Source organism: Pongo abelii, chromosome 1 (genome assembly GCF_028885655.2).
Source record: "Pongo abelii isolate AG06213 chromosome 1, NHGRI_mPonAbe1-v2.0_pri, whole genome shotgun sequence".
Lineage (NCBI taxonomy): Eukaryota > Metazoa > Chordata > Mammalia > Primates > Hominidae > Pongo > Pongo abelii.
The window spans coordinates 50,526,191-50,633,950 of NC_071985.2; the positions used below are offsets into that span (position 1 = coordinate 50,526,191).

Below are 107,760 nucleotides of genomic sequence, written 5' to 3' on the forward strand. Positions count from 1 at the left end.
GAAAATTTGCTTAAATATTTTCTACTGGACATATATTTTTATTTCTATTTGGTAAATATTTAGGATTGGAAATATCTAGGTTAGTAAAAGTTTTAATTTATAAGAAACTGTTAAAAGGTTTGCAAAGTGTAGTTGTTCTGTGTTCCCGCCAGCACTTTTTTTGTTTTTGTTATTGTAGTAATTGTTCAGCATTTGATACTACACATTTCCCCAATTTAGCTTTGTCCTAAGAATTGTGATAGGTTGTATTTTCATATTTATTCAGTTCAAAACATTTTCTGATTTCCCTTGTGATTTTTTTGACCAATAAGTTACTTACAAATTTGTTGTTTAATTTCCAAATATGATACCCAAAGAGCATACTTTGTATAATTTCAAATCTTTTAAATTTATTGATGTTTGCTTTATGGTTCAGAATATGGTCTATATTGGTGTTTGATCAACATATACCTCAAAGAATGTGTGTTCTGCTGTTATTAGGTAGAGTGTTCAACAAATGTCATTTATGTCCAGTTGGTAATGATGGTATATATCTTTAACTTTACTGCCTTTTCCCCCCATCTTATATCAATTACTCAGAAAAGAGTGTGCCCTACAACCGTAATTGTGGATTTGTCTATTTCTCCTTTCAGTTTTTATTTTATATGTCTTTAAGTTAACAGTCACATACACATTTAGGGTAGTTATATCTGTTTGATGGATTGGTGTTTTTATCAGTATGTAATATGCCTGATTGCCATTGGTAGTATGTTTTGCTCTGAAATCTACTTTGTTGGATATTAAAATAGGAATTCCATCTTTCTTGTATTTGGTATTAGCATTGCATAGCTTTTTCGATCCATTTAACCTTTCTGTATATTTATATTAAAATGAATTTCCAACAGGAGATGTGTGTATATATACATATAATATATAAATATATAATATATAAAATATATAATTAATAAATAAATATATGATATATGAATATATATAATATATACATAAATATATATATATTTTATATATATATTTTTTTTTTTTTGAGATGGAGTTTAGCTCTGTCACCAGGCTGGAGTTCAGTGGCGTGATCTCGGCTCACTGTAACCTCCGCCTCCCAGGTTCAAGCAATTCTCCTGCTTCAGCCTCCTGAGTAGCTGGGATTACAGGCACGTGCCTCCATGCCCAGCTAATTTTTGTATTTATAGTAGAGACGGGATTTCACCTTGTTGACCAGGATGGTCTCAATCCTGTGATCTGCCCACCTCGGCCTCCCAAAGTGCTGGGATTACAGGTGTGAACCACTGCACCAGGCCTATATTTTTTAATCCACTATGACAATATCTGTCTTTCAACTGAATGTAAATGCATCTAATGTAATTATTAAAATGTTTGAGTTTAAATCTCTTATCTTCCTGGTTGGTTTCCATTTGTCCCATCTCTCTCTTTGTTTTTGGTCTCTTCAAGAGAACAATTTGAAATAATTTTTTTTTTATTATTCAATTTTGTCTCCACTATTTATTTGTTTTACATCTTTTTTTGTAATTTCTCTAAGATTTACTCTCTACATCTTTAATTTATCACATTCCACAATCAAATAATAATACTCTACTTCACATACATTCTAGGAATCTTAACAACAGTCTTTTGCTACTCCTTTTCTCCATATTGTAAACTCCTCAATACATTGTTACTAGTTTTGATTTAAAAAGTCAATTATTACTTAATGTTTTCAAAACTAAGAAAAATAAACTTCTTTTATACTTACCTACATTTTTATAATATCAAATGTCCTCAATTCCTTTGTGGAAATCCACATTTCCAATTGATACCATATTCCTTCATTTAACCACTTATTGTAGTTTTAATTTGCTACCAACAAAGTCTCTCGGTTTTTTAATATAAAACTGTCTTTTGTTTTGTTTTGTTTTGGTGCTCAGTTTTGAAAGATTTTTATTTTGCTGAGTACAAAACTCCATGTTGATAGAAGTGGAGGGAGAATCATGTAGGATAAGATGACCAGAGAAGCCTGCCAGTAATCAACACTGTGGAGAAATAGAAAGGGTGAACAAAGATAACAGGATTTATCAATTAAAACATCATTCATGCTCCACAGGACATTGGCTCTGTATTCTTCAGAATTAAGGAGAAAATATAGATAGTAGCTGTAGCTTATTTTTGAAAGAAGATTGGTATTAAAATAGGAGGCAGAATAATAGACTGATAGGATAGGATAGGATAGGATAGAATTTAAACATGCACACACAAAACGAGAGCTAGTTGATATAAAAAGTTTCAGAATCAAGTAGAGAGAATTGAATTTTGCAATATTAGTTTTCTTTTGCTGTGTAACAAATTCTCACAGATGTAGCAAGTAAAAAAATCATTCCCCATTTATTAACACCTTTCTATAGGTCAGAAGTCTGGAATAATGTGGTGGGGCTCCTTGCTCAGAGTATCACAAAGCTGGAATCAAGATTTCAGCTGGACTGACTTCTTATCTTCAGGGTCTAGGGCACAAACAGCCTCCAAGCCCATTCCTGTTCTTGGCTGAATTCAGTTCCTTCCGGGTGATGTCCTCATTTCCTTGTTGGTTATTAGCCAGGGCCTGGTCCAGTTTCCAAGAGGCCACTGCACTTCTGGCCATGTGTCCTCCTCCATCTTTAAGCAAGCAATGGTGCTTTGAATCTCTGAAATGCTCTTTTGCAACTATCTGGAGGAACCTCTCTGCTTTTAAAGTAGTTATGTGATGAAGTCAGGCCCACAAGGATACTCTTAATGTCAATTGATTAAAACCTAAGACTTTTAATTATATCAGCAAAACCCCTTCACAGAGATACCTAGATTAGTGTTTGATTGAATAACTGAGAGAAAATGTGTGTACACCAGGGACCAGGAATCTTGGGATTTCAGGGGATGGTGTATTAGAACTCTGCCTACTACACAGTACAAAAGGACCTGACCTAGTTAAAAATAGAGAAAGGGAGAAAGGTATTTCTTTCTCTACTTTGTATGAGACAAGATATGTGATATTTTATTGCATAAAGAATAATGAAACATTAGGGATACTTTATGAAGAAAAGGAGGAAAGTTGATAAATTTAAACCACATGGAAAAATCAGCTGAATATTAGAAAGACGGGTAAAATTGATACTTTTAGGACTCTACCATAGAGTAGGTAATCAACATAAGTTAGCATAGGAGCCCAGACTTCTCTGAAGACCTTTTGGAACCTGGCAAAGATGTAGCTATGAAGAAATTAGAGATTTACAATAGAGAACATTCAAGCAATTAAGGGATCCTTAGCTGTTAGAGAAGTTATAGTGAATGGCTGAATATGTAGTTTAGAGTGATAAGTTGGTCAAGAGAAGACAGAAAAGCTCTGAAGTACAGGAAATTGTAGTGTTAAAAATAGGAAATATTATAAATCATAATGAAGAGAAAATAGTAAGTTCAGATATTAGAAAGTAATACATGATAAAAAGCTAGAATGCTGATCTTGAATTTAGATCTAGAATCAAAACATTAAAAATACATTTCTTTTCATCAGATGATACAAGTTGATTGTAATGACAAAACATGACTATATGATGATGTGTGGCTAGAGAAAAGGAACATTATAATATAATAATGGACATAATACATAATATAACATAATAATGTACATGACTGAGGAATTCTGAAGCCAGATGTATTAGTCAGGGTTCTCTGGAGGGACAGAACTACTATATCTCCTATTATATGTATATAGGAGGAGCTGAGAAGCAAGGACAGCCAGTCTGAGTCCCAAAACTGAAGAGCTTGGAGTCTGATGTTTGAAGGCAGGAAACATCCAGAATGGGAGAAAGATGTAGGCTTGTTTTTCTGCCTGCTTTATATTCTAGCTGCACTGGCAGCTGATTAGGTGGTGCCCACCCAGATTAAGGGTGGGTCTGCCTTTCCTAGCCCACTGACTCAAATGTTAATCTCTTTCGGAAACACCCTTACAGACACACCCAGGATCAATACATTGCATCCTTCAATCCAATCAAGTTGACACTCAGTATTAACCATCACATTAGGATAATAGCTTTTATTTTTTATATTTTTAATGTGGTTTTGTTTTAATCTTTATCCTCCTTATATATGCACATGCAAAGCTAGAAGAATCAAGTAGTTTTTCCTTATAACAAAATAGAGAATTCATTGTGCCCTCTCTCTCTAATTTGCCTGTCTATAGAGGCAACTATTTTCAACTTTTTAGCTGATTTTTTTTGGCATTTACGTCCATACTTCAAATATCAGAATTATATTGTTATGTCTTGACTTTTTGTTCAATTCTTAAGTATTCTCTACTTATTTTCTCCTATAAAGAAATGAGGTTTAGCACTTTTTTACTCTCATACACTCAGCTCTTGCCACAAATGTATACCTCTTTTCTTTTTCTCTCTGCATCTCTCTCTCTTTCTCTTTTTCTCTCTCTCTTTCACGCGCACACACACACACACACACACTCACACTCTCACACTCAATCTTCCCCATGTTATCAATATAGTTATAAGTTTGATTACATCCGTGTTTACACAATTATGTGTATGTAAACGCTATTCTAAGCTATTTTGCATACTAAAACTATTTCTCCTTTCTTAATCAAATTTTTCACCCTCTGGAGTTAAAAATTACCTGATTTTTGCATGCTTTTTTATCATGTACTTAACACTAAGTCAAATCTAAGCTCTTCACCAATTGTCTAAATCTCGTTTTAAAATGCAACATTTAATGGATAAAATATATCTTTTGAAGACATCTCTTCTGAGGACTTCTAACCCGCCCCATTCTGGACTGATTTTCCTTTATGCCTGCTATACATCTATCTTCGTGGAATTTTCATGTTGCCAATGCTCTTTACTTTTTCCTATATTTTCTATATTCCATGCTTCCATCTTTGTTGGTACATAACCTTATTTTAATGAAGGACATTTAGGGTAGTTTCTTGATAAAATTACCTAGTAGATTATTTTACAAACATTGAACATCTCTACCATAGTACTGATTTATGATTTGGCTGAGTATCAAACCCTAGGTTTTAAATAATTTTCCGTTAAAATCTTGTAGACAATGCTTCATTGTCTGTAGCTTCCAGTGTTGTTCATAAACAGCCTGAAGCCTTTCTAACTCCTGAGACTTTTCATGTGATTCATTTTTGTTCCCTCCCTGGAAGTCATAAAATCTTATCTTTTCCCTCAGGGTTCTACAGTTTCATGTTGATGTGCCTTGATATGGGTCCATTTTGCTGAGTCTATTTTGCTGAGCGCAGAGTGGGGCTTTTACTCTCACAAGCCAAGTCCTTCAATTGTAAGAAATATTCTCAGTTATTTAGTTGATAGTTTTCTCTCTTCAGTTTTTATTATTCTCTCTCTTTCTGGCACTTCTGTTTCTTGGATGTTATACTTCCTTTAGTTTTTCTTTCATTTTCTTATATTCTTTTCACTTAATTTTCCTTTCTTCTTTTTTAATTTTATATTTCTGTGCTTTGAAGGAGATTTTCTCAACTTTATATTTGGATATTGCAATAGAATTTTTTAAAATTTTGCTGAATCCTTTTTAAATAAAAATGTCTTATTTCATGCACAGTCCCAATTTCCAAAATTTCTTATTTTTTCTCCATATATTTTGATCCTTTTTTTTTTTTAACTTGGAAGTTCACAGATGGCTGGTGATCCTTGGATGTCTGCTAATATTTAAAAGTAGGGCATTTAAAAGTTGCCTTCAAATATTGAGCCCCCAAATGAAGCTTGTAACTGTAATCTTCACTATAGGTTATGTCACTGTCTTAACAAAGACTGTATTTATGTTTTTTCTCTTGGCTAAGTAGATTCTCCATATAATGATCTTTCAATAGCTTAGAGGTTATAATCTTGGCTGCTGTCATTCTGGAAGATATGTTGGGGAGAGAGCTAGGGGATCAATATTCAGTATTATAAATGTTAATTTAATTATCCTATGTTCAACAGAATACCCTACCTTCAAATGTCTCCCAGATTAGAAACCTTCTATCTTGCCCACCTCCAGTCTTTTTTTGGTACAAAATAAAATAAATCCTTTGGAGGTATGCAATGATTGAGAAGACCTGAGGTTCTAATTGTTTCTTTGTTCTTTTTTAAATTGCTTTTTTACTCATTGATTTTATTGAGGAATCACAGGCATGCAATAAATCCCTTCTATTGAAAATATACAACCCAATAAATTTTGATAGTATATTTGCTCATGACCACACAACCGCAATCAATATACAGAATATATCCATCACCCACAAAATATTCCTCACATCCCTTGCAGTCAATTCTTACTTTAGTCCTTACCCCAGGCAACTACTATAGACAATTTTGCAATTTATATAAATGTAATACAGCTTGTAATCTTTTGTGTCTTGCTTCTTTCAGAATAATGATTTTGATACTTATCCATGTTGTTGTGTTTACAATGATTTGCTTCTTTTATTACTGAGTATTATTCCATGATATAAATGAACGTCCTTTATTTTATTCATTTAACTATAAATGGACTCTTGAGGTGTTTCTAATTTTTGACCATTTCAAATGAAGCTGTTGTGAACATTTTTGTATAAATATTTGTGTGGACATATGCTTTTGTTTCCATTCCATAAATACTAGATGTATAAGATTACATTTCTAAGAAACTATCAGGTTTTCAAAGTGATTGGACCATTTTATAGGTACTCCACATCCTTGTCAGCACTTGTTATTATCCATGTTTATAATTTTAGCCATCCTAATGGGTGTATGGTTTTAACTGTTGCTTAAAGTTTCCAACTACTCATCCTTGTTTTAATCCACCTTGCCCTCATTTCCATCAGAAAACTGGCACTACAAATTTTTAATTTTTTAACAGTATTCTGTAGTATAGATAAGGTTGTTTCTTGGATTTTTGCCATGAGTTAAGAGTTCAGTCTTTCCCAGATTGCTAAATCAGCTACTATCTGTTCATATGCTTTCTGTCCTCCAAAGTACAGTTGAGATGGTATCTACTCTACTTATCTTTGTCCTATATGTGTTCACATTCAAAAATCCCCTTATTTTTATCTTAGTGGGATTCTTGACGGGAATATAAGAAACAGGTTGTATTTAATTCATCATCTTCATCCCTCTGGTATTTAACAGGTATATTTAACATTTAAAATTGTTATCAGAGCACAGACAAGGTTAGAGGTAAAACAATTAATTAGATGTTAAGATAAATACTATGCAAATACTTAAAGAAATGATGATGTAATGCAAATAATGAGAGAAATGATGGTGTAAGATACATAAGGTGTATATTCAAAAAGGTGTATATATTAAAAGGGAGTCCTTTTTAAAAATTATTATTATGTTGGCATGATAGTTTGACAGGGCTTTGAGGAAAAATAAGGGGTTAATATGTCCTATTTTTCAGAGATCTGGGGGAAGTAGTAGGAGAATAAATTTGTTGGAAAGAGATATAGAAAATATAAGGTACCTCACTAAAGTAGGAGAAGGACTACACTTACATTGAGGCATTTTGATTTTGTTTTAAACATTGAGTGCGTTGTTGCAATAACAGCTCCTCAAGGTGTCATATTTGATATGAAATATACATTCAGATATTTTTGGGGGTCTCATTCAAAGTTTTCATGGAATAGAAAAATAAAATTTAAATAATTTGGATGATCTTGTTCACCATTCTATGCTTTCAATGTATTATCTTGAATGAGTGACATCAAAGATATACATTTTGTTATCACATTATTCTTTGATGTGTCATATTATTTGTCAGTGTATTGCCATACTGGAATTTGAGTGTTACAGGAACCATGTTTTCTTATACAATAGAATTATTAATGGAAAAATTCAATTACTTTAACATATGGTTCAATAGGAATATTAATGAAAAAATTCAATTACTTTAACATACTGTTCAATTAAAGGAAGAGCTATATTCCATCACTAAAGGAAAATAACAAATAATACTTTTTTCTACAACATGATCTCCTCTAAAGCGTTTTTGAAACATAATTCTGAACTATCATTTATCTGGAGAAGTATAACCAGAATGAAGATATCCTAGAAAAAAAGTGTAATAGAGAAAAGTTTAAAAGACTTAGGATTGTTGAACCTTGAATAAATATTTAGGATGAGTGTAATAAATCTATTAGATTACTTTACTCCAAAGGTTCTTATGTGAAAGCTGAGATAGATATATTCAGTGTACATACAGATAATAAATAATCTTTTTATAGGATGTAATATTCTGAATTGGGAGGGATGCTGATTATTGGAGCTCTTTCTAACTCTCGAAGAGCTTACTGGTTAAGCTCATAGCATTATAGTCACATTCAGAACAAAGTATCTAGTCTGCAAGCTTAATCATACAGCATAAATGCTGGCCTTTGAAAGGTCAGTTAAGCTACCTGCGTTTGAGAATGGCTATTTGAAGAAAAATATCAATAAATCAAGGAAGCAGAAATGTAAAATATATGATACAATTTTCTGATAGTTAAACTTGCTAGCTGTCAATGTTTAGTCCTTCATATATTTTTAAATATCTATGATTAGAAATTAAGCTAAACAAGCCTAAATTATATTTTACATTTGATATGTGGAAAAACCCATCGCAGTTTTGAAGTAACATTATATAGAAAGGGTTAAATTCTAAACTATTTATGTACAAGGCTAATTCTTACCAGGTATTTACTGATGTAAAGCTAGGGTGATATAGCTTAATCTTACATTCAGTTAAACCATATCACAAACTTGAAAGATTAAAGTGCATTGGGAAGCCACTTCTTATAATGGTCTCCAAAGAAACTACTATAGATAAACCAAGCTAAGATTTTAAAATATGCCCTTGATAAACAACCTAGCATTCACTTTTATCTGCTTTATCAAAGTTGCTGTTTTAAAAAGGGGGGAAAAACCCTAGTTTCTTTTTTTAACAAATGTCCAAATGCGACTGAAGAAGTTGGTAGGAACATTTTAAAGTTAATTTTTTTAACCTTTTACAGAAAGTTCCGAGTGGCAAGATGCAGTCAATATATCCAACTAAGGATTTTTAACTACTGTTAAATAATACAGTTTTTGCTTCTGTGTTTTTAATGGCTTTAAATTTATTTTCCAGTGTTTAGGCAATAAATATATAATTTAAATGATAATTATGTTTCTGTAAAACTAGATGGCAAAAATAATCAAGAGTGGTGGGAAATACAATAAATCAAGCCATCAAATTGACATGGTATAATGTGAAGAGTTGCGTGAGACAAAGCAATATCTTCTTTGGGAGAAATTTTGAATGGAGCAGTTAAGACATGTGGTCTTACCTAGACAATAGGTCAAATAAACTAGCTACAGTCTTCCTTGTTTTTAAAAATAATGACATACATCAGCAGTAGACCAGCAGTAAGAGTTTCCTGTTTTCCTTTCAAACTGTTGACTGTTAAAAACACACCTGTAATATAGCTTGCTATTTCTGCATTCACTTGTTGTCCATTGAATTTAATACATTAAAATTTCCCAGTTATGAATAATGATGAAACACTCTAACATTTTAGTTCAGAAAATGATTCAGGGATTGATACATATATTTCATTGTTGGTTCTGCCCTTAGTCTATGCAGCTATCAGATTTATGTTGCTTCCATAATGGAGACCATTCTGCAACCCGAAGATCATTCACCTAATAAAATTCATGTTGCTACTCACCAAATACTATAACTAGATAAGCATGCACTAAGCCACCCAGCACCCAGATGAATTAAATTTATGTTGCACTATTTGTAAAAATTAAATCACAGCTTTTTAGTGATCTATGAAATTCTACATTTGAGAGCATTTCTGAAATGCTATACCAAGGCTTGAAATATTTACATACTAAAGAATCTATTTCAACCCCAGAACAAAATGATTAACATGTTACATGGAAATAAAGAGGTAGCAATGGAACTTTATAATACAGACAGCGCCTGAAAATTTATTCTTTTTTAGACCAAATTAAGTGGTGAGCACCTATATAATTTTTTTTTCTTGATTCACTTTAAGGCAAAAAAAAAAATCTAACTTAATTTAAAGCTACTTGTTTATAGCAAGTAGCATATCTATTAAAGTGCTATTCTGAGTTTCATATAGATCTGTTATCTGTATCCTGTAACATGACAACTCAGTATAAACATACCTTCAAAATGCAGTCCAAGTGTACAAAGATTATTCACCTGATCACGGCTGAAGTAGAGGTGGTTATGTAATGATTTGGCTGCAAAAGTAGCCAAAGGCATTTTTAAGAATGCAACTAGTCAAATGCTCCTGTAAACTTTTAGAAAGACAAGAATGTTGAAATTATTAATTAAAATGAAAATGTCAAGCTTATGTGTTTATATAAATGTTTGAAATAATTTTATTGTCTTAATAGTTCATGCATCTTGTTTAAAATGTTTTTGTTTTATTGAACAAATGTTCAGGGATTTCTTTTTTAGTTGATGGAACATATAATCTTTTTGGAAATTAATTTTGAGAAATACCCTATGTGTTAGCCAGTTTTATGATCTTGAAGAAATCATTTCACCTTAGGATTTGAGGGAAGCTTACTTTTCCCATCCACTAACTGAGGAGATTGGACAGATGATTTCTAAGTCTTTCCAAATATTACATAAGCTTGGATTCACAAAGTGCATATAACATTTAATTTAAAAAGGTAGTGTTTGTTAGGAAAAACTCAAACTGAATGATGATTAAGTTTCATTTTATCAAGGACTATTCAAGGATGCAGAAACATCGAGAAGAGTGGAATGGAGGAGACGCTGATTAAAAAATAAAGACATTACCTCATCACTTTTTCAAAACCGAAACCCTTCACCACCAAAAATATCATGAAGACTGAAATTGAAAATCTAAACATAAACTGAAACAACAGCATAGCAACAGAAGATAATATGCTTTCTATTTCAGAAAAAAATGATTATTTAAAGAAAAATCAATATACTCTCTAGAATAGATGTATAAATAATTTACCATTCTAAATATAATGGATTATATTCTCTAGAGTGTTTGTAAATACAGCTATCACTCATTATAAATGAACATAAGCTGCAGAAAATTGAAACTCAAAAAACTAAAAAAAGGAACTAATGTGTTTTAAATCATGTGAAATCATGAAATCAAGAAATTTTAAAGATGTAGTACATTATATGCTAGAGCATAGTACTCCTTAGTGAAATAGTCAATAGTCAAATATTCTAAGCCCACTGCATAACAGAGTAGTATCTGTAATAGAGGACTGAGAGAGAGAGAGAGAGAGAGAAAAAAAAAACTTCTTAAGATCAAGGAGTATCCAGTGATGGATGGCATGCGTGTGATCCCATGGATGGAAAAGAGACATTTGAAATGCCAGTGTTAGAAAAGATGGTATGTGTTTTAAGAAATGCTTTTAAGTGTGGCAATTTTAGCAAAGAAAAAAATTGAGTTATTACTGTAGGATCTACACATAGTAGGATAAGAATTTTTATTATTTTATCATAAAATATTTAACTTTTTCATTACAGTTTTCAAATAGGGTTTGAGAAAATTATTTTTTCCTGTGTTTAGTTAGTTAGCCTTCTCCATAAAAATAATTATAGCTTTAACAAGTTCGTTGGACTAAACACACAAAAACACTGCAAAATCTGCAAAAAATAGTCTAAGTCAAATTTCTCTTAGAAATAAATTGGTTGTTTCCATGTGGAGAATTCCAGAAAGTGTGCAGCATATGGTGAACAGATTCTATAATTTGGATTGAAAGACCTTCAGTGCAATACATATTAAAAGATCATAGAATTGTAATATGTACAATTTCATCAGAGTCCTTAATTTAGGTTGATTCTCACCCTCTATACCTCTCTCTCCTCCTACTACTGATCACCCAACCAATGGTGGATATTAGGAGGCCATGACAAGTGACATAATTTATAAACAGGCACAAGTGTTTCAGTGTGACCTAACTAAAGCCATTTGCTGATAAACTACTTGGTACTGGGGAAAAGTGACTTGTGAATTACTGCTCAGGGGAAGACTTTCTGTTCACACACATTTAACATAGCCCACTGCTATGTTAGCTTTTGCATTATTGTCTCCAAAATATGACAAAAGCATATTTAGAGGAGTCCCCATCTTCAACCAATTTTCAGTGTAGCCTCCATTTTCGAAGCTTACATAGACATTACCTATTAAAATAACTTCAAGCACACATATATCTTAAAAAGCCATTTTCCCTGAGGCTTTACTATGATGATCAACAGAAATTGCCTTGTTAGGAAAGACAATTTTATCAGTGTATTTTGAGTCATTCTGCCTAAATGAAAATTACATTGAGCAAAATATCCACTAAAATTGTATATTTTACATTGTTATGACAAGAACTTAAAATATTTCACCTAAACTCTTAGTGAAGTGCTTCAAAACAAATGTCATTAGATATTTTTCTCACTTTCAGTTTTCAATAGACAGATGATTTTCTATGTAATGTTTTAATATTTAAGATATGATGTTTACATAGATTGCTAATAAAATACCCATCAAGTACTTACTGGTTCTTTGAAGAGAGAGAGAAAAAAAAGAGGACTTAGTGTTCTTTCTTTTAAGTAGTAAAGTTAAATATAACCCCAACAGAAAGTCTGGGAACACCTAACATAAGCTAAGGTTTTTATTTACACCCCCTTTCCAAAGAACAGCAATACATCAGTCTTTTACAAATAATCTATTTATTCATTTAAAAATATATTCTGAGTACCCTCTATGTGCCAGGGATTTTTTTTCTCATTTCAATTTCAAGCTTCTCATCAAGTATTTTAATATTCGTGCCTATTTTACCAGGATTTAAAATTTTACTATCTTAAGTATTTTTGTTATTATACTGTTTATAACAAATATACTTTTATAAGCTAAATGTGTAATCAAAAGAATCAGAAGACTCTGCTGTTAAAATTTAATCATTTTTCTTGTTAAGCTCCTATAATATCTCTCATAAAAGATACTTCTTCTGTTCTGAAATCCTCACTACATACAATTCTTATTTTCATTGTAAAAAAAAATTTCTCAGCTTTTACCTCCAATTAACTGTTCAACTTACTACAATCTTACTTTCCCACTTTTCCACTGAAACTTCTCTTAATGTCATCAATAGCTACCATTTTGCCAAATGCTAAGGACTTTACTCTGTCTTTATAAGTTTCAGCAGCCTTTAACAAAGGAGATCCCGTGTCTTTTCTGAAATACTTCTGTCTGTTGGCTTCCAAGATGCCAATATCTTCTGTTTCTTTCTTTCGTCACTAGCTACTCCTGCTCCTCACTTTTGCCTCTCTTCTTCTACCCACAACCTACATGTTAGAGTAACTTAGAGCCAAGTGCCAGGCCCCCTCCTCCTTTCTGGCTATGCCATTTCCTGGATGATCTCATCTAGTAGGCTGGCTAAAATAACACTTATATCAGTGGATCTCATTCCTATTGGATCTAAGGCCTTCTGTTATATAAAATATTTTATTACACTGCCATCTTTACTATCCCCACATAAAATTAACAAATACTGTAAATGATTAGAAAAATTTACAAATACTGTAAATGATTAGGAAAAAAGTCAATATAGCAGCCTAACTCAAAGATAAAGAAAAAATAAAAGGAAATTAATTTACAATAACATAATATGATTTAACATGTAAATTTTTAGAAATGTCTTTATTAGCAGACATACCCATAGGTAATGTTTGTACCTATTTATAATGAATTTATAAGTGAGACAATCAAAAGCCATTATATACAAGAAGCAAACAAATATAAAAAAGTGCAGAGAGGTAGAAATGGGCTTGAGAATAAAATCTAGTTTAGAATGTTATAATAAATACAATTCAATTGTATATGGGAAGAAAATAACTATAATGGGAATAAGAAAAGTGGCCAAGATAAATTTCAGACTGTTAAAGTGGAACCAATAAGAAAGTTTGATATTCTATTGAGGAACTTTTTTCTTAGTACCAAAATAATTCCTATGTTATTGCATGGTATGAAGTAGTGATAAAGTATCTCAAAATTTCAAACATACTTTCTCTCTTAAAATTCTACCACAAATGGAAGCCTACATTTAGTCTCTAGTACTTAAGGAGACACAGGACTCTACTTCGATGGGCAACAGGGACTAGAGTATAGATAGAAAGAGAAGCAGAAATATAAGAGGATATAGAGAAGTTGTGTTACACCTCTGGGGACAGAACGTCTGAGAAACAATAGGCAGCCCCAAAACATGGAAATATAACATTTCCATGTTATTTTCACTTTAGTCATTTCTTATCTTAGCAGTGATATATCTTTTTAAAGTTTTATTAATGACATTCCTTAATACATCTGCACTATTTTAATTAACATTTGGTTCTGAGTCTGTTGCAAGGGGTTTTATCTGTTACATCAGGGCTACATTACACCACTAAAACTACTGATTTTTAATAGCTGCATTACAGCACTGAAATGCGTTACCACTAAATATATGGTTGGAAATACAAGAATACATCAAGTACGAGACAGATAAACAGAGTACACAAATTTATTTAATGATTTGAAGACAATATATTTGCTTTCCTTCTCCTTAACTAGCTTTTTTATAAGTTATTGGGCTTCTTATGTAACTGCTTGCGGAATAAAAAAGAATTATCGTGCAATTAACTACTACCAATTTATCTTTTCAAGGTATTCAGTTGGAGAGAACATTGAAATGTTGTGTAGGACATGGGCCAATAATTTGTTTTTCCAAATTGTTGCACACCATAGCTGGTCATTTAGCATTCCCAGCCACTGACAGCCAAATGTCAATAGAACCCCCCAAATCATTGTGACATCTAAGTAATGCCCACATACAATTTCCAAACATTCCAGGATGGCAATGCGATATTCACGATGAACCACAGATCTCTATGTGGACAACCTTGTACCCAAACCAGACTCATATCCAACTGCCTACTTGACAAATACCTAGTTATTTTATTTGATAATTTCCTTTTCATACCCCCAACATCTAAACTGCAACACATCCTATTCACTTTATTTCCAACAGATATTTTAAATACGTTCAATTCTTTCTATTTCCACTATCACTTCTCTAGTCCAAGTCTTGATTAGTTCTCCCTTCGACCGATGTGGTAGTCTACTAATTGTTTTTTAGTAGTCCATCGTTTATCCTTATTTCAAATACAACCACCAGTATAAACATTTTAAGACATACATCAGATCATACTACTCCTTCATGTAAATCCTTCAATGAATTCCTAATGCGCTAGATTAAATCTTAAGTTTTCCTATGATTTGTAAGGCTTTTGATGACTCCATTCTATTTCCTTGATTTCAGTACATGAATTCTTCCTTTGCTCATTCTGTTTCAGGTACACTGGCCCACTTTCTGTTGTTTCATGCAAACTGTTTTTACACCAGGGTATCATTTTCTTTTCCAAGAATGCCCATTACCACAGTTTCTATTTGGTGTGCTCATTTTAATTCTACTGGTCTCAGTCCAAATGTTACCTTCTCTGACATGTTTTCCCTAATCATACCATCTAATTGGATTCTCTTGATTATTTGATATCTTTCTTTCCAAGTGTTCATTATATTGTCATTGTGTACTCTTGTGTTTCCATGCTTTTTATTTTTCTTTCATACCAGAAAACATGTTCCACAAAAGCAGGAAACTTATCTCTCTTGTGCTTCACCATATCCCCAGATTTTAGCAAATGGCAGAGCATCAATAAAAATGTGTTAAATTAATAAAACATTTAAAAACTCCATCTATAAATCATATAGCAAAAAGTATTCTAAATTCTCCAAAGTATGGTGTCTTTTAAATTTGTTTGATTAAAGCTTTAAAAGATAAAACCATTTCTTTCTTCTAATGTTGATACTGAGAAGAAAACTAAAGTTGGCAAATACTTTTTGGATTGACATTATGATCTTTTAGTGATGTATAAATCAGGCAGTAAGTTGGCTCAGAGATAACTCAAGGGTCCTACCTGTACATTGTCTCCTAATAATATAACTTCCATTTTGCCTACCAGGAATTATAATTCTATAAAAGACTGATTTCTAATTTATCAAACAAGGCCTTGAAATGGGGAAAGAAGAGTGGAAGTAAGTACTTTCCAATGAAATCTAGTATCTTTCCTAACTTGAACCACAGACTACAACTCTACTTATGCCTCAGGCATCATGAAGTAAATGAGAGAAGAAGAGTGTAAGAAATGTATAGGGGGAGTGTGGCAAATCAGAAAGGAAAGGCAATGATATGTGAATTTATACATTGAACAGACATGGGGAAAAGATTTAATATAACCAACAAATTTGAAACACTTAAAAATGACTTCAATCACATTGTCAACACTTTTTAAAAATTTTATTTTATTTTAATTTTTAAATGGATTTTATTTTTCAAAACAGTTTTAGAATTACAGCAAACTTTTGCAGAAAATGCACAGTTCCTGTATACCCTCAGCACATATGCATGGTCTCTCCCACTATTAACGTCTTGCACTAGAGCAGTACATTTGTTACCATAATGAGCCTACATTCACACATCATTATTACCCAATGTCATTATGTTAGGGTTCACTGCTGGTATTGTACATTCTATTGGTTTTAATGTATATATAACAGTATGTATGCATCCACCATTATAGTATTATACGGAATAATTTCACTGACCTAAAAATTCTTTGTACTCCACCTATTCATCCTTCCCTCTACCCTAATTTCTGACTACTGTTGATCCTTTCACTGTTTACATAACTTTGCCTTTTTCAGAATGTCATGTAGCTGGAATTATATAGTACACAGCCTTTTCAGATTAGCTTCTTTATCTTGGTAATATGCATTTAATGTTCCTCTGTGTCTTTTTAGATGACTTCATATGTCTTTTTAGCACTGAACAATATTCCACTGTCTGAATCATAGGATATTTATCCATTGACCTCCTGAAGGGCATCTTGCTTGCTTCCAACTTTTGGCAATTATGAATAAAGCTTCTATAAGCATCCATATACAGGTTTTTATGTGGACATACATTTTCAGTTCATTTGGGTAAATACCAAGGAGCATGATTGCTGGGTCATATGGTAAGAGTGTGTTGAGTTTTGTAAGAAACTCCCAAACTGTCTTCTAAAATGACTGTACCATTTTGCACTCTCACCAGCAATCAATGCCTGTTGCTTCATGTCCTCACCAATATTTGGTGTTATCAGTGTTTAGGATTCTTGCCATTCCAATTCTATTAGATGTGTATAATATCTCATTGTTGTTTTAATTTGAAAATTACTGATGATATATGATGTTGAGCATCTTTTCATGTGCTTATTTTCCATGTGTATATTTTCTTTGTTGAGGTGTCTGTTCAGGTTTTTTTGCCCATTTTTTAATCTAGCTGTTCATTTTTGATTGTTGCATTTTGAGATTTATTTGTATATTTTAGATAACCATCTTTTATTAGGAAAAAAAGTCAGTGTTTCTTTTGGATATGTCTTTTGCAAATATTTTCTCCCAAACTGTAACAAATCTTCTCATTCTCTTGACAATGTCTTCTGGAGAACAGAAAATTTTAATTTCAATGAAGTCCAGCTTATCAATTATTTCTTTCATGGATTCTGATTTTTATATTGTATCTGTAAAGTCATTGCTATACCCAACGTCCTGTAGATTTTCTCCTGTTATATTCTAAAAGTTTCATAGTTTTGAATTTTACATTTAGTTGTATGATCCACTTTGAGTTAATTTTTATGAAGGGTGTAAGGTCTTTGTCTAGATTTAATTATTCCTGTGTAAATGTCCAATTGTTGGACACCATTTGTTGAACAGATTATTTTTTCTCCATTATGTTGCTTTTGCTCCTTTGTTGAAGGTCAGTTGACTATATAAATATGAGTCTGTTTCTTGGCTTTTTATTCTGTTCCATTGATCTATTTGTCTATTTTTCCGTCAATATCACACTGCTTTGATTATAATGGCTTTTTAGTAAGTCTTGGAGTTGGGTAGTGTCAGTCCTCCAACTTTGTTCTTCTCCTTCAATATTGTGTTGGCTGTTCTGGGTCTTTTCTGTCTCCATATCAACTTTAGTAACCAATGTTTTTTTTTTTTTTTTAAACCCACACCTTCAGATCTTGTGACACTAGATGTATGTATGTCAACATACATTACATATGTATATGATGGACATACTCTCAAAATTACTGGGAAATAGGTTTTAATCAATGGTATTTATTTTAAACATCAAGACAAATGACTTCTGAGTGGAAGTGCTCAATAAATACAAAACTATTATAATCATTGCCATCATCATTATTATTAAGAGCAGCAATCTTTTCCACAGAGGTTGGTAACTCTTGTTAAGTGACTTGCCCAATATCAGAGCTGGCAAGTGTTTAAGAGGATTCAAATCCAAGTTGACTGACTTCAAGCTTAGTGTTTTTTCCACTCCTGCATGCTATGAATGTTGAGGCAATAAATGCACTCTTACATCATTTTCCCAATTTTTTAACCAGATAAAACTTCTATGACACCTTGTAGAAAACAGTAGAAAATAGACTTTGCAATTAACTGAAACCCAGCTCCTAAGGGTGACATTATTTAGCCCTATCCTTTCCCAAGTGTATAGAACTTTTTATCCTGCAGAAAAATTAAAGAAAGTATGGCCTAAATAATATTATCATCTCGTTGGGATATTATTTCCATGGGATTTTCTCAACATTTGGGGGTTTTCAATAGAGAGTTAGACTGACGTACTAGAGGAAAGGATCATAGATTTTGGTCCCAGACTTTTTTTTTTTTTTTTTGGAAATTCACTTGATTATTCTGAGACTCCAATAAAATACTGGAGGTGAAAATTCTCTCAAAACTGTAAAGTACAAGTGTACAAGTATATTACATTATAATTATCCACATGTCATTTTCTAAATTATAACTCTATAATATTTGAAACCAAATAGCCTATCAATAGTTGATTAATGAATGAATGTGATAAATTCTTAATAATTCATAACTTTAAAAATAGTTATTATTTTTAATGTTATGTAAATAGATGAGCCATTTAAACTATTAAAATACAAAGTGATAAAATGGTTTTTCTGTAGGGAAATTAATAACTAATTTGTAATTGTTTTATATTAAGTAAACTATAAATTTATTTTATATTATGTAATAGAAGCTATTTTCATTTCATTGCTTATATTTATAAAAGGTTACTATTTTAAGTATTTATAGTATGCTTAATGTGTATATCTAATGCATTAATTTTTGTATTAAGATAATTTCAGAGTGACAGGATAATAAAACAATGCAATAGAATTTATCTAAGAGAGATGTTTAGGTTTTTACTAGAGTATCAAGTGTTAACAGTCTTCCTTCAACTGTAGGAAAACACTTGTATAAATGAACACTACTTAATATAGTCCTTTTCTTCTATATTGAGTTATGTTTCAGTTAAAACTTAAAAGTTGGTATAACCGAAAGAAGAAAAAGGAAATAAATACATTTCAAACTAATTTAAAAAATTATTTGAATCATTTTTTATATTAAAATATCTTATTATTTTTACAGACCAAATTATAATATGTGGGAGATGTAGAAATCTATTGGGAAAAATAATACATGTTAAAATAAGATAAAATTCCTGCACATGAACCATACCATTTTGGAATAAAGCTATGCAATTTACAAGGTACCCTTTATAAAGGCAGATGTATATTAAGCAAATGTTGAATTGATTTGTTTGCAGGTGACATTCTACCTAATTGTCTTCTGGCTGTCCAGATGCCTAGAAAACTTTCAATACAACCTGTACTTTTTTTTCCCATAGGTTATTGGGGTACAGGTGGTGTCTGGTTACATGAGTAAGTTCTTTAGTGGTGATTTGTGAGATTTGGGTGCACCCATCACCCAAGCAGTATCACTGCACCCTATTTGTAGTCTTTTATCCCTCACCCCCTCCCCACCATTCCCCCAAAGTCTTCAGAGTCCATTGTATTATTCTTATGCCCTTGCGTCCTCATAGCTTAGTACTTCTCAAAGTCCCACTATAACCATGTCCTGATCAAAGAAAGGATGAGAACACTGAGCCATAAACAAACAAACAAACAAAAAACCCTCACTGTTGGCTTTGCTTGTCTTGGAGATTTCAAGGGCCTACAGAAGGCAGTGGTGAGAAATTTGGCTGTTACTCTAACCCATAAGAATGCCCCCAGAAGACACAATTTTCCTTCCATGGGAAAAAAAAAAAAAAAAAGAAAAAAGAATTCAAAGAGAAATGCTAGAAGTTGGGGGAGGGTTTGCACTAGAATGGAAGGGAATAAAGAACTGTTTTTGAGTGGGAGTTGATGCTCCTACTCCAGCTGCTGGTTTCTAATCAGGAAAATACCCAGTATGCTTTTACTGCTTAAGTAACCCAAGAAGTATGCAGCTCTTGGGAGGAAACACATGTATTCACATGCAGATACTCATATTTATGATTAATTATATTTACATTTATAATTAAATATAAATACATTACTTTAAGTTATTTTTCCCTCACTATTAACCTGTGGAGAACTTCCTTCCAATAATTTCTATAACTCTAATTTCCATCTCCTTCCTAAAGACTCAGGACCAATGTTTACTTTGCTGGGAAAGTAAAAAATTTTTTTTTTACTTTGATTTTGCTGAGAAAAATCAGTTATTGTCTGACAATAGACAGTTTGTAGATATTTTTCTAGTTACTCTTTCCTCTCCTTTTTCTTTCTAAGTTTGGTAGTGACAAATAAATATTAACAAAATAAACTCCTTAACAGCATGAAGATTTAGTAGTTATTATAAAAGCAGAGTTCTACCTGGGAGTGTTGCCAATTGCAGCAGAGAATGTGCTCACCAGTGTTTCTCTTCTTCCTGGGCACACTGCAGGACTCATTTCTCAGAGTCTTTGCAGGTAAGTGAGCCAATGGAGTATGAGTAGAAATGATGTTCCCCATTTCCAGACCTGACTTTTAGACCCACTCATGCTGTGTTTCATACTCTCTTTCTTTGATCATTTACTCAGCCAGGTGCAGAGGATTCCACTGAGAACTTTGAGGCTTTAGGAGAGACATATGAAAGAAGCCTGGGCCCCTGAATAGCAGTGCACAGAGAGCCTTTTACCCCAGTTACCTTCACTGGACTCTGAGAGGAGCAAGAAATAGATCTTTATTGTGTTAAATCAAGATGCTTAACTAGTACAGAAATTCAGAAAGAACTAATGGTTGTCATGATCCCAGTAGTTTGGGTCTCTGCCCCGCCTTAGCAAAAGAACATTCTGGTATATAAGAAATTGAGATTTCCACATAAAGCACAGCCTTTCTCCCTATGGCATGCAGACATGGACTGCAAAAGATGTATGCAGCTCTCTTCAGGCTCTCTCTTGAAGTCCAAGTCATTTATTACCATCAGTTCCAGAACAATCATTTTCCAAATCTAGAAATCAGGACACATAATTAGATAACTCACAATTCGGAAAATGTGTCTATTCCTTCGGTCAAACTTCTTGTTTTATCACTTATTCATTTATACTTTTTAAATACCTTTTGAGTCATGTTATGTGCTAGATACTGTACTAAGTGGTAGAGGATACAATGAAGCACAGGCTCTAGCACCCAGCATAGTATTCTACAGACTGTAGGCACTCAACAAATAATTTCATTAGAAAACTAATAGGAAGTTAATTCAGTAAGACATGAGAAACACAGGGGTTGCTCCCCACCCCCCTTGATGTAGAAAGGACACCTTGACACAAGAAATGCAGAAAAAACTTCCTGTAGTCAGTACTCTCTATGTAAATGCTTTCTTATGATGTGACACACTTTCTGGGATTGAGTGACACCAGAGATATGCAACCAGCCAATGTGTAGCTAACCTGATCTTGCCATCTCTGATTAACCACTGGATACATACACGCGCATGCGCACACGCACACACGCACACACACACACACACACACTCCTGTATGATTAATTGTAAATTGGTTAATTGAAGCTCTCTAGGGTGTTTTCCTTCCTGATATTAACAACATAGTCAACTTGTCCATCCTAATCATTTTGTCTTTGAAAGAAAAATTGATTTTTAAATCTCTAAAAGTTACAAAATTATTAGGTTATAAACTTTAATTTTATTATTACAAAGTATTTTTTATTACAAATCATACAAGACTAAAATTCCTTGATGATGTTTCTAATATTAGATGATGAGATGTCTAAATATTTCATTGAATTTTAATATCTAGGAGGCAACAATTACCAAGCTTGTGACAAGGATAGAGAATGCATTCTAAGCAAAGCTCAAAAATAAGAAGATGCTACTGCATTTTTTTAACAGGAGCATTTAAATTCCTAATTTTCATCCTTCAAAAAAAGAGTTAATCCTTTTTGTAAGCATTTTGCACAATACAACTATAGAATATTTATAAAGTCTTTGAAGAAATCTAGCTAAAATATACATATTTGGGCATTTTCCCTTTGACATATATATGTACATATATTTAATGTTATATATATACACATATATATTTGCATATATGTACATATATGCACATGTATTTAATGTTATATATACATATATGCACATATATTTATTGGTGTAAATATTGCAGAAACTACACTATGAAATTTGAATACAGTGTTTAAAATTTATTTGTATGTGCATTTTTGATATCCCCAAAATAATCAAACCACTTAATAATACATTCTAAATACGATGTCTATACAATACATTTTTCTGCATAGATAAAGATAATTTTGGCAAATATTAACTTAGGCATATGTATGCAAAGGCCAACCTAACTTTTTAACATTATCTCATTCCTCCACAAATATACAAATGCTCAGCAGTGTTTATAGTTACTGCCATGAAGTATTTTTGTATCTTCAAGAGTGCCTTTGGGTTTTTGTCTGTAGGAAGCCTTTGATTGCCAAAAGTAGTTTCATCAACAGTGGAAATTAAAAGTAACCTTCAAGATCCTTTTAGACATGAGTAGGCTTTCTGGGGACAACTCTGTAGGAAAACTGACTGAAAAAGATAGGCTATTCACCAGACACTGAGCTGAATAATTTAAGTGTGGTGAGCTCAATCTCCTTTCATACTGTTTTCTCATTGAACATTGATTGAAATGTCATTAAAAATAATGAATGACTAAATATATGTTACCCAAATTATTTCAATGCCTATTATCTAAAATGATCAAATGATTTTCATAATGGATGCCATTGTGAAAGACTCAGTTTTTTGCTCTTGCCTGTTCTTGCCGTTCCTGTTGTGATAACTCAAGGCACATTCATCAGACTCCATGTGAACTGGCTGGAGTGACAGTTGGTGAATCAGCAGTTGGCCAAATGATGAACTAGAGCATAGTCTGTCATTCACATGTTTCTCTAGTGAGGACTAATCTTATCCCAGGAATGATGTAAACTTTTCTAATGTTATTATCAAGGGTTGAATTGAGCATTCAGGAAATGCTCCACATGCTATAATTTGGTCTTCTGAAAATTAGGTTCCAATCTTTGTGTAATTCATCTTTAAATATTTTGGCAACAAACAAAATGTCTTTTTCAAATCCTTTTCTTTTTCTCCTCTGAAAATCATTTATCGGCCTATATAAACCAGAAATACTGGCATGATTTGGTCCAAGCATACTATTTCAGTGCTTGTCTCTATGGTGGCATATTTCAATGATGTCAGTAGATTTCCAGGACTTTACATTAGTGTTCACTTCATCCCTGCAGATGATCCATCAATTTTATTTTCTAATGACGTACCTGCAATGGCACTCTTTCTTACAGTATATGTCTCTAAGTACAGAATTCCTTCTAGCTCAGTGCTCTCATCTTGTGTTACCAAAAATGTAATTTTGAATGCTTTGGCTAACAAATGAAAATTGAACTTAGTATGGCAATCTATTTAAAGAAAACTCATTATGTATTTCATTTTGCCCCTGTAGCTTAACAAACTGGAAAATTTGAAGTAGCATCATGATCATTGTCACCAAAAGCAATAACAGCAGCATAACCACAATTTACATTAAAATGCCTAAGAGATATTTATGATTTGTACTGGACCTTATCAGTTAGAATCATATCTGTTGACTTCTTGATAGAAATCTACTTACAGTGTATTTATTTGTGTATTCTGGGATGTAGTAGACTCAAAATTAGTTACTACAATCTCAGACCACGTGGTGTATCTCCTCTCAAAAGCAAAATCATATTTTCTATCTCTACCAGTAGATAAAGATTTATTCATATCTCAATGAAACCTGAAAGGTTATTTATAATAAATGGAAACATTATGAACAAATGCCGTACAATGTTTGGAATAGAAAGGGTCTTATTTGAAATGATATTTTTATTTAAAATACCTTTTTTACAAATGTTAACAATTTGTGGAATTAATATGCTAAAATTATGTGAAGAGTTTGCCCCATTCAAAATGTAACTCAATCATGGAATAGCATGCAAACCCTAACTAAATGTAAAAGAGAGACAGATTTAGGACTTTAATAATATAACATTGCAAAAATAAAAGTTTTTAATAAATGTTAGTAAGACAAGTGAGTTAAAAGAAACAAATGTGTATACTTATGCTACTATATGCTGCCATAAAAATGTGTTTTTGCTCATAGTGGCAATTATTTATTGATCTTTTAGAACTATCAGATAAATTGCATAGATGTTCTTATTTAACTGGAGATATAAATATATTTGACTGGGCCTTGCTCTGTTGCCCAGGCTGGAGTACGGCAGTGTGATCATAACACACTGTAGATCAAACTCCTGGGCTCAAGGGATCCTGTCACCTCATCTTCCTGAGTACCTAGGACTACAGGTGCCTAATACCACACTGGGCTAGTTAATTTTTTTTTTTTTTTTTTTTTTCCGTAGAAATGAGGTCTTACTCTGTTGCCCATGCTGGTCTCAAAGTCCTGCCCTCAAGTGATCCTCCCACCTCAGCCTCCCAAAGTGCTAGGATTACAGGCATAAACCACTGTGCTGGCCTTATTTTATGTATTTTATTATTATTATTATTATTTAGAGACAGGGTCTCACTCTGATGTCTAGGCTGGAATGCAATGGTGCAATCATAGCTTACTGTAACCTCAAACTCTTCAGCTGAGGCAATCCTCCTGCCTCAGCCTCCTACATAGCTGGGACCACAGGCATGTGCCACCATGATCAACTAATCGGCCAAAATATTTTGTATTTAGTACTTTAACTTCATTTTCAAAACTTAAAAGACAGCTCTTCAGTGATGTTCATAAAGTTCTCTAACTTCTGAGAGGCGATAAGTGGCTGAGTTTGGATACCAACTACGGTCTTCTGGGTAGGTAAAGACTGTACCTTCTAGTAAGCTTGCTCTGCTGCATAACTTAAAATCAATCAACTCAAATAATAGGAATCTTATGGAGTGTTTTTTGTTTGAGCTCGTGATCCACCTGCCTCAGCCCCCCAAAATACTGGGATTACAGGCGTGAGCCACCGTGCCCGGCATTTTGTTTGATTTTTAAAATCAACTTTCCTATTAAATACTTGTAAAATAACCATGGGTTGGCAGGGAAACAGAGAACAATATTTTCTTCAAATGAGAGCAAATAGGTAGGATAGTCCATCTGCAAATTATTTTCTAAAATTAGATTTTAATAAATAAAAATTGAAAATAAAAACAGTCAAAACTTAAAATTTTAGTCCAGTGGACAAGTTTCAAGACTAGTTCAGCCTCAACTTTAGAAAGGAAGTGACTATTTCAGATAATCTCTTCATTATCATCATTGTCATTCAGATTCCAAGAAAAGAGCCAATTGATCAAATAAATGGAATGGAAAAGTTAATTTATATACTTTTACACATCTCAAGTATTAAACACTTAAAATACTTTTCATAGAGAATAAGGTGTTCGTAGGGCAAACTAAACAAGTGATTTAAAAACAACTTGATATATCTCTTTTGATAAGGATTCTGGGTATTCTTTTGAATGTGATCTTTGTTTAATCCTAATAGTTGTTACATGGTAATCCAGAGTTCTGAAATGTTATGTACTTGTTTTTTTCTCTCTCTTTTTTAACATTTTCAACTTTTATTTTAGATTAAATTCGCATATGCAGATTTGTTACATGGGTATACTACACCCAGTTAGTGAGCATAACACCTGATAGGTTGCTTTTCCTCCCATGCCGCCTCCCTACTTCTCTCCCTAGTAGTCTGCAGTGTCAATTGTTCCCATGTGTATGTTCCTGTGGGCTTAATGTTTAGCTAATGTTTAGCTCCCACTAACAATGTGAGAACATTGATTTTCTGTTCCTGCCTTAATTCACTTAGGATTATGGCTTCCAGGTTCTTCCATGTTGCTGCAAAGGGCATGATTTCTTTCCTTTTTATTGCTGTGCAATATTCCATAGTGTGTACGTATATTTTTTTAATCCAGTCCACTATTGATGGGCACCTAGTTTGAGTTTGTGGTCTTTGCTATTGTGAACAGTGCCGTGATGATGATCTTTTGGGTTTAATGATCTATATACCCAGAGATGGTATTGCTGGGTCAGAGTGTTCCCTTTTTTCTGCAGCCTTGTCAGTATATGTTGTTTTTTGACTTTCTGATAATAGCCATTCTGACTGGTGTGAGTCGATATTTATTTAATTGTGATTTTGATTTGTATTTCTCTGATGATCATGAGCATTTTTTCCTATTTGTTGGCCACTTGTATGTGTTTTTTTTGAGAAATGTCTGTTCATGATCTTTTCCATTTTAAAAATCAGATCTTTTTTTGCTTGTTGATGTGTTCAAGTTCCTTATACATTCTGGATGTTAGATCTTTGTTGGATGCATAGTTTGTAGACATTTTCCCCCATTCTTTTTTTTTAAATTTTCCCCCATTCTGTAGGTTGTCTGTTTATTCTGTTGATGGTTTCTTTGCTGTAGAGAAGCTATTTAATTTAATTATGTTCACTTGTCAATTTTTGTCTTAGTTGCAATTGCTTTTGGGGACTTAGCCAAAAATCCTTTGCCAAGGCTGATGTTGAAAAGGGTATTTCCTAGGTTTTCTTCTATGGGTTTTATAGTTTGAGGTCTTATACTTAAATCTTTATTTCATCTTGCATTAATTTTGGTATATGGTGAAAGGTAAAGGTACAGTTTCATTGTTGTGCATATGGCTAGCCAGTTATCCAAGCACCATTTATTGAACAGGAAGCCCTTTCTCCATTGCTTGTTTTTGTCAGCCTTTGTAATGGTTGTAGGTGCGCAGCTTTATTTATTATTAATGAGTTTTCTATTCTGTTCTATTGTCTGTGTGTATATTTTTGTACCACTACCATGCTGTTTTGGTTACTGCATGCTTGAAAGTATAGTTTCAAGTCAGAGAATGATGCCGCTGGCTTTGCTCTTATTTGATTAGGATTGCTTTGGCTATTTGGACTTTTTTTTTTTAGTTCCATATGAATTTCAGAATAGTTTTCTGTAATTCTGTGAATAATGACATTGGTAGTTTTATATGATTAGTGTTGAATCTATAAATTGTTTTGGGCAGTATGGCTATTTTAACAATTGATTTTTCCTTTTGATGAGCATGGAATGTTTTCCATTTATTTGTGTTGTCTCTGATTTCTTTCAGCAGTGTTTTATAGTCTCCTTGTAGACATCTTTCACCTCCTTAGTTATCTGTATTCCTGAGTATTTTATATTTTTTTGTGTGGCTATTATAAATGGAATTGGGTTCTTGATTTGACTAACAGCCTGGACATTATTGGTGTATAGAAATGCTACTGACATTTATACACTGCTTTTGCATCTTGAACCTTTCTAAAATCATTTATTGCCCTAGTAGCCTTTTGATGGAGTCTTTAGAGTTTTTGAAATATGGAATAATATTGTCAGCAAAGGGATAGTTTGACTTCCTGTCTTTCTATTTGGACGCCTTTTATTTCTTTCTCTTGCCTGATTACTCTGGCTAGGAATTCCAGTAGTATGTTGAATAGGAGAGGTGAGAGTGGTCTTCTTGTGTTGTTCAGGTTCTCAAGGATAATGGTCCTAGCTTTTGCCCGTTCAGTATTTATACTGGCTGTGGGTTTGTCACTGGTGGCTCTTACTAGTTTGAAATATGTTGCTTTGATGCCTAGTCTCTTAAAGGGATGTTGGATTTTATCAAAAACTTTTTCTGTATCCATTGAGATGATCATATGGTTTTTTCTTTTAGTTGTGTTTATGTGGTGAATCACACTTACTGATTTGCATATGTTGAACCAACCTTGCATCCCAGGAATAAAGCTTACTTAATTGTGGTGAATTATCTTTTTGATGTGCTGCTAGATTTGGTTTGCTAGTATTTTGATGAGGATATTTGCATCTATGTTCATCAGGGATATTGGCCTGATTTTTTTTTTTTTTTTTGTCATGTCTGCCAGATTTTGGTGTTAGGGTAATGCTGTCTTCCTAGAATAAATTAGGAAGAAGTGCCTCCTCCTCAATTTTTTGGAATAGTTTCAGTAGGATCAGTACCAGTTCTTCTTTATATGTCTAGTAGAATTTGGCTGTGAATCCATCTGGTCTAGGGCTTTTTTTGGTTGCTGGGTTTTTATTACTGACTCATTTTTAGAGCTTGTTATTGGTTTATTCATATTTTCAATATCTTCCTGATTCAATCTTGGAAGATTGTGTTTTTTCTAGGAATTTATCCATTTCCTCCAGATTTTCTAATTTGTGCACATAGAGTTGTTTATACTATTGTCTAGGGGATGTTTTGTATTTCTTTAGGAACAGTTGTAATGTCATCTTTGTCATTTCTGATTTTACTTATTTGAATCCTCCTTTTTTCTCTCTGTTAATCTGGCTAGCAGTCTATTAATCTTGTTTATTTGCTTTGAAGAACCAGTTCTTGGTTTCATTGATCTTCTGCATTAATATTTGTACTTAATTTTGTTAAGTTTTTCTCTAATTGTAGTTATTTCTTTTATTCTGCTAGCTTTAGGATTGGTTTTATTTTATTTTTTTTTCTAGATCCATTAGGTTCAACATTTGATTGTTAATTTGAGATCTTTCTAACTTCTTTATGAAGATGTTTAGGGTCGTAAATTCTCCTCTTAATACTGCATTAACTGCATTCCAGAGATTTTGGTAAATTGTGTCCCTGTTTTCTTTAATTTCAAAGATTTTTAAAATTTCTGCTTTAACTTTGATGTTCACCCAGAAGTTATTCAGGAGCATGTTGTTTAATCTCTATATATTTGTGTTGTTTTGAGAGATCTTGATATTGATTTCTATTTATATTGCACTGTGGTCTGAGGGTTTGCTTGGTGTGACTTCATTTTTTTAAATTTATTGAGACTTGCTCAATATGATGAAGCATGTTGTCAATCTTAGAATACATTCTGTGTGCAGGTGAGAATAATGTATATTCTGTGGTTGCTGGGTGACATGTTCTGTAGATGCCTATTTGGTCCAGTTGGTCAAGTGTCATGTTTAAATCCATAGTTTCTTTGTTAGTTTTCTACCTTGATTATGTAATGCTGTCGGTGGGTTATTGAATTCTCCCACTATTATTCTGTGGTTGTCTAAGTCTTTGCATAGGACAAGAACTTATTTTATGAGTCTGGGTCCTCCAGTGTTGGGTGCATATATATTTAGAATTGTTAAGTCTTCTTGTTGAATTATACCCTTTATCATTGTGTAATGTCTTTCATTGTCCTTCTACAAGTCTATTTTTTCTTATGTAAATAGAAAGTCTATTTTTTCTTATGTAAAAGTCTATTTTTTCTTATGTAAAAATAGTGACTTCTTCTCTTTTTTCTTTTCTGTTTGCATGGTAGATCTTTCTCAACCCTTTACTTTGAGCCAATGAGTGTCATTATATATGAGATGAGTCTCTTGAGGACAACAGATGGTTGGGTCTTGTCTTTCCATTCAGTTTGCTACTGTATGTCTTTTAAATGGAATGTTTGACCCCACTTAATTCAAGGTTAGCATCGATATGTGTGATTTTGATCCTGTTAGCTGGTTGTGCAGTTGCTTTAAAGTGCCTGTGGGCCATGTGCTTAGGTGTGTTTTGTGGTAGCAGGTGTTTTTTTGATTCCGTGTTTAGCACTCTCTAAGGACCTGTTGTAAGGCTGGTTTCTTTGAAACAAATTCCCTCAGTGTTTGCTTATCTGAAAAGGATTTTATTTCTCCTTCACTTATGAAGCTAAGTTTGGTAGGATATGAAATTTTTGATTGGAATTTTTTTTTCTAACAATGCTGAAAATAGGCCCTCAATCTCTTCTGGTTTATATGGTTTCTGCTGAGAAGTTTGCTGCTAACCTCATAAAGTTCCCTCTGGATGTGACTTGACATTCTCTCTGGTTGACTTTAAGATTTTTTCATTTGTATTGATCTTGATGAATCTAATGACTATGTTCCTTGGGGATGGTAGTCTTACATTGTATCTAGCTGGGTTTTTATGTATTTATTTGCATGCCAACCTCTTTAGTGAGATTAGGAAACTTTTAATGGACTATATCCTCAAATATATTTCCCAAATTGCTTATTCTCTCTCAGGAATAGAAAGGAGTCATAGATTTTGTCTCTTTATATAATCCCATATTTCTTGGAGGTTTTGTTCATTCCTTAAAACTTCTTTTTCTTTTTCTTTTCTTTTTTTTTTTTTTTTTTTGATCTGAGTTGATTTAAAGAACCAGCCTTCAAGCTCTGAGATTCTTTCCTCAGCTTAGTCTTTTCTGTTCTTAATACATCTAATTGTATTAAGAAATTCTTGTAGTGAATTTTTCTAGAATTTCAGTTTTGTGTTTTTTTTCTTAAAATGACTGTTGCTCTGGGATTATTTTACTGGATTCCTTGAATTCACTGGATTGGATTTCAATATTCTCCTGAATCTTGATGAGTGTCCTTGCCATCCTTGCCATCCAGATTCTGAATTCTATGTCTGTCATTTCGGCCATTTCAGACTGGTTAAGAACCATTGTTGGGGAGCTAGTGGACTCGTTTGGAGGTAAGCGGACATACTAGCCTTATGAATTAGCAGAATTCTTGTGCTGATTCTTTCTCATTTTGGAGGGTTGGTGTTCATTTAACTATGATATAAGTTGAGTATAGTCACTTGGCTTCATTTCTGGATGCTTTCTGAGGGCCAGGGCTCTGCATAGGATCTTTATGTATGGGTGAATTATTGTGCTTTGTTTCACAGGCATATATGTTATTAGCAGGATAATATTTGTTGTTGTAGTTTGGGCTGTGATGCAGTAGATGGTGCTTAAGAGTAATGGCTTATAGGTAGGCTAATACCAAACTGTACCACTTTATGTACTTCATTCAGTTTGCAGACGTGCTCTGTGGTTGAGGGGAGATACACTACTTCCTCACCAGGTCTGCTCATGGCCCATTGGGGAGCCGCCTTCAATCACTGGCACCATGTCCACATTTCTTTTGTTAGGTGCTCTGGGCTGTGGGGCTCCCTTAAGGAAAGGCTACAGCAGGGAGATGTGCCACAGTCTTTCTGGAATGGTCCTTCAGAAGGAAGCTCACCCCACTTCCACCCTGGCCCAAGAACCTGTGCATCTCATCCGTTGCAGTGCTTTTAAGATGGGGGCTCCTTCCCTGCTCAGGTGCAGGCTACAGAGCTTGGCTCATTCTCCCCAGCTGTGTGCTGCATCCCTGGGGGCATCCCATGGCTCAGGGTTGGGTTCTGGCTGTGCTGAGGGATCTGATGTGCTCTTGGGTTACCAGGAAAGTATTCATGTGGAACAATGCACTCAGACTGGACTGCAGAGGCTGCACTGGGCACTTGTTTCTGCAGAACAGTTAGGCATGGACCCTATGGGGGCCAGTGGGCAGGAGAGGCCAGTGGGCAGGAGGGCTTATGGAATACATGTGCTCTAGTCCCACAGGGAAACCAGCCCTGCTCTCTCTTAGCTCAGAGGTCAGCTGAGGCCAGTGCCTCCCAGAGGTGCATAGAGATCCCTGGGGCATGGCCATCTATGGCTGCTGTCTGCTGGAGCTGCCCAGTGAACAAATGCTCCCAGGCTCCATGCTGTCTGAAGGCTTGTCTCTGCCTGCTCCCTGGGAAGATCCTCCAGACAACTCATAAGTCCATGGGGGATGCGGGGTCCCCTGTAGCAAGGATCCCAGAGGTTCATGACAAGTGTGAATCATCCTTCACTCACTTCTTTCCCAGGAACCATTCAGGATCAGGAGTTAGCCCTAGCATTCAGGTACCCTGCATGGGGTTCCCAGCTTCCTCCCTGTTCAGTCTCAGCTTCAGCATCACCTCTTCATTGAGTTCGGCATTTTCTTTCTGAAGACATTCCCGAATTATGGTGGTTTACTTGATAATTTGGTCTCTCTGAGTGGGAGCAGTGCCTCCTGGCTGCATCTAATCAGCCATCTTGTTCCCCCTTCCCCATGTCCTGCACTTTTAAAGATGTCTAAAATGATCAACATTATCCAATAAATTGACTGAGCAATAATGCAATATAAGTATTTTGTAAAAGTAAAAGTGGAGAAAAGTGTAGAATGTATTATACATTAATTTGAGTAATACCATAATATCAGGTTCAATTTGTAGAAAATTATTTTGGTCATATTTAATATGACCAAAGACAAGAGAAATAGCAGCAATGATGATACTTTATTATTTCTTAGTACAATAATATTTTAGACTTGTGGTTTGATCTTTCCTCTCTTTTATTATATATATGGATATATAGATAGATACAGATATTTTATTTTGTGCTGCCAAAATAATCAGTCTGCTTAACTTATTTTTTCCCAATATTCTTACATTTTGCCTAACAGACTTGCACTTCTTTAAGTTTGCATTTCCTTCTTATTCTTTTTTAGTCTTTCTCCAATTTGCTCTTCTATTTTTAACATATTTGATTTCTTTTTTTAAATTCTAGAACTTATTTTTTTAAAAATCTGAATAAAATTCTCTTTGTCCTCTGCTATTTTCCCCTATTCAGTCTGTAAGAACTACTCATTTCCACCATATTAGAGCTTAACTACTCCAATGTCACTGTTCTCAACCTGTTGTCTATAAAGCCAGTGAAAAATAGCAAATTCAAAACATCTTTCCAGAACACACATTGGGACCAAGAATGTATGTCTTAAAATGTATAGTACAAAAACTGTGACGTATAGATATGAATAGAGTGAGTATTGAAGGTGATCAGTGATCAGAAGATTTTGTGTGTATGTGTTATGTATGAGTGTGTGTGTGTACATAAATGTGCATGTGTGCCATTTTAATTTTAATTTAACAAGAAATCAACTAAAATTGGTGGGTGGAGGCTAGTTATTTATTCAAAGTGTATCAAGATAGAGATAAGTAAATAATATAGTGAAAGATAAAACATCTATCTATGTAGATGTAGGAATGCAAAGAAACAGTATGAAAACACAAATGGCAAATCAACTTCCTTAACTTCCTTAATGTTTATAGCCTACATCATTCTGCTTGTGTGTTTTAAATTTCATCATGGATTTAATGAAAGGTACAGAAGAAACTGCAAGGCAGGGTTAGAAAGCAGAGCACACTGGGGATTCAGAAACTATGAACTATGAACTATCTGGACCAAGTTAGGAGATTTGGTTGAAGAGATTTTATCTACAAGGGGAAGATTAAAAATGCTTAACGAATTTGAAATATATGACCAAAGGCTCTTTGCCAGCTCTTCTCCAGCTTGTTCTAGACCGGACAAAGAACTTCATTTAAAGTACAGCATGAGAAATGATTCTGATGAAAGGATTTGTTAAATGCTGTTACAGAAGTCAACTACAAGGTCCTCAAAGTCATTAATTATAGAATTTAGATTTACTCATTCATGGTTGTGTCTGCTTAGTCCTCCTTGTAACTTAGGTTTATTCCATTTTAGTGATTTTATGTGGTTTACTTTAGAAAAAAATGCCTTAATGATCCAACTGGACCAAAATAATATGATCGTCTTTAAAAGCCATTAAAATGACATTCAAAATCTAAAAGTGAGTGAATCAGTGATCATGAGGACATTCAAATATTGCATCTCAGGCCTCATAAAATCCATTGATACCATATTTTTCTCTAAAACAGAAATATTTAGGCCAAAATTGTTCAAGCTATTTTGATCATTTAGTTTTTTTATCTGGTCTAGGACCCTGGGCCCAATGTCTTACTGAGTAAAAATCAATTGCTAGTAATTATACTAAAATAAGTACACAATATTGGAAATCAGAAAACAACCTGATCCTTGAGCCAATCTTCAATACGTTTATGGTGTTGAGTCTTACTTTCCTTAGCTATAAAATAAGAGGATTAGACTAGATTCCTACAAGTGGTTGCTCCCATTTTAATTGCTTTAATCCTAGGAATCTACTATATTTAAAAATCCAAAAGAGCTGTATTAAAGGACAGTGTGACAATGTGAATATGGACGTTGTAGAGAGTTTTAGACAAATCTTAAATATTTACAATATAGCCATCCTGCTACATAAAAGTTTGTCTCCCAGAGGATATTTCTAAATCATTCTTTGGCCTGCCTTGGCTCTGGGATAGACCAAATAAGCATCTTGCATGAATTGTGCATGCTTGTAAAGCACACAGAAATATGTTATTAGAAAGTAGTCTTTAACCTAAATAGAAAATCAGTAAAGTAATATTTTAAATTATCTGGTAGCCTGATGAAAATTCAATTAGAACACGACACCAAAACATTTAGGAAATGAAGAAGTTTTCTAAGTACTTTAAAAAAGGAGAGAGAGATTGACTCTTCATATGTTCAAGAAGTAATTGGGAGAGTTATGCGAATTGGAGGAGGCCTCAGATGTGAAATGAACTAGGCTTCATGTAAATGAAAGGTATAATGATGGCTAAAACAAGTACAAATCAGATAGCACCTTCCTGAAGTACTCAGGCCAGGGGAAAGAAGGAAAAGAAAGAAGATAGTGTTCAAAATGTTTGCTTAGATATTGACTAGAAGGTGAAATGTCAACTGGGCTAACTTTCTTGCTAGACTGGGCACCTAGCAAAAGGGATCCCATGAAACAGGCAAAAAGAAGTAAAGAATATGCACATCAACTATTTGTATGTGACATGATCTCAAGTTAGCAATTGATATACTAAGAGTGTTTGCCTTTGAGATGTTTTTCCCCAGTAATAGTACCTAGATTGCTTGAAGAAATTACCAACACACTTAAAATCTTATAAATTCACTAGATGAATAGAATAGAATGAAAGACCAATGAATTATGCTTTTAATGAATTTATTTCAACTTTGTTGTCATTTTCTACTTCGCACTTCTTTTTTCCACATACATTTTATAGCAAAAACACACAATTTTTCCGTGTGGGTGAGAATTTGAGTTATAGCCACAATACTATTGTTGAAGTATGTTTTTCAAAGTGTTTACAATAAAATGACTCTGGTAGTATGTTACAATATTGTGAAAGAATAATAATAAAGATCATTAAAAACAGAGTAATGAACAAAACCAGAAGCCACAAAGAAACCTTTCCAAGAGAGCATTTCCAACATTTTATTTAAGGATGAATATATTCTTATATTTCTTTATATGGAGAATAACATATATGACATGCTGGAAGAAGAATAAAATAACTTAAAGAGACAGAGAACGAACCAAACACAGAATGTACTTATTTTTGTTACTGTTCAAATTATGATGGGAATTGCACAATAATGTTTAACAAGCACAAGCTTCAGACTCCATCACATCTGGGTTCAAAGCCTGAGCCCTAGGAGCTTGGTCAAAAGCCTCAATCTCTGTGAGTCTGTTTGCTCATCTATAATATGTGGATGGCAGTTCTGAGCTTATAGAATTTTCATTATAATTAAGTGAAATCACAAAACCAAATCAGTTCCTCTTAAGTGAGAAAAAGTGGCAAACTTTGTTGTTACTATTTTAATATTTATTATGAATATTTATACTTACTACCTTTTTCAATATCTATAATTAGAAAATAAAAATATTTCCATTTCAAGGCATTCAATAATAGCTCTGTTAGCTTATAGAATGCTTCCTTGAGTTTCTTTTGGTTTGGTAAACATTTTTTTTAAACCTTCATTGAGATTGCTCTGGTTTTCAATATGATAAAGTGTAGGTCTCTATTTTAAACATCTTTTCTGAGAAGATATGTAGCTATGTGATTTACAAAATGCACAGCTTGTAGGTCTTGTAACTTTAAAACATTTCCCTTCTACTCTCTGCCTGCAGCCCTTCGTCTCTCCGTTTCTTGGTCACCAGTTGAGTACAAACTCTCTGGTTTTAAAATGTTATCTATGTAAATTCTTCTGCCACAGCTGGACAAGATGCATTCAAGAGTTTTTCTGTTTCCTGTGTGGTGAAGCAGCTTTCCCCTAACGACTATTTCCCATCAGTACCACAAAGACTTACCTTCTTAACCACTGTTTCAACGGTTTCTTACCACTTCCACCTTTCTATAGAACATTTCATTTGGAAGGAGAGTCACAAATACTTGTTCACTGGGCTGTTCAGACTGATAGCATCTCTTGGGACTTGAACATTGATGCACAATTCTCATCTGGAAAAAAAATTCAACTGTCAAACATTGGCAAATAATACCAGAAATGAAAACAAACTCTTTTCTGTCTCAGTGTCACCATAAGATAATTTGTTTTGCTCTCTTAGAGAATAAAATTCTTTACCTTTTTTCTAAAAATCGAAGTAAAAACATTTCATTATTTATCTATTTTGCTTACTTTAGCAAAAATATTAATACATTTGGATTCTAAGCATGTGTTTTACTGATAAATGCATTAAATTGTTATTAGAAATTTTAGACCTAAGAATAGAAAATCAAATGAGATTGACAAACATGGTAACGTAGGCTTAATTTTTTAATAAAGAACGAGAGAATTCTAGTACTTTATTCTAATACAATAAATAATGTCAAGACTTTTCTTTACATGTTCAAGATTTTTCATCTAAAAAAAGACCCATGTTAATTATTAACTGCAGAAACAAATTATAAGTATTATGTCTACATTTCTTAATAAAGAAATATCTTAATGTAGCCTTTAAAAATCATAATTATTTTACCTGCTCATTTGTAAAATACTAAATGTGTTTGAATTATTTTTCATAAATTAAGGAATTATAAAAGTTTAACTGTCATTTGTATATTATATCTTGATCTTTTCATTCATTTTTATTTTCTGGATTTATGGTCTTTGTTCTTATGGTTTTCATTCTATGTTTCCAAGATATTTTCAAATAGAATTTTAACTGAGTGATGCTAGATTAGAACATTTTCTGGTTCAAAATATTTGATGATTCAATAACATAAATTATGTTATGGCTCAAAATTACCCCTCCCCTCAATAAGCACACACTAAGCAATGACGTGTGTGGAATAAAAATGACAAGAAAGTATGGCTGTGTCACAACAAAAGGCAGAACTGACAGCTAATGTTTATTACTGCTCTAAGCACCAGAAAGTGTGTACTAAAGAATACTAGGTTTTTGGACTATGAATAGGTGTTCCACATACAACTACAGACATGCCATTATCTACTGGAATAAATTGGATAATTTCTTGCTGAAATAAAGTTAAGTTGGTATCTTTACACAGGTCTTCTCATAGACTTTGATGTGTTAACACTGTGAACATTCCAGAGGAGGATATGGCACAGATCGCTTGAAGCACCTCCTAAAACTATGAAGCACCCTTTGGCTCTATTAATATGTAAAACAAATATTGGCAAATTGTTGATTAAGAATCTGCTTATGCTGTTTTTCTGTACATTTAAGTAACCACAAATTGTGTTTTTTCTTTCACAATATGTCACTTCCTTTCCATTCTCAATGTCCTCATCCTAGTTTGGGCTTTTGCCTCTCTCTGCCCACCTCTAGTTTCTCTTCTTGTTCCATCCTATGAATTTCATCATAGTAATCTTCTTAATGCAGCTCTAATAAGATCACAAATTTCTTTGAATATTTGCCACAGTTTCCTTTATGAAGAGCAAAAATCTTTCAAAATGTAATCTGATATGCAGGGGTATCTATAATGCAATCCCAACCAATTTTCTAACATTTTTTTTTTCAAATGGCATTATTTCTTGACCCACCTGTTTGATGAATTGACCTGGTCACCAGTCATGTCAGAGATTTCTTTTCTCTGATCTTTTGATCACATTAGTCCTTTGTCTGGAATATGCTCAACCAGCTTGTTCCTATTGAGATCCAGTGTAGTCCATTCCTTGGTTCAAATTGAAATGAAATTTCCAGCATGGAACTCTCAGATCCTTCCAACGGCACAAAGCCTTCCCCTCATCTGAAACTCCATAAAAGTTTCTTACAAAACTTTTGAGGTATATATCACATCTGTGTGTAGTTGCCTCAGTTGCCTGTCTAAACTGTAAAATGGTTTGGGATAGGAGATAGAACATCGGGGAGAGATTTCTGCTAAGAAGTCCATAGCTTTAGGCAGTGGTCAGTTATATATGAAGTGGGTGCAGGGGCATTCATCTGACGAGTTTATTATTCTGATAAAGTAAATGCTAAAACATTTCAGAATCACTTCTTTAAGAGAAGAGCTATAAGATACTCATATTACCTTCAGCAAAACAGCTTTTATTATTTTATACTTTTTATACTTTATTGAATACAGCAAATTTAGAGTGTGTTTTCCAAATATTTTATATACCTTCATATTTGCTTTTATTCTTTGAACAGAAGATAGAAAAAAAAAATTCCTCTGTCCAAAAGAGTACAGAGGAATTTTTTTCCTGTACTTCTTTTCCTCCTTTTACTAGTGCTATTGCAGTCCTTCAAGACCCTAAACCATGCTAGCCCCAGATAGGTATGTTAACCTTAAAGACAGCTTCTAGGAAATTCTTGAGTGCATCACATCTAAAAATCTCTATTTATGAACATGAGACATTATTGTGATTTTAAAATTTCCCTAAGACAAAAATAAACTAAAATATTTTAAGTAGAAAATAAATAAATATATATAAATAATTTTATATTAAAGCAATTAACAAAATTTCTCCCTAAGACAGCAGTAATTTCAGGGCAACTGTGGAGCCCTACCAGGACTGAAAGATCATCTTACATCTAGGATAATCTGGTCATTAGAGTTGTGGAGGGGAAATCACAAACACGAATCAATATTTCTAATACGTAATACTTTATGCTGTAGACCACATCTTTAAAAGAATTCTGTTCTCTTCCAAAGAGCAGTAGGGACGCAGACCCCGAGTTATATTTGAGGAACCTTCAGCAAGAACATTACGATAGATTCCCAGCAACTAGAATCCTTTCTTGGAACGCGTAATGGAAAGAAAAGACCTGCTTTTAAACCTTCCTCTCAGCTTTTATCTTAGGTTCACAACAGACTTGATTTTAATGTAACTAATGTGTCCATATCCAAGGTTCTTCTCCCATCCTTAATTCAAAGCAATTTTGATAAAAGTAAAGGTGAGTTAGCTATATGGATTTGAGCTCATATAAGTGAAGGTAGACTTCAGAGCTACAATTTACATGTGGTAAGGCTTTATTACTTCTGGTCTATCTACTGTCATGTAACTGACAGGTGGTAGGTTAATGTGTATAGAACACACGTGTATATATTTGATATACTTCCTGCTAATGTGCATGCAGATTATTTAGACATCTGGAATCAATTTAACAATTGTGTGAACTTTACGTAAATAGCCATTATCCGACTTAATGATTTTAGTGGTTGCAGTTGCCAGGGTTGTCAGCGGTCCTGGCATAGGAAATTTGAATTGAAGAAGATTACTTCCCTTTGGGCTCTTTCGCTAGAAGAGCAGTTTGAATCAAAGAGAAAAATACCTGCTCAAACTCATTATCAAAACTGGATAATGGTAAATGGCAGCCTGTGGGAAATCTAAAGACAATTTAATTTATTTCTCTAATGAAGGGACCAGCATTATTATTTAAAATTAGTCCCTTATCTTACTTATACCTATTCTCTAGGCAAATATTTTAGAATGGATTGTAAGTCATTTCTTTTTAAATTTATACTATTTGTCACTCACTATTGCTGCCCTGAGTGATTTGTACAATATAAATGATTTGGAGGTAAAACCAAGGAATTATATGGTTTAGGCAGGCTTCTAATTTAATAAAAATAATCCTTTGATGTCTAAAAAAAATTTTATACTATGCTGACCAAATAGAGTGTGGGAAAATATTGCCTCTTTGTTTATTTAGCCCTAATCAGTTATAGAAAGGTATCAAACAGGCTTAACTATTTCATTTTTGGACAATTAAATGTCACTTAATCTCTGTTTTTTAAAGATAGCCAAGAAGAAAAAGAATAGTGCTAAAAATAAGTGAGTTAAAATTCTGATGGAATTTTGATTTTAAATAATGAATAAACATTAATTTTAAAATTTAGACAGTGCAAATAATTTAGGGGGAAGATAACAGTGAGTCTCAACAAATGACATTTTATTCAGCCAGCAAGAGCAACTATAAATGTAGAAATTGTAAATATCATTAGACTTCTGCAAGGATAATCATTAAGCAGAAATCTACCGATTACTAAACAATTTATTCCACTTGGGTCCTACAAAAATTTATCCAAATTGTGGATTTTAAAAAAAAATTCAGATCCAGTTATACTACTATATTATATAACAACAAATTTCTTGCTTAAAGATAACACCAAGAAAAGATCTCTAACTTTACAAATTATTTAAATATTATTATTTAATGACCTTCTTTTTCATGCAAAATTATTTTCTTAATTATATCTTTAGATAATATTCTCCCAGAATGAACTCCTAGTATTGTTTATGCCATCTTTCAAAATAGAAATTCAAATTATAGCCTTCTGTTGCTATTTCTCAAATACAGCTATCAGCTTTCAAACAAATTGTTGCCCAGGATTCTCACTCTACCAAACTATGAGATAAATGGGGCCGGGAATGGTGGATCACTGTTGTAATTCAGGTAGTTTGGGAGGCAGAGGTAGGAAAATCACTTGAGCCCAAAGTTCAAGACCAGCCTGGGCAACATAGTCAGATTCCTGTTTCTACAAAGAGCTTAAAAAATTAATTTCATATGGTGGTGTGCACCTGTAGTCCCAGCTACTAAGGAGGCTGAAGCAGAATAATTGCCTGAGTCCAGGAGTTCAAGGTTGCAGTGAGCTGTGATCACACCACTACACTCCAGCCTGGGCAACAGAGTGAGATCCCATCTCTATTTTAAAGAGACAGACAGAGAGAGAGAGAGAGAGAGAGAATTTTATGCATATATAAGCTATTGAAACCTAATGGAGAAAAGGAATAAGCAAGGAATTTTTTAAGTCCTTAGTAATCTCTCACTAAACATATTAGTTCATAGTTTGGAACTGCCTTTGAAACAAATCATCCATTTAATTTTAGATCCCAGGTCATTAATATTTTCTTAAAGCATATGCCATAACATACTACCAAAAGTAGAGTGTATAACAACAGTTAAGAACAAATAAATTTCAATTTAAAATAGTGTAAAATAATATATTATCCTAGGTCTTATTTTAATTCCAATTTATTTGATGTAGCTATTGTATTAGATGAAATGGACTAAAAGAATATAAAGTGAAATATTCATCTATACACCGATAGCATAGATTCATTTTCAGGCTCTAGCAAGTAGCTTAACAAAGCTACTGCTTTCGTTGCAATAATTAATATTTTAAAATGAGGAGAAAGTCTTTGCTGCTTAAGTTGACATATACTTCATACCTAACATGCAAGTAACATGCAGCATTGCTCAGAATCAGCCTTTCCACATACAAAGTAAAAATAACGACCGATATTAGTGAATGTTACCTATGTGGCAGTCAATTTATATACTTGATAATTTATCATTTAGAGAAAAACTGAGGCTAGAAGAAATTAGCTTGAATATAGGTCAGACTTTTTACATTAGACTCAACCCTGCTTGCTCCATGTATTTAGATGACAAATTGAGAAAAAGGAGGAGGCTTCTGTCAGATAAAGGTGGTAGCCAAGGGGCTCTTGCCACCCACAGCGCTGAGAAGATCAATACATGGCACTCATAGACCCATTTGCAGCGAACCAGCAGGGAATGTGGCCTACAGTACATTAATCTCTATTCTTCAACACAGTAGTCACATTTTAGACATTTGTCAGAGAGTTCAACCATAAAATGACCCACTTGAGATATCTAGCGCTTCAAAGGTGCAGTCTAAAAATGTACCTATTTCTCATTTTGAAATTATCAAAGCTTTAGTCCTGTTTTAAGATTGAGCTTTCATTCATTTAATTTCTTTTCAGGCCCGCTCTGAAGCACAGTGCTGAACCTAAGAACACTTTCAATCTAGATATGTAATGGGCATTCCTTCAAACCATTAATCCTGGATTTATTTATAGTGCTTCTGCTATGTGCCAGGCATGGCTTTAAAGTTATAGAAGAAAACAAAGCAAGTCCCTGACCTCAGGAAGCTACATTCCAGTGAGAGACACCTGTTTCTCTTTCCACGTAGGCATTTGATTTTCTCTAATAAACCAATAAGCATGATGAAGCACACGTAACAGAACAACATTACAAAATATTAAGCAGGCTTCTCTACCCACTCATCCTATCTACCCCTGCAACACACACACATTGTCTTTCAACCCATTGGTGCTCCCCTTCCCCACTCCTTTGCTACTACAGGGCTTGACGCTCCCATTGACCCAAGGGAGAGGTGTTACGACAGAGCCAGAAAATCATGATGTCAGAAAACTATTGGCTTTATGAAAATATGACTGTCCAAGGTTTAAGAGAGAAGAGCTGGAAAAGGGCAAAGCATTTTCCTCTGCTCTAAATGGAGATGAGATTAAAATTTTAAAAAAGATAAAGGAAAAACCAACTCTGAAAACTTGGAGAGAAAGAGAATGGGAAAAGAAAGCAAGAAAGTCAGACTCAGGTGAGGGTCTCTTGAAAGAGCTGAGGCATCAGTTCCAGGAGATGAATGGTAGAACACCAGGAGAGAGCCAAGGAATGCGAAGCGGAAAAGACCTTGCCATTTTCTGAAAGGGAAGAGATAGGTGAGAAAAGTTTTAGATAATCCTGAACCATGGTAATAGTTGACATGAAATACCAGCATACTGAATCCAGACGAAACCTGATCCAGCTCCCTGGTCTCTCATTTTGCAGAGTGCGCATTTTGCAGAGCATCTCAAAATGACTTCTGCCTTTTAAAGGTGTGAGAAATGTAGGAAGAGAGAAATTAGGATGAGAAAACAGAGAATGTGTGGACTGATGGCAACTTGGACAACTCCATGGAGGCAGAAAGGGCCAGCAGAGAGTGATGCACCCTGTGGACACCAGCAGACATTTGGTGACCGAGGACTCAGTGTTCTCTCACCCATCTCTCAACAACTTTAGGACTCACTATCCCTGAATTAGACGCATTCAAGGGAGAAGAGGTTTAAGGAAAATCTGAAATGGCTGAGTTTAAACCTTTATTTCCTAAACTTACTCAAAATCGATGACTATTACATCTTCTGATATGAATCACATAGGGTCTTTAAAGAGAGATTTGGTTGAATTATATAAAAATTTAAAAATATTTTTATACCTAAATGCTGCGTTAGATATATTGTTCATGTTACAAATATAAAGTAGTGGACACTGCATATAATATTATCATTAAAGTTGAAGTTTAGATGACAGAGTCAAAAGGCATTCATCAATATTTATACTTTGCTCTTCAAATGAACTCAACTATCCTCTTATTTCACTGATGAAAATCAGTGTGAGTTATTAGTCTTATTTCAACATGATAACATTAAAAATATTGGCTTCCTGCGTGGTTCATAATAATACTTTCAATTTCAATTTCAATACTTCACTTGGGAAAGGTGGATAAAAACTTTTCTTATGTCAACTCATTAGTCTTTGAGAGTTTTAACTAATAAAATATTTCCAACTAGTATTTTTTAAAAGACCTAAAATGATTCTCCTTGTGAACAAGACACTTAAAGAAAATAAGATAAAATTCCCACTTTATTTTTAGTGTCTTTTTTGAGCTACTTACTAACATTATGTAGAAATAATATATTACTTATTAATAAAATAAATTATGCTTTGAAATAAAATTATTTAACAGATTTAACACAGGCCTGTGACTATAATGGGGTAACTCTTAAATCTATAGACACCCTGGAAGGGTTAACTGAGAAACATTCAAACATTCACCACAGATTGCTTATACAGCCAAACAGTAGAAAGAATAAAAGTGCTTCTGGGGGTCATATCTTTTGGCTCAATGGGTAACATATTTAGGTACTAAACAAATAAATGCAACTCTTTGTGGTTTTTGAAAAAAGAAGGCACTGGATCATTTTAGATTAACAAAAGCAAAGAGGATTAATGCTGTTTTTAATCAGAAAGAAAATTCAGCTTTACCAGACTCTCTTTATTACAGAAAATTCAGACCACTTCAGACAGAACTGAACATGATTACAAATACATCACTCTTTTTCTTCATGGCTGTTTACTAATGTGTTGTATCAAACAAATAAACAAACACACACATAAATAAAATGCTTACTTCCTCTAGGTGAAAAAATCTCAATGTCAGTTTTAACAAATATTCTATTTCTGTCATGATTTCCAGATTTTCACTCAGATGGTCCTATGATTAATGTTCTTTAGTTTGTTAAGGTGCTGCCCAGCACTGGATAGGCCATTAAAGAAGTGCTCTGATCATTGCAGAACAAAATGCAACAAAAGCCTGCCTCAATCCGAATGCCTCCTGTTCACTGATGCAATTTAAGACTGAATTAGCATTTTATGAAGTCAAATCACATTTTAGAGACATATTATTGCCAAAAAACCAATGTCTCTTTCACATGTCTGCCTTGTCCATCCTGCACTAATACAAACAATTTATGTTTGTTTGTTTTGGACTAGATATAGGACTCCACATTGATAAGCATAGTTTTTATTATGCATTCAGAATTCAGCAAATTAAAAATCAATTTGGAGGCAAAATATGGAGGCTATCTAAGGATAGTATTGAGTGAGAATAACCAAGGCATAGTCACATAGCACTGGAAAAACGAGCCAGAATTCAATCGTGGCTCTGTTACAAGCAAGCTGAGTGGCCCTAAGTCAATCATTTCACCTCTCTGGGAATTAGTTTCCTCATCTATACAATCAGCAGTTTGAAACTGCATGATCTTAGCTGCAGTATAATTCTAAGATGGTGTTCTTCTCTAAGTTTCATCTTATTAATTTTGTACTATGACTAATGATATGGTTTGGCTCTGTGTCCCCACCCAGATCTTATCTTGAATTATACTCCCATAATTCCCACATGTTACGGGAGGGACCCAGTGAGAGATAATTTGAATCATGCAGGTGATTTCCTCCATACTGTTCTCTTTGTAGTGAATAAGTCTTATGAGATCTGATGGTTTTATCAGGGGTTTCCTCTCTTGCATCATCCTCATTTCCTCTTGCTACCACCATGTAAGAAGTACCTTTCACCTCCCACCATGATTCGGAGGCCTCCCCAGTCATGTGGGACTGTAAGTCCATTTAAACCTCTTTTCCTTCCCAGTCTCGGGTATGTATTTATCAGCAGCATGAAAACAGACTAATACAGTAAATTGGTACCAGTCGTCGGGTGTTGCTGAAAAGATACCCCAAAATGTGGAAGCAACTTTGGAAATGGGTAACAGGCAGAGGTTGGGACAGTTTGGAGGGCTCAGAAGAAGATAGAAAAACGTGGGAAAGTTTGGAACTTCCTAGAGACTTGTTGAATGGCTTTGACCAAAAGCCTGATAGCAATATGGACAGTCAGGTCCAGGCTGAGGTGGTCTCTGATGGAGATGAGGAACTTGTTGGGAACTGGAGCAAATGTGACTTTTGTTATGTTTTAGCAAAAAGACTGGCAGCATTTTGCCCCTGCCCTAGGGATTTGTGGAACTTTGAACTTAAGAGAGATGATTTAGGGTATCTGGCAGAAGAAATTTCTAAGCAACAAAGCATTCCAGAGGTGACTTGGGTGCTGCTAAAGGCGTTCAGTTTTAAAAGGGAAGCAGAGCATAAAAGTTTAGAAAATTTACAGCCTGACAATGCGATAGAAAAGAAAATCCCATTTCCTGAGGAGAAATTCAAGCTAGCTGCAGGAATTTGCATAAGTAACAAGGAGTCAACTGTTAATCCCCAAGGCAATGGGGGAAAATGTCTCCAGAGTATGTCAGAGACCTTTGTGGCAGCCTCTCCCATCACAGACCTGGAGGCCGAGGAGGAAAGAATGGTTTCATGGGAAGGGCCTAGGGTCCCTGTGCTGTGTGCAGTTTAGGGACTTGGTGCCCTGAATACCAGCCACTCCTTCCATGGCTGAAAGGGGCTAAACATAGAGTTTGGGCCATGGCCTGAGGATGCAAGCCCCAAGCCTTAGCAGCTTCCATATGGTGTTGAGCCTGCAGGTACACGGAAGTCAAGAATTGGGGTTTGGGAACTTCTGCCTAGATTTCAGAAGATGTATGGAAATGCCTGGATGCCCAGGTAGAAGTTTGCTGCAGGAGCGGGGCACTTATGGAGAACCTCTGCTAGGACAGTGCAGAAGGGAAATGTGGGGTTGAAGCCCCCACACAGAGTCCCTACTGGGGCACCACCTAGTGAAGCTGTGAGAAGAGGACCACCGTCCTCCAGACCCCAGAATGGTAGATCCACTGGCAGTTTACACTATGCACCTGGAAAAGCCACAGACACTCAACACCAGCCCATGAAAGAAGCTGGGAGGGGGGCTGTACCCCACAAAGCCACAGGGGCAGAGCTGCCCAAGACCATAGTAACCCACCTCTTGCATCAGTGTGATGTGGGTGTGAGATCTGAAGTCAAAGGATATCATTTTGGAGCTTTAAAATTTGACTGCCCCACTGGATTTTTGGACTTGCATGGGCCCTGTAACCCTTTTGTTTTGGCCAGTTTCTTCCATTTGGAATGGCTGTATTTAGCCAATACCTATACCCCCATTGTATCTAGGAAGAAATTAGCTTGCTTTTGATTTTACAGGCTCATAGGTGGAAGGGACTTGCCTTGTCTCAGATGAGACTTTGGACTGTGGACTTCTGGGTTAATGCTGAAATGAATGAAGACTTTGGGGGACTGTTGAGAAGGCATGATTGGTTTTGGAATGTGAGGACATGAGATTTGAAGGGGCCAAGGGTGGAATGATATGGTTTAGCTTTGTGTCCCCACCCAATTTTCATCTTAAATTGTACTCCCATAATTCCCATGTGTTGTGGGAGGGACCCAGTGGGAGATAATTTGAATCATGGGGGCAGTTTTCCCCATGCTGTTCTTGTGGTAGTAAATAAGTCTCATGAAATCTGATGGTTTTATCAGGGGTTTCCACTCTTGCATCTTCCTCATTTTCTCTTGCTGAACCATGTAAGAAGTGCATTTCACCTCCTGCCATGATTCTAAGGCCTCCTCAGCCATGTGAAACTGTAAGTCCAATTAAACCTCTTTTTCTTCCAAGTCTTGGGTATGTCTTTATCCGCAGTGTGAAAATGGACTAATACAACTTTACTCTATTTTTAAATCTTAGCATTTTTCATCCGACTTTGCTTTTATAAGTGTACCTTTATTTTTATCCAAGCCATTGATTAAAATGTTGAATAAGACAGTATCCAATGCATGTCACAAGAAACCTAACTCAAGGCTGACAGTGATTCAAAGCTTGGTATTCTTTGGGTGTGGTTATTCATAACTGGAATAATAACTTTATTATTATTCTTTCAACATTCATTCATTTTATCTGCAGGAATATCTTGGAAAACTGATTAAATACATTTTAGAAATCAAGATATATTCTGACAGCTCATGTCAGTGTGCATGTTCAGATCTCTGAAAATTAACCTTGAAGGAAGCTGAGAAAGTTACACTTTATCTCAGTATTAGATTATAGTAAATGGGTGAGTCAGAAGGTGCTCTATAGAAGGAAAAAATATATTTGAGATACAGATCTTTTCCCACCACAATTCTGCCCTTCTTCACAGACACACACACACATACATACACACACACACACACACACACACACACACTTCTGTTTATTCTTACTCCTGGTGTAGTTACAGGCAGAACACTATCAGTGAGTCAGTTGTTGAGGAGATGAAGCGACTGAGAGCTGGTGAAACTGTGTCATACACAATGGAATCTGAGACTGGTCACACTCAAGCAACACACCATGTGTTTGTTTGTTTCTACTAACCTATGTTAGTAGAAACACATCATGTTAGTAAGAAATCTAAGAGTAGAGAAACTCCCAAGGGCAATGCTAGATCAGCTCTCCTCAGTAGGTAAAAGGAGGCTGCAGTGGCTAGAATAGTGTAGGCACTCTGAAGTTATTTCCAGGTGGGCAAGATGCATTTTTGCAGCTGAGGTCCAGAGGAGCTGGATAATGTTAACTACTCAACAGATGAAGACACAAATGAGGTCACATATTTCCAAATGTGTTCATCATACCTGTGATATTCTCCTGCTACACAGTCTAGCTCAGTCTGTACAAGCCACGAAAACCACAGAGGGATGAACAGGAATTTAAGGGCAGTTGCCTCAATAAAGAGTCACAATTTCTTTCCTACTGCAGAACTTGTAGCAGTTTTCAGTCCAGGAACCCACTGATGGGAGGAGATACCAACTCCTCAGGGGAAGGACCCAACATTACCATGAAAAGTATTTAGGTAAAAATTCTCTAGTCCTTCCCCAAAAGGTCTGTGGCCATTTGCTTAGGTAATTGTTCACTGGGGAAAGGGAACACTGAAATAGTTCAAGGACTGTTTCATGTAGGACTTGAGTTGACCTAGATAAACAGGGGCTGGAAGAAATACCATGGCAGCTATGTTAGATTAGGTGTGAATGAGGGCTGAATAATAAATGCAGGTTCTAGAACAGGTCCAGCTCACGGTGGGTCTACTAGGGCCATGGATGATCATTTTCTTGGTCCTCAATATATAATTAAAGTAAACACACCTTATTATTGGAAACAATCCCAGTCTGGTTCCTTGGCCTGTGAGGTAGGGGATATTGTAAGAAGAAATCCCAAATGGAAGCCTCTGAAATTACCCTTGTACTCTACAGTCAAGAGAGTAAATCCAAAATAATACCTTATTCTGGAAAAATAGCCACAGTTAGTGCCATTATTAAAGACCTAAGGATCCATGGGAGGTAGTCCCGATGATATCGCCATTTATTCACCAACATAAAAAAGTCAGATGGATCTTTGAGCATGAAAGTGAGCTACCGTAACTCAAGTAAATTTATGCCTTAATTGTAGATGCTGTGTCATATATGATATCTTTTCTGGAGCAGTGGATTAGTTCCTTCTTGCATTGCTTTAAAGAAATACCTGAAACTGGGTAATTTATGAGAAAAGAAGTTTAACTGGTTCACAGTTCTGCAGGCTCTACAGGAAGCATAGCGACATCTGCTTCTGGAGAGGCCACAGGAAGCTTCCAATCATGGCAGAAGGCAAAGGGAGAGAAGGCCTGTCACATGTAAGCAAGAGCAGGAGAATGAGTGGCGAGGTACTGCACACTTTCGAATGACCAGATCTCACGAGAACTCACTCACTAGTAGGATTTGATCAGCTCACCATAGGAGTGTTACAGAAAATAGATACCATGAGCAGAGATTCTGGCAGCAGCTGGGCCACCTTCTCTTTTTTATCAACTCCTATTCCAAGCTATTTGACTCTATTAATGCAAGAGACTTTGGAACCCATGGAAAACTGGTATAATTGGGATATGATGTCTGTTAAAATCACAGCAGAAAGAACTGTGGCAGGGCAAGCTACTAGAGTAAAGCATTATTGCCTGGGAAAAAGGAGAATAAAGAAGTAGATTGTAGGAAGACTTTAGCTTTCACAGATTTGTGGAAGGAAGGAAGAAGCTTTATATCTTCTGGACCTATCCTATGATTCTTTCATTTTTTTCATAATTGCTCTCTTATATTTTGGGAAACCATAATAAGAAGGGTGACATTCTTCTGAATGAATATATAAGGTGCCTCTGGCCCCTAGAAGATTGGGAGGGGCAGTGATGAATGAGTTCTCCTGTCCCTAGAAGCTGAAAGAGTTCAGGGGAGCTAGAGAGTAAAGAGAATTCCTCCAGGTGCTTTGGCAAGAAACAGGCAACCCTCTAAACTGTGAGTGTCAGAACTATTCTGCTTTTCTTAGCAATGGGATTCTAAACTCTTAGGAAGCTCCAACCTCTAGATCTGAGCTGCATGAGACAAGAAGTCAGAAATAACAACCTATCTAAAATTTCCCACCAGTCAGAAAGGATGATCAGGCAGAATAATCAGGGCATATTTGCAGTGAAGCAAAACTGCTTGTGGGGAGAGATAAAAATACAACATATAGCATTCAGTACACTTGAGTTTCAAGTCTGTCTTGTGCTAAAACAATAGCAAAGCAAAATAAAACAAAAAATCATTATTTTAGGGTAAGCAATATAATGGTTGAACTGAAAGAGAATGGCCAATATAAAAATCATATTAAGTAACTTAAGAGGTCAAGTACAAGTAACATTTCTAATGACAAAGCAAAACTATAGAGAGATGGCTATCATGAGGGAAAAGATAAAAGGACTGAAGGCTAGATTCATGAGATACAACATAAATGATAGAATTTTCAGAAGAAAAAAAAACAGAAATAGGAGAGACAGTAATTGAATAAATTATTTAAGAAAATTCCCCTGACATGGAGAAAAAACTAAAGTCTATGCAGCAAAAGGACTTTAAGAGTTCTAAACTAAATTGATGAATAAAGAAACAAATCTAACATTTTATCCTGATGAAATTCCTAAAGTCAAAAGTTTTTTAAATATAGACACCTCCAAATAGAAATAAAAGTTGTCTGCAAGGTTTGTGGAGAAAGTATGTTTGGCATGGTATTTCTTATTAGTAATAGTTGACACTAAAAAGGGGGAAAGGATTTATAACTCAAGAATTCTATAGCAACCGGAGATATTATTTACTTTAAAATACACACGAATTTAGAATATGTACCACACAAATACTCTGCATGAAAAAAATTACTTGAAAAAATACTCACACTAATCAAAAGGGAATTCAAGAAACAAGAGGGAGAAGGAAGGTGGTGATCTATGGACCTATCCACCTATCCATTCATTCGTTCACCTATTTATTTACTCATTATCTTTTTTCAATCTATTTTTTCTATCTTAATAAATAAAATCTAGTAGGTTATTTAATGCTAAATTAAAAAATCTTGAGGCCGGCCGGGTGCAGTGGCTCATGCCTATAATCCCAACACTTTGGGAGGCTGAGGCAGGTGGATCACGAGGTCAAGAGATCGAGACCATCTTGGCCAACATGGTGAAACCCCGTCTCTACTAAAAATACAAAAATTGGCTGGGTGTGGTGGTGCACGCCTGTAGTCCCAGCTACTCGGGAAGCTGAGGCAGGAGAATCACCTGAACCTGGGAGGTGGAGGTTGCAGTGAGCCGAGATCACTGCCACTGCACTCCAGCCTTGTGACAGAGTGAGACTTTGTCTCAAAAAAAAAAAAAAAAAAAAAGTCTTGAGGCAGCCAGATGTAGTGACTCACATCTGTAATGCCAATACTGTGGGAGGCCAAGGTGGAAGAATTACCTGAGCCTAGCAGTTCAAGGATGCAGTGAGCTATGATCGTGCCACTGCATTCCAGCCTGGGTGATAGAACAAGACTCAGTCTTAAAAAATAAAAAATCTTAAAATTGAAATGGCATCTTGCAAATAGTGGAGAGACCTAATATAATTTTTTCTAAGGTTTACATCTTCCTTTGTTATTGTTTTGAGGAATGAGAAAGATATCAAAGAAAACTGAGTGTTGGCTGAGTAAGACAGTCTATCTCAACTGAGAGCATAGTTTATCTTCTTAAAATAATAGTAGAGTCATAGATATCTAATAAGAAGAGCAAGAAAAGGGGAAACCATTAACAGAATGGAAAACTATAACTGAAACAAAAACAAAAGATAACATAAATAGTAATTTGTTCAAATAAAACAATAAGAGAAAAAAATAATAAGAAATTTAAGCCAGTAGTAAACCTGAGATATACTGATCTCTACTCTGAGAATGGAATGAATTCTGCCATTAAAGGTAGACCGTCACATTGGGTAAACATAACACCAATGTACTTAATGTTTACACAGTCATGCTTAAAACAATTGGTAAGGAGAATTAGAGAGTCAAGGAGTGAACAAAAAGATAAGAAAAAATGCAAACAAAGAAAGTAGAAGACTCAATGTTAATACCAAAAAATGTGGCATTTAAGGCTAAAAGAAATATAAGAAACATGAATGGCCATGATATAATGGTAAAAGCTACTATAAATTGCAAAGTTTCAACAGTAATCAAATAGTGAGCATTAAATTCTGTACCAGCATGAGCAAAGTCATAGCCGAAATTATAAAGAAATATTACAAAGCAGGTCTCAAGCATGGGCAAACTCCCTGTCTTGATGGAGTGGAAGCTCCAACTGACTTGATGAAATGTTTAAGGCAGCAAAGTCAGTTATTTTAACTAGTGTACTCAGTGTCTACATACAAACATGGAGTGAAAATATGTTAAAACAAATCTTATTTACACATGTCTAGTTGAAGCATGCCCAAAGAGAATGTGTCATGAAAACCTAAGAAGAAAGACCATTCATTTATGTTAAAGGCCAGACAAATAATAGATCTCGCAAATATATACTTTTTTGTCACTTCTCCCTCCTCTACTTCAGTGCTTCTATGCTCCACCCAGATGCCCAGTAAACCACCTCCCTACTCAAAGAGCCAGTCTGGAGCTTTCTGAATGTTTTTCTGAAAATAATCTTGTCTTCATTCTATTTACTAGAAAGGGAAATGGAAGAGGGTTGACTGACTCCGTTTAGAGCACTAATTTATCTTAATTCTTACAAATAATCAGATAATATAACTGCAATTGCCTTTTTGCCTACACATAAAGCTAACCAATTCAAACTGAAGAGGCAACATTGAATCTCTTTTCCTGCTTAAGAGTTAGGCTAAAATAAAACTATCTTAATCCATTCAGTTAATTGTTTAATGCATAACATGTAATATGCTTATTGACTTTTGTTCTTTGGGAAGAAAACTCTGAAGATTAAAAATGGGGAAGAAAACCAAAATGATTTATTTGGAACACACAATTGACTAAGGGATAAACATATATATACAGAGATAGATTAAACAGCTTCTATTATAGCTAATCTATGACAGAGTGTGTTTATGTCAAATAAACTTATTTACCTTCATGTTAACTTTTAAAATCATACTTAAAGTCTATCCCCAATTTCCATGTGCCTAAGGGGAATAATGGGAAGAAAATAGTACTTGCTATATTACCCATAAATTATAAATTTTACATAAATTTATAAATTATAAACTTAATTATAAATTTTACTTAAAATTTTTGAAGTGATATAAAAAAACACAACATGAAAACAATGCATGTCATTATGTATGTTTCTGAGACACTCATTTATTATTTGTTAAAACTTTTAAGTGGAAGAGAAAAATATAACAGATTTTCAAGGGGGAGGAAAAAGATGAATTCTTATATGGGTCAGAATATACATGAACTGAAAGTAAAAATTAATCCAGATTCCCATTATCTTCACTTATATTATAATTCTTCATAGTTATATTTTCTAGAGAAAATAAAGGAAAAGTAATTGAACAAAATGCTCAAGATGTATACCTTTTCCATTATTGCAAGATACCAATGTTCAAGGGCAAGGGTGTTGTTATGAGTGGCAGGAGATGTGAATTGCATTCCCTTTTCCATTGCCAACTTGCCAAGTGGTCTTAGGTCAGCAAATTTATCTAACTAAGCCTCAGTTTCTTCAACTGTTAAATGGTAGGTTAGACTAGAGAAAAACTATAGTTCATTTCAGTCCTAAAATAATTATGGTTATAGTGTCATAGCTAAGTAGAGACATTGGGGCAGCCTTTAATTATTGGTGGTGTTACTACTGCTCAAGCCATATGGAACTTCTTTAACCTTGGCTATATCCATAATAGAACAATAGCTTGCCACTTAAAAGAAAAACTCTCCAAAATATTTCTCATGCTTGCTATTCAAGTTTATTTCCAAAGTGGACCAAAAGCCATTTTCCATAATTTTATTGCTAACAAACTATACATTTTCTTTAAAGAATAGTAATAAAGGTGATGCAGAATGAGAAAGAGATCCCCAAAGGGAAGATTCTTCCCAAATATTACCATAAGAATTGGATCATAAAATGGTTAGAAGTGGAAATTATACATATATAGTTTGAGCTTCTTTTGAAAATTGAAGTCTGACAGTGTTTTTATTTTAATTTGGTGAAAAATAATAGTAGAAACTTAATGAGACATGTAGTCCTCCTCTTTGATTAAAATTATGCCAGATGTTAGAACGACAAGCACAAATCCTTCCATTCATGTTTCGCTTTCTTGTTTTCTAAGAAGAGAATGCAAACAATATGGATTTTTTTCCCCCGGTCCTTCTCTCATGCAGTACACCTAAGAATCTGGTGCTATCTAGCTATTCCCTCAGCTTAAGCAATAATAATAATGAACATTTGTTGAGTGCTTATAATGTAAGTTTTAGCCTAAGTACCACACAAGTGTTATTTAATTTATTCCTTATAACAATCTAGAAGGTAGATATCATCATAACCTTCCATTTGTAGACGAGGAAACCAAAGGTCAGAGAGGGCCCAGTGTTGCACAGAGAGGAAGCAATGTGGCAGGCCACCTGGCTTCGGAGCATGCGTGCTTAACCACCACAGGATACTTCCTCTCCACCCTATAGCACACATGGAAATAAAGCCATAAAAAACTTAAATGGAGTTCATTTGAATTATATAGATCCTTATTGGTAAGTTCTGAATAAAATTCTGGTGGCAAGCTCCTTAAAGTTCCAATTCCAAGCACAGAGATGTTCATGGAAGGTTTTATATAACATGTGTAGAACCTGTCCATGGCTGGGTTTTCTTTTGTTCAGTTTTGGGTCTCAGCACCTAGAAGACTACCTGGCATATGGTGAGTAATCTCTGTGTATTTATTCTATAAGTTAATATTTTAACATAGCATTGGAATGAAAGTTTTAATTTGAATAAATCTGTATTTTAGAACTCATTTTTGTATACTCGTTTAACTTGACACTTTTGAAGCATCTCACTGTAATTCAAATGGTATGAACTGAATTAACACTGTTTTTTAAACTTTGTGAGAAGAAACAAAATTATTAGATAATGTTAACAACAATTATAACAAATTCAGTTTGTTCATCATTTGATCTTCTTTTCAATACAGCTTTTCATGTTTTATTTGAGGAGAAAAGAAGAATGCCAAAACCCATGTGGGTTCCCTCTTCAGTCTAACATGTACTTTTCTAAAATAACAAATGTAACTGAGAAGCTTGCCTGGGTGGTATAAAAGAGTCAGTTAATTGGTAGTCAGCCTTTCTTTTTATAGTTGACTATAAGTCTAAATGTTGATTTAGGAGAAAGATACGTTTTTACTAAAGAAAGCCCTATATGCTATATTAAAAGTGTGATGACTTTGCTTTTTTAAAGAATCCATAAGCCCCACCCATCTCCTCTGAAAAGTTCAGACTGCCAAGTGGCTTTCTAGTGTACAAAACTTTTGCTTTCCTGCTATATCTCTTTTCTAAGTCAACATTCGCACATTGACCCAAACAGATTGGTCTAGCTTGTACATCAGTGACAGCAACCTGTCATTTTCTGTCTTAGAATATTGTAACTTCATTCATTCTTACAAATTTTCTTCCCTTAACTCCAGAAGTTTTTCTAAAAGCCCATATTTTTAGATTTTTCAATTTAAAAGCCAAGTTTTAAAATGAAGATTTAGAGACTGTATTTCCAATAATGTTGCAAAACAGAAGGCCCTTATAGCAGCATAAATTTTAAAAGGTGAGATAATTAAATTTTCTGGAGGATAAAAACTCCATATTTATAAAAATATCAATTCTCACATATTAGTTATATTTTAAAACATTTAAAAAGTAATATTTGTCTTTCATTAAATAACATTTATCATCAGCCCACTAGTCATTTAGTTTTTAAAAATACGTTGATTTTCAATACTCTATAGAGTAATAGAAGTAACAGAGCATTTGAATCACATGCTTTCATAAAAACAGACAATGTAAGATGAAATCTATAATAGTAAAATTAAGGTGATTATGAAGTAAGTACTTTTGAAACTTTATACTGTTATGTATTGATTGTTTTACATTTGCAATAAAATACGGACACATTTTATGGAGAAAAATTACTAACAATTATGTTGAGAAAATTACATTTAAATTCAAATATAACCCTTAATGTTTCTTTTATCATTCAAAACTATTTTTTCTCATAAGTGTTATTTTATGTTTTAAATTATTCATAAATAACATAAAACATTAGCCTCAGAAATATAATGTATTGTATTGAAGATGAGACTCTTTCTCTTTCTCTCCATATATATATATACATATATGTGTACATATGTATACACACACATATATACAACATTTAAATAGCTAACAATTTTTGACTTCTGTGTATCAATCAACAAGTTAAATATTGAATACATAGTATCTCATTATTATTCAAAAATCCTCATGAAATAGGTATGACAATTTTATTTCTACCGATAAGGAAATAGGCTTAGAGAGTTTGAGTAATTGCCTAAGGTCACATAGCAAATGAGAGAAAAAGCCAAAATTTAAGAGTTAGCAGGTAAGCTACAGCGAGCCCTCTGTATCTTACTGTTCCACTCATCCCTTCAAAACATCTACTAAAGGCCAGGCACTAGGTTTATGCCACTTACTTTTGGTTGGGTGTGGCTGACATCAAACCAAAATAAATATATATACACCTACATACACAAAGGATGACAGCTCAGATGAAAATTAAGCAGGAGTGACATTATGGGCAATGCTTGGAAGATGGCAGCTACTTTTGGGTTGGTGACCTACAAAGACTTCTCTGAGATGGTGACATTTAAGCTAAGATTTGCGTGTCAAGAAGGAAATAAGCATAGGAAGATAAAGGGGGAGCAGCTGTGACCATAATGCAGAGGTAAATCTTCAGATATTCAAGGACATTCAAGGGCCAGAATGTTACCAGTATAGCTATCACACCCTGAGCTAAGGAAGAATGATAGGCATTGACATTAGAGAGGCTGAGGCAGGGACCAATCAAGTAGGGTGTTGAACAGCCAAGTAATTTGATTTATCCTAAGTGTTATGGAGAGATATTGGAGTGTTTTAAGTAGCAGAATGGCATAATCTGGGTTTCATTTTAAATGGACTACTCTAGCTGTTCTGCAGGAAAGTGGATATAGGTGGGGAAAGGAGATGAAATCTATATTCATAAGAATTACATGTGGATACTTATATGTGCAGATTCACAGAAAATTATAGGCATATTGAATTTAAGACATTTAAATTTTCAAGAATGTACTCATTATAATGATAATCTTGAAATTATCACCTTGCAGAGAAGCACAAAATCAGAGTATATGCTTTAAAAATCTCCCATTCAATGAAAAGCTATTGAAAGTAAATTTGTAGATTTTTTAAAGTATTTTAGCAAACAGCATTATGAAAAGTATATTTACAATAATGCAGAATTTAATGTGTTCCTTTAAATAACGTATGTTATGACTTTTTTGACAATAGCACTTCACATGCTTTATGACTCATGCTTTAAAGTAATATTCCAAAATGACAACACAAATTGTAGTGAGTGAATATGTTTTTGATGTAGACTGATTCAATAGCAGTTTCTGAATGCTAAATGGAATGTTTTATACTTAAAGGAAGCATATTAAAGAGTAAAGCATTAATTTGTTGTGAAGATTTTATTCCTTCTTTTATTTTTGATATTTTTGAAATAGACTACCATTTTTAAATGTCTTATCACAAAAGATCATTTTAATCTTACTCTTAGCAATTTAGAGGTGTTTATCAAACACATTTGGTGTGATACTGGTTCTACCAGGGTTATATAGTACAGATCTAAAAATGTTATTTTTAAAAACCATAGTTCTATAAATAAATAATATTTGAATAAATGAAAATTTAGAAAAGTGTCCTGAGTCTCCATTACATCTAAGCAGTTTTCACAACAATCTTATATCTTTGATACACTGGCATTTACTGCTACTAGGAAATGAGCTAAATAGTATAGAATAAGGATATAATAATCATGACTTCTCAATAAAGACAGAAAACTAGTACATGAAGACACATTCCTAGAAGAAAACATGTATAAATCTGCTTATATTTTAATGGTATTACCATATGTAATATTAAACATTATTCCAATTCTCTTTACTATTCAGCAATTCTTATGAAAGTACAGCTACCTTTCACATACAACATGGATGCTCCACAAAGCATAAACTCAGCCCTAGACTATCTTCCTGTTAATAGAAGATTGCTTTCATTTCACTTACTATTTTTATAGACTTTTTTGAAGAACTAAAAAAGGTTAAATTTTTATTTTATGCCCTTATGTATGTTAATCAAAGTCATTCTCCCAATGCAGACAACAGTTATGAGTGTAGCAGATAGAATGTTCATTATCAATAGAAGACAAATACTGTAGACCATGGAGAAATAAAGTTAAACTGCTTTCCTTTTATTTTAATAGCAAGGCCCTTGTAAAACCTTTAGAAAACTATTATTTTTTACATAAAAATTAATTTCTAATTTTTTCTAATACTATGTATTTATATCATTCCTTTAGAAAAACTTCTTATATTTCACAATACGAAGGAGTTTGAGCAGGTTTTGAAAAAATAAATAATTAGAAGTATGAGTCTATTTATCTGCAGTATTTACTAGTGTGATCAATTGCCCACTAAGCTTGTCATTGTATAAAGCAGAAAGTTAGCATATATTTTAATCTTCCCAGCACCGAAATATTTAGGCTCAAATATTTTGTAAAATTTTATTTAGTTAAAGTATTTATTGAGCTATTAACATATTCAAAGCAACGTGTTGGATCCCTTGTTTTTAAAGATGAATCAAATAAAATTCCACATTTTAGAAGGTTATGGTCTAAAAGAGAAGATAAGCACCCATAATAAAAATGTAAAAGAAGTATGTTCTTAGAAGCAGATCCCGTAAGGTGATGTTGGAGTTGAGAGATGGGATAGATTGCTTCCCAAGACATGAGGATACTTCTTGGAGTAATTGGCATTGAGTTATAATATATGGTAGAGTTAAAATATATGATCATATAGAGAAAGACTTTTCAGACATAATGCAAAAGCAAAAGGTGAGTAGTAGTTTTCTATTGCAGAATAAGAAATTATCACTAATTTGCAGTTTAATATAACACACATTTATTACCTTAAAATTTCTGTGGATCTGGAATCTGGGAAGGGCTTAGCTGAGTCCTCTGTTTAGGGTGAACAAGATTACAAAAAGGATTTGCCTGGAAGTGCAGTCTCATCTGAAACTCAACTGGAGAAAGATTCATTTTTGTTGGCAAAATTTAGTTCCTTGCAATTAAAGGACAGAGAATTTCAGTGTCTTGTTGATGTTCAACTGGAGACCATCCTCAGCTCCTAGAGGCCACCCTAAGTTCCTTGTCACAATGGTCACCCAACATACAGCCTACAACATGGCAGTATAGTTCTTTAAATCCAGCCAGGAAAAAATAAACTTTAACAAGATGATCACACCATCTTCCCTACGTGATAATCATAAATATGTAATCACATTCCCCCTGTCTTGTTTGCTGTATCCTATTGGTTAGAAGCAAGTCACAGGTCATGGTCATACTCGGGGAAAGTACTATTCAAGGCCATAAATGTCAGGAGATGGGGATGATGGAGGGCCACCACAGAGCCTATCCACCACAGGGTGGAAGGTGAAAGTTTTGGTTTAGCTGAAGTGTGTGACACATGTACATGGGACAGTCAGGTTGGAAAAGAAGTTTGGGTTCAGGTTGTGGAAAGAATTGAATGCCCTACACTGGAGTTGAACATTATATTTTATATACAAGAGGAAACCATTGTTACATTTTTGAATAGTAGGAGAAACTTAATGGAACTAGGCTTCAGAAAGTTTAATCTTGAAATGAGTTATAAAATGAATAAGGAAAAAATAATTGGTTTAGGAATAAAAGTTAATATATTAACTTGTTGAAAGAATGAAATAATGAATACTGTAGAAAATATGACTATAGAATTGGAATTTAAAATGAAGCTTGTTTCTTAAACTGATTTACAAAAAGGAAGGGTGATCAGCAACTCACCCGTTCCTTACCAGGTCAAAATTACAGGCTTCCCTTTATACATGCATGTAATGTAAAATGTTCTTTGGGAATGTCTCTATAAGAAGGAGAGGTGCGTCTGTGAGACACCCAGGTGTGGAAAATGAGACTTCGTGATACTCATCAAGGGGAAGAAAGGTGAACCTTGTAAACATAAGATGCCATCTTTAAAAGACCATATATTTAAAAAGAGTAACAGTAGTAAATCTAGGAAAATACTGGATATTGGATGTGCATTATTTTGTGTAATTAAAAAAATTTCACTCTATTGGAAGCACCATCAAATTAAAGAAAAGCTGATTTTTCATGAGCATCATATAAGGGAAGTGGAAATCAGGAAAAAGAAATAGGATAGATGGAAATAAATAGAACTTGACAATAAAGAAACATCAGAGAGAGATAATAGTAATAACTGACACTTTTAATCTAGGCAGTTAGGAGGTTAGTAATAAGCAGAAGGATATGTTGGAAAAAGAGTAGGTTTTAGGACCACAAGAAAAATATTGGCTTATATATACTAAATTTAAATGGTTTTCAGAACTGTTGCTGAAGATGTACAATGCACACTAGAACCCACAGGCAGTCAGGAGGAGACAGGTGGATTCTTGGAAGCCACTAGGTAAAGGTGACAATTGAGAGTATAAGATTGAGCAAAATTACCAAGGAAGTGAGTGTGGTTAGAGAAAAAACAAAGACTATGAGCAAATCTTTATAAAGGATCTATATCTCAAAGATGGGATGAGGAAGCAGAATTGGAAGAACTTGAGAGAGAATAAAAACAAAGAGTGATCCTAAAGGTAGTTAAAAACAACAAAGAGAGTAGAGTAGTAGCTCAAAGGAGAGAATCATCTAACTAAGAGATGCAAAGTTGAATCTTTTGAGTGGTCAAGCAAATATTGCAGCAAGCCAAATCTAAAGTAATAAGAAGGCACGGGACAAAGGCAAAGTGAAATGCATGTGACTCACATAAAGTAACTGACTTCAAAAGAAAGACATTTTTTAAAAACAATATCCTTATAGAAAATACATTGCTATCTTGATTTGGTCCACAGGGTGCCAGTTTGTGATCTCTAGTCTATAGTATTGTATAATCCAGAGAAGAGAAGTAGAATGAAACTGAAGAAAACCATTGTTTCACAAGTAAGAGTTTCTTAATCATCTCTTCGTGAGAGGTGTTTTATTAAATGGTGGAAGCAGAAACTGAAGCGTAAGATTTAAGGAGAAAGTGGGTGATCAGGAAACAAAAACCTTGTCTGATTTTATAGTAATATAAAACTTGAAAAAACTCTGTCATGTAGTCGTGAAAACAGCCATGAGAAGGTTATGGCTGGTCACAGACAACAGGGGAATGACGAGGCCAAATACTGTGTCCCCACTGGAGACAACAAAGAGCTTCATGAGGCGAATGCAACAGTCAGAGCTGGGAGTGGGAATCAGCAGCAGTAGCCAAGGAGCAGAAGTCCAGCCAAACCTATTGGATGGTATCTTGCTGGTGTGTAGGCTACTTCAAAATCGCTATCCATTCCACCTCAGCAGCTTCCCCACAGATTTCAAATGCCACCCAGATTTTCAGTGAATAATTTACCTTGGGAAGGTGATGGGAAGTTATTAAAGGGGCAGTGGCTTGATCAGCTCCTTGGGTGCTGGAGGTTTGATTTTTTATTCTTAGAAGACATGAGTCCTGCACAGTTGTGGAATGGATGGAGACAGCCATGGTAAGGAGTTGTATTCCAGAAACAAGAGGGCAGCTTGGTGGAATCAGGCCCTGGAGCAGGACCATGGGGACTGGGTCCCAGGCACAGGTGGAGTTGTGGGCTTTTGAGATAGAAAATGACACTTCTTTCTCTAAGTCTGTAGAAGAAGGAAAGTGAATACCTGGAGTTAGAGATACATTTGAAGTGGAGTAGAGATATATCAAATAAGCTCCCACTGGAAAGTTCTGGCCTCTTTAGCATCAGCCTAATGACGGGAAACACTGGGAAGAGCCATGACACAGGTGATCTGGGCATGCCTGTGTTAGGTGTTCAGTTTTATCCTGATGAAAAAGGTGTGGTCTTCATGCTGCTAAAGAACAGTGGCTCATGTTTCACAGTCTGCCCAACTAACTTCACGCTCTTTGCTTGGGTTCAGTCACTCAACAAATGTTTACAGAGGTTCAATAATATGCTATACTGCAAAGTTGTTTAAAAAACTTTATTGTTTATTTTTCTGATTAGAAAAGGAATATTTTTTCTTTGTAAAAACCTATGCAGAAGAAAAATGAATAGAATATCATTTAATCAGTATTTCTTTAACATGTACCATGGGTTGAACCTCATATTAGCAGTTAGACACGCAATAGAAAACAAAACTGACATGACATTGCTGTATAAAACTTATAACCTAGTGGAAGAAACTAAATTCTGCCCAGACTCTCCCATCACACCCTCTCCAGGTAAACACTATTTGGTTTTGTGTATATTCTGCCACATATTTTTTATATTTAATATACTTCAAATAGTTTTCATCACATTCTATGAGTTATTTTCCTTTTTGCTGTGTAGAGATTAGGGTAGCTTCATGCTACATTCAGATACTAATTTTGAAGTTTTAGACAAGATGACCCAAAAAGGATGGCAAAGAAGGAGCTTAGAGCTGAAAGGGATTTCAAACGTGATCCCTCTCTTTACAACCTCTCTTTGAAATCGTCTTATTCGAAGCTGTATAATCAAGTAGGTGCATTTACATGAAGTAAAACACATTAATTAATTTATTTAATACATTTTGAGTGTCTACTTTGAGCAAGATAATATTCTAAATATGGTTTACTCACTAAAGCAAATTTCCAAGAAAACCTAATTTTTCGGAAACAAACAAAACCTGTGGAGAAGAGCTAATAATAAGTAGTTTTGCAAAATTCGTATGCTCCAGTTTAAAAAAAGAAAATTAGAATTCAAAAAGGGAAAAGGAAGACAGAAAATTTCAAGCTAATCTGGAGTATGGAGAGGCAGATTTCTTGATTTTTCTGGCTGCAGTCATATACCAACATTTTAGTTTTATTCTTCTCTTGTATTGGAATAGTGGCTGTTTTAAAGATACATGAGCATTTATACTCTCTGTCAGCTATCTATGTAGGGAAAAAAGAATTTACACACCAGAGCACATGGGAAAATGCATGCATGATGATAGAGTTTTACAAATTTATTTATTTTGGGTTGTTATGGCCCTTCTATCCTTTATTCTCATTCAAACTCCCATTTTTTGAAAAACATCCCATCTACAGGGAACTGCACAGAAAATGTGAAATTGGTAATTCTGCTTACTCTGCTACAGAAGAATGTAAGAAATAGCTACAGTGTATGTCACTATAATTTACGACAGGGCAGTGACAATAACTTGAAGACACAGAATAGAACCCAACTACCCACCATTAAATAGTGGATGAGCTTGGAGTATATCATTTTGTTGATATTTCTATCTCCAACACTCAACAAATTATTGCCCCTGCAATTCCCTACATTTTTCACTTCCTAGAAATGTCATGTATAATCCAACGTAAAATGGAGACCATTTGTGCCCTTTTCACTCAGTTTGTTACTGTAAGAAAGATGTTTTAAGGTAAGAGCTAAAATATTCAATCCAATTCAATACAACGTTTATTGAATACCCAATATTATGGCTGCACTACAAGAAGGTACAGTAAATGCTATAAGCGAGGTCTTAAATACAAAAAAAAAAAAAAAAAAAAGGAAAATGACTACCTCTTTATGGGGAAGAGCTGGTTGGTATTGAACAATTTCTTTCCATAGGGCTCACAAGTGTCTTGGCTCTCTAGCATCCTTAGGAAGGAAACCTAAGAGTAATAAACTAAAACTAAAATAACAAAGGAAAGTATGATTTAGGAAATTTTACCCATAAGGTCCGACCTGCTGTAAGACAGTAAATATATCTAAATGTTTTGTTTTGTTTGCTGCCAGTAAAGAGGCTCATTAGAGTTGGAGATGTTATCCCAAAGTGTTTTCAGAGAGGATCTCGGTGGCATTTCAGTTTAATCTTCCCAATTCTTTAGGGGACCACTCTGAATTTATCTTACAAGGGGGCAGTAAGCATAGAGAAAAGGTTACTTCTCTGGGCCTTTCTCTAACCAGATTTTCGGTTATTCTCAGAAAAAAGGAAAAATGTATCTGCCTTCAGAAGTCTGTCTACAAAATATTCTCTCCTGTTTGTGTTTAAAGAGTCATCTCTCAGGAACAGCAGCTCTCTATGTTACAGCAATTCCTTTATTTATTCATTTAGTTACAACCAGCGCTTACTAACTGTGCATGAGGCCTGCAGGAGAAGCCATCAAAGTATACAGGGAAATAGTATAGAGAATATTAGGAGGATGAACACAAAAACTGGGAATGCTCAGCCTAGACTTCAGCCACCAAAGAAGGAAAAGCATGCTGAGACTCGAAATACAAAGAATCATGTGAAGTGTGTGTGTGTGTGTGTGTGTTTGTGTGTGTGTGTGTGTGTTTTCCCAGAAAGTTTCAAGCAAGTTGACAGAATGTTCATTTTAAGAGACAAGCGAGATTCCTTTAGAAAACGTCTAGGAGCTTACAACCTTGTGTTATGTCACAATTTGAACATTATGTGTGGCAGGTTTTACATAAGCTTTCTGTACATGTGTCTAAAGAGTGAGTGCACAAGTTGAGAAAAAAAACTTTGCTACATAAACACAGGCTAACTTGCTTGATGTGGACAGAATGAGGGGAAACTTGGATCCCTGAACATCGTTGCCTTTAGATTTCATCCAGCCTACTGAGATACTGCATAGTAGGAGTTAAGAGATGGCTCTGGTTCTGACCCTGGCTTTTCCTGTGCAACTTCCTGTGTTACTATCTGTGTGACACTTAGAAAGTTAGTTCACCAATGGAGCCTCAGCCTCATCATCTGTAAATTGGGAATAATAGTAGTACCTATCTTAAAGGGTGGTTGTAGTCAATGAATTAATACATGTAAAAAGCTTAGGACATTGCCTGACGTGTCTCCTTGTAAATGTTCTTTTTCTTTCTTTATCTTTTCTTTCTTTTTTTTTTTTCTCACTCTGTCGCCCAGGCTGGAGTGCAATGAGGCAATCCTGGCTCACTGCAACGTCTGCCTCCCGGGTTCAAGCGATTCTCCTGTCTCACCCTCTTGAGTAGCTGGGACTACAGGGGGGTGCCATCATACCCAGCTAATTTTTGTATTTTTAGTAGAGATGGGGTTTTACCATGTTGGCCAGGCTGGTCTTAGACTCCTGACCTCAGGTGATCCAGCCACCTTGGCCTCCCAAACTGCTGGGATTACAGGCGTGAGCCACCGCGCCCAGCCATAAATGTTAATTTTAATTATCATTCTATATTAAATTTGTTGTACAAGTGTGAAAAATTAACCCACTAACTTTGAGGGATGTATATTCTGATTATCCCTTACAGTGTGGAAAATAAGTTGTCTTTAATGAAAAATAAAATACTTCAACAAGATCCTCCTTAGTTAACACCAAACTAATGGCAACATAATGGACAGAGTTTGCTTTAACTTCCTGAGATAAATTAAATCACTACATTTTAAAATAACTAAAGTGGATCTCTCTCTCTCTCTTTTAAATAATATCATGCCCTAAACCCAAAGGCCTAATTTTGCTTGAGAGCTGTTTTAAAATATGACCTATTTCTTTCAAGTTTCTCATTTTATTATGTATCCTCTTGGAGCTCCCAACTTTCAAATAAAAGTGAATGTATTTCTTTTAAATAAGAGGAGGTCTGTGCAGTGCACACATCTAGATTCTGATAGTGCCAAGAGAATTTTTTTTTCAAAGCAGCAGTTCATGTTCAGCCAGCGCCAAACGGAACTTAAAGCTCAAAGGGTTTGACTAAATTTAGAAACCACGATGTTCAAGTGGTTCTAAATTTGACAAAGCAAACCAGAAGCTAACCAAAATCGTACATAAAATGATCTTTTCTATTATGACAATGGATTGGACAAGATATTATTATCCTAAATTTAGGAAAATCAGACCAATAAATAAAAATGAGCTACTTAAGGCTGAAAATAAAACAAATGTATTCCTATTCCAGAAGAAGGAATTCTAATATCTTCATGAATATTTTGAATGACGTTTCTGATGTTATGAATTTGAAAATACCAAAATTACTAATCAAATTTAAAAGAAGAAAAGAAAACTGTTCCTATCAAGTATGTAGTCTCTATGGCAATGCTTCCAATCTGAGTTTCAATATTCTCAAGAACAGCTCATATTTGACAATACTTCATAAAATACACTTGAGTTGTCTACCTGGTTTTCCATACCAAGCCTATATATTTCATACATAATATTACACAAAGATATGTTAAACAAAGTTGATTTAGTCCTTTTTCTGTGTCTTATAATTTTAATTGTGTGTAACATTTCTAATTCTTAAAGTATTGTGTTTTATTCCTAGTACACACATTTGCTTCATTCTGAGCCTACCGTCTAGTACGCTGATAAAAACCTGCTAAATTGTTTTTCCAGGGCAGAAATTTTAGGTTGAACCAGGAAAGGCAAGATTAACTGCTAACATACTACAGTTATACTTTAACACTATGTGAAACTATTATTTTAAGAAATAGTGAAATAATTAAATGCATAGGATGAAATTTTCCATTTTATTGCAAAATAAAATATAGAATATGGTATTTATTAAGTTTTTGCAATAGTGCTTTAAAAATAATAGTAGTGCAGGATTTTACTAATGTCAAAGCTATAACTGCAAGTTAACTTTGAGTCAAGTTAAAGGTGAAAATTATGTATTTTCTGAGAAAAAGAAAATTGCAATTTTTAGAAACCACTTTATAGTTTAAATCAAACTTTAAGAGAACTACTCCAGTTTCACTGTGTGTTCCCTAGCCCTTCTACTGGCCTTTGGTGTAACTACCTAGCTTACTTAAGGTTCTCTATTGAAGTAAGAGCATTTTCATTTGAGAATTCCTGTGATCTGGTACACATAGAAAAATATCAAGAGAAGTTAAATTTTAAAATAATGGACCTTTTCCAATTAGATTACTTCTGATCAATACAACGTCTGATTTTTATAAGATGTCAACTAAAATTCAAATTCGGATGTCAAAAAGGTTTAAATAACCCTCCCTCCGATCTCTGTAAGTATACATTAGATGTGGGAACAAATAAAGTTTTAGACAAGGAAGATTATTCCATGTAACAGGAAAGCTGAAACCCTAACACTTCTATTGTGTACCTGCCTTACTTCTGAAAATAATTTCTTGCAATGTTCCGTGAACATTAATGCATCAGTAAATTACTTTGGATCATGAATTTGTACTGGAAATGGTACCAAAACTCTGGGTTTTCTGTTGGTTATTTATCTGTAAGTTCATTACACAGTGTTTGAACAAAGCACAAAGAGCCAAATTAAATCACACTGAGTAATTGCAGGTAATTGCAGGTCATTCTTTACTGTCTACAGGTGGATAAAAAACAATTTATTTGGGGATTAAGAAAAGTATGTTGATAGTTTTCTTATCACAAAATATATTTTTATTGTAAGGACTTAGAATATGCAGATAAGCAATATAATGACAATGTATCCAAAGATAACTAACATTAATATAATCTGGGGAGTATAATAATTTTATACATGTTTATAATTTGATTTATATTTATCCAGTGAATCAGTTAGGATCCAATCAAGAGAGGAAAAACACGTGGTAATTTGAACAAAGAAGTTTATGAGAATTTTTTTAACTGTAACAGAGGTTTGAAGTAATGAGGGATTTGCAAGCAGCAGTAAAATAATGTTAAGAAATGTGGGAATACGGATATATGGACTAGCCACTATCCCTAGGGTTGAGCTAGAGATGGGCCAAGGGGCCAAGTGAGCATGCCATGACCACAGGCACTCTGCTATTGCCCAAGGGAGAGAGCAACAGGGAAGCGGCTCGCTTCCATGAACTGCAGGAGCCATGTGCAACAGAAACCACAGGCTCCCAAGAGTGAGGTTGGATGAGTGTCTGAGTAAATGAATGAGTCTCATTTTACTTACCTGATATTTTCTATCAACCTCTAATTGATGATTTTCCTTTCCTCTTATTGTTGTCTTCAAGGTCTTCTTCCCACTCTATACTCTCTCTGGGGATCTCTTTACATCCCACAGCCATTGAATCTTAAAAAAATACAAGAAATAATTGAATGAAATTTCCAAGAACTTAAGAATATAGATCGCTTTTTTTCCCTAATATCTAGAACAGTATCTAGCATATTGACAATATCCAATAATATTTGCTAAATAAATAAAGAAAAATGCACACTGAAGAGTCAAAATAATAAATGAATAAAAACATATTCAAAAGTGTATCATTCTGAAATTGTACAATGCGTATAAATATTTGATGCTAAAAACTTCTACAAAGATAAAGAAGATCACATATGGGAGTTACAACATTTAGACTTCTGAAAGAAAATTAATTCCAACCTAGAATTCTACGCTCCATTTAAAAAATTAATCAGAAGACAAAGATTAAGTAAAGCAACTTTCAGATAGGTTAGATCTAAAAATATGTATTTGTGATACACCCTTCTGTAGGAAGATATACATCACCAAAATAATGGAATAAATAAGCAAGACATAGGATTAATGAAAAATGATTACAACACAGGAGAGGTTGACAAGAATTCCTGGAATAATGTTGAAGGGAAATCCTAAGACATCAGCCATTCTTCAAGTCTAGAAACCCCAAGGCTATTGAGAGCATGAAGACTAAGGAATGAATGTCTCCAGGAAACAAAAAAGGAACCAATGAATTCATGACACGTTACCTGGTGAGACTGACCATAAGCAAACATAAACAAAACAATTTCCATAGGTATTTTATTGTTTGGAATGCAGCAATTTATGGAAAAGAAGAGACGAGTATTAACTCCAGGAAAAACAAAGAGTTATTTGGGTAAGGGTGCAAATCTTAGTAAATGACTTGGTTCAGAAGTGAACAATATAACACAACTTTTAAAAAGTTGAGGGTGAAGACTGAAGTGGTAATTTAAATACAAATTCTGATACAATTTTATTGAGAGGAGGGAGAGAGGAGTGGAGAGAATTTGGTATCATGGTAAAAAAGTGCTAATTTTAATGTTGCATAAAAATGAGTCATTGGTATCAGTGATACGTATTATTTCGTAATATGAAGGCTGAAGAGAGAAAGGAATCTTTTTCTATTTTATTTTGGTAAAAATTTTTATTTCTATTATCTCCCTCCTTTCAATAAAATTATATCAAAATTTGTGTTTAAATTACACTTCAGTGTCCCCTCTCCCTCTTTTGTCCCTGGGGACCAGAGTTTTTATTATTATTTTGAGTTATTTAATTGAATTTTTAAAAACTAACACATATTAGTTTTTGAGATTTTTTTCGATTTTTTTCTTGTTGTTCTTGGGTTATTGACAGCAATGGGGTAGAGGAGGAGAGAGAAGATAAAATGAGCAAATACAAAAAAATGGTAAAGTACACAATTACTGGTTTCTAGGACTCTTTTGTCACTAAACTGAGCTATTGCAATAAGGTTCCTGCTGATTTTTCTATCACCAATCTCTCCCTTTAATTCCATCTTTCACAGAGCTTCCAAAATTATCTCCTAATAACAGATGTGGTCATTCACTTTCTTGTTCAAAAGCCCAAAACAACTACTGATTGATCACGTTAAACTCCCCTGTGTGACATTTAAGGCCCTATCTAGTCTAACTCCAACCTAACTAGAGTTTATTTCATTATAAATCAATGTTATAAATCTACATCCTAGCAATTAAAGATTATTTTCTCATCTCTAAATAAGACAATCCCTTTACACTTCCATCCATTTCTCTTTTTTTAATTTCAATAGGTTTTTGGGGAACAGGTGGTGTGTGGTTAAATGGATAAGTTATTTAGTGGTGATATCTGAGACTTTGGAATACCCGTCACCCAAGCAGGGTACACTCTACCCAATGTGTAGTCTTTTTTGTTCGTTTGTTTGCTTTTTGAGATGGAGTCTTGCTCTGTCGCCCAGCCTAGAGTGCAGTGGCGTGATCTTGGCTCGCTGCAACCTTTGCCTCCCGGGTTCAAGCGATTCTCCTGCCTCAGCCTCCCGAGTAGAGTAGCTGGGATTACAGGTGCCCGCCACCACGCCCGGCTAATTTTTGTATTTTTTAGTAGAGACAGGGTTCCACCATTTTGGCCAGGCTGGTCTCGAACCCCTGACCTCATGATCCACCTGCATCGGCCTCCCAAAGTGCTAAGATTACAGGCGTGAGCCACCCCACCCAGCCTCCAATGTGTAGTCTTTTATCCCTCAGCGCCCTCCCACCCTTTCCCCCAAGTCCCCAAAGTCCATTTCTTAGCCCGGAGTTCCTATCATTTGCTCTTCCCTCTTTGACCTAACTTATTTCCTATTTTTTTCATACACAAAACACTAAAGGCCCAGGAAAACGTCTCCAATCACCTGCATTGACATATCATTTTTCCTCCTGTGTTGCCACTGTGCACTGTGTTTTTATTATAACACTAGCAACATTTTGTTTTGGGTCACGGTATGTACCTTACACCTATCTGGTCCACAAAACAAAATTCCCCTTTTCCTTGAGAGGAGAATCTGTGTCTTACTCAGAGGCATACTTCTGTGAATGTTTATCACAATGCATACAAAGAGTAAGTATGCAAGAATTGCTTGTTGAATTTTAAACACAATATTTTAAAATTGCATAAATATGTATGCCTATTTACTGTTAATATTCATAATGAGTCTATCAAAGATAGTGACCAAAATGTTCTAACTATAAAATGTTTTCATGCTTTGCCATTTATAAGGAGAAATTCAAGACTCAGCAACCAATTGTTTTAAGGCTTCCAATGACTCATAAAATTATTCCAAAAGTTCTAGAAAACTTATGTTTGAAATTATTTATTCAAAAATTTTTAGCAAAGCCCTAACTAGTATTTCCCAAATATGTTGAAATTAAATACAATATGAAAATCCAAGGTCTCGTAGGTGTTATTAATAGTGGCATTTTTATTAGCAAGAGAATCTATTCAATTCTATGGAGAATACAAAACTGAGAAAGTCTTAATAATTGTAAGCTAGAGACCTATAGATTTTAATGCTTGACTTTTTTTACCTTAATGCTCATTCTTTATTTTCTTTTTAGTTCTTTTAAAATTTCTATATAGTTCACGAGAGATAGCAATCTACAAATAAGGATATTTTGCTAGGTACCCCCCCCTTCCACCCATTCTCTTTGTCCTCTAATAATTTATGAGTTGGTCAAATACATCAACTTTCAGATTTGATTGTGAGTACTTTCTTGGAATAGTCCAATTAGCCTTGTTCTGCTAAATATGTCAATAAGAGGAAACCGAGTGTATTTTACAGTATGTTTTTCAAGCATCTCTCCACCGCAGCTGTGTCAAGTATACTCACAGCAGATGTGAACAATGCATGCAGTGCTGTTTCCTAAAGCTGTATCTGCAAATTGAAAATACTTATTATTAGAGACATAACAATTTTTACTCCACTTATTTTAATATATTTTATAAACTTAATGAAACAGCAACAATTGTGACAGGTCAATGTTGAAAGAAGAAATTAAGTGTGCCATGAGTGTTGCCCTTAAAACTTAGAGCTTCCAGATTATGTGTAACTCAACATTTCTTGAATGATTTTTACCACCCTGGTAAGTATGAATAAATTGGGGCAACACTTTCATAAACGCCAGGTCGTGAAACTATTTGAGATTTAAAAATATTTGAATTCCAGAAATTAAAAAGTGAGTGACAAATAATATCAATATAAATTATTTATCAATAGTCATTTTAAATGTCTCTGCAATCATTTTCCTATTTTATAAGCATCTATACTGCATACCATCTGCTGATGCTTATTTTAATTCATAAAAAGACTATGTTTAAATGAAAATGTAAGTGACAGAATCAGAACAAAAGGGAAAGGGCAGGAGAATAAACTGAATAAATTCCAAATATGACTTCTAAAGGCAGACAATATAAAAGCTGTAATCTTAGTTTAAGCCTTACACTCCTTAAACACAGTAATTACAAGACATCTGCTGGGAACACAGCTTTGCTATTGGATAACCTTAATTGCCCTGTAATATTTCCTGACACTCCCCAAAATATGCCCCATTGCTAATAATTCATTCACATTTCAGCACCATTATTAGCTACTAATTCAAACAATCAAGACAAAGACAATAAGTGGATGACCTTGAACAATTACCCACTCAGTGAACAGAATTTATTTTGTGCTTTTCAAAGACGTAACTGCTTTCCTGCGACTGTGAATAGCACTCCAAAATCAGGCAAATGCAGACAAGAGAAAAAAATCATGGCATAAATGTAATGTTCCTTCTGATATTCTTAGAGGACTAGTGTTAAAACTTATCCACATATTATGCTTTCTCTAAGAAAAATAAGAGGAAGTATGAAGTTCAAGCAAGAAACAAATTCTCTTTGTAATAAATAGAGATAATTTAGTCATGAATAGTCAAATATACATTCAGTTATTTCTTTTTTGTTTCAACCTGTGAGAACATTTAAGAATCACATAAATTCAGAGCCAGGAAAAACATTCACTACTCACAGCAAAATGGTGGGAGTTTAATGGACAGCTCCTCAGGGGGCTCCTCTTGCAAAATATTTTAAACACAGTCTGCCAAGTTAACACTCCCTCCCCCTCACCTCCTCCTTGTTTCTCAAGAAATTTGAATTTTTAAAGAAATGTTGTACTCTTGGCCTTTTCTAATATGGAATGCATTAAGAGAAAACCCATAAATAAATGCTTACATATGCTTGTGAGAAATAAAGCAGACACCTCAAATTGATCTATTTGCCAACAAAGGGGAGGAGGAGCAGGCACAACCGAAAACTAAGGCCAACGAAGTAACAAAGATATGGGTGAACCTATGTTATCACTATATTTCTTGGATGTATTGTGGGGCATATTCTGGTTTGGTGTGATCCGGTTATAAATGCAAGAAGAAAGGATGTAGAAAAATGGGTTAAGCAGAGGCATTCTAGTAGGCAAAGAGTTTTTGCATTTTTTTAAGGTCTGAAAAATCCCAGCAAAAATATTGAGTTTTAAAATATACAGTCAAACAAAGAAAAAGCAAGTTTTGAATTCTCTTGACAATATGTGATCCTATAAAACAATTGTCAAAACATTACAGAAATTTGTAATATATATATCTTAAACAGCTTTTGTATATGAAATCCTCTACTTCCTTCTCTGCCTTTTCCTCCTCCTCTTTTTCTTTGTCCTTCTCTTTTAAAATTTTACTCTTATGGATTTCATTATACTTAAAATTCATAATATTATAATTTTTCCCAGTGTTTAGAGAAAAAGTCTTGGAAGACAATTATTTCTAATTGTGTCATATTCCCCCTCCACCCCAGTGAATTTTGCCAAGGCATTTGAAAAGTTCTATCATAATTTTTCACATAGAAAAAAACCCAGAAACATTACTTATGTAAACATTTTTATATACATTCAGTTCAAAATTTTTATTTTAATTATTTCAGCCTATTAAAAATAAAATAGAATTTATCCATACAAACCTTACACGTTCATTTGTTTGTTTTGGAAATTTCTGTGTTCAAGAATTTTTTTATACAACATTAGAGACATTTATGTTAGACCACATATTATATAATACAGAAAAAATTATTTGATTGTATAAAAGCAAAAAGAAACTCTACCAAAATGACAAAAAAAATAGGTTAGAAAGCTGAGGGTGAGAGGTTGAGGAAGAACCTGAAACATTTATTCCTCAACAATTGGTCAGAGGTGTATAAAATACACAATAAAAAATCAACCTTAAGAAAGCCAAAGATGATAACATATCACTGGGAGATTCACCTAAGTCCAGAGGTGGTTCTAGGATCACTAATTATGCAAAGCACAGAGTGGGAAAATAATGATCAATTATCTACATGTTGGGCTATGTACTAGAGGCTTTTCATAAAATAGGTTTCCATTTGAAGGCATTATAATGTAGTTAGAATGACAAAATTAATACCCAATATAACCCAAGTTTCCTTTACAAGCCTGAAAGTAGGTATTAATAGGGTCGCTATCGAATGTGTACACATGTATGTGCATTTACAAAAAGGATTTCAGCTTGCTTCCCTCAAGGTTTCAACTTAATATTTCTAGAAAAGCCAGAGGAGAGTCTTCTGTGTACTTCACACTAATGTATTTTCATTCCTTCCCTTCTTCCTCCACATTTCCCTTTTGGTACTTAAAGTCCTTGGAAGGTGCAATCTTCCTATGATCAACAGCCTCTGTCTCAGTAAGAAAAGCCAATGTCCACACCAACGGCATGATTACCCTCTGCCCAGCCTTGAGATTCCTAAGAGTTTCTGGGCTTCCTATTGCCCTCCCTGTTTTAAAGCAATGAGGAAATTCTTCTGTCCTCCAAGTCATGCTACATATTGCCCCACATAAAACTGAGTGAGCGCTGTGTTTTCACAGACTGCCTCCTGGAACTGGTGTTTTCCTTTAGGATCTAGACATGAGTTCGTTCTGCAGCTCAGAGAATAGACCACAAGCTATTTTCTCCATGTTTCTTTCTCGCCTGGTGGCTCCATGCAAACATTTTCACTTCATGGGAATGTCCTCATGTGAATAGTATTGCATGCTTATCATTTTGAGGTTCTCTACCTGTGGTCTCTCCTTTGATCCACAAAAAAAGTGATGGTGTAGTTGCTCCCATTATCCCCATTTTGCAGAGGGTAAACTATAGTTTATCAAAGTTGAATGACTTGGCCAAAAGCCCCAGGTAGTAAGTAGTTGTGCATGGCCTCAAGTCATGCAGATTCCATATTCTAGCCCTAGAATTGTCTAGATTCCTAAGATGGGCACAATTTGGGGTACATTGGAATGTCTGCTACACATTTGAAATTGTGGGAAGTAATGTAAAAGATTGTGCTGATGAGACGCAGCCACATGAGAAGGTGTCGATGCAAGGAGAAGGCAGCTCCAGAAAAGGCTCGTGAGTCCTGAATTTATTAAATCCTTGCTACTTGTTTTCTTTGGAATTACTAACCACTTTTCAGCATGCCTCAGGTCAAATGAACACCTCCATGCTGCTGAGTAGAATCTTTGAGGCTCCTATTGTAATCCCTTCACTAAAGAAGCAAATTTGGGCATCATTAACCTAATCTAAGAATTAGATTAGTGTAACTTGCTCATGGCCATATAGATGTTAAGTGGCAAAGCTGAGTTTCAAACCCAGGTAGTGGGGCTTTCCCAAAAGAAGTGCCCATGCAGCTAACTTCGTGACATTGCACAACAATTTGTCAAGAAAAAAAGACATAAGCCTAATTTACTGTGTGTCGTACATAATTTTTCAATGTGTTATTTCCCAAAAGAGTAACATCCTAAAATCTCTACAATAAACTTCAGATTATTTCCAAACAAGGGCCATGGTCAGAATAATTGAGTAGAAAAACTTCTTTGATTCTTCTATAAGAAATCATGTTAGGAATATTAAATGCTTAGCATACAAATATTATTTAAACTAAACAAATGCATATCTAAAATTGACCTTTAAATGGATATTAATAGTTTTCTCAAGCACTTCTTTTGGGAAAACCTCGCTGCCCGGGTTTGAAACTCAGCTCTGCCACTTAACAGCTAGATGGACATGAGCAAGTTTCTTTATTATTATTATTATTATTATTATTATTATTATTATACTTTAGGTTTTATGGTACATGTGCGCAATGTGCAGGTAAGTTACATATGTATACATGTGCCATGCTGGTGCACTGCAAGTTTCTTAACACTTCCTCCTCTGTAAAATGGGTTATATAATGTGACCTTCGTCATGTACTTGGTAGGAAACTTAAACAAGTTCACATGTGTAAAGTATTTAGAGCAATATCTAGGCCATGACAAAGTCCCTTTAAGTTGATTATTTTTTAATTAATGTATGAAAAATGACCTGGAGCTGCTCATTTGAATCAGACCACCCGGTGTCCCTGATTTTTCTGGAGTCTAATCCGGCCCTGCCCTCAATAAGTATCTAGAGTGAAACTTCTGGCATAATGTATAGAGAATAAGCAGTAGGAATGAATTTCAGACCACAACCGTAATTTATTTATAGCTTTGGAACTCACTAAATCTCATACCTTACTGACATATTCTTGATATTTGATTTCCATTTAATTTTGGCAAAATGCGCATTTCCCCATACAAAGAAAAAGGTCCAGCATAGATAACTGGCTATCAAATATCCAACTCTTGCTAAATAGCATTTTGATGAGAGAAAAGTAAATTAATCAGACTCACTGTGATTAAATCTCTTTAAAATTACGCGCACGCGCGCACGCGCACACACACACACACACACACACACACACATAGGGAAAAGTGAACAAGGGCTTTGTAGAAATCCATTTCAGCAAAATCCTAAATATCATTCCACAAGCTCATGGAATGTCTTGGACTTGCTTAAAATGGATGCACTGTTGAGCTACACAATTCTTTTCCACTTTAGAGACACTCAAATACATTTATATATAAATTGCTTTTTCTGTAATTTTATTAAAAGAAGAAACCCTAGGTGAGTTTCTTTTTATATTTGTATAACAAAAATATTAATATCCACTTAAAGGTCAATTTAGATATGCATTTGTCTACTTTAAATATTTGTATGCCAAGCATTTAATATTCCCAACGTAATTTCTTATAGAAGAATCAAAGAAGTTTCTCTACTAACTTATTCTGACCATGGGCCTTGTTTAGAAATAATCTGAAGTTTATTGTGTAGATTTTAAGATGTTACTATTTTGAGAAATAACACATTGGAAAATTATATACCACACTCCATGAGGCTTATTTTTTTTCTTAAAAAAATTTTGTGCAATGTTATGAAGTTAGCTTCATGGGTATAAAGATAAGGGGCATCTCTCTTCTAGGATAAATAAAATCTCTGGAAAGATACTCAATTGTCTTTTTTAATTTGTTTTCTTCTTCATCATCTTTATTTTTTTAAATAACTATTTGTTTAAAGTGACATTGTGTAAATTAAATAATTTTTTGCTTACTTGCAACTTTGACATTTCCTTTTCAGAAAACCCCAAAGTTTTCAGCTAAAGTTTAGGTTCTAGTTTTAACTGCATACTTTTGTTTTTCTCATATTTTATTTCAGATACTGAGCCAACTTCAAATTAGATTCATGTTTTCTGTGCTTTTTTGAAAAAAATTCTGCAATTTCTATATGGATTATGTATGTTCAGAAAGATTTAGTGCGACTAAAAAGATGTGCTGTACAATAAGAACCTCGTAATTTACCCTACAAAATTCTCTTTAAATTGTTGCCATTTTTAAAAAGTAAAGTAAAAATAAAATGCATCAAGCCTAGCATGAGGATAAGTGAATTTATTTAAATAACAAGGACTCTAAAGAAAACATGACTTCAAGCAAAATTACCATTTTGGATGACAGATCTCATTACTGCTGCATATTCAACATGTTTGACCAACCTTCAGTAGTGCAAAATGCAAAGAAAGTCTTGTGCAATCACTTTATGAAATATTTATTTAGGAAATGAAAGCCCAGTTCCATTTATTAATTATATTTTTTAAGAAAATCATTTGGAAACATCCAAATGTTATTATTTTATCCAACAAATAGTGTTGTTCTTTGATCTCACATCTTAAACTCTGCCTACATGAAATACAGAATGCTTTGGATACTACAGTCTCACAAGGCTCATGCTCAAAGTATGCTCTGCATGGATCTTAGAGACACCAGATTTCCGTTTCTCACTTTGGAACCTAATGTTGCCAGATATCAAATGAGTAAGCTCAGGCAATACCACACATAGAGGCTTGTCAATACTCCAGAAAACCGTAGAACGATCAAATGGGTCAGTTGGAAAAACAACTAATAGAAGGAAGGCTGTGAAGTCAAAAAGGCAAGATCTAGGTTCCAATTCCAGCCCTACCACTTACTGCCCTTACCCATGTTACAGAGTATTAAGAATTATTGTCATTTTAGGTCTGTGTACTAGAGTGAAACTTTTTTTAAAATCTGAACAAAGAGTCAATCTATAATGTCTACATGTGAGAAGGTAAGGCCAAGTGAGGCCACCTGGGTCTGACGACAGGGCTTAGGAGCACTCTGGTCTGAATGCCATGCAGAAGATTAGAAGTGAATGAACTGATCCTAACCAAATGACAGAGTCCAGAGAATGAGGTAAATGGCAGCTAATGAGAATGTAGTGAAAGCTTGTCTTGAAATAGAAACCCATCAAGTTTTGACAAAGTCTACAAAGAAGACGGATATAAACGTCTCTGCGAAGAAAGCATCTAAAAGACAGCAATAATTAGTTCTAGTTTCTAAAATAATGTAAGAATTCTCACCTAATTAAATTAAATGTTGGCAGGGATAAATCTTATAAGCTATCATTGATGCATACATTTAAAAGTGGATTATAGAACAAATTTTTTTCCTGTGCATTAGGGCAAGTCATGCTCACTTCAGAGTGCCAAAATTTGCAAATAAACATATATATATAATATATACATATATTACATATGTGTACATATATTCATATGTGTACATACACATGTGTAATATATACATATATTATATATGTTACATATGTGCATGTACACATATATACATATATTACATGTGTACGTACACATATGTAATATATACATATATTACATATGTGTACGTGCACATATGTAATATATACATATATTACATATATTACATGTGTACGTACACATATGTAATACATATATATGTACATACATATTATATAAGTAATATATAATATGTAAGATATATGTTTATTTGCAAATATATATAATGTGTGTGCATGTGGTTTTATTTTATTTTTCTAAAGTTACTATTGTTTTAGTGTTGCACATACTTGTGTCTTTGTTTACTGTAATACATGACTATTCAGTAGATACTGTATGCTGGGCACTGGGTTAAATATTAGGAATGCTAAAACGTGTCTGCTCTTGAGAAGCTCTCAAAATGTTTACCAGAGACATCGTAAACATACATAAACTTACACTATCATGTACCAGGTATTCTAATAGATTTGTGTAGAAAGTACTATGGGAACACAAATGGGGAAATAATTCTGATTGGGAAAGAGGGGGGCCCATTTTTAAAGATACACAGAGAAGATCTGTGATTGGGGCGTTGAGGAATAGAGAATATTTTATGCATTCTAGAATTTAAAAAATACTATTAAAAAGACGAGCAATTATTTATTTCAGTTGCTTAATTTTAAACATGAATAAAATGAGAGTTGGAGCTGTTAAGTAAGGTGTTGAAGGGCACCAAAAATAAAAGGCAAAGAGAAATAAAGTACAAAGATTTCCTTGGTTTTCAGGTCACCGGACTTTCTATTTCACACAGGGACTCTATCCCTGTTCAGTGGCCCTGCCTTCACAAATCCTACCCCTAGGTCCAGTTGAGGCCAGTACAAGTACTTAATATAAGTACTTGACTTGTACTTAATATAAGTACAAGTCAGGCCAATTCATATAGATCCATTACTGAATGGGAAAACACTTAAACTCAAGTCTCTATTTAAAGAAGACAATGATTCAAACAACCTAGAAGTAATATTTTTAGTTGTTGGTTCAAGATGTTCCCATTTACTTACTTCACTTGCTAGGAAGTATGATGTTTATCTATATACTATTTACTTTGGCATAAAAGAAGTATAATACGATTTCTTTTTTATTAGAATGCCAGAAATCCTTAAATGACAAGTGTTATTTATTATTTAGAAGATCCCTTGAAACCCATAACCATCTGAAAACTACTTGCTAGGATCTGGCAACTTTGAATTGGGCCTTTGCCATTTTGACAGATGGTCAGAAATATAAGAAGCCAAAATATCATATATGTGCACTGATTGTGAAAGTTTTGGGTGTGATTCTCAGCTTAATCATCCACATGGCTTTCAATGCTGATTTACATGACCATGATTAAAAAGAAGAGCACGGAAAACACACACACACACACACACACACACACACACAATCAGCTCTTCATTTGGTAGCTAGATATAGATGCTCAAGTTCTTCTGCTGCCTTGTAGTTCTCTTGATAGATAGTCCATGTTCATTTTCAAAGCTACAGAAAAGTGCATTTTGAGTATTTGTAGGCTTCTGTATATTTCAAGCATATGCTTTTATTTGGATGTACCTTAATCCCAGAGCAGCCAGACAACAAATTTGGCACTCAAGTATGGAATGTAGCCATATTATGCTCTCAGGTGATATGAGCAGAACATTTCTATGATTTAGATTTAATATTTTTCTTATAAGAAATATATTTTATTGCAAGTTTGAATATTGGTTACATGGTTACTCCAATTTGTACTTAAGGTTTTAATAGAATAACAAATAACTCTTTATGTTATTTTGGTCACTTGGAATAACTAAATTAGTTTGGCCATATGGTGACCAAATGGCAATTATTAACTGCTCATTGATTAGCTATTACAATAATGCAAATATAACCATATTTGGATCAATTAAGTTACAGAAAATCTACCTCTGAATTATACCACCTACCTATATAATCTTTTTTTAAGAAGCCAGTGATTGAACTCAATTAATTATCACTTTCAATATAACTAAGATGAATACAGTTATTCTGTTAACTAAATGCTGATATGGTTATTAGTATCAGTAGAAACCTTTTACTGCATGTTGACTATATATTGCATATTAATATAATTTTAATACACACTAAAATGTATGCAGTATTTATATCATGAAAATTGTCAAATTCTACTAATTCTTTTGATTTCCATTAAGTGTGGTCTTCATTTTTTTTCTTCCAATCATTAAATTTAAAAAGGCTTAACATTTCAACAATTATTCTGACATAGAGCAAAACAAAAATACCTATTTTTGCCTTGAATTTTAGCACACTGATTATGATTCAGTGTTAATGTTAACATTTGAAATATTAAAGGATTAGATGACAAAATATAGTATCTTATTTTCTTATTGTTTATTTTTATTAAATGAGAAATTATATAGTTTTATGGGATATAGTACTGTGGAAACTTATGGGATAATATGTGGCACACATTTAAATAAATGAAAAGAATCAATACTTTCTGTAAAATTACTGTACACCAAATAAGATAATCATACTAACTGATCTTTCGCTTTCAGGAAATGAAATAGGAAAGATGATCGGCATGGCTATGTCCTTGTCTTCATCCAAATGCCAGGAGTACAATAATCACTCGACTCCTCCATTCTTTCCCAGTTTGAAAAATTATATGTAGGGGAAGATCTGGCACATCATGTGAAATATAAACTTTATACTTACTACTCTTTCTTCCCACCCACTTGCCCTTCAAAATGAGACATTACTTGATTGGTTATTTGAGGATGGCGGTAATTCAAATGCAAATAGAGATCCTCTTTTGCACTTGAACTCACCATGAGGCACCTCAGAGCTCTTCATAAATAGGCCACAATGTAAATTCTTTAGAACTAAACAAAGAAAAGCATAGACAATCTGGATTTTCATACATGAATCACATTTTTACAAGTATATAAAAATTAAATCTCCTACTAGTTGGGTGGGATGTAGAATTAGAGAAAGGCAGTTTAATTTTTTCAGCCTTTTCACCTTTGGCTCAGTAATGGCTAAACTGGAAGGAAAATTGGAAGGGAGCAATTCTTAAATTTGTTTTTCTAGTATATTTATTTTCTTAACCTAATCCCTACATATACTGTGTATAATAACACAACACATCGTATCAAAAGAGTTTCAAAGATTAACTGGGTTATTTTGAGAGGAAGTAAGTGCTTTCTCACAAGATATATATATATATATATGAAATGTTTATAACATTAATCTCTATATTAATGTTAATTATATATAATGTTAATTTATAAGTATATATTCTTCGTAGTTTGGTAATTCTGCTTTGGCATATAATAGCATAAAGCATGTAGAAGTATTGATGAAGTTTTAAATCTGATCAAGAAAACGTAGATGATTTTTCCTAATAAATGTTGGGGCAGAGTTAATGATATATCCTTGTGGGAAAGTTAATACATATAAATAAAATCAAAGAAACACAGAAGGTACTATAGTAGTAGATTATTATAATACTGTACATTATGTTATGATAGTTTTCAAGCAGATAAACATCATCTAGTTTCTTTACAGACAAAAGAGAAAGTGAAAACCTTATATTAGATACTGAATGTAACAGAAAAGAGGAAAATTGTTAATATGAAAATCTTCTATTTATTTCCAGATGATCTCTTGTGTGCTAAAATTCATTCTTTATCTTTCAGAGAAAAAGAATAAAGATCAGGATTTTCAAGGGCCATGGCTTATAACAGCCCAATACAGCTATAAAACCTACATACAGAGTTAGGATCTATGTGATGTTACATCAGAGTAAAAGAAGAAAATGTATTCAATATTGTTTTTTAGAAAGTCATTCTATTGTAATTTATGATTCTCACATCCATTAGTATTACAGAAATGTCACTCTCAATAATTTTATGTTTTAATCACAAAAATGTTAAGCTTAGAATAAGATTTTTTTTTCTGACTGGTGGATTGTTTTCTATTTCCCCATGCTAGAGAAAACCTTAGATTGCTAATGTTAATACATAAGATAGGATTGATATTACGATGAATTCCTAAAACAGCTAATCTTTGATTTAAAATGCTTATGGTGTTTCTATAATTTAGTCCTAAGAGGAAAAAAATACACACTCTCTCTCTCTCTCTCTCTCGTTTTACCAATTCTTCTACTTGAATATAAGTAGAAAGGCAACTGGAAGGGGACTGCAAAATATTAAAAGCAAAACCACGCCCTGTTCTCTGATGTCATCCTATGTATCTTCATTCCTTGGCTACTCACGTTTTATACCTGAGCCAGGCAGATCTTCCTTTGCTGTCTCAGTAAAAGAACAAGAAGAGGTACCTAGTTTTAAAATAATGAATAAATCTAAGACTTTTAACAAAGAAAATACTAGTATATTAATTAATATCCTATTGTGTTTCCCTGAAGTCAAGAGATGAGTCATTTTTCCTATGGTGTTAGGTCTTATCTGATAATCAAAGTGATACAATGTATGGGCCATTTCACTGAAGATTCATTCAGCATGTTCTTGCTTATAACCCCCTGTATCAGTGTACAATCTTGTGTCAGGTCATACAGTTCTCACATTGTACTATAGTATTTTCAATTTTCTATTGATTGGCTAGGGCTTACTGTTACATATGAGGATGTTAGTCTTCTGGTAATTGACATTTCATTGGGGCTGGCTGAGCCCACAAATGGGCATTAAACTTTAGATGTCATGAATTTTGCTCTTTGAAAATAATCATTTGCATTAGTTTTTTTTTCTTGCTTAGGTTGAGTTTATCCTGAGTACCAGTATTCCTTTCCTCTATGTGTTTTAATATGTCACTTTGGGGGAAGTATATTTGTTGATGTGAATTAGCTTTTGAACATCCTCAGCAATGAATTTTGTTGCATTGTTTGTGTTTTCTTCAATTCTTTGCCAAAATGTGATTCAATTTGTACTCTTGAGTTTACTAATTATTCACTACACTGCCAAATGGGCCTATCATTCCAAATTTTATTGTATATTTATAGAGTAATAAAGCTCTATATAGACAACTAAGGCACCATAGTGCAAATAAATTATCAATTCAGTTGCTGATTTCCCTGTTTCCCAAATTTATTATGTATCAAGAAAATGTGTAAAAATAGTTACTTATTGCTTTTAATTGTTCCTTAAAAAGCCCACTTAGCACCATGGGTGCAGGATGAATTTTATTTCTTCTTTCACTTGTTACTGTGTCCTGTGTTACAAGTGCTTATGCCATAAGCAAAATTTCTTCAAGGTAGCTTTAAAGGGGTAGTGATATTTTAAAAGTTTGGATTCAGGAAAACCCCGATGTCCTTGGAAGTGTGTAGCTGTAAGAATTGGCAAACATAACTTACCTGTGTAATTCATTTTTAATAAATGCATTTTGAAAATAAATATGAGTTAATTAACTTTTTACTAGTCTACTGTGCTTCTCATGCACTAGACATTTCTACTTTAATGAGATCGTTTGAATTGAACTCCAAACATTAAACTATGTTTGCTTCTTTTATTATTACCATGCTATTTATTGGATGATGTGATGGCAAATAGACACTTTCTTTCAGAAGCTGGTAGAATTTTTGTGTGAATTTGTGGGATTAATAAATTAAGATGAGTCTTTAACTTTTGCATAGCATTTCAGAGGTATTTCTATAGCTTTAAGCTCTCTCTTCTGGAGAGTTGGTTTCAAAATCATGTTGAGAATTAGCCAAACTACTCTGTCACCTCCTCTTTTCCAGCTCTGCATGTAACCACACACTTGGCACACTTGCTTCTTTCTCATTGTCCTTGAGGGACATGGATGCACCCATGTTCGGTATGAGGGTTCAGCAGCTTACATGAAAAACATGCAATATAATACATGTGTAGGAACACATTTGGCATGAATATTTATGTACATATAAAGACATACACTTGTAATTTAACCTTCATTAGCACAGTTTTCAAATGTGAAAAAAATTCTGTAAAATTGAATTTAAAGCAGACATGGTTTCACTTGTATTAATATTTCTTTTTCCATCAGTGGGAGGAAGAAGCCACATATCAGAGAATTAAACTGTAGACAGGATTCATATCAATACTGAATTTAATATTCTCTCAAAAGGTGTAGTGGGAGTGAAGGATGTTCATAGAAGCAGAGGAATTATCATGGCAGGTCATGAGGCACCTAAAGTGCTTGGCAGGGCTCCTAGAAACACTTTGCTTTACTCTTTCTTAAAAAGCAAGGGATGATTATTTAAATTTTCTTGGTTTAAACACTTTTTTCTATAAAAATTAAAATACTTGTGCAATACCTATAACCACGATTTCTTGAGCACCCATCATGTAACCCTTATCACCACTATGCAAGGGAAGCTTTGTTATCCCTATTTTACAGATGAGAAAATATCAAGGTTGGAGTTTTTTTTATTATTTGAACATGTAATATATTAAATAAAACACATATTTAGGAACCAAAGCCAGCTTAACTGATTTCAGAGAAATGTTTGATTCTTTTCTTCATAATGACTGTTTAATAACTGTTTTGTTTGAACTTGTGTGGCCAACCTCATCCATGGTGATTTTCCAAATCACCTATTTTTTTGCTGTTGTTGAGAGTCTCTTAAGTCATTCATTTATTCACTGGACATATAATTATTGATCACCTGGTGTATGCCAGCCACTGTGCTTGACCTGTTCTTCTGGCCTGAAAAATATCTTCCATATTTAATTATCACACAAGTGATGATATGGTTTGGCTGTGTCCCCACCCAAATCTGATATTGAATGATAGTTCCCACAATCCCCATGTGTTGTGTTGTGGGAAGGACCTGGTGGGATGTAATTGAATCATGGGGGCAGTTTCTCCCATGCTGCTATTCTCATAATAGTGAGTGAGTTCTCATGAGATATGATGATTTTATAACGGGCTTTTCTCCCTTTGGCTTGGCATTTCTCCTCGCTGCCGCCATGTGAAGCAGGCTATGTTTTCTTCCCCTTCCGCCATGATTCTAAGTTTCCTGAGGCCTCCCCAGCCATGTTGAACTCTCAGTCAATTAAACCTCTTTCTTCTATAAATTACCCAGTCTCAAGTATGTTTTTATTGACAGTGTGAGAATGGACTAATACTAGAGAATATTAAACTTAACTTTTGAGGGCGACAAACTCCTGTTCTTTCATTATTTTTTTGATATAGAGCAATAAAATATAATAGATATGAGCTTAGAACTCTCTGAATATTTATCACAAAATCTGAAAAGAGTACATTTTGCATTTCTAGGTTGTTCAATTGTTACGCCATAAATCACATTACATCAAAATACTTTAGCCATAAAAAGGGACATATTTGTGTCTTTAAGAAGGTATATTGTTTCTTCTAATAGAATGATTCTGACAATTTTATTAGGAGTGCAGTTACATAAATGAATCTTCTTTTCCTTTTTCTATTAATAAAGTGCTTTTAGAAATAAATTACTTCAATTTGTCTGTAATGGATAGGGACATTAAGCATAAGAGTGTGAACTGTTAATCATGACTGCCAGTCACTTATTTTTTACCCAGGAATTATCTCATAAATTTTGAAATTGGGTACTGGTTACTAAGTTTGTCTGTATTTCTCAATGTAAACCCATAATAAATCGATGTATTATACTAAATTAAATAATGAAAAATTCATGATTCAAAGGATCTCCTCTATCGACAATTTTATAGTGTTTAATTCCAACTGATACTCTGCTTATCCCCAGAGTTAAATCAGGCTATGGGTCTTGTTTTAATACAGGAAGTAAAAATATCTCTAAGTATTTTTGTGCAGACAAGGATTTAGGAAACTATCGGTTTTTATAAAAGTTCTTACAAAACTGCAGCAAATACTGGAACAATGGGCTCTATGATGGCCTTTCTAGAATGATTGACAGAACACTGTGGCACTCATTTGCCAGGTGAACTACTACTTTCTAACACAGGCAGGAAGATGGAGAATCAGGAGTTGAAACTGCAACTATTGAATGCGAGAATATATTAACTTGGCTGTGATGCAGGGATCAGGAAGCCAGAATCAGGCTCCCTCCCCGAGAGAAGCTTATACCCTGGAAACAGAGTCTGGTCACAGCTAAAATGCAATTAACATACAAAACAGTACAGACTAGACTCTGGTATGCCGGGACTTGTGACCATCATCAAGGTCTCTCAACTTCCACATGGGTAACTCTGGCATCTCCATGACTTGACAACAGAAAATAGCCAATAAATGGTAAGTTGTTTTCAGTCTTTTGGTGCATCTAATTGAAAGAACTGAATTTGCATTGCCTATCATGGTTACAAGGGAAATTGAGAAGTATAGTTTTTAATTTTCCATACCCTGCAGAAGAGACAGGTACACAAAAAGGTAGAGTAGTAATTAACCACAGCTAGCAGAGGTTCTGTAGTGAATAAAATCATTTTTCAAAAACAATAATTTGAATACAGTAAGAAACAGAGAAATAGTGTTACAAAGTATCAGGCAACTGAGTGACCTAGACTCTGAAAAGTAGCCAAAAGTTTTCAAACTGTATATAGACAGTCTCCCACTTTTCTTTTTTTTTTTTCTCTTGAAAATACAGTTTATTATACACATATTTGCATATTCCATAATATAGTCAGACCTTTATGATTTAATTTTCAAAGAATATAAATAACTATATATCTATGTATAAATATATACATATATATTCTTTTTCATAAAGTCTTTTTTTCTTTTGTTTTTCTTTTATTATTATTATTATTATTATTATTATTATACTTTAGGCTCTATGGTACATGTGCGCAACGTGCAGGTAAGTTACATATGTATACATGTGCCATGCTGGTGCGCTGCACCCACCAACTCGTCATCTAGCATTAGGTATATCTCCCAATGCTATCCCTCCCCCCTCCCTCCACCCCACAACAGTCCCCGAAGTGTGATGTTCCCCTTCCTGTGTCCATGTGTTTTCATTGTTCAATTAAGTCTCCCACTTTTCATAGTCATTTGACTTTTGATTTTTTGACTTTAGGAATGGTTTGAAAACAGTGTGCATTCAGTAAAAACTACACTTCTATTTTTCACTTTCAGGACAGTATTCAATAAATTATGTGAGACATTCAACTCATTATAAAATAGGCTTTCTGCTAAAAGGTTTTTGTCCAACTATAGACTAATGTAAGTGTTCTCAGCATGTTGAAGGTAGGCTGGGCTAAGCTATGATGTTTGGTAGGTGAATTAAATGCGTTTTTCTGTTACAATATTTTCAATTTATCATGAGTTAATCATGATGTAACCCCAATCTAGGCCGAGAAGCATCTGTATGTGATTTGGAGAATGCATACTTTCATACATCATTAAGTTATACCAGCATGCTGGAGTTTATTTAAAACCATTATAGTTGATTTTAAGATTTTTTTTCTATGAGACACGAATAGTAGAATGGAACTTTATAAATTTTTCTTTGGAACTACAGAGTTTACTACTATCTTGCTACCAGGTTTTCTTCTGTCTCTACATTTCTTTCCCCAGGTTCCATACCCCTTGCTTTAAATAACAGTATTTTAACTCTAAAGTGAATATATCCAGATCCCAGATCTCTCCTTTGCATGCCAAACTTGCAGTCCCAAATTCATATTCAGCCTCTCATCTTAAATGCCTCTTGAATATGCCTTGGAAATAGAGATCTGACAATCCCACCAATTTAGAGTAAGAACGAATCTGTTTCTTTCTTATTTCCCATCTCAGTAAATCCTGCCACCACTCATCCAATTACAAAAGATAGAAACTTGAATTTCCCTTTTGAACATTACATCACATCACCAAGGCACTAGCCCAATCTGGTTGAAAGGATACTCTTAATTTATTCTCTCAAGCACACTTCTTCCCAAATTTTCCTCATCCCAATACATGTAGATGCCTTTACCATCTACCAGTTGCTCAGGCTAAAAGTTTTGGAGTCTCTCTTGATGCTTCTCTTTTCCTTATACCATACATCTAATCTATCAGCAAGTCCTGAATGTTCAGTCCTCAGAATATACTTTGAATTCACCTGCTCTTCTGCATCCTCAATGCTATTCCTTCATTCAAACAATCATCATCTCCTCCCTGCTTTACAGAGACGGACTCCAAATTTGTTTTCTACCTTCTACTTTTCGCTCATCTAATCTATTATCCATGCAGCCAATGTAAAACCCTTGCTACTGCATGAAGATTAAATGCAAAACCCATTCAATGGCTGAAAAGCCTGTTATAATTAATTCCTGCCTACCTCTCACACCTCTTCTCATTCAACTGTTCCCCTCTTTCACTACACCACAGTCATATTGGATTTAGACAGTCCCTTACAATAAAATTTCCTCTTTTCTAACTCAAAGCCTTCATTCCTACTATTCCCTGATTCATGGCATCTAATCTTTTAGAAGAGCCATAACACCAGTTCTTTGAGAGCTTTTTTGCCCATCATGTCTAAATGAGCTTCCTCGTTAAACTCTTTTATTTCCTTCTGCTTTTTTCCTTCTTCTGAACTGTTTACCATCTGTCTTCCTCATTTGACTTTATGAGTGCATATGGGAAGCTGTGTAATATTATTGTTTCAGTATGCTCATTTACTATGTAAATGACTAATGATTATTAATTAGTAAATGATTAATAATTATTTATTACAGCATTTTTTCAAAGTGAAATAGCATCTCAAAGTGTAAGTAGGATTTCTGCTGATTTTCATATATATATATACAACGTATTTGTGGATTAATATTTTATATATACACATATTAATTTAAAAAGTTAGATGGGCATTAAGCATTCTAAATATTTGTATTGACTTTATTTATCACACTCTGGCAGATAACTCCATGCCTTTTCTGGTCAGTGACATACTCCAAGGCAAAATGAGTGAGCATTTCACAATGGAAAATAACCACAATGGTTTTCTCACATATCAGTTCATTTAAGCACATTGTGACATGATTTTTGTGTGCCTAGTGGTATGGATTTATGAATTCTATTTTCAAATTTTAAAAGCATAAATGCTCCAAAAATTGACAAGTGATCAAAAAAATCTTGTAGTCAAATATGGATTAAAGATACTACAAAATAGATGTGAAACAAATGAGAAAGTGGCAGAGCTAACACCTTTTCTCTTTAGAGCTACTCATTGTCATATTAAGAAGCAAAAGTAATGACACTCTAGTAAATTCTAAAAGGAGGCCGGTCAAACATTTCAAATGATCATGAAGACAATTTTCTTACAATATGACAAAACTGAGTTTGAGCATTTTGAATATGCATTACCCACCTTTGAGCCTTATAACATTGCATGCAGTTCTTTAAGCCTTCTTTATTAAAAGTCTGTTTTAATATATAATAATGTTTCTTAATATAAAATAAAATTTTACCAGAAAATATAAAATATTGATAAACAAATAGAATAACTGAAAATCATTGGTAATTGTGCCATCTAGAGATTACTTATATTTATCATTACCGTCTTCACACATACAGTTAAATCCATTTAACCAAAATGGGATGACTTCAAATTGATCAATAAATGTTCATGAACACCTGGCAGATTTGTCAAAAATAAAAAAGCAAGAAAAACAAAATCACAAATAAAATAGATTCATTTTAAATAATCGATACTTATTAAGATAGATAACTTTTTAAAATGTTTATTGTAAGCAGGCTTGTGCTAAAATGTTAATAAACATTTTCCCATTTAATTCTTAAAATTAATCCACGAAGCTCCTGTTTTTGGTTATTCTTATTTTGCAAGTGAAGAAACTGAGGCTAGGAGTACTAAAAGAGCTTGATGAAATCATTGGGAAGGTTAAAAATGTCAATCTTCCTTCATAAATGCGACTTTTTACTATTCTCAACTAGAATTATTTAAAATACATGTGATCCCCAGTTGCATTTTCTGAAATGATAGGGATTTTAACTGTCAATAGTCTCAGATGCTTCTCACAAAGTTTCTTTAGAAGTTAAAGGTAGTTTTAGCCTTCTGTGCTTCAAGTCTCTCATCTGTAAAATAGCATAACAGTGTTTATATTTATAATGTTATTGTAAAAATGAGATAATACATATGAGAGCATCTAGGAATAAATATAAAAGTCACAAAATATAGGTTTTTATGATAAGAAAAGGAAAAGGAAAAAAACATTCATGTGTGCCTGTGATACAAAAAATTGTCTTGGGTGCCGTGCTTATTCTTTGATTTTCAAAACAAGTGTATTGGATATCATTTAGTTGCTTCGTTTTATAAATGAGGAAATCAAGACTTAGAAATGGAGACTGTACATAGTCAAATGCTAAAAAACAAAATGAAACAACAACAAAACAGAACCAGATTCAACCCAGGCCCAGTTGACTTCAAGCTGAAGGAATGCATGAAGTTGATGTGTTGTCTCAACCTGAAATTGTTTATTTCCATCAAAAAACTGTTGAAGATCTGTTTTTCTCTGGGGATAGTATAATGAGAGATCCTTTTAAAAAATCATAATTAACCAAATAAAAAAAATAATTAACCAAATAAAAACCAAATAACTAACATTAATATGCACACTTAAACCATGCATATGTTGACATGTACACATACCAGCTCTGCTGAGCTCTGTTTATGTATGTAAACTACAGTTTTTTCAGTATACATATATTTAAAACTCGAGCTACCTCATAAGTTTTACATTATTAAATGTTTAAGTTTTACATTTTAAAAAGTTTTTTTAAATGTATCAGTATAGACTTATTCTACTGCAGGAAACAAAAGCAAAAACCTTATTTTATTTGAAATTTCACAGCGTTGTGCTTCTCATAAGTGCTGTGATGTGCCACATGTACATGTGGTTTGAAACCTTCCTAGAGAGTAACATTACCTCATTGTAAGTATTTCGAAACACTGCTTATAAAACAAACACAAATACTATGAACTGGAGTGCAAAATTAGATACTAAAAGATTTTTAAAAACTTACAGTCTTCGGCCGGGCACGGTGGCTCACACCTGTAATCCCAGCACTTTGGGAGGCCAAGGTGGGTGGATCACAAGGTCAAGAGATCAAGACCACCCTGGCCAACATGGTGAAACCCCGTCTGTACGAAAAATACAAAAAATTAGCTGGGCGCAATGCGTGCCTGTAGTCCCAGGTACTCCGGAGGCTGAGGCAGGAGAATCGCTTGAAACCGGAAGGCAGAGTTTGCAGTGAGCCAAGCTTGCGCCACTGCTGTCCAGCTTGGGCAACAAGAGTGAAACTCTGTCTCAGAAAAAAAAAAAAAAGAACTTACAGACTTCTGATGATCCAGTTTAAGTTATGACCTTGTGGAGAAGGATACACATTTACACATTACTTGCTTTTGTGGTTAAGGGATTGTATGAGTCAGATTTTCTTGAGGTCATGCTACATTACAAATGAGCTAAAAATACTGAGTGTTTACAACTATTTATTATTCACATAAATAAATTGTTAACAGATATCATCAGCTACAGGTCAGCTGCTCTCTTTGCTTCTGGTTGTGTGTCAGATTTGGAGTTGCTTCCCCTCACTTTGTATTCTGAGAATTAGACTGCAGGAATAGCCATAGGCTGGGACACGGTAGAGGGGACATGAACAAGAACACGGGCACAGACTTCCTATGTTTTACAAGTTCTGCCATTAGGTACCTATGTATGAGGAGTGTATCACATACACTCCCATTTCATTGGCCAAAATAAGTCACCAATGCCAATGGGAAAGGGATATGTAATCCTCGTATGGAAAGAAGGGAGTAACAAGTTGAGAAAAATAATTCAATCCATCACAGGCACTTTGTAGGAAAGTTCTTGGAAATAGTAGTATAACATACATCCTTTTATATTCATGGGGAGCCAGTGATACTCAGCTTATTGGTTCCTACTTAATGAATCATGGAACTGAGTCTCAAGTATGTTAAGTGGCCTGCTAAACATCAGTCTCCTACTTCATATCTCCCATCTCCATAAGGATGTTCTTTCATTACTTCTCTGACTTTTGGCCCAGATCAAGCAACGGATCCTCTTTCTATTACCGCCACAGAGTAGGTAAGATACTTATTTTTGCATTTCTTTAATGTGTACCACAGTTGATTGCTTATGGTATTGATTGATTTGATTTGATGAAATATAGTTCATTCATTTATTTATTCATCAAATATTTATTGACCATTTATCTTGAGTCAGGTACTAAACTAGATGCTGTGGATAAATCTATGAATAAGACAGAAACACTCTGCTTTCATTGAATTTACATGAAGTGGGGAATATTCCATTTTTTAAATACAGGATTTGATCACTTTTTTTCTCATGATTTAAAATATCCTTATGAATTTATGTTAACATAAGTCTATTTACAAATGAAAATGACTAGAAAAGTTATATGCCATTTCATCATAGAGAATGATAAAATAGGATAAGAGCAGAATAGAGAATATAAAAAGAGGATCATGTTCTGGGATCCTTGGGGCCTCATCCTGCAAATCATTTCTTTTTTTTAATGTATAGTTTTTCCCCTGTCATTCTAGCCCCTTCTGTGTGAACCTTTAAAGTTTTAATATTTCCAGGAAAAGGTGATTAGTATTTACTTTCAGATCCTTACACTTAAAATGGAAGATTAATAATCAATAAAGTAGTCAAATGTGAGCTGCGATTTTCCTAGAAATATCTTGGTGTCCTGGGGGAGGCAGCCTGAATCAATGGCTAAAAGCAAAGTAGAAACTCAGGTACTAATCATTGGCTTGTCACTAAGGTGCCTCAGGGTCACTAGCTCCATTGTGAAATCTTTAAATTGTGAGGTAAGATTAATCTTTAAATTGCATGGAGCATTTGTTAAAAGTTCCTAGATATTATTCTAAGGATTAGAGATAAAACAAAAATAGTATTTGTGTGTTTCTATCATTTTTGCTGTTTCTTTGTACCGCATACTTACTCTTCACATTTATGCATTTCATTTTACAATACACTTGACTCCACACTTTTTACATATATTACTTTTCACGGTCTTCTTGTCTAGCTTAAAAAGCTGTCAAGACATTGTTTCCTATCTTGGGAGAAGACACTGCTTCCTATCTCAGGAACAGAGCAAATATTTTTTGATCATCAATAACAGCTAGACAAACAGAAAACACAGGTCAGCCATAATAAACACTGCTTGCCTCATACTCTCATTTGATGTGCTTTATTTGTCTCTGTGCTGCTTTACAATTTTCCCTATGACAAAATTTATATATATATGTTAATTGTTAACTAATCAATATATTTGTGTATATATTACTTACATATATAAATATTATTAAAACTACATTCGATTCTGATAGTCATTAGTTAAACTAGTCATTTTCAAAAAATTTAGTAGGAATATTTGTAATAAATGTTCAAACGAAAGTAAAGTGACTAACAAAAAAATTACCTTTCAAAGTTGGAGAGATGAAATCACAGTATTATATCTAAAAATCAGAATTTTAGGCAAACTTGAACTTGGCTACGGGGGATTTGGAAAAGAGGGGAGGGCAATAAGAAAGCCTGAAATTGCATTGCCCAAGTGTGCCCTATGTCATCAGCATGTATCTGCATCCACTCTCATCCTTCTCTCCTTTTCTTTTTTTTCTTTTCTTGTCTTAGTGGCAGCATTTTCTCTTCCTATATGCAAAGTTAATCCCTCTGGTGTTCATGCCATACTAGCAACTCCAGGTGGACAATGCATCATTAATACTTTCTGTTTGCACAGGCCATTCTCTTTAAATGAATATTAATATGACTAAATTGTTATCATTCACACACACACACACACACACACACACACACACACACGCACACACACATGAACAGGAAATCTCAATTCTGTCTACACATCGTTCTCATTATATTCCCTTTATAGCCGGTCCTCTCCATCACCTTTAGTCTGGCCTCTTGCCTTGCCTTCCTCTGGAACAGACTTACTAATGCCAGCAATTATTTCCCAATCCAGGGCCCTCCCCCTTTCTCATAGAAGTATATAGAGGAAGATGTGAATGGTCACATACTCTTGGATTGGAAGAGAGTACCTGGAGCTATCTTGCTGTAAGACTGAAGGTTTTTATGGTATATATTTTACCTGAGAAATAAATGGAATATTTTCCTCACACATATACATATATTTACCTAGATATAAAGATGATTCATATCTGTCTTTTTGGATAATGAAAAAATGCTGTTTGAATGTATTCACCATATCTAAAAATGTATTTTGAGGGCCTACTCAGAGCACTCCACTGGGCTTAAATAAAAAACAGAAACCAACTGGGTTTTTGCCTTCATGAATCTTCTGTTCAATAGAGGACATCAAAATTAACCATACAAATGTAAAATTAAAGCTTTCTTAAGTACATGAAGGTAAAGCAATGTAGATCAAATTTTTAATGTCCTCGATGAGAGATTGTAGTGCATAAAAATGAACTACTTGATACTATTTTTAAAAATATATAATTTGATATTAGTTATTCCTTGTATTTTTAAGGTCAGTTTTCCAATTTTATTTTATTTATAAGTCTAGCTAATTTTAAGAGTAACTTTAAATATAGCCCAGACTAATATTTGGCTTCACCTATAAATTTAATTAATTAAACTCACCTAAATATTTTAAGCTCCATATTTAAGTTTATTACATTCTACTTTCTTTTAGAATATTTCAATTATATAATCAACAAAACCACAAGCAAAATCTATAAGCATTTTAATAATTTTTAAGAATAAGACAGAGAGCTTATAACAAGTGAACCTTATGTTTTCTTAAATGTTTGAATTTTAAATATGTACTTAATACAATTTAAACTTAAAATCATGAATCTAAATTAATATTCAATAATACTTTAAAAATTGGTGCCCTGAGTCTGACCTATTACACTAATAGGGTAAACATTCTAAAATATTTTAAGTACATAAAAGTAAACCTGTAATCCAGCACTTTGAGAGACTGAGGCAGGTGAATCACTTGAGCCCAGGAGTTTGAGATCAGCCTGTCCAACATGGCGACACCCTTTCTCTTCAAAAAAAATACAAAAATTAGCCAGGCACAGTGGCGTGTGCCTGTAGTACTAGCCGCTTAGGATGCTGAGGTGGGAGGATAGCTTGTGCCCGGGAAGCGAAGGTTCCAAGATCACACCACTGCACCACTACACTTCAGCCTGGGCAACACAGTGAGATCCTGTCTCGAAAAAAAAAGTCTATATGTTCTCATTTTAATAGCATAGAATACTTTAGTGCCAAAAATTAATAATATAGTTATAATTAATATCATTGTAACTATATTGATCTATAGCTATGGCAATTACAGAGGAAAATTGCAGATAGCTGAATCCTTTTACATGACAGAACTAACAATATAACTGCTATGCCTCATCATTCCTTCAGGTATCTGGCTCTTTGCCTACTTTGTAACAAACACACCAGAAATCTTACCTATCCATACTTCCTTTTTCACTGTATGATATCTATATTTGCATATTTGAATTTTCTGTTCCTTTCTTAACCTTTTCTGCTCAAAACTTTATGATTGTACTGACAGTAATCGCCTTTATTATTCTATCTGTATTTTGCAGAGTATTGGGGCAATATATCAACAGAAAAAGAAAAATGAGGTTGTTAAAATGGATGGAAACTGCAGGGCAAGATACTAAATGGAAGACAGTGGTTCAGAGAAAGTGATCCAGAAATCTGTGTAGGGGTCCCCTACTTTTTTTGTTCAGATATTAACTGTGCATGAACAGGGGAGTTAAGATGAGATCTGGCAAAAGATAACTAGTAAGGGGTCTACGAACTGAACAAAGATCCTAGTGTTGGGCCATGTAAGATTCCCAATGACCCAGAGTAGAGAGAACACACTGAACAACCCAGATATTTAAGTGAGTCCTCAGAATGGTTACATATTAGAAACAAGGTAGTCTTAGAACTAAAAGTCCGCTCTTGAAAACAAGCCTCCAAAAGATCCAACTCATCTGCCAGTACAAAACTGCCTTTCAGAACTAAATTAAACATTCCTGTTATCTTGAAAGGAAGACAATAGTAGACTCCTTACAATATATCCATGATACCAGAAAACAGTTAAAAATTATTAGGCATGAGAAGAAATAGTAAAATGTGAGCCTCTAGCAGGCAAAGGCATTAAAACATTTGTTAAAATTTGTTTAAAATATAAAGAAAAAGATGAACATAAGTGAAAAGATGAGGAATCTAAATCGAGTCATGGAGACTATTAAAATGAACCAAATGCAGATTCTAGAACAAAAAGTACAAGAAGTGAAATAAAAACTTCACTAGGTATGCCTAACGGGAGATTGACAGTGCAGAAAAAGAGATCACCATAGTGATTGTGCAGCACAGTGGTAATTATTCAAATTGAAACTCAGTGAGAAAAAGGAGCTAAAATACTGAGTAGAGCCTCAATAACCCGTGGGACAATGACAAGCAGTATAACGCATATATAAATGAGAAGAAAGAGAAAGTGAGGGAGAAAATATTTGAAATATGCTACATTTGGGATATAAGTTGCAATAAAAGTCACTTGCCAGCTTCTCTTTTGTATCCATTCCCTCCCAGAATGTAATCGCTCCTTCCCTCTAGTAAAAAGCTTTCTTCCTAGTTATTTTGGGTTAAAAAGGAATCAGACAATGGAGTAGACTTCTGCTCTCTTTCCCTTTTTCATTTGTTTCTTATGACCTAGGTCCTCACCTCTGGCTCATTTGATAATCCTTACTCGATTCCTGTTTTAATTCATTTAAAACCAACATTTGGAATAGCAACTGCAATTGCAGTCACTATCTGATTAAACTGAAAATAATCCATAATCTGCTGCCATTCTCTGAAACTCATCTGTCTCTTGCACTGGTTAAACTGCAATGTTTAATGGCGATGTAATAGGAATCCCCACCCGAGAGTTTTTTAAGTCTTTGATGATGGCATTAATCTCTGTGTTATCCCTAAGTACATAGAATTGAACTTGGTTTAATGTTTTGGCAATGACTAGGAGTTTCGGGTGCTTCCCCTTAGTCTTGTCTGACATAATAGCCTTTAATCTATCAGCCAGAGAACCAATATTAGGATTCTGCTAATTGCTGAAAATTATGAATTTCAACTACACACTCAGGAATTCAGTATGAAGTCGTGAAATGAGTCTCAGAACTCAATGAGCTTACTATGATGTGAGCGCAAATCAAAAGCCCATCATTAAATAATGCTCAGAAGTACTGCCCTCTGGCCGGCGCGGTGGGTCACGCCTGTGATCCTAGCACTTCGGGAGGCCGAGGCGGGCGGATCACGAGGTCAGGAGATCGAGACCACGGTGAAACCTCGTCTCTACTAAAAATACAAAAAAAAAAAAAAAATTAGCCGGGCGCCGTGGCGGGCGCCTGTAGTCCCAGCTACTCGGGAGGCTGAGGCGGGAGAATGGCGTGAACCCGGGAGGCGGAGCTTGCAGTGAGCCGAGATCGCTCCATGGCACTCCAGCCTGCGCGACAGAGGGAGACTCCGTCTCAAAAAAAAAGAAGAAAAGAAGTACTGCCCTCTGACTGAGAGCCTGTGGAGGCATTCTGGATTCTTAGGAATTAATGCTACCTCAATCCAAGGCCCAATAATATCTGAAAAATTGAGGCGTTTTCCTTTTCTCAATGGAGAATTCCCTGGTAAATTAGGACCAGTCAGTGGGGCGTTTGTTGGAAAATCTACAGTATGCTCTTTGAATATGATTGCAGGGCCTTTCTTCAAGGTGTTTGATTCAAGTAGCTCTGCCCTGTGAATTGGCTAGCTGCAAATTGAGAGAGGGGGGAACAATTCTCTACTTTGATGCATCATCTCAGGCCTCTTTTTACCAGGTGAATTTTCTCTTAATAAAACAAAGAAGATTTTTGTGGATTGCCCAACTCTTTTGACTCTGCAGACTCTGTAACCAATTTTTGTATGTTAATCAGGCCAATCTGTGGAGTAGGCTTATACTGCAGCCTGTCATAATTACTTCTCTCACCTGGAATAAACATTTTATCACTACTTGGCATGACCAACATCTCTCATTCTTCTTAAAATCAACTGTGGAGTCCACTGCCAGCATGCTTAGTCTATAAAATGTTTCCACGAAATTACTCTTCAAAAAAGGCAATGTATCCCTCACCAATTACTTTTTCTTAAGGCTTGGATGAAGGGAAAGATATTTATGTTTTTAACAGTGCACAACCTCTAAAGTCTTTGGATTCCTTCTCTACATTATAACAATAACTATCTGCTATCTAAACTGTATTGAGTGTGGGTCACTTTTGAATCAAACCAAACTAGCAAATAATTCAAACTACTCATAACTGTTTGTGGCCAGATTCCCTGGTAAGTGCATCAAAGCTGATAAATTCAGCTTGATTTAAAATTATTTCTCCTTCTTTGTTCTATCACCTCAGAATTAATTCTCACATGTGTTCTCCAGAGGTTTGTCTATATAAATCAGCGAATTTCTTGCATTTCTTTTCTAGTAAGAGTTGCAGATCTGACACTTACTATTAGGTTTAGTAACCACACAATTTCTCTTCTTTGTCTTAAAGTCACAATTTGTCAAAACACTCAGATTTACACAAATACATCGCTATAAATGGCAACCATGTTCTTTTCACAGTTTTATGTGCTTTGTCTGGATACCCAAGGAACCATGCTGTAATCATTGCCAAATACCTGGTCTGGTACAATGTTTATAGCTTCATCTTTATAATTATTAATTAAATGTCATTGTAAAGCATTTGTAGGAAGCATTATTTATAATTATGTAAACAATATAATCACTGTTTGTATTTTTTTTCCTGTTCTTCTTTCCCCAAGAGTAAGAAACAAGTTAATACTGAATTAAATTGTTCCAACGTTTTCTAGATTTTTTTAAGACGGAGTTTTGCTCTTGTTGCCCAGGCTGAAGTGCAATAGCACGATCTCAGCTCACTGCAAACTCCGCCTCCCAGATTCAAGCGATTCTCCTACATCAGCCTCCAAAGTATCTGGATTACAGGCATGTGCCACCGTGCCCGGCTAATTTTCTATTTTTAGTACATATGGGGTTTCATCATGTTGGCCAAGCCGGTCTCGAACTCCGGACCTCAGGTGATCTGCCTGCCTTGGCCTCCCAAAGTTCTGGGAATACAGGCATGAGCCACGGTGCCTGGTCAGAGCAAGCTTTCAGAGTAATTAATTCTCCCCTGATTCTCAGTTTTTAGTGTTTCTCCATTTCTTCTCTTAAATTATAACGTCCAAGATTGTTTTCAAGACACATGAGGCTAATTATTCAGAGAAGGTTGCCCTTCTCCAAACCAGTATCACCTCACTTTCTTACTCTGTACTCCCATATATAGAGATGCTTGCTGTTTCAAAAAAGCATCATGCCACTTCCTGCTTCCTCTCTCACCTTTGCTCATGCTGCCTCAACCTTCTGGGGACAGTGGACACCTGTCCACTTTTAATGGCCTCACTTCATGAGATCCATTGACTGGGCAGGCAGCATTAAGCACTCACTCCTCTGTGTAATGCCATGCTATGTTTGAATAATTTTGTTTGTATCTTTGTCCACTCCCAGGTTAGTTGTTAAGAGTTTCTCAAAATACAGGTAATGGCTTAAATGAGGTGGGAAAGTGAGGATTAAGTATAATTAAATAGAAAAATGAAGCTTAAATTCCTTGATATTGTAACATTATTATAATAAAATGCTTCTTTTTCAGAATTCAAGTTGAGTTTACTAAAACTTCTGCTTACTTTCAAATCTTGAGATGTGTTTCAGTCTTGCTTCTGGGGTATAATTCAGTGAGACACAGGTACATTACTAAGGTCTTGTTATTATGTTATTCTGCTTATTCCATTTGCCATATCTCCAGAATCAAACTCCTTCCTTATCTGTCCCCTTCAGGGCCTCAGGAAGTCAACCTTCATGGATTGCATTGACTTCCCTTGTTGGCTTATTCTAGTGGGATTTGGCTAATGGGATTCACTGGTGGTGGATTTGGGGTCCACTGGTGAAAGACTGCAGAAGAAAGAAGGAAGAGATCGGATCAGAGCATCTCCTGACCTCTTTCTTCCGCTCCAAGCCACATTTCCAGCAATAGCTGAATCCTCCAGGAGTGGAACTCCTGTCTGCTAGTTATTTTCCACACTAGAGTTCCCTGGGCTTCATTAACACATCGTCTCCTTAACCCTTTAGGCCAAGAGGTGATAAAGGCTTCTCATGTTTGCTAATCTCTGGCTGCTTCAACACACTATTTTTTTTTTAACTCTCTTCAAACCCTTCATTAGAGTCTCTTGAACCATCTTAGTGTGTTCCGTTTCCAGCATAGTCCCTGATTATATAGAATGTTTCTGGTCTGCTTCCTGGTTTGTGGTTCATCTTAGGCTAATATACGCCTTTATGTGTACCTCTTTAACGCTAAAATGTATTATTAATTTATCTTCTTGCTTCTATTATGGGAGCAAATTTTAATGCAATTAATTTATTTATGATCTGCAGAGATATGATAATAATTTATAGCTTTTCCCAAAAAATTATGACATCTTTCTTGGGATGGGTGAAAATATAGATGAGTCTTTTTTCTTCAAAATAATGAATTATAACTTTAGCATATATCTTCCAAGCTTAAATTATGCATCATAGATTACTTTTTTTCAGTGGTGAATCACAATATATTATAAGTGACCAGTGAAAACTCCATATGCTTTATTATTCCCACAATGTTGATCAGTAGCAGGGTCAATTAATGGTCATATTGAAAAGTTTGTAGCAGTGATTGTCTTTAATTTTAGGCTATTAAAAAGTTCCAAGACATATCAGAACTGTAGGCTTTTTTATTACACAAACATGATTAGAGGTAATTTAGAAACCACATAGTACCTGTTTCCTGGTAAAATATATTGAACTTGATTGTTGTTCACTCAGATAAAGTAAAAGAAGTTAGTACAAGCAGTCCTTGCTTTTCACGGTAGTGTAGGACTTTTAAAAGATGTGAAAGCTGGCAGTACAAAGTGATCTCCTTATCAATGAGAAAATTACAATTGTTCTATGATTTTTAAAGTTTTTATTTTTCAGAACATTAAGGCCTCTCCTGATATTATCAGTTATAAATGTAGGGGAAATGAAAACAAATAATACAATTTATATTCTTAGAACACTGTAATTTAAATCATTTAGAAACATTGAGAATTTGTGTTTTATTTCACTGTAAAAATCTCGTTGAGAGTGGTTTGAACGGTGTTTGCCTCCTTCTTGTCATATAATTTCAAAGAGTAAGTGTCTTTCCTATGCCTTAACAAACCAACGTACTCTTCCCAAGTTTAGATGAGCTTTTAACATTTCATCTTTTGAATTTTTGAAGGCATGAAGTATTGTTGAGAATCTCCTTAATATAATTTTTTTTTTTTTTTTGCTGGCATCACTTCCTCTGGGACATCATCGTCATTTTATCCTTATCCTTTTCATTATATTGATAAGCTCACCCTCATTAAGTTCCTCTTGACTACATACATGCAGTAGTCAACATTCCTTCTCTTAGTCAACCATGCCTTCTATACCCCCATCTATTCAAATTTCACTTCCAGTATCATCACTCTTCATTTCTTTGCTGAAATTTCATCTTCCTTATCCAGTTCCTCATTTTGACTATTTGTTTTATAAAATGTCACATGGGTTTGTGACAAGAAGACAACACAATGACTTGCTTAGCTGTCTGTGTGTGAACGGAGCAACAGAAGCATTGTGACAAAACACCCACCTTTCTGAAAGAAATGACGTGATTGGCTGCTGAACATGAGTTGCATCTGTTATTTACATAGTAATCTGTGGCCTGAAGAGCTAGCAGCAAATTTTATATCTTGTGTGATTATTCACAGTTAATATGCCATGGTAACTAAAATTTGAACAATGTTGTTTAAGTACTGATATTACAGACTTAAAGTGTGGTAACGAAAATCAGTACATATAAAACTGTGTACAATGAGGGCTACTTAGATTACTGTTAGAATTTTAACATGATATGACTCTTTTTCATTATTTAATGTTGTCTAAGTCCCTGTTATATATCAGACCTATCTTGGCATGTGCAAAAGTCATGATGATTTGTGACTTTAAACAAAATTTATATTGAAATGAAAATAATTAGTATATTTTTTCTTCTCTAGACCAGATTTTAGCAGGGTTTACAACTTGTCAACAAATATTATCAACACCAGAGCAAAATACTGGCCTCATTTCCTAAATAATTTCTTTTGGACATTAATATAGATGTGTAAAAACTAGGTTTAAAAACTGATAACAGAGTTTGGGATCTGTTGTTCAGACATAGCTTGTTTTGCTTTTTAGCAATAATCTCAGACTAAAGTTAGGATTATCCAGTAACTTGCTAGAATAAAGAAAATTAATAAGTTTTCTAAGTTTTAGACGGAATAGAGAAATTTAGTAAATTGTAAAATTAAAATCATGTTTTATCTGATGTAAACTAATTAAATACTCTTCATGGTTTGGTTGATCAAGAAGTATATACAATTAGAATCCAATATCTAGATCAATTAAGGTAAAAATTTATTAACTATACTCAGGAACATAATTTAAAATCTACAAATCTATTATAAAATCTAGAACAGTAACAAAAAAGGCTGGAAATCAACTATCCAAGAACACATTGAAATCCAAGAACAGATGTTGTAATAACATTTTACTTACTGGAGTATGACTATTAACAACTCTTTGTAATTTCACATGGTGTAGAAAGATGCTGATAGCCTGAACCCTACTATTGTTACTGATGGCTTATGTTCATGTACTAAAAAGCCAGATGCTAATGAGAAGTTTTCTCATTTGTTTATGTATTTATGTACTTCTTCAGTCATTAATTCATTCATTTATCCCTGTGTTTATTCATTTCTTTAGTAAATATTGCTAATGTTAATATCCCATATGCCAAATACCAGGAGTCTAATAATGAATCAAAAAGCAATAATTTTTGCCCTTGTGGAGTTTGTAGTCTAATGAATGAGCAGATATTTAGCTAGTAAATATGTATTAGCAAATATATAATCACTAACTTATGTGGGAAAAAAATAATGAAATGAGCTGAGGGATGAAAAGAAGGAAACTATTTTAAATAAGGTATTCAGAAAGTTCCATTGAATAAGGTGACATTTATACTGAAACTTGAAGGAACAGACACACCTGCTTAAAGAGTAAAGTGCCTTTGGTCAGGTGCGGTGGCTCACTCCTGTAATCCCAGCACTTTGGGAGACTGAGGCAGGCAGATCACCTGAAGTCAGGAGTTCGAGACCAGCTTGGCCATCATAGTGAAACCCCGTCTCTATTAAAAATACAAAAATTAGCTGGGTGTGGTGGTGGGCACCTGTAATTTCAGCTAGTTGGGAGGCTGAGGCAGGAGAATCACTTGAACCTGGGAGGCGGAGGCTGCAGTGAGCTGAGATCATGCCACTGTGCTCCAGCCAGGTTGACAGAGCATGACTCTGTCTCAAAATAAATAAATAAATAAATAAATAAATAAGTAAAGTGCCTTCTGTGCAAGAAGTAAGTAAAATTACGAAGGTGAGATTTTATTGCCTCTAAGAATATGAAAGTCTAGTTGGCCAGAGAGTAATAAGAGAGAGTGGTATGAGGAGGAAAATGGGGTCAAAGGCCTGAACATTAAGAGCCCTCGAAGTCATAGATTTTATTTTAAGTGCAAATGGAAGCCCTTGGAAGGGTTTTATAAAAAGAATGATATGAACTGATTTACATTTAAGTTGTTAATTTGGGTGATTGGTAGACTGGAACAAGAAGCCTATCCTTAATGAAGAAAGAGGAGACAATAGAGTAGACAGGTATGTGATATTCACTGAGGCAAATGTAGAATTTAACATGCTAGTGTGATGTCAGTAGGGAGAGAAATACTAACTTACTTCCTATCCAGAGAAGAAGGTTACTCAGGATTGACCCCTCCTATATATCTGTAGCTGTACGAGTCATCAAATTTAACATTGCTTGCTGTGCTCTACCAATTACAACCTATTATTGACTTCTGTTACACAACTCTGACCCTCATTTGTTGACCTGTCCTTGTATTTGTGCAAGGATGTGTGTGCCTACTAGACTAAATTTCTTAGTTACCACAGCTGCATCAGTGTCTCCTAGTGCCAACCCCAACTGTGGGCCATATTTCATTCCACTCTTAGTTCCCTTAACTCTTCAATCTGTTCAGTCTTGCCAAGCAGTGTCCTAAATATTAGAATTGACTTGTTCTAGATCCATTCAGAAATATCTGGGTAAGAGGCTCAGTTCTTGTTAATAAATTATGTGGGCAAATTTTATGTCCTACTCTATGATTAAACTCCTATAGGAGAAATGTATGTTAATGTTATTTCTATCTTTTTATAGGTCAATATCCATTTTTATCTTTTTCTAAACTCTTCTAGATAATTCTATTTTTCATTGCTTTAAATACTTTGTAAATATAGAGATTTCTCCATTTTTTCATCCAGCCAAGCTAATTCTTCTAAGTGCCAGACTCATGTATCTCACTTGACATATCCTCATAAATGCCTCATAAGCATCTAAAAATTCACATGTTCATATTTGATCCTGTTCTCCCTCCAGCCCCCCACTAAAAAAAGCAACAACTTGTTCCTTTCTGAATTTTCCATTTCAGAAAAGGACAGTAGCTTAAGTTTAGCTGTTGAGCAGTCAATTCTGACTCCTTTGCCTTCAAGACCCACATAGAAAAAAAATAGAAAATTCTTTGGACAGTATCTTCAGAAATTATCTAGAATGTATCCACTTTTCTTTTCACATTGCTTTCCCCTATAATCCTTCATTGATTCTTACTTTGCTCCTACTCTAACTTACTAATGGATTTAGCTGATTACACCTTTGCTTCTCTCCATTCATGCCAAAGATGAGCATATCCATGATGCCTTATCTCCAGAGACACAAGCAATCAAACACAGCAGGATTTCTATTTACACATAGTACTTTCCTCTAGCTGATTCAAAATTTATTCAATGCTACAATTAACTCACGGAGGAAGTTGCCACAATAAACCAACCTTTAAATTTCAACCAAGTAGAAAGCATCCTGCGTTACTGTGAACATGTAAATATGTTCATTTTTATTAGTTTTTTGTGTGTTTATCTTTTTTTGTTTTGTTTAAAATTTTCTTTTAAGTTCAGATATACAAATGCAGGTTTGTTACATAGGTAAACTTGTGTCATGAGAGTTTGTTGTACACATTATTTCATCACCTGGGTATTAAGTCTAGTATGCATTAGTTCTATTTTTTTATTCTCCCTCCTGCCACTCTTCACCCTCTAATAGACCCTAGTGTGTGTTGTTCCCCTCTATGTGTATAGAAAAACCATGCAGCATTTGGTTTTCTGTTCCTGTGTTACTTTATTAAGGATAATGGCCTCCAGCTACATCCATGTTCCTGCAAAGGACATGACCTTGTTCTTTTTTATGGCTGCATAGCATTCCATGGTGTATATGTACCACATTTTCTTTATCCAGTCTATCATTGATGGGAAATTAGGTTGATTTCATGTCTTTTCTATTGTGAATAGTGCTGCAATGAACATATACATGCATTTTTTTTTGAGACCATCCAGTACTACCTCACACAAATTCAACCCCCAAAATAAAAAAGTTCTTATAATTACTGCATTTCAATTCTTACATTTATTACATTTTAGTGTGTTTTGGGAGAAGTCAATGAGATTATTTTCAAAGTTCCTAGTTTTTGTGAATAAATAACAATCTTTATACAAATAGCCAGTAGTCTGATTTAAAATGATTTTGTCTTAGGGCATCCTTTGCAAAGATCTAAAAACTCAAGTATGTATTCCTTATCTGCTAAATCATAATCTAAATGTAACACATTTAAAATCTTGTCATCAAAGCTAAATACAATTTTAAAGGACAAATTGGTTTAAAAATTAAGTAAAAGGAAGTGTTTATGAAGATAGAAGAAAAAAGTACGAGCTGAGTAACTTAGAAATCATCTTCCTCATCTGACGCCACACGGGAAATTTTGTGCCGGGGGGGAAATTTTGTTGGGGGGGCACAGAAATTGTTTTTGTTATTATTTTAAAACATAAGTGACAGTGCACAACTTATGCTTAAACTCCACTGTTATAGCTCATTACATTTACAAATAGCTCAAATAATTGGACAATCTATCCCTTTTTTGGCCTAACACTTTGGCCCATGGTCTGCTCTTTGAAACTCTACTCCAATCTAATTTATCTTTCTTCAAATTTTTGAAGACATTTAAGGAAAGCTCTTTGTGTCTTATCAGACAACTTTTCTACTTTAACCTAAGTTATGGTTCTTTTCCATCTTTCTTCATGTGATTCTTTGTCACTGTTCAATTGTTTTTGGCATTCATTCTGGGCTATTATTTTGAATTCACATCCAATTTGCAAGTCTATATTTTTTCAGAATCTTTCTGTTATTTACCCTTCATAAACTTCTGTAGAATTTTGTTTCATAATTTATGTGGAAACATTTCTACTGTCTCTAAATTTTCTAAGTTTATGGAGTCATGCTTAAAAGTTATATCAGTGTCTTGATATATAATGATTTTGATCATAAAAATTTGAATTCATTTAAAAGAAGAAGAAATTTCTTTCTTGTCATAATACAATGCGAGTTCCAATTTTCTTATAATGATATTCAACAGCCATTTCCTGATTAAAGATAAGCCTAGATGGATGAGAATCTGAAAACACACAAAAAACTAAAAGAAACAAAACAAAACCCCTTTTTTCAGAATCTCTGTCAAAGTTCC

General features: G+C 34.3%; 2 long non-coding RNA genes across 2 annotated transcripts; one reads left to right on the forward strand and one right to left on the reverse strand.

Annotated features, from left to right (window-relative positions):
* Positions 1-1,800: 1,800 nt before the first annotated feature.
* On the reverse strand, positions 1,801-59,708 carry LOC112130497 (uncharacterized). Its single transcript, XR_002912749.1, has 3 exons — positions 59,376-59,708; positions 36,423-36,539; positions 1,801-2,024 (listed from the first exon to the last, which is right to left on the reverse strand). It is a non-coding gene; the product is annotated as an uncharacterized LOC112130497 (long non-coding RNA).
* LOC103890320 (uncharacterized) lies at positions 56,911-83,070 on the forward strand. The gene is made up of 3 exons (XR_654656.3): positions 56,911-57,093; positions 67,272-67,446; positions 82,661-83,070. It is a non-coding gene; the product is annotated as an uncharacterized LOC103890320 (long non-coding RNA).
* The last annotated feature ends 24,690 nt before the right edge of the window (positions 83,071-107,760 follow it).